Source organism: Primulina huaijiensis, chromosome 16 (assembly GCF_012295235.1).
Source record: "Primulina huaijiensis isolate GDHJ02 chromosome 16, ASM1229523v2, whole genome shotgun sequence".
Taxonomy (NCBI): Eukaryota; Viridiplantae; Streptophyta; class Magnoliopsida; order Lamiales; family Gesneriaceae; genus Primulina; species Primulina huaijiensis.
Window position 1 is genome coordinate 12,350,443 of NC_133321.1, and position 144,179 is coordinate 12,494,621.

Consider the following 144,179-nt stretch of genomic DNA (forward strand, 5'->3'; position numbering starts at 1 on the left):
GTAGACAGCCTCAGGCCCTGTCGGCCTGGTCGCCACAGCATTGTTCCCCGCAAACTGTGCGAAGAACTGAGTCATCCTAGCTAGCATCTGGGCATTCATATCTGGTGGAGGGGGTGGAGGTCCATGCCTCTCTTGCCTCTGCTCCTCCTCGTCCTCCCGGCGAGGCTCATCATTCTAGTGCGCTCGAGAATGCGTCTAAGGGGCATACTGTTCCATACATATAACCCATACATAACCAACATGCATAATTCCATAATTTGTTTAAATTTAAATAAATAATGAGCAATTTAAAATCGGAGCGTAAAAATAATTCATGAGAACTTGCAGTTAAAACAATTCATGCTTTAAATTGAATGCATAAATGTAAAACTAACAGACCGAAGACGTGACTTCGTGAGCTTCTCGAGGTCATTAGTACAACCCTTTACAGAACCATTGCTCTGATACCACCTGTAGAGACCTCTAAACTCGTACTTGAAGATTTGCGGAAAAATTTAAAAAATTTTCTTTTTCATTAATTAAAATGCCTCTTTCATAAATAAACTGATAAAAATAAAGTTTGATGTTCAAAGTAGCAGCAAAAGTAAATGTTTGTTTGCAAAATCATAATTTAAAATAATCCAATAACGAGAAAAATGTTTGAGCCTAAAAACAGTAAATGCTAAAAAAATGAGGTCCTCGGGTTCCACTACTGCCGACCAAAGCTAGCTCACTGGTCCCCGCCCTCGGTTCCGACATCATCAGTACCTACAACAATCAAGTCTAGTGAGTCTAAAGACTCAGCATGCATATATCGTAAATAACGAGTAATAATAATAAAACCGCATGCAAAGTGAAAATATCATGTCATGAGTAAATGTAATACGTGCATAACTGAACTGAAAATCGCATCATAAATAATTAATATTACCTGCATAAGTGAACTGAACTGAACTGAACTGAATGTAGTAAGTGAAATGTTTGCTCCGTAGAGCCCTGTCATAAAATAATGTGTAATAATTTTCTGTTGAGATTATGGAATACGCAAGTGGCCCCTGAACTGAACTGAACTGACCTGACCGATAAGTGACGACCAGGTGAAATAATAATCATCTGATCAGACTAATGCCACAGTATACTGGGTGGTACACAACTGAACTGACCGATAACAGGCGACCGAGTGAAGTAATAATCTCATGATAGTATAATGGCCACAAGCAATATCACATAACTCTCAAAAATGAATATTTACATTTTTGCACGTAATATAATTAAATACAAAAATTAAATATCCTGTATAAATTTTACCATAAGGGTTGGATCGTTCCCAGGCTCGCTGTGACCTAATTATGTCATGAAAATATGCAAATAATTTACTTGACCAAACTTTGTAATTGAATCCAAAAACGAGACAATTACGCCCACTGACTTAGTATTAAATCATGACTCCGAGCCAACCCGAACCAACACCGAATCAACGTTTAGTCATGATTAAAATACTTTTAAAATGATGAAATAATGCTCCTAATTTACAGTACTCGAAATTTAGTGAATGGAGGCCAAAAACGTGAAACGCTCTTTCGAGAGTCACTTTGGCACATTGCACCGTAAATTCTCGTACGACCTCGAAAATGATCCGAATCACAAACGGCCAAAAACATGACCTTCCCAACTCAATGAGGTACTGTTAAGTCCATGGCCATAGGCTAAAATCCAACCAAGAACCCGAAATACACCTCTGAACCGCAGCACAACTTGCTGTCCAGAAATTACAGCAGCTGTGTAAGCGTTTCCTTGCGTCGTTTGCAAGGCTAATGGCCATTAGGGCTCAAACCACCGACCATAACCTCTTACCAACGTCCTAAGGAATGGTTTGAACCATGGCTCAGGGCCCTAGGCCAGCCACAATCCAACCCTCACCCGAAACCAACCGAAAAGTCCACCCGAGAGGCACCCTTGCGTGCGTGGGGTATTTCAATCGTTCTTGCTGTCATGGACCGTTCCAGTGGCCATTGATTGACCATGGCACAATCTAGACATGAAGGGTTGTGGTGTGAACCAGGGCTAAGGGCCAGAGGCAAACCAAGGTCCACCCCAAACCACCAAAACCGAAAGGGACATGTGCAGAATTTAAAAGGGGTCGAAGGGGCTGTTCTTGTTTTATGTTTGAAAACCGATTGGGGGCATGAGCCAAGCCATGAAAGGGCATCTTGTTCACGTCCTAGACATGTCAAGGAAGGGTTCTAACCATGGCTACAGCCACTAGGGCAGCCAAGTTCAGAACACTTGCCTTAGACCAAAAATCGTGCAACCCGAGACTCGAAAATGCATTATGGACGTGTTGCTGCCCATTCGAGTTGCTGGGGGAAAAAGAGACTTTAACCAATGGTCAAATCCCTTCTTAACACACCCTAAATCCCTCCTAGATGCAGCCTGGAAAGCCTGGACGTGAGCCAAGCCCTGCAATCACCAAAAACCATGCAACCCGTGAAGGCACCAAGAAGTGCAAGAAAAATCTGTACATGTATCGGACACATGCTGTCAAGAATTTCGGTTTTCATGGTTAAACAATCATGCACATGTGATGTTAAAAATCAGTATATGACTTGATTGAGGAGTAAAAGAAAATATAAACATGGCTTGGTTTGTTTTGAAGAAAAACAAACGACACGACGACGCGGCGCGGAGGAGACAGAGTGTTCTTCTTTTGTTTCTTGTTTTCTACTCGATTTCTTCCCTAGCACCTCACGTTTTTTTTCTCTCTCAATATGCTCTGAATTTCGGTGATGATGGTGGGGAGGGAGTCTAGGGAGATACATGGGAGGTTGCAAGATAAATGAAAGGGAATCAATCTTGCTATCTTTGAATTTGAGAGATAAGGAAAGAATATGTTATCAAAAGATTTTTTTTTTGAAGGATAATTGAGGTGCACTTGGTCGATTTTTGGGTCTAGGAACAAGGGAGAAAATAGCTTAAATAAATTATTCGGTAGAGATTTAAAAGTGGGGAGAATATCTACCTTAAAAAGATTAAGGGAAAGATAATTAAGAAATAAATTGTCCAACTAAAAAAATAATCTTTCAAAATTAAAGGAGGGGCCATTTTGAGCTTGCGAAATAAGGGAGAATATTGCTTAATTGTTTAATTATTGAGGATTAAAGTTGAGAGATTTATCTCCCAAAAATTGGATAAGGAAAGGACAAAAAAAAGAGAGTTGACAAATTAATTAAATCTCATAGGGGTGGCCGAAATTTTCCTGATAAATGAGGATGAAATATTGTTAGATAAACATGGTAGAAATATTACATAAATATTAATTAGTGGTGAATAAAATTAAAGGAAATTATCTTCTATGAATGGATAGGGAAAGATATCAAAGTTTGAGAGTTGACTAATAAAATTAAATCCTAAGAGTGTAATGGCCGAAAATTAAGATAATGGGAGGAAAAATATTTCTTAAATATTGTATTTTAAATCTTTAGTGTTTTATCTACCCATTAAATATTTTAGTGACTTGAGAAATTAATTATGGAGTAATATTATCTTGCACGCATGGCTAAATATTAAAATACATTCACTAACATGTTAGGGTAATATTTTCTTGAATATATTAGGCTTATATTAATTTATCCCAATTGGTTACACATTTTAATTTAGGCTTTTAATTAAATTAGTGGACATAAGGAATTTATTTACTACTTATCTCAAGTTTATTAAATAAATTCTTAAACTTTCTTTTTCATAAAAAAAATAAATTATTATTTATCTTAAATAAATTCTAGGAATGTTTTCTAAATATTAAATTTTTTATCTCTTTACTCTAACTCCAGTCTGGCCTCACTTATTTAAATGAAAAGGTAGTAATTAAACTACTGCCTGAAATAAATAATTTAAAGAAAAGAATTTAAATACTCATGAAATAAAATCATTTTAAATTTAAATACTGGAATTATGCATGACTTATACGTAGTCTAATTTACAGGTTCTACACATTTATTATAAGCATGTATCATAATCTAAACATAATAGATAAAACATGTAACATAATCTATGAAACATAATCGATACAATTCAGTAAATCAAACTCGGATTCTTATTCTTTGACTCGACTCAATCTGGCCTAGTCTAGGGATCCTGGTTGAATAAGAACGCAATAACTCATCTACTCTCCTCAGCTAGATAGTGGTACGTTCTTATTCCCAGACTTTGGTACACTATATCGAATCTTTGCAATAGAAGATGATCTGCATTCTAAGCAACATCGATATAAACCAAACGTCCAGTGACCTGGCACCTCTGCCAAAGACTCTATGTCTTAAATCAATTGTCTAACTCATGCTTTCTATCTATAAATCAATAGAACAAGCATATAAATGCAATGAATATCTATAAATCAAAAGAACAAGCATATAAATGCAATGAATTCAAATATTTGAAAACAATAGCAATTAAGTATGTGGTTTTAGGGAAACTCAAGTCAAATCTAACTCGAGTCGATCTCCCGGTTAACATTGGTTTATACCTTTCTTTTTGTAGTCTCGGTCTGAAGAAATGGAAGTTCTGAATTCAATGTAGTCAAAAAAATCTGAAATGACATATCGAGAAGAACAATATCAATATTCCACTCAATTCAATACTCAATCTGATCAATATCAATCTACTGATGTTTCAACGGCATAACAGCACAATATCGATATCCCCGTCAACTCAACATCACAGATACAATAACATAACTCATAATCAATCAACAAATACAAGTCCAATATCAAATCTGTATATTCTCAACCATATAATCTGAAAATTCATAACAATTACATCTACTGTCTGTTCTTCGATCTGATTTCGAATATACGATTACTGATATCACCAGAACACATAACAATAATCAAATCACAATTCCTCCAAAATCATAATTTCAAATCATATCAGAAATCAATAAAACTTACGTCCTGTAGTAGCTATCGACGAGAGAATCACAGAACTGTGTTCGGATCAAAATTCTGATGGCCGGATCTTGCACAACCAAATTTCTAATACGTACGGAAGCTTGAGGAATTGTTCAATGGAATCTCGGTGCCTTCTTCCTGTAATTATGAAGAATGAANAAATAAACGTTAATAAGCGTTACATGATAACGACTCAAAATTCAACTCAATCTGTTCAGAAATGACTTCTGATAGCGACAAGATTTCGCACTTCACTTTAAGCTCACAAATACAATAATAACAGTGAATCAAATAACACGTATGATTTTTAAATGATCGAACATATCAGTTCATCAGTGCTTGAAGACTTAGAGCAGCACGATTGTTTGAACAATAACGGTGAGAAGGCTTCAATGCCCGATGACTCTTCAAAGTTTTAGTTGTCTTCAATGCTCGATGACTTATTACATAAATACTTGAACTTTCCAAAACATTAATAAATCCAAAAAATGACTCTTAAATGTTAGATCGACTATTTTTCATACAAAAAATGTTACCTGTCTTTTGTACTTCTCCCAAAAGTAGTATAAAACAATTAATGTTATGGAACGCAGACTATTTTTATCTTACAACAGCTATTTGTGCTCGAGCCAGGTAATACAAGTTATTATTATTAACATATTAATCATAATTATTGTTTCTCAGGATTGTTTTTTTACTTATAATTTCTTGCAGCTTTCACTTGATCGATTTCCACGTCAGCATGAAAAAGCATTTTTTTGGATTTGTGTACTCGATTATTTCATGTTACACATCTTAATTCTAGGAGATGGAAAATATTAAACAATATCCTATATCGATCGAGAGCTAACTTATATTTTCAAATAATTTGTTTTGATTATTGGAAGTATAAAAAATCTCTAAACTCATAACTTGATAATGAAGTACACTGGTACTTACTATATTCTTAAAATTTCAACAACGTCAGTTGACATTTGTGAGAAAATTGCAATAGTATTCTAAATTGATATATTTTGGATTTTAGTCTTACAATTTGTCAAAGTTTGGATTTCATCCAGCAACTTGATTTTTTTTTTTTGTCTGAAGCTACTAAATCCATCGAATATGGTTTATTTGGCACCAATGGTTTCTTACATGACATATGTGTTGAGAATAAAATATGTATTGCACACATTAAAACTCAGTAGATTCGAGAATAAAAATGGACAAAAACCCTAAAAATCCAAGTTACTTGGTACGACCAATTTGACAAGTCATAGGACTAAAAATTTTGAAATATAAATATCTCTCAGTTTTGATAATGATAATAACAACATCGAGTTGCTTCAGGAGTCCAGCTGCTATTTTCTTTTTCTTTTCAGGACCGCTGAATCAACTCAACTCGCTCAACACGATATCAAGTTCAAGATTCAGACAAAAGATTATCACTTGTATTCGTTTCAAACCGAATTATCTTAGATGGACTTGAAGTTTGACCGTTCAACTCTAACCTGTCAGATATTAACATATCAAGATAGACATTCCAAGTCAAACCGTTCAATGACTATCATATAAAGTGACAAACACAATATCCAACCAACTCCTGACTGACGGATTGTTTTCAAAAACGCCAAAGAGTCGATAAAATTTTCAGAAGCTACGAACCGAAGCCATAAAAAACAAAGAAACATTAATGAGCACTTAATGCAATGTACGGAGAAGAAATGTTGACAATTCCATTCTGACGGGATTTGGTATAGAAGATTATGGAAGAGTTTTCCAAAGGTTGGAGTTTTTCAAGTTTATATATGCAGATCAAAAAACTGAAGAAACATACTATAACCAAAAGAGAACATTACGTATTTTCAATTTGCATTATCAGATTTTGAACACAGTACTTATTCTTTCAACTTCAAGCTGCTCAACTTAACACACGCCTATCAGACTATATCAGATCTTCTAAGGATCATTTTGTGTTACCTTATCAATTCAAGTCGTCAAAGATAATTGTTTCTGAATATAAATTATCAGATATACTATATCAGAGGTCACGTGCAGTAGTTAAAAATTGAAGCGAATCAATGCTCAAGAATTGAGTTAAAGGTAAATAAACTGGGAGAATGAAATTGCGGCTCAAAGGTCTACAATACTAGGTGGTGGTTTCGTAAACCCATTTAATGATTTTATTGCGGAAGCTTTGTATGGATTGAATTGCATATTTAAACAATTTTCTTCTGAAATTGTTCGACAAACAATATCAATATTAATTTAGTAAATAATTGAAGATCTTGAGCATTCAAACTTAATTAATATTTTTACGATTAAAACAACAAGAAAAGTATCATTTGAAATATTTTAACTGTTATGAAAATTAAGATTCCACAACCACAAGTCTTCTCAAACACAATCAAGAATCTTGGTTACAAGAGTTTCAGAGATTCGCAACCAAGTATATATCAATTGATATAGATAAAAAAACACAAGGATTTATAGTGGTTCAACTTTAATGCCTACATCCACTTCGAACTCGGAGCAAAGTTTTTATTGAAGAACAATGGGAGCAGAACAAAATTACAAAACAATGAAATAAGACGAAGAAGATGATCTTTTTTAGCTAACTGAACTCTTGGCTCCTTATGTACAAGATGACTTAATCTAATATCAAGTCCACTTATCATGTTAGCCTTGGACCATTATCTTGTATCCTAATAGGCACATCTCTTTTACTCCTTAATCCATATGCTGAGTTTATTCTTTCTTCATCACTCGGTGTTGGAATATACTGATCAAAGCTCAACAAATCTCCACCTGATCATTATTCCAATATCTCATCTGCTCCTCGAGTTCAATTAACTTCCTGCTTCAAGGAGGTTTACCAACTTTTAGTAGAGCTAGACATAGTTGAAACTTGTCTCTAGCAACTACTTTAGTTAGCATATCAGAGGGATTGTCTTCAGATGCAATCTTCTTAATATTGACTTCTCCACTTGCTATTATTTCTCGGATGAAATGAAGTCTCACATCTATATGCGTTGTCCTTTCATGGTGTATAGGATTCTTGGCTAACTGAACTGCCCCTTGGCTATCACACCATATGACAGCTTCTGCTTTCTTCCCTTTTAATTCTTCCATTATGCCTTTAATCCATTAATGCCTCCTTAAAAGCTCCAGTGGTAGCAACATATTCTGCCTCAGTAGTTGAAAGGGCTACAATGGGTTGCAGATTTGCTTTCCAGCTGATAGTATTACCATAGAGAGTAAAGACATAGCCTGTTGTGGGACTTTGCATACCCGATAGCTTTATGTGAGCACCTATCGGGGTTATAACTTGTTCGGCTCGTGCCATGTTAAGCTGATTCAGGACTTTCTTGATGTAGTTACTCTGTGTGATGTGTAAAGTCCCCTTTGATTTGTTTCTCTGAATTTCCATTCTCAGTATTTTTTATGCTTGACCCATGTCTTTCATTTTAAACTCAGTGGCTAGAAGTGCTTTTAGATTGCTTATGGTACTCTGTTTGTTGCTTTCTATGAGCATATCATCAACATATAAGATCAGGTAGATTACTCCATCACCTTGAGCATGTTTATAATAGAAACATGCATCATAGCAGCTTCTTTTAAACCCGTTCTCTTTCATGAATTTATCAAACCTCAAGTACCATTATCTAGGTGCTTGTTTGAGTCCATATAATGATTTTTTCAGTAGACAAACTTTATCTTTGTCCTTATCCAGTGCATACCCTTCTGAGTCATGAAGATTGTCTCCTCCAAGTTACCATGCAAGAAAGATTTCTTGACATCCATTTGCTCTAAGTTCATATCATAATGGACCACAATTGACATCATGATTCTTATTGATATGTGTTTAAACTCAAGAGAGAATATTTCTCTAAAGTTTATGCCTTCTTGTTGTGCATACCTTTTAGCAATTAATCTGGATTTGTGTTTGGAATCCATAACCCCTGGGATTCCTTCTTTCAGTTTGTATATCCATTTGCTCCCAATGATCCTTTGATTCTTTGGTTTTTGGACAAGAACCCAGGTGTTATTCTTCTGCAGAGATCTCATCTCATCATCCATAGCAAGTTTCCAAAGTTGGCTTGTGTCATTGCTCATGGCTTCATTGTAGGTTCTTGGTTCATTTCTTATGAAGTCTGTTGCCGTCATAAGAGCCTTTGTGGCAAAGAAAACACTTCAGTCTTGTTCGAGATTTTGATCTGGTTCTACTCCTTTTCTTGTAAGTATTGTATCTTTTTTCTGGCCCTCCTCTCATTATCAACCTTTCACCATCTTCATCATTTTTTTCCCTTCCTTTTTTGACTTTCTTTGGCTTTAACGATAGTCACCACTTCATCAAGAGATATATTGTCTCTTGAGAACTTCATTGTGTCAACAAGGATCTCATAAGATTTAAGTAATGAATTCATGATCAATACCGCTTTGTCCTCATCTTCGATGTTGATTGCAAGATTTTCCAGGGCGATAATGATCTTATTGAATTCATCAAGATTGTCTTCAATGGATTTTTCTTCCATGATCTTGAATCCGAATAATTGCCCTTTGAGATGGATTCGGTTGTAGGGAGTATTAGTCATGTATAGCTATTCTAATTTTAGACATACACCTGCTGCACTGGTTTCTTTGTCAACTTCACGTAGAACACGATCACTTAGATGCAAAATCAGAGTGTTGTATGCATGCTCCAGGATCTCTGCTTTTTGATCGGGTATGAGAGTTGTTGACAGCTGTTTTCCCCTTCAAGAGCTTTGGCAACCTTCATTTGTACCATAATTGCCTTCATCCTCTTCCACCATATCGAGAAATTTGTCTTGCCATCAAATCTCTCAATCTCTACATGAGTGATTCCCATTCTTGATAATATTGCCGCCGAGAAGCACCTAGAACCTGAAATCTGATACCAGATTGTTATGAAAATTAAGCTTCCACATGTCTTCTAAACACAATCAAGAATCGTGGTTATAAGAATTACAACGATTCGCATCCAAGTATATATCAATTGATACAGATAAAGAACACAAGGATTTAAAGTGGTTCAGCTTTAATGCCTACATCCACTTCGAACTCGGAGCAAAGTTTTTATTGAAGAACAATTGGAGCAGAACAAAATTACAGAACAATGAAATAAGACGAAAAAGATGATCTTCTCCTTATATACAAGATGACTTAATCTAATACCCAGCAAACTTATCATGTTAGCCCAGTCCATTAGCTTGTATCCTAATAAGCCCATCTCTTCTACTTCTTAATCCATATGCTGGGTTTATTCTTTCTTCATCACTCGGTGCTGGAATATACTGATCAAAGCTCAACATTAACCATAATATTTATGTTTATTTTTTACTTGTTTATTAATACAAAAAATTATTAATAACAAAATTTGGACTTATTATTTGAAGGGTCCATATTTTAAAACTCGATTTATGCCCATAAAATGTCACATTGACCAACACACCAAAAACATTTAATATATGCTGTTTAATTTTTGTATAATATATGTGAGAACCTGAAATTTCAGCAGTAGTTAGCATTTTGTAGTAGCTAACAATGTTCCAACAGCTTCTAATATTTCAGAAGCTGGTATTTTCCAGCAGACATGTATTTTTCCAGCAGACAAAATCCAGCAGATAGAATCTAGCAGACAGAATCCAGCAGCAGAAGAAGTTCAGTAGCGAGATTCTAGCACATAAGGTACTAATTCAGATTAGAACTTGTAAGTGAAGCATTTAACATGGAATAAAGACTGTTAATGGCACATCATGGCAGATTATGGCCATTAATATGGAGTCCAACAGTCATATTTCTGCCTATAAATAACACCCTCAATCTCTGAAACTGTTGTTACACAAGTCTTGAGTTATCACTTGAAATTAGAGCTAAGAGCGTGCATTTTTCAGAGCAGTATAAACCAGTAGCGAGAACAGCAGATTCCAGACTTCAACCGAAATTTCTAGCAAATTACGGTAAGCGGGCTTATGTATAAATATCTTGAAAGCAGTTTGATAATTTCTGTGTTAAAGCAAAGTTTCTGTATGTTTGATTTCTGATATCTGATTTTTGAAGTACTGAAACCTAGTGAACTAATGGTAGGAATATATATTCTGAACATTACTGAATTCTGATTTCTGGCCTCACCCCTTAGAGGAGAGAACATATAGGAGACTGATATCAGTTTAGCCATGAAATTCACTATCGTGCTCAATGTTTACTAATTCTGATTTCTGTTCTGAATCCTGTTAATTCTGAATTCTGATTCCTGTTCTGAAAGTAAGAGTTTTCTGTATATTATTTGTATTACTGTTTCTGTTAAAAATGATTTTTAATAACTGAGAGATTATTCCTGCCCCCGCTTACTGAGTGACGACCATATCACTCACCCACCAAACCCATCTCAGATAAGAACCCGGAAGAAATGCTAGAAGAAGAAGAAGAGCAGATTCAGTTCTGGGGCTGGTGAAGAAGACTGTTGTTTTTCTCAGTTTTAGTTATGTATATTCCGTTGCATCTGTTAAGATATTGTCATATCTGGTTTTACATTTCCGCTGTAAAACATTATTATTTGAGTTTGTATCAGACAATGTAATATTCAGTATTATGAATAAATAGACTGGTTCTTGAATTCTGTACTTCAGAGGCTTGTTGTTTTCGAATGTAAATTTGAGAGCAACGCCGATGTCGACCAACCCCGTCTGTGGGGCGTGACTATATATGTATTTAAAATTTGTAACCGATTTCATAAATTCCTTTCAATTGTTAAACTAATTCCTCCTATTTAATTAAATACCTTTTATCCTATTCTTGTGTATATAAATTCTTGGAAAAAAAATGTATTACCTCGTGGAAAAATATAATAAAAATTTGTCACTGATTTCTTAAATTCCTTTCCAGAGAATTAAGAGCGAGAATGAAGTGGAAGACATGGAATAAAGACTGTTTTGGAATTGCTAGAAGTCTTCCAAGATGACTCCATAGCATGTTATGGATGCTTGGAGATTTTTGTTACTGTTTACAGAGACTGGCAACACCTCCCTCAATTTTGGAAAAAAATATATTATATAACTAAATATAATAAAAGTGTAATAATAAACAGGGAAATGAGATAATAGGGAGTCAATTGCGTTCTAAATCGAAAAAAGAGAGTCACCTAGATTTGACTATTTTGCCCATAAAAATAAAAACTTAAATTAATCAAAATAAAAACTCCACCCCAAATTCAACCCATAATAAAGATTTACTCCAAACTCCACCCCAAATGCGTAAAAATCGACCCAAATATGAAAATATCGACCCAGATGTGAAAACTAAACCCAAATGTGAAAAACTCGATTCAAATGTGAAAATTTGACTCAAATATGAAAAACTCGACACAAAATATAACCAAATATGAAAAGTTCGACCCAAATTTGAAAAACTCGACTCAAGCGACCTAAAATCGACCCAGATGTGAACAAATCCGACTCAGATATAATATTTATATAATTATATCAATAACGATCGAATCTGGATTGTGTTAAAATGTGATATTATTTTTTATTTTATTTTGACAAAAATGTGTAAAGATCATTTTGTCCTTTAAGCACTTCTTTTGACCAAATTAAAAAGTTAGGCTCTCTCAATTAAAATAAATTGGTGATGAGTTATACATATTTTAATGACCCCGATTTCATCCCCTCTGATACTCACGGAAAATTTTAGGGTCCACTTCCAGTGAACGTCACTAGTTCAGACGTGGGCTTTAAGATTATCCTGAGCCTGAAATCAAGAATAAGACCGTTAGAAGGGGGCCAGGAGGGTGTCCTGGCGTAGCCCCTCCGACGCTCAAGTCAGAGACTGATGATATATGGGGGAGCAGCTAAGGGTGCTGCTTAAAACAATATAGTGAATGAATCAACTGAACGCTCATACCTGGTATTTATAGGAGAATACCTGGGCCTTTGGTGGGCCTGTCTTCCATTTGGACTGGGTATGGGCCAGGGGTAGTGGGATCATCCATGGATATCACCCTCAAATTTAATTTATAAATTCCGTCAGTTTTATTTAAAAACATGAGCCTATAAATTCGTGAGATTCGATGCATTCTTCTTATTATTAATAACAGAAATACCAACTTTATACATAAAATCAAATAATATTAATTAATTTGCAAACATTTAAAAAAAAATTATTTCGACGATTTCATATATAGAAACAGTTTCCTATAAACTATCATTTAGAGTTTTTGAATTTGATATTTGACACAATCACCAAATTTCAAATGGCAAAAATTTGTGTGAGACGGTCTCACAGGTCATATTTTGTGATACGTATCTCTTATTTGGGTCATCCATTAAAAAATATTACTTTTTATGTTAAGAGTGTTACTTTTTATTGTGAATATCGGTATGGTTGATCTGTCTCACAGATAAAGATTCGTGAGATCGTCTCACAAGAGACCTACTCACTCCAAATATATTGAACTACAAGAATTGTAACAACTATTCTAAAAATCTGAAAATATAATAAATTAGTATGTCATAGATATATTAATTAGATTTATTTAACTATTTCGGTGCTCAATATAATAACAATAGAGCGTGAATTTTAATATAAAATAACTCAAAATAATGAACATATAAATAGAAAATATTTTTTATATATCATTTTTAATTTTAAATATTAATATTGCTTTGAAATTTTTATAGTTTTAATTTTATTTGTCTAAATATTGATAAACATTGATATAGTTACTTCTACTAAAAATCCTACGTCCGTCTCTCACTCTTTAATTACCTTATTTCTATAATGTAGATTTTATTGTACAATATTATTTCAAGTTCTAAGTTGTAAAAAATTTCTTTGGATTTCGTGATGAAATAGACTGGTTTTTAATGAAATTTTTGTACTTCATAGGTTTGAACATTTTCGAAAATTTTATCATAGCTTTAGAAAATATCTCCAATGCTGCGTTTCGATCTCAAAGCGTGACACTACACCACTAAAGGTGATGTTGCAACAAACTGAATTTTGGTGCTGGATAGTATTCGGCTCGACCAATGATAAAAATTATTGAAGAATTCATGCAAATGTCTCGCTTAGCCTGATGTTATATTTTTGTTTCCGCCATTGTAGTTAGATTGTTAGGAAATGAATTTTATGTAATTGATTTTATTATTATATGAAGGAAAAAAGTAATAGTTCGTGTATTTTTGTAATTCTAAAATTAAATAAATTTTAGTCATTATTTTATAAAATTTTTAATAAGTTAATAAATCATCACAGTTATTTTCTAACTTGATATTAATAATATTTATGAACAAAAATATTATCACAAGTTAAAATCTATTAGTTAATACTCAACTCATAATAAAAGAAAATATAATTATATATTTTCATATTAAAATATCATTATAAAATAAAATTATTTCAATTGTAAATAATTATGAAATAAGATAAAGAAATAATGTTTACATTATTCAATATAATAAAAACTATAAATAGATTCTTAGTAATATACCTACATTTATATGTATATTTAGACACACGCATGCGCATAAATAGTGGCAGAGCGAGTATACTTAGAGGTGGTATATCGTACCGTACCGTACCGAATATCCTATACCGTATATTGTATCGAAAATTACGGTATAAGAAAATTGATATCGATACCGTACCTAAAATTTCGATACATATAATTAGCATACCGATTATACCGAAATTATACAGTATACCGATATTTCGGTACGGTATCGGTATATATCGTTTTTATACCGAAAAAAACCTTACATTTTAAAATTTTTATAAATTTATTGTTTTAAAATATTATATATTTTAAAATTTTTGTATATTTTTTCGGTATTTCGATATTCCGGTATATACCGAAATTTTCAAATTGCATACCGTTATCGTAACGAAAAATTCGATATTATTACCATACCGTACCAAAAAATTCAGTTTACCGAAAATTCGATAAATTTGGAATTTTTTCGATACGGTAATCTCTATATACTGTATGATTCGACATTTTTTCGATACGATAATCTCAATATACCGTACAGTACGGTAATCTCGATATACCGTCAAAATGTTAAAATCTAAAACCATACATACATTAAATGAAGGCAAAAACTTGTGTGAGACGATCTCACGGGTCGTATTTTCTGAGACATATCTCTTATTTGGGTCATTAATGAAAAAGTATTATTTTTTATGCTAAGAGTATTACTTTTTATTGAGAATATCAGTAGGATTAACATGTCTCATAAATAAAGATTCATAATAGCGTCTCATAAAAGACATACTCATACATGAATTAGTTGAGAGCTTATTTAAGTTGATAAACACACATCATATTAAAGAGAAATTGGCCTTCAGTCCCCATCCGTCGATTTTTTTTTGTGTTCATTCTCTGGGTACTTTTTTAATACCACATTTCCACATGAAGTGTACCATATTTTGTATGACATAGTACCACAATTTTGTGGGTAGAGAGTGAACCCAAAAAAATATTTTGATTGGGGATTTTTCTCCAACTTGCCCTTGTATCAACTCACCAAATAAAATAAAATATATAATAACATAGAAAAATAGATAAACCGTTGAGCTCTTCTTTAAGTTGACCCGATTTTTTCCCGTCTTTCTTTCGTCTTCAAAGTAAATACTTGAATTAGTTTTTATGTTCTGTATGATTGCATATTCATATTTGAAACAGGGAGTTATGAATTTCGTTGCTTGTAAGTCTTCTTCACGATTGAAATATTTGTCGGAAGAATCATTACTGAGGTGCTTGTCGTTTGGAATCTCAAACCGTAATTTGAGTTCCATGGAGAGTTTTGTTGGACGTACTGAATTCTAGTTCTGTTTTTACGTATTTGAGAGAACAGAAGCTTCGTTGATGATCGATTGCTGTTCTTACTTCATTTGATTGGATTCTCTTTCTGGATTTTAGTATTTCGTTGACTTCATGTTGTTTACAAAATATTTCTTGATAAATTAATGTGATGTTACTGTGTTTGAGTTTTTGGTAGATATAATGAAGCTTGTGAGGATGCTGCAGAATCAAATTTGTCCCAAGAACTTTCACTGTTTCATTGTTTTGAAAATGTTTTCTGCTGTTGATTCATACATGCTGGAGAAATAGAGCATAATTTGTATTGATATAATTGTGACATTTGAATTTTTTATGCTGCAGGCTGTTAACTAGTTTGTAGTTGAGTGGCTTAATTTGTGCTACTTGGAAGTCGGAAGCTTTTAGGAAACATGAGTGTAGTGGGTTTCGACTTGGGGAATGAGAACTGTGTGGTTGCCTTTGCAAGGCAGAGTGATATAGAAGTCGTTCTTAATGATGAGTCCACATGTGAAACTCCGTCTATTGTATCCTTTGGTGATAAGCAGCGGTTCATTGGGACAGCAGGGGCTGCAGCAAGTTTGTCAAATCCCAAAAACACAATATCTCAAATAAAAAGATTAGTGGGTCGCCGATTTTCAGATCCCGAGTTGCAGCGCGATCTGAAATCATTACCCTTTTTAGTCATCGACGGGCCTGATGGCTACCCTTTAATTCAAGCGCGGTATTTGGGAGGAACAAGAACCTTTACTCCTACTCAGGTTTTGGGAATGCTGCTTTCCCATTTGAAGAGCATTGCTAAAAAAAATTTGAATGCAGAAATTGTAGATTGTTGCATTGGAATACCTGTTTATTTTACTGACCTTCAAAGAAGAGCTGTTATGGATGCAGCAACCATTGCAGGTTTACATCCTCTTCGTCTGTTTCATGAGACCACCGCCGCTGCTTTACTTTATGGGATTTATAAGACTGATTTAACGGAACTGGAACGATTGAACATTGTTTTTGTTGATGTTGGGCATGCAAGTATGCAAGTATGCGTTGCTGCCTTCAAGAAAGATCAGCTTAAGATACTGGCGCATTCTTTTGATAGATCTCTTGGTGGACGGGATTTTGACGAGGTTCTGTTCCAGCATTTTGCTGCTAAATTTGAGGATAAGTATAAAATCAATGTCTTCGAGAGTGAAAAGGCTTGCTTAAGGCTTCGTGCTGCATGTGAAGAGTTAAAGAAGGTCCTGAGTGCTAATCCTGTGGTATCTCTTAACATTGAGGGCTTGATGGATGGGAAGGATGTCAAATGTTTCATTAAGAGAGAGGAGTTTGAGCAAATTAGCATTCCGATTTTGGAGCGTGTGAAATTGCCCTTGAAGAAGGCTCTTGCAGAAGCTGAATTAGCTATTGAGGACATTCATTCCATTGAAGTTTTTGGATCATGCGCTCGAGTTCCCGCTATTATTAAGATCTTAACCGAATTTTTCGGGAAGGAGCCCCAGTGTACAATGAATGCTAGCGAATGTGTTGCAAAAGGATGTGCCCTACAGGGTGCTATGCTTAGTCCCAGATTCAATGTTAAGGAGTTTCAGGTATTGTTTCCTGTCATGGAGCCATATGTGTATATGTTTTCTAATGATATACATGCACTCTGTAATTTGTATTGTCATCCTCGGATGTATCTGCATACCTTCATAAGGCATACAAGTTGTTTTTACTTGGTCCTTCAAAAGTGCACGAGTCTTATTTTTTTAGTCACAAAACAAGATAAACCTGAGGTTGCGCAATAATCCAAGATTTTAAATTCGTTGACTTGTTTCGATGGATTAGACCGACTCTATATCAAGTCGAGTATTTTCAATGGTAGGATCACTTTAAAGTACAATTCTTTTGTTCCCTGTAAGTGATTCTTGGGCATTTCAGGATGTTTACTTCGTTTCTTGCAGTTTTTCACATGCTTTTGGAGTTTTTTGAACTTTATATTCGGGACAACCACTGATTTACTTGTATCAATACTACTAGAATTATATCAACTATTATAGAAAACAAATTGGAAAAATTAATAAATTACTGTATCAATGATAGATTAATTAGACTTATTTCGACTATTTCAGTTTCTATTATAACAACAAAGCATGCATTTTAGCTCTAAAGATTCAAATTACTAGATTAAATAATAGAATAAAAGATGAATGTGTAGATAGTTTTCCATTAATGCAATCAATGATATGCGCGGAATTTACACGGCATGACTTGACATTGTTGATTTCTTTCTTGCAGGTTAATGAGAGTTTTCCTTTCGGCATTGCCTTGGCATGGGAGAGTTATGCTTCAGATACTGAAAATGGAGTAGTGGATAATCGGCAGAGCACAATTATTTACCCAAGGGGTAATCCTATACCGAGTGTGAAGGCTTTGACCTTTTACAGATCTGGCACGTTCACCTTGAATGTGCAGTACGCTGATGTTAGTGAATTGCCGGGTCCAGCGAAGATCAGCACCTACACGGTAATATTTTTTTGTACATTTACATTTGATTCATATTCTTTGCCATAACTTGACATTACCTTGTGTTTGTGTGCAGATTGGACCCTTTCAGTCGACTACGGCTGAAAGGGAAAAAGTGAAGGTCAAAGTGCGTCTAAATATTCATGGTATCATATCTGTTGAATCAGCAAGGGTAAGCTCTAAGGATAAAGCTTTTCCATTTTATTATAAAGCATGTGATTTGTTTATTACTAGAGCTCTTATTGACATCCTAAAATGTTGGGCTATTCGTGTCGACTTTAAAATTAAATATTTTGTTTCAATACAATGGTTCTGTTGTTGATTGTTATCATGTGAGAATGCCTGAGCATGGAAGAGGTATGGTGTTTTGGGAATGGTTAGAAAGGCCGAATCTACCAACTTGTGTATGATAGAAGTAGCTGACTTATTATTTTTGCATTAGGTAGTGGCTCCAGAGGAAACAGGCCAAACGGCGAGGATAACGAGTGTGCATATGGCTGAAGTTGTACATGGAGGACTGGCGGCTATTGATTTGCAGAAGGCTGTGGAGAAGGAATTTGAGATGGCTATACAGGATCGTGTAATGGAAGAAACTAAAGATAGAACTAACGTGGTCGAGTCTGATGTTCATAAGGTACATATGATTGCATTCGTCTTGCCAATTGACGTTGGATGATGATGAACTTAGATCCACTCATTTTTATTCTTGTTAAAGCACAGCCTGCTATGACTCCCTTGGACAAGACTTTGGATCATGTTGACATTATCCCATCACCACTAGATTCGGACCCTCAGGCATCTCCTCCGACGATCCAGGTAAATCCTATACCTTCTAAGATCTGTTACAGCCTTACAGGCAACCCCTTCATGATATTCTGCTCTAAATTTTCACATTATTGCTTGTAGGGCCTATCGCCTCGAGCCACATTCTCCATTATTGAGGACTCGGATACAGCAGAACCGGATTTAAGCTTTATGGATATTCCGATTTCCCACAAGACTCCCTTGGAGATAACTTTTCCTTCAAAGGCTGATGTCGCTTCTGCCAAATCCATACTACGGCTCTTCCTTGATTTGCGTCTCCTCAACCTCGGGGAATCACAAAGAGCAGCAATGTTATCCGCTTTATCCGTGCTTCAGGCATCCCCTGGGTTTTCCCAATCTCCAGCAGGTCTTGTTTTGGAAACTCTCCCAGCTGTCCTATCCGATTCTCAAGCTGCTACAGCCTCTTGCCTTGAGCTTTCTGCTAAACTGAACAAGTTTAGATCCGAAAGAGGTAGAAGAGACGACCTTCTCACCAACAAAACTGCCCTCTCAGCTGAACTATCACAATTAAGCACAGACTATCATGCAGAGGAGGAGCAAGTTAAAAAATTAAAGGCTGAAATCATCCAGCGTGAGGAAACAATGGTAAATATGCTCAAGAAAGGAGAAAGCTTGCAAGCTACTATTGCTCAAGTTGGCCGTGAAGCACGTCATCTTGGGGAACAACTGGCCAGCCAGAAGGACAGTTACCAAACATGGATGGACACACTGCAGGTTGTGGAACATGCTCAATTGGATTGCCATACTCGTTGGGAAGAACTACGCCAAGTAACTCTTGAGTAGTTATGAACGAAACTACGGATCTCCTTTTGTTTCTTTTTCAGAACTCTTGGATGGAGAGTTGTCATATTTATGTTGTATCTTGCATGTGGGAAACAACTAGCAATTTTTGGTGTTCGGATTGATCTCCTTCCAACAAATGGCCATAGTCATCAATTATGCAACCATTTATTTTTACTTACAATGCAACCATTAATCTACAAATATTACCACATTATTTTCATACAGGTATCGTCACATCGAGGTTAATAAGACACCATGAACTACAACTTCTGTCTTCTTCAAATACTAAACCTTCAACATTATCGGCCAAGCAACAATTGCGAAGTGGCTTACCAGCCTACTTTGCGCAAAAATTCGATTTCTACTTTCGAATTTTGAATTCCCCCTGTAAAAAAACTCTTAACACGTTTCATGAGCCAACCTCCGTCTACAACCATTTTCTCATGAAACAAGGACGTTCAACACATCTATAACACATAAATACGATATCAAATTGAAGATATGAAAACATCATGTGCTATCTGACACGATCCTCACGCGACATCGTTTGGAAAAACGTAATTCGGAGTAAATGATGATCTGTCTTGGTTTTAAAAACCATAAATATACAGCTACTATACTTAAATTGTAGTTTATATCTCCTGGGAAAAAAAAAATTTGTGGTTTATATAAATAAAAAATGAGATTAAAAATGTGTTCCTTGTTTCTAGCTACTACTGCTTACAAATAATGTTTATGTTTGTTCCATGTAATTTAGGACATGACGATACCTCGTCCTACATTTCGATCTGGTTTTTACACAAGAAATGTTGTTTTCAAAAATGTATCAATATCTAATAATGAGCTATAAAAATATTATAAATTGATCGACTTTACTTCTTTAAGAAAATCTATAAATTTAGTTGTAAAATGCATTTCATTTTGCTATGCAGTTATGCAATTAACCTTTTTCATCTGGCGTGTTAGGAGAACATTTCAAGATGTTTCTACCTAGAAAAATGAAAATTTCTCCAAAGACTTTTTTTCTATCCGATAATTGACGACAAAGAATTGTGAGATAACCAACCTTTTCTTATTATGAATTTAAATACAAATATTATGATACCATTTCATTTTATCTTACTATGCAGGTTTGCAATTCCATTTGGTGTAGGCTCAACAAATGCTTCATCTAAAGATGGATAGCTAACTAGTAATGGATGATCAAATTAAAGATTGTGAGGTAGCCATATTTTCTATGAAGACCCAAAATTTGGATTACAAAGAGACAAAGTACCAAGTTGATTTTACTTTTGCATTGAAGATGATGATAAATATAAAAATTATACATTAATTAAATGTTTTATAATATAAATTTATAGTTNCCCATAAACCATGCAACATTTGGCATGGAGGGGGAAGACCTAAAGACGCATTGATGATTACATGCCATAAATCATGCAACCTCTGGCATGGCGGGATAATACCTAAAGTCATATTGGTGTTTATAAATAGTGGCAAATGAATGAGTGAAATCACACCAAAACAACATCAAAAGTTTTCTCCAAAAGTTGTAATTTTCGAGTACCAAAAATTCTGCCCAATTTCAGAAAGTTTTGCTCATTGTTTTACTGCCAAAATATAATCTTCACCGTTCAGAATACACCTACACTTGTTTTGAGCAACATATCCAAAATTCATATCGATCCGACGGTTCAATTAGGCGCAAAAGTTTTTGCAAAGTGACTGGTTTTTCAGTGTCAATCTCCAACTTTTTCATTCTAAGATTTTTGGAACAATCTTTCAGGTAAGTGGGCTTATGTGTTTTAAAGATTACGTATGTTTTAAAAATACGATCGTCTACTGCATGTATTGTATAAGTATGATGTTCGAAATCACTAAGTTGCTTCAAGTGTTTCATTCCGTTTTTTCGTTCGTTTGTGCTCTTCCGTTTCGTCTACATTCGTGTCCTTCTGTCCGAATTGATCCGTCTCCGAATGATAAGTTATAAGTATGAATCTGATAATAATGTATCGAAAAAGTCTGTGAGGGAAAGACCCAGAGGGAGCCTGTCTATGGGAAAAGGCCCCAGATGGAGCCCATTTACAGGAGAAGGCTCTAGAGGGAGCCCAAGATCAAGGATAGTCCATGATCATTATAATCTGTTTATCTAATAAGTTCTGATAAGTTTTGTTCTGAAAGTTCTGATTCGAAGTTCTGATTTGTTCTTAGTTTGATTTCTGTTCATCCAACTCTGAAGCTCTGATTTGTTCAATATTTGACTTATGTTCATTCAACTCTAATATACTATGATATGTAAAAAGAAGAAGGTTATAAAAGTATTATATATCAAATATTTTTTGGTATTCGATCGGCCTCACTTGCTGAGTGTTTCCCAAAACGCTCACCCTCCTTACGTCCCTCTCCAGATGAGAATGAAGAACATGTAGAAGAAAATGAGCAGGAACAGTTCTGGGGCTGGTAAAGAATTAGAAGGAAGGAATTCAAGTTTTGGATATTCAAGTCCATTAGTGTTCCTTTGTCTTTCTTAGTAATGTTTGTACTTTTCGCTTCCGCAACCTCTGTATTTTTCTTCATTTGTAAAGACAATGGAAAATTTATGAAATAGACTGGTATTTGGCTATTTACTACGAGGCTTATTTTTATTTGATTAACAATGCCGGATGTCACCGATGCCTCGGTCTCGGGGCGTGACATTTTCTCCTTACCATATGAAAGAGAATTTATATACAAATCATTACATGGAGAAGATCATTGGTTAATAAGATGAAAATATATCTTCATTGGTACAAGGTATGTTGGGTAAAATACAATTAAATTTATTAGGGTTTATGTCCAAAGTTAACAATATCATATCATTGTGGAAATTTGTGCTTTCCATTACAAAACATGTGATAACAGAGTCATGGTCTAGATCGAGCCATGTGTGAGAAATCCTCGAATATTTAAACAAACGAGGTGAAGGCTCTCAGTAAATCCGTGATAAGCTCTAGAGGAAGCTACGACTCCAAGTATTTCATGTAAGACATGCACTGTCAATACAGAGGAGATCAGTGACCTCGTTTGGAGTGTATGATCTCCAAGTAGAGAGGATAGACGGATGGGCTTGAGTGGAGGCCTGAACCATGAGAATAATGTTCGTCTCTTGTTTGAAAGGAGGATTGTTTGGAATACAATCAAAGACCCACATTAAAAATACACGAGAAAGATCATGGATTAATAAGACGAAAATATATTTTCATTAGTATGAGGTCATTTGGGTAAAATTCAAAAAAAAAAATTCATGATGGTTTATGTCAAAAGTGGACAATATACACTATACACACACACACACATATATATATGAGTAAAATTTTAACAATAAAAACTTTTTGAGTAATTAACTCCCGACATTTCAAATCTTGAGCACACACAACTTAACCCCTCATTTAGTCAAATAAAATTACTTAGAGTCAAAATTTCCCCAACTTCCGACCTGTATCTGGTAGATATTGCTTTGTTTTTTGTAAGTCATTTTGTTTCGATCGAGGGTTCAAGTCAAGAAAGAAAATCTGCTGAGTGAAGAAGATGATGACTTCTCTATAAGTTATGTCAGGACATTTTAGACATGTACTCTATTTAAAAACATGACCATTTGCAATAGTAATCTCGTGGGGTACAAAACTTACGGACAATGATGTGTTTGGTCAAAATTTAAAATCATTGGGTGTTAATAGCTCAACATTCGTAGGGGTTTTCAGTTATCTCATTATTTCATAGGGGTAGTGTGTATAACTATCTCTTGTTTATTTCTAACCATTTTTATTTTGCAAAACAAATGAAAATGACGGAGTATTAAAAGCACATGTTACTACAAATCACGAACAAATGAGGTTGGAACAAGAAACTTATCGATNTTTGGTTTTCTTCGAAAGTTCAGTTCAGCTGGGTTCGGTTGCCTTAGNACTACGAGGCTTATTTTTATTTGATTAACAATGCCGGATGTCACCGATGCCTCGGTCTCGGGGCGTGACATTTTCTCCTTACCATATGAAAGAGAATTTATATACAAATCATTACATGGAGAAGATCATTGGTTAATAAGATGAAAATATATCTTCATTGGTACAAGGTATGTTGGGTAAAATACAATTAAATTTATTAGGGTTTATGTCCAAAGTTAACAATATCATATCATTGTGGAAATTTGTGCTTTCCATTACAAAACATGTGATAACAGAGTCATGGTCTAGATCGAGCCATGTGTGAGAAATCCTCGAATATTTAAACAAACGAGGTGAAGGCTCTCAGTAAATCCGTGATAAGCTCTAGAGGAAGCTACGACTCCAAGTATTTCATGTAAGACATGCACTGTCAATACAGAGGAGATCAGTGACCTCGTTTGGAGTGTATGATCTCCAAGTAGAGAGGATAGACGGATGGGCTTGAGTGGAGGCCTGAACCATGAGAATAATGTTCGTCTCTTGTTTGAAAGGAGGATTGTTTGGAATACAATCAAAGACCCACATTAAAAATACACGAGAAAGATCATGGATTAATAAGACGAAAATATATTTTCATTAGTATGAGGTCATTTGGGTAAAATTCAAAAAAAAAAATTCATGATGGTTTATGTCAAAAGTGGACAATATACACTATACACACACACACACATATATATATGAGTAAAATTTTAACAATAAAAACTTTTTGAGTAATTAACTCCCGACATTTCAAATCTTGAGCACACACAACTTAACCCCTCATTTAGTCAAATAAAATTACTTAGAGTCAAAATTTCCCCAACTTCCGACCTGTATCTGGTAGATATTGCTTTGTTTTTTGTAAGTCATTTTGTTTCGATCGAGGGTTCAAGTCAAGAAAGAAAATCTGCTGAGTGAAGAAGATGATGACTTCTCTATAAGTTATGTCAGGACATTTTAGACATGTACTCTATTTAAAAACATGACCATTTGCAATAGTAATCTCGTGGGGTACAAAACTTACGGACAATGATGTGTTTGGTCAAAATTTAAAATCATTGGGTGTTAATAGCTCAACATTCGTAGGGGTTTTCAGTTATCTCATTATTTCATAGGGGTAGTGTGTATAACTATCTCTTGTTTATTTCTAACCATTTTTATTTTGCAAAACAAATGAAAATGACGGAGTATTAAAAGCACATGTTACTACAAATCACGAACAAATGAGGTTGGAACAAGAAACTTATCGATGGACAAGCAGCATCAGGATTTCTGAAATAAGTTTAACTTCAAGTGTTTAATCGTAGTGATGTTGCTAGACTTCACAAGAAGTTATAACCTATTAACATAATTATTGAATATGTGTATATTTTTTACATTTGGTCTTCGCTAGGTTGTGTTCTTTTTTACATTGATTAATAGGATCGATTAACGAAACAAGAGTGTTTAGAAGGGGGGTTGAAGAAACACTCACAATTAAAATTGATCTTTTCGAGTTTTGAGTTCAGTTTGGTGAGAAACTGATTCTTGGAATCTTGTTGGTCAATGAAAATCAGTTAAACTAAAGTAGTTGCGGAAATTAACTGACTGAAAGATAGAATACAAAACTGAAATAAAAGACACAAGGATTGTTTCTGGATGTTCGGAGATTTCAATTACTCCTACGTCACCCCTTCTATCTCAAGGATAGGATTTCCACTAAAAGACTTTGATCGAATACAAGATTTGTACTGACCTACTTCAGTTTGGACTTATCACTGCCAAAAACTGAAACTCTTAGTATTACAGAATGTTCTCAGTGCGTAACTGATCTTAGCACTATCGAATTTAACGATTATTACAAAGTGCTAGTGAGCTCAAATTGTAGCCTTGACTGCTACGAATAAATCAAGTGAGTGTGAGCTGAAATTTTGACAGAGTAATAGCAAGCTTTGAATAGAGAGTTTGTGCACTCTTTTTCAGCTGATCTTCTGTCATATTTATAATCTTCTCTTCCAACGGTAACTTGAGATATATTTGAATCTTTGTATCCGTTGATTGCCACTTCATCATTCCTTGAGCATTGTTTGCTTCGTTTATTGTAATGCGGCGTTTTAATTGCTTTAGCCGAAATGCGTTGTTCTAAGCTGTATTGATTGAAGTGCGGCATTTCGTATTTAGTTCCAATCTGCTATGACTCTTTGTCGGTTGAATGTTCTTTCCCGAGACATGTTTAGTTGAAGGAAGCATACGGCTGAATATATCAACTGATCGGTTTCCAACTGATCAGTCAGCTGTCTTGGAGAATTCAATTAAGTTCAACTGATCATTTGGTTTTCTTCGAAAGTTCAGTTCAGCTGGGTTCGGTTGCCTTAGATAATATGCGCGATACTCTTCAGTTAGGCAAGCTGTATAGATCGAATATTTGATCAGTTAGTTCCAATAAATAATCGGTTTGTCAAACATCTGAAATTAAGTTTCCAACATTGATGCATGGTTTATTTTTAAATTTTTTTTGGATCAATTTTATTATATGGAGTTATATGTGAATAATTATGTGTTATAAGTTATCTATTAAGTTAAATCCAATTTAAGGTGATCGATTAAAGTTTTGGTTATTAGGCTTTAATGTATCTGATAGGTTGTGGGTCTTTAACGTGTAAAGACAACAATGTACTTATTGTTTTTATGATATGCTAAAATGAAAATATCAGAAGATAATTATCAACATTATATATAATGATCATGGTCTCCAGATCCTGTGTTTTCATGTTCCATATTCTCTAACCCGTTATAGAAAATAGATCTGAAGAGAAACTAAAGGATTCTTTCAAAGAAAGAACGCGTAGATCAAGAAGATCAACCAATCGTTTTCAAGACGTAAGGATTATGATTTTAGATACGCTTCTCCTACGGTTTATTGTTTAATTCTTTATGATTTAACGTAATGCATTCTTGATTTATATAGATTTTCCTCAACAAGTTATATCCAAGATATTCATGTTGAATCATTGTGATTTTATTCAAAGTTTATGTTTGTTGTTTGGCTTAGATATTAAAAATAAAATTTTGCTTCAAATTTTTTTTAAGGTTTCAATTCTGAAAAATAAATTTTGGTGGAAAACTATTTTCCAAGGATTCGGGTTTACAGTGTTGAATTACGGTACAGTTTTTTCAAAAAAAAATTATTTTGCAGAAATTTGAAAGTAGAGGGTCTTCGCATCACGTTCTACAACACTCTAGTGCTGAAAGAGCAGTGCACGCTGCGTTCGTCGATGCTTTGGCGCAATTGAGATAGAGGCAAGCATGTGGAGGCGCCCATTTGCGTGCACCCGCGTGCCCCAGACTGCCCAGGAAAAACCAGGCACTCTGGGACGCCATTTTTGGGTCCTTCCGTGCGCTTAGAATTGTCCGAGCAGACCAAGACACACTAGGGCGCTAGTTTAGGGCATCTCCGTGCACACCAGGCTGCTAGGGCACTGGATTTAGGTGCCCCTGCGCCTGAATTTTTGTAATAATTTTTTTCCTCGGTTCAAGTTTATTCTTATAAGTTTTAAATTTTCAATTATTCAAATAATGATAAGATCATATATATTTTAAAATATATTAATTGAAATAAAATATTGTTAAAGAAACATCTTTTGTGGATAGTAGTTTATTTTGAAATATAAAATGTTTTGGTGTATGAAATATGTATGGATATTTCCTTGCCCTAAGGAAGCTCAATATTTAATATAATTATATATACGCTTCTGGTGGTAAACATGTGATACTTATTCGATTTTACATGTAAATAATAAATCAGCCCAAAGAAATATTGTTATTTGACATGTTAATTACTATCAGAATTTGACTACTGCACCAGGATAACACTTACAAGTTAATTTTTTGTCAAAGATAGAATAATAATAGAGTGATCGGCATCTTGTTATGAGTATATATATATTTGAAATCTTTGATTATTTTATATGGATAATTGTTGCGGTTTTATGTTTTCTATTCAAATTTGACTCCTGCAAATATTTTTTCCAACATAAATTCTATTCATATGTTAAATAGCTTCAACTTCAAATCATGACCAGAGAATTTGCTCACAGTTCTCGAATTCATGGAATTTAATCTTGTGATAAGGGTTGGCTCTCATCCTGCCACAACTGACAAGAGTATCACTGATGAAAAGAGGGACTTTGAAATGTGGGGAGTTCGAATTGCTTGTGTATGATGATTATTAAGAAAGTCGTTTGGGAAACATTCACAGCAATATATAGCGACAATGCTACATCTAAGGAATTTTTTAAGGACCTCGAAAAAAGGTTTGATAAGAGTGAAAAGTCTGAAATTGATACATTGTTGGCAAGCTTCGTTTCAATAAAAGCACTGAAACTTGACTTCTCTGAGTAGTTGCTAGTTCATCTGGTTTTGTATCTCTTCCTCCAAGGTTTAATCAATTTAAGGTAAGCTATAATTGTCATAAAAAGATTTGGTCCCTAAATAAGCTCATCTCACAATGTGTTCAGGAAGAGAAAATGTTGAAGAAATATAAGACAGAAAGTGCTCACTGTGTTTTTACCTCGAAAGATAAATTAAAAAAATAACTAAGGAAGTTGCGGATACACAGCCTCCGAAGAAACATCACATGTGGTGGATAGATTTTGGTGCTATTACCCACATAAATGTGTATACGCGAGGTTGCTTGGATTATCGGAAACCAAGTGATGCTGAAAGATTCATCAACATTGGTGATGGCAACAAAATTGAAGTTGAAGCGATATGAAAATTTATATTATTGTTAAAAACTAGAATTTATTTGGATTTATTTGAAAATTTTGTTGTATAGTATTTTTTAGACAAAATTTGATTTTCATTTCTGCATTGAACAAATTTGGTTATTCTTATTCTTTTGGAAATGAAATATTCAATTTGTTTCATGATTTAAAATTGTTTGGTTGTGTCTTTATCAGAATATGATAATCTTTATTCTTTGTATATTACTGTTACATTTAATTAATCGAGTCATGTCTCTGAAACAAGAATAAAGAGAATTGTGTCAGAAAAAATTCTTGAGCATTTAGATTATACATATTTTAAGTATTGTGTTAATTGTATAAAAGTCTAACCAAACAGAGGAGATTTGAAGTCAGCAGGAGTTCATGCGTCTTAAAACTTATATATACCGATATTTGTGGACCATTCTCTTCGGATTCATGGAATGATCGACAACATTTTTAACGTGCATAGATAATTTTTCAAGATATTCCTTCATTTATTTCATTCATGAAAAAGAACAATCATTGGATGTGTTCAAAAGTTATAAAAATGAAGTTAAAAATCAACTTGGATTAAAAATTAAAAGCGTTAGATCTGACTGTGGTGGTGAATACCATGGCAGATATGACGGTTCATGTGAACAACGTCTATGAACTTTTTCTATATTCATATAAGAATTCGGTATTGTCTCACTGTACACTATGTCGGGTTCGCCCACTATGAAATGTGTTGCTGAAAGATGAAACATAACGTTTAAAGACATGGAGAGGATTATGATTGGTCATTCTGCCTTACTAGAATCGCTCTGGGGAGAAGCACTAAAGACTGAAGTATATATCCTAATAGGTTTCCAACTAGCTATCAAACCCCTTGTGAACTTTAGACAGGCAAAAGCCTAGTCTTAAGCATTTGTACGTATGGGGATGTCCAACTAAGACAAGGTCTTATAAGCCTAATGAAAAGAAAGAGGACTCAAGTACGGTTAGTTTTTATTTTATTGGATACTCTAAAATATCTTGAGGGTATAAGTTTATGATCTAACTAGTCAATTTTTGAATCAAGAAATGCCCAGGTTTTTGAGGATGTTGAGTTTGCGGATGGAGATACAATTAAGGATATTGTATTTGAAGATGAATATGTAAATATTCTCACAGGTTTCTTGAGCATTGATTGAGAACGCATTTCTTACCTTGACCAAGACACAACATACCAAGACAATATAGGAGATCTGAAGGATCGAGTGTGCTGATGCCTTCGAAGGCATTTTGAACAGTATATTCTCCAATGAGCTGCAATAGCTCGTGTTCTAAGAATATTAACACCGATGAATTAAATCGAGTTTGGTTTAAAATCAAGCGGAAGAAACTCAAAATAATCCTTCATGAAGAAGACTGTAATTAGAAAACATTTTAACTTATGTAAACTGACTAACCGAAGAAAGACATATTAGTTTTTGCATTCTTCAGTTCAGTTATGGTGACAACTGAACTAACTGATACTCCAACTGATCGAAACAGTTTGAAAGCAATAGTTAATCAGATAAATATACAAGATATGTTTATGGATATTCGGAGACTTCAACTGCTCCTACGTCACCCCTTCTACCTCAACGGGTAGGTTCTACTAGAAGACTTTGATTTATACAACTCTTTGTACAAACCCACTCAGCTAGGACTTACACTACTGCCTAAACTGAACTCCTAGCTACGACTGAAGGCAGCACCTTCCAGCCGACACTTCTTTAACGTCTATGTGTCAAAGACTACATACACAAGTTTAACGTCTTTGTGCAAGAAGATATTTGAGTGGATTTGAGAGTGAGTGTGTGTGTGAGAACTGAACAAGAATGTTCTCGCACACTGAGGGAAAATGGCTTCTAAACTAAGCTGATACAACGATGAAGATTCCATCTGGGCTTTAAGTGCTTCTGAAAGCTGATATGCAACTGAGCGTGTCCTTTTCTGTTTTTTTTCTCAACTCTTTTCACTCTCGTATATGTCTCTTGTTTGAGTCTTCACTGATCTTCTCTTTATATAGGCGGGAAAAGCTGATCGTACAGTGAGACTAAATTATTGTATCCGTTGCATTTGAATCGACTCTTTGGACTTTGTGCTTCGACTTTTCGACTGCCCTTCTGGAGCATTTTGTCTTTTAATGCTCTGATGCAACGCCTATTATTGTCCTTTGACTGGACAATGGCTTCGTACCTTCACGCCCAGCTGGAATCCATTTACTGTAAGCTTGTCTTTATCTGCAACTGAAAGATTCTGACTGATGCTTTGAACTGGTCAGCTGGACTGATCTTCAATTGGGCTAGTGAAATACGTTGACTCGTCAGTTGAACTGATTTCACTCCTTCAGTTGAACTGGTTAGCTGGGTTCTTCGTCAGTTGGACACATCATAGGCTGGCCAGGATTTTGAGATCTTCCTTTTGAATCACCTATCAGTTTGGACAATCAGTTGGCATCTCTGATGGCCTCAGTTGTGGTTTCGTAAACTGATGAATTCAGTTTTAGCTGTCTGCACACTAAGGTAGATTATTAGAAACAAAATATTGAGTTTTGTTAGCATCAAAATCAAGATTGCGAACTTTTCAAATTCCAACAATCTCCCCCTTTTTGATGATTACAAAACTTGAACAGTTAAGCGCAATATACTCAGTTTAAGGGTTAGTACATTCAAACTGTTAAAGGCTCCCCCTTAAGAACTGAATTAAAGAAATTTTGAAGACAAAATGAAAAACTCCCCTTTTTAAAACTGAATAGATAACCAAAAAAGATCTACTACAGTACTTTTCAGTTGACTGAGAAAATGACTGAATTTTTAAGATAAATTTTAGTTAAAAGAAGATCTCCCTTCAGAGACTGAATAAACGCCCGTATTTGAGAAATGTTTATATAGTCATTTAATCATTCAAGCATCGTAGACAAAAGAACTGAGAATATCTATTCAATCACAACGAAACATTATTAGTGAATAAACATGATGTTTTATTTAAATAAATTTCCATGTATTTACATATGAGTGCATACATCAGTTGAAAAAGAAAAATTGCTACAACAATAGCATATTTTAAACAACATCAGATATCAGTCAGTTTCTATGACGGAACTGGATATACCATCAGCTAGTTGTCTTGACTGCTTGAACTGCTGCATCAGTTGTGAGTTCAATTTGCTGGAGAAACGAGTTAAACTGCTTTGAGCTTGTCCTTTGTGCTCACCCAACTGGTCGAGCAGGCTCTTACTAGGCTCTCGTGGAGTTCAGCTGGTGATTAAATCGACCAACATCCCAACATGGATGAGTTTCGTCTGAAGAACAGCTGACTTGGTAGGTTTGCAACTGAGTTCTTGTTCAGTGAGCAATTTAGCTGTGCATCTTTGCAGATGTTCCTCAGTCCCCTGCAAGCTGATTAAAACCCCAAAGCTAGGAATCTAAAGAAGTGGCTGCAATGTTACTTGCAGAACCAATCCTCTCAACTCTTTGCTAAAGAGCGACATATAAATATTTTCTAATAGTTTTGAAAATTGTATAAAATACTTTTAAATAGCTTTTAACACTATTGTAAAGTAACACATTTTTAAAACACGGTTTTCTTCAAATGTTCTTCTTAGAACAACCTGCTCTGATACCAATTAAAGGATCAAGTGTGCTAGTACCTTCGAAGACATTTCGAACACTATATTCTCCAATGAGCTGCAATAGCTCGTGTTCTAAGAATATTAACACCGATGAATTAAATCGAGTTGGGTTTGAAACTAAGCGGAAGAAACTCGAAGTAATCCTTCGTGAAGAAGACTTTAATTAGAAAACATTTTAACTTATGTAAATTGACTAACCGAAGGAAGACAGATTAGTTTTTGCTTTCTTCAGTTCAGTTATGGTGACAACTGAACTGACGGATACTCCAACTGATCGAAACAGATTGAAAGCAATAGTTAATCAGATAAATACACAAGATATGTTTATAGATGTTCGGAGACTTTAACTGCTCCTACGTCACCACTTATACCCATTCTACCTCCACGGATAGGTTCCACTAGAAGACTTTGATTTATACAACTCTTTGTACAAACCCACTCAGCTAGGACTTACACTACTGTCTAAACTGAACTCCTAGCTACGACTGAAGGCAGCACCTTCCAGCCAACACTTCTTTAACGTCTATGTGTCAAAGACTACATACATAAGTTTAACATCTTTGTGCAAGACGGTATTTGAGTGGATTTGAGAGTGAGTGTGTGTGTGAGAACTGAACAAGAATGTTCTCACACACTGAGGGAAAATGGCTTCTAAACTAAGATGATACAACGATGAAGATTCTCTCTGGGCTTTAAGTGCTTCTGAAAGCTGATATGCAACTGAACGTGTCCTTCTCTGTTTTTCGTCTCAACTCTTTTCACTCTCGTATATGTCTCTTGTTTGAGTCTTCACTGATCTTTTCTTTATATAGGCGGGAAAAGCTGATCGTACAGTGAGACTCAATTATTGTATCCGTTGCATTTGAATCGGCTCTTTGTACTTTGTGCTTTGATTTTTCGACTGCCTTTCTGGAGCGTTTTGTCTTTTAATGCTCTGATGCAACGTCTATTATTTTCCTTTGACTGGACAATGGCTTTGTACCTTCATACACAGCTGAAATCCATTAACTGTAAGCTTGTCTTTATCTGCAACTGAAATATTCTAACTGATGCTTTGAACTAGTCAGCTAGACTGATCTTCAGTTGGGCTAGTGAAATCAGTTGACTCGTCATTTGAACTGATTTCACTCCTTAAGTTGAACTGGTTAGTTGGGTTCTTCATCAGTTGGACACATCATAGGCTGGCCAGGCTTTTGAGATCTTCCTGCTGAATCACCTATCAGTTTGGGCAATCAACTGAACTGCTTGTTTGAAGAACCAGTTAGACTGATTTAGTCTCGGCAATCAGTTGGCATCTCCGATGGCTTCAGTTGTGGTTTCGTAAACTGATTAATTCAGTTTTAGCTGTCTGCGTACTAAGGTAGATTATTAAAAACAAAATAATGAGTTTTGTTGGCATAAAAATCAAGATTGCGAACTTGTCAAGTTCCAACAAGATCCTTCCATTCTAGATGAACAAACCCAAGCACCGCCAGAACTTGTCAAGTTCCAACAAGATCCTTCCATTCCATAGATTTATATGGTGCATCAAAAATATTTTGTGTCCGAAAACTCAAATAATATGATTTGAAAATACAAGAAATCTATGGAATCAAGAAGACATCTCGAAAATGGTATTTAAAATTCATTAAATGATCGTCTCATTTAGTTTTGACATGAATTTGATCGATAATTGTGTATACCATAAGTTCAGTGAGAACAAACATATTTTTCTGGTTTTATATATTGATGATAATCTGCTCGCTAACAACGATATAGATATGATGCACGACACCAAGAAATTTCTAGCTAAGAATTTTGAGATGAAATATCTTGATGATGTATCTTTTGTACAGAGTATTCAATTATGTTGCGATCGCACTCGAGGTATTCTTGGATCATCACAGAAAGGCTATATCGAGAAAGTCGTCAAGCGATAGTAGATGCAGGAATATAAACCAACAGATATCTCTTGAGAATAAAGGAGACAAATTTAGTCTCAAATAGTCCCCAAAAATGATTTTGAAAACAAGAAAATGCAGAAGATTTCTTATGCATCTACAATGGAAAGTTTGATCTATGCTTCGTTTGTACACATCCAGATATTATGTATGCGACATGAATGTTGGGCAGATAGCTAAGTACTCCAAGAATAGAAAACATTGGAAAACCGTTAAAAGAGTTTTACGGTACCTACAAAGAACAAAATATTATATGCTCATATATCGGAGGTTGTATCAACTTGAGGTCATTGGGTATACTGACTCCGATTTCGCTGGACACCAAGATAGTATGAAATTTAGATCAAGCTACATTTATCTCCTCGGTAGAGGTCTCATTTCCTGGAAGACTATTAAACAGTCTCTTGTAGCCTCTTCCACAATGACAGTTGAGTTTGTAGCATGTTATGAGGCATACAATCATGTGATATGACTGCAAAATTTTGTCACATTACTATGCATTATTGATGGTATTGAAAGACCACTAAAGTTATATTGAGACAATAAATCAGAATTTTTATATTTCACTAAAAATAGGAGCCCGACAAAGTCAAAACATATTTACATCAAGTTTCTTGTTGTTAAATAAAGAATTCAGAGTGACAAGTTGTCTATTGAACATATTGGTACAAACTCTATAGTTGCATATCTGATTAGTAAGGGACTACCACCCAAAATGTTGGATGAGCACACTGCTCGTATGAGTATTATGTCAATTAAGGATATTCATTTTTAGTGGGAGTTTTTGTTTTGAATGTTTTTATGTTATAGACTTTTTTTAGTTAAACTTACTTAAAGTTATTTTGTTAGCCGAATTTTTTGTTCTATCAATATCCGCATCCCTTCATTTCTCACATAATTATCTCTCAATTCTTAATCTATAATTCTCAATTCTTTCTCAATGCTCTAAATATAAAGTGTCGATTATTGATTTATTGTCAATTGTTCATTTATTTTTCTAATTACTTCAATGGCCGGATTAAATCGTAGGGGTGGTAAAGGAAAGGGAAAGAGCATCATGCCCGAGAACTCAAATAATATGATTTGAAAATACAAGAAATCTATGGAATCAAGAAGACATCTCGAAAATGGTATTTAAAATTCATTAAATGATCGTCTCATTTAGTTTTGACATGAATTTGATCGATAATTGTGTATACCATAAGTTCAGTGAGAACAAACCTATTTTTCTGGTTTTATATATTGATGATAATCTGCTCGCTAACAACGATATAGATATGATGCACGACACCAAGAAATTTCTAGCTAAGAATTTTGAGATGAAATATCTTGATGATGTATCTTTTGTACTGAGTATTCAATTATGTNTAGTCCCCAAAAATGATTTTGAAAACAAGAAAAAGCAGAAGATTTCTTATGCATCTACAATGGAAAGTTTGATCTATGCTTCGTTTGTACACATCCAGATATTATGTATGCGACATGAATGTTGGGCATATAGCTAAGTACTCCAAGAGTAGAAAACATTGGAAAACGTTAAAAGAGTTTTACGGTACGAAATCTATGGAATCAAGAAGACATCAAGACAATGGTATTTAAAATTCATTAAATGATCGTCTCATTTAGTTTTGACATGAATTTGATCGATAATTGTGTATACCATAAGTTCAGTGAGAACAAACATATTTTTCTGGTTTTATATATTGATGATAATCTGCTCGCTAACAACGATATAGATATGATGCACGACACCAAGAAATTTCTAGCTAAGAATTTTGAGATGAAATATCTTGATGATATATCTTTTGTACTGAGTATTAATTTATGTTGCGATCGCAATCGAGGTATTCTTGGATCATCACAGAAAGGATATTTCGAGAAAGTCGTCAAGGGATATGAGATGCAGGAATATAAACCAACAGATATCTCTTGAGGCTAAAGAAGACAAATTTAGTCTCAAATAGTCCCCAAAAATGATTTTGAAAACAAGAAAATGCAGAAGATTTTCTATGCATCTACAATGGAAAGTTTGATCTATGCTTCATTTGTACACATCCAGATATTATGTATGCGACATGAATGTTGGGCAGATAGCTAAGTACTCCAGGAGTAGAAAAGATTGGAAAACCGTTAAAATAGCTTTACGATACCTACGAAGAACAAAATATTATATGCTGATATATCGGAGGTTGTATCAACTTGAGGTCATTGGGTATACTGACTTCGATTTCGCTGGACGCCAAGATAGTATGAAATTTAGATCGAGCTACATTTATCTCCTCGGTAGAGTTCTCATCTCCTGGAAGACTATTAAACAGTCTCTTGTAGCCTCTTCCACAATGACAGTTGAGTTTGTAGCATGTTATGAGGCATATAAGCATGTGATATGACTGCAAAATTTTGTCACAGGACTATGCATTATTGATGGTATTGAAAGACCACTAGAGTTATATTGTGACAATAAATTAGAATTTTTATATTTCACTAAAAATAGGAGTCCGACAAAGTCAAAACATATTGACATCTAGTTTCTGGTTGTTAAATAAAGAATTCAGAGTGACAAGTTGTCTATTGAACATATTGGTACAAACTCTATAGTTGCATATCTGATTAGTAAGCTACTACCACCCAAAATGTTGTATGAGCACACTGCTCGTATGAGTATTATGTCAATTAAGGATATTCATTTTTAGTGGGAGTTTTTGTTTTGAATGTTTTTACGTTATAGACTTTTTTTAGTTACACTTATTTAAAGTTATTTTGTTGGCCGAATTTTTATTCTATCAATACATTCATCCCTTCATTTCTCACATAATTATCTCTCAATTCTTAATCTATAATTCTCAATTATTTCTCAATGCTCTAAATATCAAGTTTCGATTATTGATTTATTGTCAATTGTTCATTTATTTTTCTAATTACTTCAATGGCCGGATTAAATCGTAGGGGTGGTAAAGGAAAGGGAAAGAGCATCATGCCCGAGAACTCAAATAATATGATTTGAAAATACAAGAAATCTATGGAATCAAGAAGACATCTCGAAAATGGTATTTAAAATTCATTAAATGATCGTCTCATTTAGTTTTGACATGAATTTGATCGATAATTGTGTATACCATAAGTTCAGTGAGAACAAACCTATTTTTCTTGTTTTATATATTGATGATAATCTGCTCGCTAACAACGATATAGATATGATGCAAGACACCAAGAAATTTCTAGCTAAGAATTTTGAGATGAAATATCTTGATGATGTATCTTTTGTACTGAGTATTCAATTATGTGGCGATCGCACTCAAGGTATTCTTGGATCATCACATAAAGGCTATATCGAGAAAGTCGTCAAGCGATATGAGATGCAAGAATATAAACCAACAGATATATCTTGAGGCTAAAGGAGACAAATTTAGTCTCAAATAGTCCCCAAAAATGATTTTGAAAACAAGAAAATGCAGAAGATTTCCTACGCATCTACAATGGAAATTTTGATCTATACTTCATTTGTACACATTCAGATATTATGTATGCGACATGAATGTTGGGAAGATAGCTAAGTACTCCAGGAGTAGAAAACATTGGAAAACCGTTAAAAGAGTTTTACGGTACCTACAAAGAACAAAATATTATATGCTCATATATCGGAGGTTGTATCAACTTGAGGTCATTGGGTATACTGACACCGATTTTGCTAGATGCCAAGATAGTATGAAATTTAGATCGAGCTACATTTATCTCCTCGGTAGAGGTCTTATTTCCCGGAAGACTATTAAACAGTCTCTTGTAGCCTCTTCCACAATGACAGTTGAGTTTGTAGCATGTTATGAGGCATACAATCATGTGATATGACTGCAAAATTTTGTCACAGGACTATGTATTATTGATGGTATTGAAGGACCACTAAAGTTAAATTGTGACAATAAATCAGAATTTTTATATTTCACTAAAAATAGGAGCCCGACAAAGTCAAAACATATTGACATCAAGTTTCTGGTTGTTAAATAAAGAATTCATAGTTGCAAGTTATCTATTGAACATATTGGTACAAACTCTATAGTTGCATATCTGATTAGTAAGGGACTACCACCCAAAATGTTGGATGAGCACACTGCTCGTATGAGTATTATGTCAATTAAGGATATTCATTTTTAGTGGGAGTTTTTGTTTTGAATATTTTTATGTTATTGACTTTTTTTAGTTACACTTATTTAAAGTTATTTTGTTGGCCGAATTTTTATTCTATCAATACCCGCATCCCTTCATTTCTCACATAATTATCTCTCAATTCTTAATCTATAATTCTCAATTCTTTCTCAATGCTCTAATATCAAGTTTCGATTATTGATTTATTGTCAATTGTTCATTTATTTTTCTAATTACTTCAATGGCCGGATTAAATCGTAGGGGTGGTAAAGGAAAGAGAAAGAGCATCATGCCCGAGTTCGAGGATTGCGGTTTTACTTCATTCAATTTCAACATCTATGATCTTGAATTTTCCGATGAGGAACAACATCAAGAACAAGGAAAAAAACGTTGAACAAACAAATCATCATCAAAGTCAAGAGAGTTTTAGCAATCCGAAGAAGCCTAAAACTCGAGCGGTGCCTCGCCACCCATCTAATATATTCACCGAACATTTTGAAAAGGTAGCGCTTACTTCCGGTTATTTACAAGTCAAAAACAAATATTGTTCGAAAATTTATTTCAATAAGGAGGCAGTTATGGAATTTAACGCGGCAAGTCGAGAAAAATCATCTAGTGGAAATTGGAATTGATTGTTCCCAAACTCAAATTCCGGCATTCTCATCTCAAATGAGGAATGATTCTCAAATTTTTAAATATTTTGAATATAAATTTAGAGAGAAAATATAAAATAAAAAAAGCAAAATATTATGCGATTGAACAACTTTCTTTTAGTTTTTGTGATAAATTATATTTTAAAATTGATTTTCAACAAGTGCAAATCCTTCTATTAGATGTATCCCACAAATTACACTCAAATGCACACTTAAAAAATTAATTGTTGAACAAAAAAATGAATTAATTAAATAGTTTATATAATAAAGTTTTTCTGTGTTCGAATATTTTGAATGATCGTTAGCAAATTCGTTCATATATAGGTATTAGATAATTAGATTTATAGTTCTTGAACAGTAAAAAAAGATTGCTTGCATATATAAATATTTTAACTAATCACACACGCCACAAATATTTTTCAACTTATATTTGTTATTTTAGAAAAATATAGTTGAACTTCTCAAGTTTTTCAATATTTCTTGATTATGCTAGTGTAAATACTTTTAGTATTAGTGAGCTTATTAAAATATGTAAATCATCACTAGGTGGTAAATTTTTTCATATTAGGTGCACATGTCATATTTTAAATTTGAAGTTATTTACACAAAACCCACCGTAAAATATAAAAAATACGCATTTCTTATCTCTAAAAATTAAATAGGCTTCCCAGACCTTAACATTTTTATAAAAGTTGCACGAACACCCTTTTGCAAAACATGAAAATCTGATGAGCTTAAGTTTTTTGATAATATCTCATAAACTAATGATAAAAATGATCAAAGGGGGAAACGGTTAGAAATAAAACTAAATTTGCTACATATCATAGTTCAGACCGGCTAGACTAGTTCGGATATTATATATGCTAACTGGACGCTTCTGGTTGTTGTATTTCTTGTCATCAAGCTCGATTTTCTAGCATTTGGTTAACATAGATAACGTTCGGACTAGTATAACCGGCCTGGAATATGATTTGTAGAAAATTAAGTTTTCTTTTTAATTGTTCTACCTGCTGTTCATTTTGATCATGAAAGGGGATCGGTTACGGTGACCGGAAGCGCAACGGAAGTNATTGTTCTATGAGATATATTCAAAATATTTTAGCTTGTCAGATTTCAGGTGGTGCCGGGGGTGTTCGTGTAACTTTTATAAAATGTTAAGTTCTAGAATGCCTATTTAATTTTCACAGAGAATAAGTGTGAATTTTCAATATTACATAATGGGGTTTGGTGCAAAAAAATCCCTTTAAATTTGTGTGTTCAGGATTAACTAAAAAAATTTGAATCATATATTAAATCGATTAGAATTGCAATTCATTATCTATTGACACATCTCTAAGTTATGAAACAATGGGGTAAATTTTACAAAATCATTGATATGATACCTAAAAGGTTTGCATGAGATGTTCCAACTTGTTCAGATTCGATATATAAATTGTTATTATCGTATTTTAAATATATAGTTATAACTATATAAGTGCAAGCCTTTTTTATTTTTTATTTTTTATAATTTAAATTTTTATTTAAATAATAATTTTTTAAAAAAAAATAAAAAGTTGCCCGAACCAGAAGCGGAAACTCTGACTCCATAACTCGGATGGTAACCGTCCTAAACAGTTATAATTAAGGGTCGAAATTTTTCCGAACTGAAAATGAACCGACCATTTGGCCAGGTCCACCCCCATTTAAAAAAAGAGAAAGCACGGCACCAACCCCTAGTCCCCCACCCCCTCCCGGATTAATTCCCTCACAAAAGCAACATCCCCCCCACCACCTATATCTAGGTAGACTTAAATGCTTCTCATTTGTATTTACGGAAAATTGGCTTTCAGTCCTCATCCGTCGATTTTTTTTGTGTTCAGTCTTTGGGTACTTTTTAGTACCATATTTCCACATGAAGTGTACCACATTTTGTATGACATAGTACCACAATATTATGGGTAGAGAGTGAATCCAAAGAAATATTTTGATTGGGGATTTTTCACCAACTTCCCCTGTTAAATACCCCAATATCTAATAAGGGTCTTTTAATTTGTCTAGACTAGATTAAGACATATATGACTACTCCATGGCTTACATGTTCGAATGTATGGATCAGATCGATTGATGTTTGATAAGATTTTCGTAAAATCGAATTTATTAGTTTTTCGCGCCGCCGGAACGGGTTCGGCTGGATTTCCGAAAGTGAGTTGGCCGAATTTATGTGTAAGAAAAGCACTGTTTCTAGCTACTAAATAGGCTTCATTTGGCATGGTAGTTGGCTGAACTAAATTACTGATCTAATTTGATTCCATTGCATTAAATTGTCACAATTATTCCTCTGATTTAGGACATTCCATTTGTAAGCCGATTCGGACTGATTTATCATATTCGAATATTATTAACCGATTTGGACGTATATGTAGAAAAATTTCTCATTATTATAACAGATCTTCCCAAAAAAAAAAGTTTGTATCGAATAAAGTATATATTGCGACTTTCTTGTGCTCAAACTTTGGCTCGGAAACACAAAAGTATTGTACGTGCCTTTTTGAAAAGATTATAGGCTTGGAATTGAGGATACCGTGAATTCCGTTTATCCCAAATTTTTATACAATTAACCCTACAAAACATGCATGGCAAATCTCATGAAATCATGCATGGTTCTGTAATGTATATGATATTTCATTAAATTTTTCAGATTTTACATGGATTTGATTGAATTAATAGAAAATTAATAATATAATAAATGTTTTACTAAATTTTACAAATTTTAATGTATTTTTAGTAATTTTATGGTATAAATAACCATATTATTTTGACTAAATAATTTAGAGAACTAGATCGCATTGCATGTGCTATATATATTTTGCTATTAATTTAAAAACCATTCTAGAAATGATTTTTCTATTTTCCGTTGGAATTAATATAATATTGATGAAGAGATCATAATAAAAATCGACATTAAACTCGTAATAAATTATTAAATACGGAAAATTTATATTATTTTACGAAAACTGGCTAAATATTGTGCGAATGAGCTGAATAAAGATTAAATAATTAGAATAAATTTTAAGATCAAAATGTATGAAGTTGCGAATAGAAGTATGTTTCTTCTTTTATTACTAACAATAACTATGTTTAATTAATTGGCACAACGACAGGGAACTGATCGATTTCATCCGTCCACGGGTTCTTCTCCTTACTCGGGTCGATGTTCTTCAACGCTCGCCACACCCCGCTGTTACACTTGAATCCCGAACCGAACGCTATTTGCCACACCCGATGCCCTTTCTTGATCCGACCCTTGGCCTCCGAATAAGCTAACTCGTACCACACCGAGCTGCTAGACGTGTTACCGAACCGGTACAAGGACATCCTCGATGGCTCCATGTGCCATTCAGTGAGCTTGAGGTTCTTCTCTAGTTCATCCAACACCCCTCTCCCGCCGGCGTGGATGCAGAAATGCTCGAACGCGAGCATAAAGTCCGGCACGTACGGCTTGACCGCCTTCATCTTGAACACTTTTCTCGCCACCAATGTGATGAAGAACAGAAGCTGTTCGGACATAGGAAGTACCAAAGGTCCGAGCGTTGTGATGTTGGCTTGCAACGCTTCCCCGGCGATCGACATCAGATCTTTCGATAGCGATACCCCGACGTTTCCTTCGGCATCCTCCTCTTGGAACACGCACTTGTACGCTCGGTCGTCGGCGCCTTTGTGGGTACGTAGAGTGTGGATTAGCTCGTATTTCGATTTCCAGGAGTCTCGGAATCGGTTGGATAATAGCACCGCCGCCCCGCCCATCCTGAAGATGCAGTTTGTGAGCAGCTTCGATCGGTCATTGCCGGCATAGTAATTGTGGGTCATGCACTCCAAACTCATGACCAAGGCATAGGTATTAGGTTGCATCTGTTCAGGTATATATATAATTAGAGAGTTAACATCAGCACTTTGCATGAAATATCATGAACATATTCACAAACTTATGTACTCGTAAAATCATGAAAGATTAATATATAATCAATTGTTTAATTTTAATATTTTAATACATTGACACATTCGGGTAATTAAGGCGTACAAGCTGTATGTTGGCAGCTGGGTGTTACGCAATAAATAAATAAAGATAAAAATAAGAGAATTACTAGACCAACTTAAAAATATGTGGGGTTTTATGTTCCTACAGGCGTCCTGAACCATTCATTTTCTAGCTATGAAACGTTGAAAATATTTATTGGGAGGCGACACAATGAGCATGATCATTAATTTTCAGTTAATATTTGACTTCTTATTTTATCTTTATTTAACTAATTTAATTATTTATTTAAAGTTTTGCAAAACCTAATTAATAGATTAAAGACTAAAAAAAGAAAAAATGAACGTTTTTCAATACTTAATTAATAGTGTAAAAACTAAAAACAAGAAAAAATGATATTAAAGATAGAAACCGTATTATATATCTGGGACAACCGTATAAAGAAATTAATTCTAATTAGTAATTGATACAGTAACATTTTTTTTTTAAACTTAGGATTAATAGTGGATTAACTGTGATTTCATATACTTCATTTATACTGTGGAATTCGAGGAATATATATTTGAAATATTACATAATGTCTTGGTTGATACAGAAACCCAAAAACACACGAGTTAGCTTCAAATTCATCGTGTTAATGTTTTGGGGGGAAAAAGTCCGATTAGATCTTTCAAATTCCACATTTTTCTTCACAACATTGTTTTATGCATCTTAAAATGACTAGATTTATTCACGGTGGTAGAGGTCAGCGGTCTGAACCTGGAGACAGCAAAACCTCTCCGATCATAATAAAAAAATGATCAAATTTTAATTCGTTCTTTGAATTCAAATCCATCGATGGACACACAGATTAAGAGATTATAATTTTTATTTTTGATATATAATATACTTATATCTCTAATCCTGATTTTCTTGAAGAACATAAGGAGGAAAGGGTTAATTCAAAGTAAAGTCATGTTGCATGAGAGCTGACCTGTAGAAGTCTTTTCGCAAGATCTACAGATATCAATCCGGCGCTGCAACCCATCCCTCCTAAGTTGCAGCTAACCACATCCCCTCTGAGCTTGTACCTATTGATTATCATCGAAGCAAGCGACGGTGTCGGGCTAAAGGCCGAAACATTCACAATAAGAATGCCGATATCTCTCACCTTCACTCTAGTTTTCGCCAGAAGATCGTCAATGGAGCCAAATATTATCATCTCCGCTTCCTTCCTCGCACAGTCGAATCGAAACTTAGGCGGGAAATCACGCAGGGCCGCGGCGTAAGTCCGGTCACCCAAACCGGACCGGTCCATTACTTTCTTCATGAAAGCTGCGGACTCCTCGCTGAGAATAGTGGAGACCTTCTCCATCACCATATCTCTGCTGCAAAGAAGTGAAGGATCAGGCTTGTAGCACGCAAAATCCACCAGGTAAACCCTCCGGGGCCGGCTCATGAAGTAAACGGTGGCCAAAACCGCCATGAAAGACGTGCAAGCGATCACCCGGAGGACGTTGTACTGGAGATGGTAGTTGCAGATTTGAAGCATGTCCTCGATATGGGTCATCGAGAGATTCGCCGCGGCGGCGGCAAGAAGAGGGATCGTCAGCAGGTACATGGCGTTGGACATCAGATAATGGCAGCCGAGTTTGACGTATTTCAGGCGGATGGAGGAGCGGTAATTGGCATGGTTTTTATCGACTTTTTCTTCACTGAGAACATGAACTGGAGAGGATTTCGTGTCTGGAATTGGGTTCCCTTTGCCAGCCATGTTTGCAGTGTGGAGAGAGTGAGTGAACGAGGAAGAAATCATTTGTTTAAATAGATGGAAATAATGGTTGCATGATTTATGTCTGTGTCCTAACCACCTTCTTCTGTTTGGTCTGTTCAAACATTAAAGTCATCGATGCCATATGAACATGTCCACACTCTCCTCTCCTGTATTCAGGTTATAGAATTAACATGCCATAAATTTTTTTAATTATAGAATTAGTTTAAATTTTGGTGGTTCAATTAACACCAATTAATTACAACAGAATAAGTTATAAATTTTCAGGATACATGTTTTATAATTAATATCTGATCGATCTAACAAAATTGAATATTTGTTATTTTCATCATCTATGTTATTAAATTTCAAACTTAGTAATGTGTTTTTCGATTTTTGAAATTTTTGCCTTTTTATCTAGATGTTGCTATATATGTGGTAATATATATTTAAGAAATTGTCCTTAATTAATTTAAGTTTGTTGTAAATTTGAATATAATATGATTAATTTATAAGAGAACTCATTATAACCCATTACCATATGATATAGGAAAATATTGTTTTGGTCCATTAACTTTTCAAATTTCGGGCTTTAGTCCAATAAATTGTCAGAGTTTGGTTTTGGTGCACTAAATTTTAATTTCTAGCTATTTTTTGTCCAATTTTTGATGTAATAACATCTGACAAGTCGACAATTTTCAATGTCACTTCAGCATTTTTATTGTCATGTCAGCATTTTTTGTACCACACCAACAATTAAACTAAAATAACTGAAAATTAAAAGTTATGGTACGGAAATCAAACTTCAACAACTTAGTACAACAAAAATCAAAATTGGTCATCGGTATTGTCAAATTTCAGTTTTAGTTCCCAATAATTTTGGTTTTTCCGCATAATTTAGTATTTCTTCGACATGACACAGATGGAGAGCAATGTAACCTAGATATGGGCATGACGTATACGGTACCACATCAGCATTGTGAATAAAGAGTGACTAAAAATGTAACAAATGGAAAGATACAAAACTAAAATTTGATACTAAAATCGTTTTAAAAAACGAAGATACGTGACTAAAATTATAACCTTGTTTAAAATATGATTAAAATAAATGCTTCCACATATAACTTTCATGACAGGAAACTAGTGCTGCATGTATTCATGCATGAATTCAAAGAGTTCAGTTACAGTTACCGAGCATTAAAGATAGATGTTGACCGGACCGACCTTGCCTCGTTGGCTAACATGTTGCAACTTTTGCTTATTTTTCCCTTTCGGACATGGATTATGTTGGCTACTAGCTATAAAATCCATGGTTATTTCTTAGTTAATTCATTTTTGANCTAATTTTATAACCTCGTGTATAATATTAAAAACCATTCTTAAAAAAGATGGGAAGTCATTACATTAAATTAAATATTATAAAACTCTCTTAAGTTAGTATTGAGATATTAAAACAATAATTATATGTATTTTAGGATCAAATTCTTATCCCAATATCTCAATAGTAACTAAGACGTAACTTTATTTTCTAATATTTGATGTAGCTCACAAGGTCGATGAACAAAGTTGTGAGCACGGGTGGAGCCACACATTGCTCCGCCGTTCGGGTGATTTGTTTTTTTTCGATATTTTTTATACATAAAATTTTGTCTTATATTTCAGTAGTACGGGGCTCCATTTGTCAATATTAGATCAATCATGGTTTAGAAAATTCTAGCCTGAGTAGAAACGAAAACTTGACACCGCCACTGGTTGTGAGGACCATGAACCACGGGAGATAATAAAAAGTACTTTTTTTGAATGAAAAGTGATCATCACAAAGAATTTTATTTAAAATAATAAAGTATATTTTTTAACAACTAGGACGGTTGCAAGTTGATTTTTATTTTTTTTTTTTGGTTTTATATGTATGTTCATGATTTTTAATTATCTTAGAATTTAATATTAATGTAATAAGATTTTTAATTTTTTGGACAAGATCCTATGTGAGCAGTGTATCATTAAAAAAAAATCAATTTATTGAACTAAAAAAATATCATATTTCTTGCTTCAATTTTTTTTATATAAAAAAGATAATATTTCGATTAATTAGAGACTTTTTCAAAATTAGTTGAGGCAATTAATAATTAATTAATATAACGCGTCTCCATGCACATAATGAATATAGGTGGAAAGATATTAAATAAAGCAAAGACAATGTCATGTTTACGTGAGTGGACTGGATTGGACTGAGTAGCTTTCTGTTTATCCTCAAACATGACACGAATCCTCCAAACGAGTTTTGACAATCTCAGCACATCAGAACGAAAATTGTCCTTTTACCCTCCTTATTTAGAAATTGTCAATAAATCATTAACATTATATAGATATATATATCATATTTAATACACACACAAAAATAAATTTATTTATTAATATAAATTGGTTTCGTGTCTATCTATATCGAGAGAAGAACATATGGTGCAATCCTCAACTGGGACGTAGCCAAAAAATATTCGAGCATGAGCTAATTACGAAAATACGGGTGTGGGTTCGGCGTCTCCGCAATACGCAATATACACATTATATATTAATAAATTTTTTTTTTAGACCGGGTTGGAGCCCAACCAACCTTTGGGATGGCTCCGTGAACGTCCCCGATCCTCACTCTTGTCTCGGGATAATGCTCATGAATCCGAAAACACGAGGGTCTCGTCGTATATATTCAAGCGCATGTGTAAACTCCACCCAGAATTTGGAACTGCACACGGAATTATTCCGTTCAGAACAGCAATTCCTGAGTTTTATGATGATGGAACGTGATAAGCCTTGGACATTTATATGCTAGCCATTAACTCGCGAATGTGTAAGGTGATACAGTTCAAGAATTTAATGGAGAACATGAGGGACTTCAATGAAATTTACAACTTTTAAATTTTAAATATTATATAAAATTCAAATTTATTTTATTCAAGAAATAAATTATTCTATATACAGATTAATGATCATGAGATGTAGCACAGAACAACTCTTCCTCGAACTTTCCAATCAGTTTTCGAGTGGAATAGTCAGCGGTTATGATTATACATCATTAGTCTTTAGATCTGGGATAACATAGAGGTTTTACATACTAGCACTGCACTTTGACTCGTTTATTGACTTCAGGAGAGTCAACAGATGATGAGATTGTGCTTAGTCCCGAAATATGTAAGAACCAATGCATTGTACTCGAGGATTCATTACTCACATGCGGATGTGGATATCTTATTTGATCTGAATACATAATAATACAAGAAATCTCTGGCCAGAGTACGATATATTCTTTATTGAATGTGGTTCTCTAGTTGCACATATGATGTCATTAATATAATTCAAATATGCATTGCATCATTATCGAATTCAATTGCAGCTTTCTATATACCAATGATTCAGATTCGATCGAGATATATGAGTGAAGGAATTGTATTGTACGTTAACCATAATCTATTTGTTCTTATAGGTACTATTAGTGATACCTAGGGGATCATGCAGTTATATTACTAGAAGCTCCTACCATGATCTGATGAGTGCTATCAGACTTGAGTTCTTCCATTCTTGTGATCAAATGGTTGATGCATTGAATGAGGCTAATTAGGGTAAGCCATATAAGAAACAAATGTTGTTTAGAAACAACTAATTATAGTGAACACACGACTAGTTGTATCCATGAATCATCGAGGGTCACACAAATGTTGAATTATATGTTTCCGTTGAGATAGTCAAATTCAAAGAGTTGAATTTGACTACTGTAATTTGATGAGATCAAACACTTTACTTATATAAAAAAAAGTTAATAAGTAGATTTCGTTGTTGAAAGTTGTGGAAGTTATCTTGACTGTTAAGTTTTTGAGGAGATTGGAACTGTGTTTTAGTGAAGGAGCTTGCACAATATGTTGCAGCCAAAAATGAATCGGTTGAAAATTTAGATTTTCATAATTTTCAGTTTTCATTATAATAACGAAATTTGTACCCTTGTACATCAGCGATGTCTGATCATCGATCGGGATTATGATGAAGTTACAATTATTTAATTAGTGAATTTAAAATTTAATAATTAATATTATTTGACTATTAAGTCAAAATTGTCAAAGAATATTTTTGATGGTCTAAGATAATTGAATTGATAATCAATTAATTATCATATTATCTAGTGTTTTATTCAAAAGTTGAAAAAAATATACATAGAAATTTTGACATGAGTAAAATACATGATAAAGAAGAGTCATGATATCATGATGATTCATTGATTGAAAGATTATAAATATATGTTATCAATAGTTGGTAACACATAACAAATCTCAAGAGATCTAGTCTTGATTTTCTCTCTCTCACACACCAAAAATTCGACCACCACCATACCTTTGAAGGTCACGGCCGAACTCTTCCACGCCACCAATGTACGCCGTCGTTGTCCCACCTCCAGCCGCCGCACACCGCTGCCAGAATTGTTAAATTTCGATGGTCGTTCTCAACGCAAATATTTTCAAGGTTTTTAGAGCGATCTTGAAAAAGAACGCAGTCTTCGATCGTGGATCGGATTAGACAATTGAAGAACGAAGGATGATCTAGTAGATGGTTCGTATAGAATTACAACAAGAATTATTACCGTCTAAAGAGCGAGATAGTTGGATCCAGCATTTGGAACACAAATTTAAACATCTAAATATCCTATGAATAGTTTTAAATCATACGCGTCCAATGAACATTTTGAGTGTCAAAACGAAAAATTTTAAACTTCCGCTACTCTTTGGGTGTGAGAAAATGATAATTTAACATTTTTATATTTAAAAAAATTAAGAATCTTCTTCTACATTGTGCTTAAATAACTTCTATTGTTTCTGAGAAGTACAACATAGTCATGCAATGTGGTTTAGAGCAGCATTTGAGAAGCCGGACCAAACTGCTGGTAAAATGTGTAAATCGGTGAACCGGATCGATTTCATCTGTTACGAATGTTTTAATTAAACGGATTTTAATTTACACGCAAAATACTCAAATAAAATGGTGGGTTTTTATTTAAACCAATTATCCAATTACTAAAAATTCGTTGGGTTATTTCCTATTAAAAAATGGTGAAATTTTAACAAAGATGATGAATGTATTTTGCTAAAGAATACTCTTATAATAACATGCTGTTTTGAATATATATATATAAATGTGGCTTTTCTTGAGGTTTTACCTAATATATTTCAATTACAATGAATGTGTTCTTATGTTGTGAAATATTTAATTTTATATTTGACTATAATTGACTTAAATCAATATTGACACAAAAATTCGCGTGAGACGGTCTCATAGATCAATTTTGTTATATTGATCTACAGCACAATCGGATTCATGAAAAAATGTTACTTTTATTTTAAGTATGAATCGGGTCGACGGGTCTGTCAAGTGACATATTATTGATTAACAGGTTGAATTAATGATTGAGTGACACACTGTTTTGGTTCGATGAACATCCGAGCTGCTTTTAAAAACTATAATTTAGAGTTAATGATCTTAATATGTGTGTATAGTACGTGAGTCGTTGTGTATTTAATTACTATATATCTAATGTAATTGATGGAAATATGAAATATCCTTCTCGAATATTAAAAATTTTATGGTCTCTTAAAAAACATAAATAAATTTATTAAAACCAATTTAAAGTACGACTTCAACCATTTGATTTTATCAAAATACACCTACTAAATCACAATAACCCATCCATTAAAAATAATTAAAAACACCAAAACAATTCATTACAAAAATATTATTTTTTATTATTTATGCTATGAAAAAATAGTGTGCGACAAAATTATTATTTTTCATAGCAGAGATAAACCAGATCGATCGATCTCACGGACGGTTGCGTGTGAGAACTACTCCAAATGTATTAATTACATAAATCTACCCAAAAAATCCTATAGTAATTGAAGATATTTACACCATATTCATTGACTTTTTTATTGCGATTTATGGTTTCACCAAATTGTGTTTAATTTCTGGTTCGTTGCTTGCAGAAAGCCATAAATGTTAATAGCTTAGGTTGGTCAACAACGTGATGCAATGTTTAGAACCATATACGTGTATGTATATGATTTGCTCTCTCTTTTTTATACAAAAAATTTGTTAGAAAAATAAAGTTCACTAATTAAACTGTTTATTTTATCTTTATTTAAATCATCTAAAAAATATTGTATGCTTCCAAAACTTAATTAATCAATAGCGGACAAAAACTTGTGTGAGACGGTCTTACGGGTCGTATTTTGTGAAACAGATCTCTTACTTGAGTCATCCATAAAAAAAATATTACTTTTTATGTTAAGATAATTACTTTTTATTGTGAATATCGGTAGGGTTGACCCGTCTCACAGATAAAGATTAGTAAGACCGTCTCACAAGAAACTTACTCTTAATATAAATATATGATTAGTTAATTGAACTATATATTTGTGGCAATCGGAAATGAAACTTTTATGATGTAAATGAGACGAATAAAATTTTGAAAAAGTATATAATTAAATTTTAAGTTTTCTAATAAAAAAATAAATGTTGCCTGTGTAAGAAGACAGTCTCACTTTTTAATAAAACAACAGATATAATATAATTATATGTATATCTAGGTTTCCTACACTACACGTGGTCTAGATAGGCAGCAGGTGCAGTCCATTAATTAGTTTCACTAACTTGGTTGAGACGACTTTAAAGCTTTTATGGCGTCAACTTGTTATCCCAATATAATTTGGTTGGTAATTAAATTAGTTATACCGAAACCAATTAATATTTTTCACCATTTTGTTAAAACTACTTTATTTCAATCTTTTGAAACGCAAAACAGTACGGTCGTCATATATCTGATCACCTTTTTTTTTTTTTTTTTTTTTTAANAGTTGTATTCGAGAAGATGAATTTGAAATACATGTATTTTGATAGTCTTATTGTTTACGATAAACAATATATTAATTCTTAAATTCATACTTTACTTATCTAACATTGATAATACATAGTATAATTGATTTACATCATTATTGAGTGAACTTGAAATTCGTCTTTATTAACATGAAATATTATATAAATATGTAATATGTGAATTTAAAGTTTATGATCTTAGTTATCTAAACAACAGAAATACATGGATTTCAAATTTGAAATTCATCCATCCATCCATCCATCCATCATAACGCAACTTAAAAGTATCCAAATCGTGATCTTTTGGCAGTTCAACCCAAATAATCAAGTATCTATACCGAAGTATATTTTCATGCGTTTCTCCAATCCTCGTCGCAACCACTGGCAAAAAAATTGATAATCAAAGAGTAAAGGCTCGATATGAATAATTGCATATGAATCGATGGTTCTATGTGTCTACCAATCAAATGCTTATCGATAATATGTTTCAAAATCAATTATTCACAAAATCCATTATCTCACGTAATCAATCGATTTCAAGTATTCATCACACGAGTTTTATCTCGTGTATATTTCTTGGTTAGAACATCAATCGACAATATAATTAATCTAACCGCTAACTCGTGAAAAATTACTCGACAAAGACTAAAGGAGTGTTTGGAGGAGTTTTATGGAAGCACTTCTTATATTTTAGCTGAGTGGAAGTACTTTGAGTTATTTGTGAATGTCAGCTTATGCTTCAACTTCTGTAATTTTAAAACAAAAGTTAGAAGCAAGATTGACATGTTTTTTGTTTGCTTCTGTTTTTTTTGTTAATAGTTTAAAGTTACAATTTAATATTTGTATCCTTAAAAAATTTATCATATAAAATGCTAAATTTTTATATATATAAATTTTTAAGATTTTCGGATGGAACTCATAAAATTCCAATCGTATTTTATTACAAGCTTTTATTTTTTGAAAAAATATTTTGTATTTTTTTATTATTTTCATTTCCATAATTCTTTTTAAATATTTTGTATTTTTTTATTATTTTCATTTCCATAATTCTTTTTACATGTTTTTGTGTATTTACAGATTTTTTCATGTATTTTTTATTAATCTTATATAAAATTTCAATCATTTATTTTAGAAAAATATAAATTAATTTTGATACAAAATATTTAAAATGTAATAATAATTATATAAATACATTTTCAAAGGTGTGAATATCAAAATTTAGATAATTTAAAAGATAAATGATATTTACATTAAGGTACCGTTTGGTTCATGGTATGAGGATAAGTAATATTTTGTAATAATAAAATAAATAGAAAATGATAGTTAATATAGTGTTTGATTTAATTGATTTGATTGATTAAATTTGAGATAATATGATATTACTATTTTGTCCTTGTTGAAAATATTAATAGAATATTAATAATATTATTTATTAAGGGTCATATCGTAATTTTATATTATTGATTTGATTGATCTGAGATAAATTATTACGAATTTGATTGATGTGAAATAAATAATTAATAATTTTATTGATCGAGATAAATAATACTTGTACAAAACTAGTGATATGATAGGACTATTTATATTAGTACTTAGAAGTACTTGAACCAAACGGTACCGCTATTTTTAAGGGTATTATTGTCATTTTATTAAAAATTATGGAAGCAAATTTTTTTTTTCTAAAAACTCAAATTTTAGTTTATATTAACTGTAGACTTTTATTTACAACATTCCTACTTTATTTCTCATTTACTTCAAAATAATATTTAAAAAATTCACTTTAAAATAAACAAAAGCTCGTCAATAGTGTCTATATATATATGTGTGTGTGTGTGTGTGTGTGTGTGTGTGTGTCATTTTCTTTCGCTCACATTTTTTCACGAGGTTTTCCTGTCAAGATTTTAAAATTGAGTCCCGATGAATTTCCCAAGCATCCATCTTTTCAAATTGATATTTTAGCAAATCGATTGTTGTGAAAATAATCATATAAGAAAGCGTCTTTATACATATATTTTTTGTCGTAGATGATTATTCCTATTTGCTAAGATTTGAGAGTGTTGGATTGAGAAATACAAACAATCTTAATTTTAATTGTAATAAAACTTTTTATTGTATTTATTAATATTTACTCAAGTGTGAAGTTATTAGCTCAAGTTGGAAGCTGAAACTCGAAATCAACCAAGTTGAAAATCTAGTGAGTAGCAGTATTTTAATTATATCCCACAGCTTAGTGATGAAAATGACAAGCCGCCAAAATGAATGAATAGAAACTCAATTTTATACAAATCATATTTCACAACATCTCAATTGTTTCGAATGTTATCTAGGCAATATTTGTCGCAAGATTGAGCTTATCTAACCTGTAATAACAATCAGCTTGAATGGAGTACTTATGTTATTTTGGTCATATGTCACAGCTCATTTATTCAAATGAAATGATTCAATATGCATTACAAAGCTAAGAGAACGATCTACAAATCATATTCATTAATCAAAGTTTGAATCAAAAAGGAAGAAGCTGATAAACTATGATGAAATTACTGGTTCTGCACATAATAAAGAACAAGTTCTAGATTACTAACAACTTGATCTGTAATGCATATCTTTATCCTGCGAACTTGGAATGAAGTGATTCTTAATTCCATGGAAAGCTAAGAGAAATATAATGTTTATCACTTTGCTCAAAAATCGACGAATCAAGAGCTATAACAAAGAAAAGCCAACAGTTCGACTTACTAGCTCGACAACAGCTCACTTGGACTAGCTCAGATCAAGCCAACAACTCAAGCTCATAACAGACCAGACCATCGGATCAGCACAGTTTGATCTGCTTGATATGATAATAGCTCAGTTTCAGAAAATTTCCAGAAACGCGAATTTGACGGTTGCAATGTCATAATTCGTACACAACATTTCCAAACGGTCATATTCTTGTATCAAACATATATATCACTACTGTAGACTTTATAGACAACATATTGAATATTAAATACAAGCTTTGGAAGAGGATTCAAAGCATGAGCAACTATATGACAAAATCAGGTAGAATGTGAGCAAGCCCAAGTGTGAGGATACATTTGATATATACATACGTTGTAAAATCCTCACACACAATCACTCACAAGTATACATGAGAGTTGAGCTTCAAAGTTTAGTTGAGAAGTGATTTTTCACACAAAGACATTACAGATTGTGTTTGTAGTCTTGGCATAAAAGACGGTAAACATTATGTGGATTATGAGGTTGCGACATATAATCGAGTGTGATAGGAGTTTCAATTAAACAATAGATAAGTTCTAAATTGAATGAGTTTGTACAAAGAATTGTATAAATCAAAGTCTTTTAGTGAATCCTTCCTATGTAGAAAAAAGGGTGACATAAAAGTTATTAATCTCCGAACATCCATAAACAAATTTATGTTTATTTATTTATTGCATTTAAATATTGCTATTGTTTTAATATGTATTTTATGTGTTCTTCAAATATCAAAATATTGCATACAAAATGTTTCATAAAATGCTTCAACAAAAACATTTGTATACATTAAACTTACATATCTTTTAAATATTTTTCAAAATATTTAATCGATTTCTATGAATGATTATTTTGAGTATCTTCCACTTGGTTTGAAAATCAAACTCGATTTAATTCATCGGTGTTCAATATTTCAAGAACTGGGCAATTGTAGCTCAACAATTATCCCCAATCAATCTTATCAGGGAAATTTATAATCATGAAGATAAATATGACAAGATATTATCTATAAATGCTTATATATTGTAATTTTACCGATGATAGAGTTCAAAGAAAATAACATCTGAATATTAATTCTTTTGAATTCTCTTTATTCTTTTATATTTTCAATTATGATTTATAACATGCACAAATTTTTTTAAAGAACTTATAAGATTTAAAATAAAGGTTGACATCTTTTCAAAAATAAATTGGCCCATCTTAACTTATTTTTAAATTAGTCTTATATTAATATATCAAAATATACATACATATTTTTAATATTTTTCTAACATATTTATACTTGTTGAGAAATAAATATGTAGAAATTTACCATTCACGTGTTATACAAATAGATTGTGAATAAGAATCGATACTATTTATTTTACTTAAATCCTTTTTATTAATTATTTTTGATATGGTGGTGATTTTTTATATATATAATTCTCAAAACATCTTAAAATCATCTAACTATATATATTACATTTTATTTTTACTCATATCATTTCATTTCAATTAAAATAAATAAATAACATAAAAATACTTCATTCTCATTTTTTATACGAAACATTTGTATTACGTGTGTCGCCATCCATATGTATATAATAATTGGCAAAAACTTGTGTGAGACGGTCTCACGGGTCATATTTTATAAAACTACTTCATTCTCGTTTTTTATACGAAACATTTGTATTACGTGTGTCGCCATCCATTTGTATATGATAATTGGCAAAAACTTGTGTGAGACGGTCTCACAGGTCGTATTTTGTGAGACAGATCTCTTATTTGAGTCATCCATGAAAAAATATTATTTTTTATGCTAAGAGTATTATTTTTATTTTGAATATCGGTAGGGTTGACCCGTCTCATATATAAATATTCGTGAGACCGTCTCACAAGAGACTTACTCATAATAATTTTGTTAACATATATTTAATCACATAATTATTTATTTGTATTTATATAAATTTGTTAAACACGTGTCCAAAACTAGGGTTTAAAAAAGCTTTATCTTATTAGTGTTGTAGGTCCTTGTAAGGAGAGTGGTGGTAGAAAAAAGGTCGAACACCTTCGGAAGGGCCTTTCTTTAAAAGCTTCCATGGCGAAGACCGCATCTTGGTTCTGGCGAAACTTGTAGCACTAGATAATAAGTATTCTTGTATAAAAGGAATACAAGTTTTTCGTTGGGAAAATAAGAAATATATTATTTTATATTTTAATATGCTCAAGAATAAAAGAAGATAACCTTGAAGATACTAAATAATATATCAATTAAAATATTAACAGACATATTTGGACTTAATTGTGACTTAAAACATCAATAGGACTTTATTTTTATAAAAATTAAGAAAAATAATCAAATTAGTCATCTAATTGTCATTTTTATTGTTTTCGTTATCTAATTTGTCAAAAGTTTGGTTTAGTCTTGTCACTTTGCTTTATGTTGGTTATTTTTAACCTTATAGCCCGCAACTGCTACCACTGCTTTTTGATGTGTTTTGGGTAAACTTTAAAGATCAATGTAATAACTTGTAAATCACGCTGACCAGATAAATGAAAATTGACAAGTTCTGTGCGACAGGCTCAAACTTGGAAGAAAAATGTACGGAGGAATTGAGCACCACTTTTTTTTTTGTTGGTTTTTAGTTCTACTCTATGGAGTGCACAACATACCTCTGTCACGTTAATCTTTTTCAGCTTCATGTTTCAAATAACATCAGTGTTCTAACAAAATATGAGTAAAAACCAACAATAAAAGAAGTTGCATTATTTATATCGAACTTTACTTTAATTAATCAGATAATGAAAATAGTAATTTGATATTTGATGTGATGAAACATAAAAAAATTATACATTTAGTATATAAGTATTAACTCATAGATATCTATACATATGTGTGATGGTGAGATGGATGTTTAAGATTTCAAAATTATATATATATATTTTTTAAATATATAATTATAAGTAATAAAGCGACTTTGTAATATTAATTAATTAACTAAACATATAATTGTGGGTAAAAGCTGTATGAAATAAATTTATACGACGACTCTAAAACTGAATGCTCTGGAATAAAAGTGACCACTACAATCCTACTTTTGGATTCGCCAAACCCTAGTTTCAGCATTGGATTCTAATTCTTTTCAATCAGCAGTTCGTGCTGCTACATTTCTGGTAGAAACCCTGTTTTTATATTTTTCTAAACGTTGTTTTCACTTTATTATTTGCTCAGCTTATTTACTAGAATTAATCCTGTGATTCTCTGTTAAAATTTTGGATCTCTGGAAGGTTTGGGATTGAAGTTCATTGGTCGGCATTGATTCCAATTTTTGCGTGTTTCCGTGGCTGTGTTTATTGTTTTATGACTCAATTTGTGTGTGTATGGGTTTTTGTGAATCAACTTGTGTTTGTCTAAAGAAAAAGAAAATAAATAATCGATTTTTGTTTGCTTTTATTCCATTTCGTGCGCCAGAGTGTACGGGAAGGAGTTGTTGCTTTCTGGGGCGATGCAATTTTTTTTTGTAATTGAATTTAAATTTTGTATTTGTATATCAAATAGGTTGAATTGGGTTGAAGTCGGCTGAATCGTTTGGTGGAAATATTTGAGATCTTGGTTTAACAGATGACATACAGGTAAAATGATTGAAAAACTAATATTCATGTAGCCGATCTCAGAACTAACGAGAATGTGCTATGATGATGATGATGATGAAGAATTCGTTGTTTGACATGAGAAGGGAACATAAAATGTGGAGAGCTTATGTAAAATGAACAAATGTCCATAGAGTAGGGCGTGGTTGATCGGTTGATCTTAGTTGGTACTTGTAGACGCGCACATGCATATTTTAGGTCGAATTGATTTGAAGTAGTTATTTGAGTTAAAGTGTCTCATCGTAAAACGGCATTATGTGTGATTGGAACTGAAGTATGGAATTGAAATTGATTCAGACACAACAAAACGATGATACCGTTGAAATGCTTGGTGGTCTGTTTTTCCTCATGGCCGTTTACGTACAACTTAGAAAGCTAATATTTTCAATGCATTAATCTCATCATACCATATTATATTTACTCAGTGATTGCCGTTTTTAATTGGTTAGGTCGTATTCTGTGTCATTGACACGTGTTTCTTGACTCACAATTTGTAATTTTCTTTTTCAAAGGGTAAAACCTTCTATCGATCTGGATGGAGTTCTTATTTAATTTTGTCGTCTTATGATTATGGAATTTGTTTATCCGGTTGATGTAGTTTTCCGTACTTGTGTAAGAAAGAGATTTTCTTCCTTTCTTTTGGAATAATCAGTGTTGTCTTTTGGCTTATACTTACCTAGTTGATGAAGAAACCATAATTGCAAAATGTGTGGTGATTATGTTTATATTAATTCGATGACCTGTGGAGAAACAAATTTTATATCAAAGTTAGATGAAAAAGTTTAGGTGGCATTTAATGTGTCAAACGAGCAATTGAGCATGAAGCAGCTAGTTAATCAACTATCGTCGTTCTGTGGTAAACGCGATTAGAGTACGCTGTTGACATGTGTGCATTTTGAGATGACTAAGTTACATTTCAGGAAATTAAGGACGGGAACTTTTTATACAACTTTCCAGCTTTAAAGTACCTCTGAAAAAATCAACAAACTGCAAGTAAGAATTTTGGATAGGGATTATTGCCATACCTGCGGAAGATTTGCGATGTGTTTTCCATAGAGAAAAAGCCTGTCAAAGTGTTTAAAGTTTGTTCGTCATGCTCAAGATTCAAATTGCGTTTCTAAAATTGGGGTCTCTTTGTTTCAGCGTTTCCGTTGTTTTCTGTGGATATAAGGAAGTAAATTATTTCAGGATTTAGAGCATTTGACAAAGTGCAAGAACATTATAGAGTTTTTAGTGTCGAAAAGCAACATTTTATATAGGTTTGCATGTATAATAATATGCCTTTTGCTGTCGTTTGCTCAGACTTACATATGTGAATTTTCCAAAAGGAAAATGAGCTTTAATAAAGAATAACTCTCACGTGGAACTGTATTCTGCTTCACTTATATTTATAGTTGAGCATGGAAATTTGAAGTTTTAATATANCTAATTATTATATTAATGTCTTTATTATGTGCTGTTTGTAGCACAGGGAATCACAAGCCTACAGTTTACCCAAAACATATATCACTTGTAATGGAGCATCAAGGAAATGAGCTATCCCCAGGTACTGGGGTGGTGGGTAGCTCTGCTCAGATGGCATACAGTGCAAACCTATATCAAGGAAACCTAATGACCATAACCTCTTCCCAGGTACCGACTGGTTCAACTGTGTCTGCTCAAACTGCTGGCCTTTCTCCCTCTCCGGCTCAGATGGCGCAACAACACCTTGCTTACCCGCAACTGCACCAGCAGCAGCAATTGCAACAACAACTCCAAAGTTTCTGGGCTAGCCAAATTGAAAACCTTGATCACATGACCGATTTTAAAAACCACAGCCTACCATTGGCCAGAATCAAGAAGATAATGAAAGCAGATGAAGATGTTAGAATGATCTCAGCTGAAGCACCTGTACTTTTTGCTCGTGCCTGTGAGTTGTTCATCCTAGAGTTGACTTTACGTGCTTGGAACCACACTGAAGAGAACAAAAGGAGAACACTGCAGAGGAATGACATTGCAGCAGCAATTACGAGGACTGACATTTTTGATTTCTTGATTGATATTGTACCAAGGGAGGACTTGAAAGATGAGGTTCTTGGGTCGATGTCCGCAGGACCCGTTTGTGTTGGAGCTCCTGCTGAAGGGCTTCCTTACTATTATATGCCGCTGCCAGCCCCACCAGTTGGTGCTCCGGGAATGACAGTGGGGCAGCCTGTAGATCCATCCCCTTATGGTCAGCATCCCCATCCTTATATGGCTCAGCATATGTGGCCGCAGGAGCAAGCCCTGCCACCTGCGGACTCCTAAGAGTATTTTGTCACCAAGTTTTACCAATTGTGAGTGCTAGTAACTTAGTTCTGTTAGTTGATATGCTTATTTCTATCATTGGTATTTCTGAAAAAACTTAGACGTTAAAGTTTGAAACAATTTATATTTGAGATGGAGGAACAGGCTCCTTTGCGAACCTCCACTTAGTAGTCTAAACCACACCCCCAACCAATGGAAAGGTAGAAAAAAATTGGGTAAAAGTACTCGTTCCATCCATTTCTTGTTTTGAGTAAAAGTTGTAATACCTCGTTTTACGTTGGATTGCGTGACACCTGCTAATGAAGTTACAAGAACACTAGCATGACTGTTCTGGTAACATGCGTAATTGAGGACGGATGTGAAATGGTTGCTAGCATAGGCTTATTATATGAAGTCTCGTTTGCTCAGGCTCGGGGTGTATCAATATTAACTGGTCTGGATTGCAGGCCTTTTTGTTACACCAACTGGTGACTAGTGATTAATATCCCTAGACCCTATACCGTGCTTATTGTACAAGTTTTCTTTTATTCTAACAAATCACTCAGGATAAACCTTTCTCAGTATTCTAACCTTGTGGGCACATGCCATCCAACCTTTCTGCTATAATTGATCTTATACATGCTTCATTACATTAACTGGATCAGGAGATACACGTTAAATATCTGGTTGACGTGACAGAAAGATGCAACTCCAAGTGCCTTAGGCTTATTGTTTTTCGATTTACATGTTATGATTCTTTGAAGAACTGCCATTTGCAGATGTTATTGCAGAGACTGTAGAGGAGTAAGCCAAGTTTGTGGTGAGCCAGATGGAAAGACCTAAAGTTCACAAAATCATATGGAGTATAGATCGCTCCAAGGTTCAACTCCATTCTTGCGTTTACCAGTCTTGGCTCTTCTAAGATTAATATATGACTTTCATTTCTGAACTTTTATGGACAAATGAGTCTTGAGCTTAATTTTATTTTCTTTTTATTTATTGAAATGGAGGGATCCTACAGACGTCGACTCATATTGAACTTCATGAGGAAATACAAAAACAAATATTTTAAAAAAAATGCAGTTTTTTTATAACAAATTCTAGAGTAAGGGTGTAATGCTTTTTTGTGTTTATAAAAGGGTAATAATACCTTTCTTCCAACATCTACCTTACTATCTGTGATGGAGGGAGCCACATTAATTTTGACCCCCTCAATTCAATTTTACTATCTATATGAAATTTGAAAACTATGAGGAAAATTTGGGGTAAATAAAATCAATTAGGAAATATTTAACAAAATGAACTTAGTTTCACCATAAAATTGAAATCTAATCTTATCAATTTTGAACTTTTGTTTTGCCTTTGATTTTCCTAAATGTGTCAAAAAAAAATTGTTGAAGGTCATTTTTCGAACTATCTCTAGAAATCAGCGATGGTCTTGCTCGTGATAAAAATCTAGAATAAATTTTATGGAGGGGTCTAAGTGTTTTTTATAATTAAGATAGATTTTTCATATATGTACGTGTTACGATTGATGAAGTGTTTAAAAAGGAGTTGGATAAGCATTTCAAACTTTTTTTTTCTTTGCTTCTGAAATATGTGTTTCAAACTTTTTTATGATTCAAAAACTAATCTAGATCTTTGCAAGTTCAGCATACTATTTAAAAGTACGGAAACAGTACACAACACTTGATGAAACTTAAAAACAGTACAAAGTAAAATAACACTAGGTTTGTTTCTTGAAGTTCGAAAGACAAAATCCTTCAACGTCTCTCATTCTTCTGTTTCCAGAAAGTATTACTAAAAGAATTTGATCAGTACACATTTGTACAAACTGACTTTAGTAGGACTTATCTTTGCCTACTGAAACTTTTAGTATTACAACTCAACAATTAATGAACATTGATTATGAGAAAGTCACTTTCCACATATTACAAACACTTCACACTTTTCAATGGATAAATACAATAAAAAAGTATGTGAACAAATGACAACACAGACGATCTTCTAAATCTGATAAAACTTTAAACAATGTACTGGTTTTTGTAGACTTTCAGTATGATAAGCTAGAAAGTGAGCGATTTCGCAAGCTCACAAAAGGTCATTGTATGTGAACGCATTATGAAGCTTTTTTATAAACCATCTTCAACGTCCGAATGAGAACGACTCTTTTTTCCTTTATGAGTTCCTGAATCCAAGAATGTTATTTGTTTTTGTACCCAAAATAGTAGTGAGCAGTAAGTGGTCTGTACAGTTCATTTAATGACTTTAAATAAGATGTACTATTGTATAGAACAATAAATAGGGACATCCTCTGATAGATAGTACAAACCAAAATGGATGTCACTAGAGTAGTCTGATAGATTATCGTAAAAGACTATCTTTCAAACTATAGCTACGGGTTCTATATTACTTCATTCTTAGTTCGGTTTACTCGCATTTCTATTTAAGGATGTGTTCAGGTTTTCCTTAAGATGAATACTACTTCTAGTTTTCCTTAAGCAGAATAATGTTTCTTGTTCTCCGTTATCCTTAAGAGTTTATCTTAAGCAGCACATCACCACAATTAAAAATATCCTTATTAATTTCCTCCTTTGTGATGATGACAAAACTTAGAAAGCTATGAAAAAGACAAGAAGATAAGAGCATAAATGGGCAATGTGAGAACATCAAATAGTATAAACGATATATGAAGTAACTATAGAGAAAAGCTTGAAAAATATAAACAGAGAACAATAATTTTGCGGTTCGCGGTCTACTCCTCATCATCATTGATTCCTTCGTCTTCACTGGCAACTAGATTTTGTTTTAGTTCTGCTCTTCTTCTTGCATCTCCTCCCCTTTTTTGGCAGCACATGTCTTAACCCAATGAATGAATTCGAATAAGTGTTCAGAGATTCCACCAACTTTGTTATCCAAGGATTGAAGAGATTGAGATTGATCGGTCAATTTTGCATCTAGAACTTCAACCTCGAAGTTCAAGTGTTTTAAGATAATCAGTTTGAGCAGATGCAGAAGATGTGAGTCCAGTTTGAGCTAAAATGACGTCTGCTCAGGTCTAGACAAAACTTGATATGAGACCAAAAAGTTGAATGGGCATTGATTATCAGATTTAAGAGAATGGTCTGCATACAGTCTTTAAGTTCGATAAGACGAGGAACACGGTCAGATCGTTCACTCGATGTGACAACTTGATGTTAAAAAATGAGCACTAGAGCAGCAGCTGAAATAGTAATGGGTAGGGATGTAAACGATCCAAATCAATCCAAATAGTATCAGGCTTGAGCTTGGCTCGAGCTGCGCTCGAGCTTTTATCATCAGGGTCGAGCTCGATTTGTCTTAAAATTATTAAGCTCGAGCTCGGCTCGTTAAAAGCTCATTTATCATGTTAATCTTAGCTCGTTTTTGGGCTCGTAAAGCGTACTATTGAGCTCGAGCTTCTTGACTAATTTGAGTCCTTTGGTTGGTAAGCATTCAAGGTGTATGCGCTGACCATTCCTTCAAATTAATATTTAGAACAAATTAAATATATGTTTGCAAAAAATCGTAAGGTTTGCAAAGAGAAAACATAGAGCTTGAAAACACAAGGATTACAAAGCAAAAGAAATAAAACGACAAGTTTGAAAAATATGTACAACCGTAGGTTGAAACACGGAGACACGTGTCGTCATGCTTGTGATTGATTTTAAAAATTTTGAAAAAGCGGTATGTCAAAGCGACTAATAATAAAATTTGTTTGAATACTGTTGTTAATAAAAGCATAAGGGAGCATGAATCTGAGATATTACAGGATAAGGTTTTAAAAACGAAGCTGCTGGAACAAATTCAGTAAAAATGCTAAATCAGTAGACACATTGTCTTATCAATATAAATTCTTAATTCGATATAGCAAGATTTTATAGAATCTTAATCATATTAAATAATATTGCCCCTGAACCGATGCTTAAGATAAATCAATGAGGCCTAACATATTATAGAAATAAGAAAACTTAGCATCAGGTAATGGTTTGGTGAAGATATCTGCTGTTTGTTGATCAGTAGATACGTATTCTAGACAAATGTCTTTCTTATGCACATGATCTCTGATGAAGTGGTGTCTGATGTCAATATGCTTTGTTTTAGAGTGCAACACTGAATTTTAAGTTATGGCTATTGCACTTGTATTTCACAGAAGATAGGTGACTTAGAAGCATCTATCTCACAGTCTTTTAATTTTTGCTGAATTCAAAGCATTTGAGAGCGGCAACTTACAGCAGGTAATTATTCTGCTTTTTCAGTAGAAGTGTGACAATGAAATTCTATTTTTTACTAAAACAAGATATCAGCTTATCACCAAGAAATTGACAGAACTCACTAGTACTTTTTCTATCCAACTTGCAACATGCATAATCTGCATCTAAATAACTAACAAGATTAAATCTAGGGTCTTTTGGATACCATAAAACAACATTCTGAGTACCTTTTAAAATATTTCAATATACGTTTAGCAATTATATAATGAGATTGCTTGAGATCATATTGAAATCTAGTACATATGCATTATGTATGGTCCACTAGCAGTAAGATACAACATAAACCAATTAGACCCCGATAGACGTTTAACTCTACTGAAATTCATCATTCATCTTTATCAAACTTAGATGAAGAACTCATTGGAGTTGAGGCAGCATTGCATGTTTCCGTGCCAAATCTTTTCAATAGCTCTTTAGTGTATTTCATCTAGTTTATGAACATTTCAGACTCGAGCTGTCTAACTTGCAATCCTAAGAAGATTGTTAGTTCTCATATCATGCTCATTTCAAAATGATCCTGCATCATCTAGCAAATTTATCACAAAGTTTGGGGTTAATTGACCCAAAAATAATAGCATCAACATATATATGTACTAAGAAGATATGCTGGTTTTGACAAAAGTAAATAGTGTTTTATCAACTGTTCCAATAGTGAAGTCGCAATTAATAAGAAATTGAGTATCAAACCATATCCTTGGTGCTTGTTTGAGACCATTCAATGCTTTCTCCAATTTAAAAACATGATTTGGAGAGAAATGATATACAAAAACCCGGGGGTTGTTCTACATAGATTTCTTCTTGCAGTAGACCATTCAGAAATCACTTTTCACATCCATCTGAAAAGCTCTACAGTTCTTGAATGTAGTAAAGGCTAGAAAGATTATAATGGTTACAAGTCTGGCTACTGGAGCAAATGTTTCTTCATAATCTATTTCTTCTTCTTGTCTGAATCCTCGAGCCACTAGTGTTGCTTTATTTCTGACTACTGTCCCTTCCTCATTTAGCTTGTTTTTGAATACCCATTGAGTTCCACTAACAGACTGATGATTTGGTTAAGGTATCAGAAACCATTCTTCATTTTTTTTTGAATTGATCGAGCTATTTTTGCATTGCTTAAATCCATTTGTAAAAATTATGACTAAAAGACTTTGATTGTTACAAAATTTTGTACAACCCACTTCGACTGGACTTACACCAACTACCTACCGTAGCTCCTAGTAAACAAATTTTTAACGAACACTTGAAATGCTTGTGGAAGGACTCCTTCACACAATTACAAACAACTCACACTAACAATAAAACATTTTGGATTGACGGTGAGAAGATAATCAGCACAGAGTGATCTTTCAAAATGATCTAATAATTCTTTTGAGTGTGTGCCTGAAAATTTCAGTAGAGCTTCTTGAACTTTGAAAGTATATATCAAATACTTGATTACAGAGTGTAAAGTAAAATCTGAGTCTTGAATTGATCTTTTTATAGCAAACTTGCAACATTCAAATTTGAACGACTATATTCAACTTGTGAAAGGTTGTTATCCAAAAATAGTACTCAGTGTCATATGTCTTTTGTCGTTTATCAAAAATAGTACGTCGCATTTAATGTCTGGTACACTGATATCAAACGATCATAAATTTTTCTTATGTTCCAGAAAGCTCTCTGATTTGAGATCTTCTAAAAAAGTATGTCTGGCCATATAAAGAAACTATCAGAGTATTGCTGAAATTCTAATCTCGTGAGGTCTACTGATTTATATTCTAAGATCGACATATAATATAAACTTATAAAAGTATGTTGTTATGACAGTCTATCGAATTAGCTTCTTCTGTTCTGTTTTACTATCACATCATCAAAACTATAGACACACACACACACATATATATACACACACACACATCACTTTTCCCTATTTTGTTATGACAGTCTATAGATTAACTACACATCACTTTTCCCTATTTTGTATATAAAAAGGAAAATTTTTTGTATCAAATGAAAAGAAGAAAGATTTCATGAATTTTGAATTTGAATCCGATAGAGAAAAAGTGTTAGAGATATGGAAATGAATAAATATAATTATACATGAATACTTAAAACAAATAATATTTCATTCTTATGTTTTTCATAATTTATTTCATATTTTCTTGTATTATTTTTATAATTTTAAGAAACTGACAATATCTTATGAAAGAGACATGGGTTTTTTTAAAAAATAATATGTTTTTAAAATTCATTAAAATATTGCAGAATCGTGGTGTTTGTAAAAATATTACAATCCGGAATTTTGAACTCCGGATTCAATCATAAATTTCCCCATCCAATCATTTTTTTAAAAAAAAATTAAGTGGTCCTGCCACGGATTCTAAGAATCCGTGACTACTCCCTCCTTATTTAAATCGTCTCGTTCTCTTCATTTTCGATCACTGATTTCCCTTTCACCGAACACTCCCCTTACGAGCACATTTCTTTCGATCACTGAGCACCGATGACGTTTCTTTCCAGCACTGGTATTCAGATTTTTTCTTTTATTCATTAGTGCAAGTCTTCGACATTTTTTCAGAATATTAAGAGATAATGTTATTATTTTTGTTTAGTATACTTATTATTGTTCGTTGATTTATTGAATTAAATTTGATTGACTGAATTTTATTCTTGAATCAAAAAATATTATGAAAATTAGCTTAATGTAATAAAATAACATATTTTTTATTCTCCTCTTTATTTATTATTGTTCGACATCCTTAATATACGTTTTTTTTTTAAAATTACATTAGTTTTATTAATGACAGTAATTTAAATATTGTTATTCGTACTTATTAACTTTAAATAATAATGATAATGATAGTCACAATTGTGCAGTTTTAAGGATAACAATATTAATAATAGTCACAATGTGTAGTCACAATAATAGTCACGGAGATAACAATAGTAATAATAATAATTATAATTATTTTAATTATAGTAGTTTTAAGTAATACGCATCATACTAGTTTTAAGTATTAACAATAGTAATAATAATAGCTATAATTATTTTAATTACAATAATTATTATAATATTAATTGTATTATTGGAATTAGAATATGTATAGTTATTTTTATTATTATTGTATTTATTATAATTATATGTTACTATTGTAAATAAAGATAATATAATTATTTACAATAATTAGTTTATTTACGTATTATGAAGTATTATTTATTTTTAAAAGAAATTAGTTTATTTACAATAATTAGTTTTATTACCATTTGATCATCAACATATACGTTTTATTTTTTACAGCTGAAAATTGCAAATAAATTTTGTTTAATATAAAATACGTAGTTATATTTTTTTGATAAACAATATAATATTTGTTAACTAATGATTTTTTGTTTGCAAGATGGCTGAGAATATGGATAATGTGTTGTATTTGCGGGGTATACACATATCAAATAATATCAACGCTGAAAACATGGATGCACTAATTCCGTCACGTCGGTCTGACAAATGTATTTGGAGATTGCTTAATGCTGGGATTCACCTCCGTGTCCGCCTATGTCTAGCACGAATGGGCTTCTATGGTGTCATTCAGTGTGGTCCTATTAAAAATTATGATAATCATTTGCTTACAGCCATTGTTGAGAGATGACGTCGTGAGACACACACATTTCACCTTACGGTCGGCGAGGCAACAATCACCCTACAGGACGTTGCCCTTATTTGGGGGTTGAATATTGATGGCATGCCCATAAATGGTGTAGATACCGCGTACAACAAATATACTTTACCACAGCGCTGCACAACTTGGTTGGGTTTTACGCCTACATCTTCTCAGATTAAAGGTGCACATCTTTATCTAACCGCTTTGCTAGACCATTGCCTAAATAATATGATTAATGATCAAAGCACTGAAGAGTACGTGACACAATATTCACATTGTGTTGCATTAATGATCATTGGTGGTTGTATGTTTCCGGACTCCGAAGGTGCTACACTATTGCAGTTATTGGAAGACGTCGAACCCCTATCAATACACCATTAATACACTCAGACATGTTCGTCGTCATTATCCCTCGTCTCCATCCACCATCATGAGCCAATGTCCATTTTTCTTTTGGAATGTTTGACAAATACGTGAAAGCTGCTGCATTCTTTGTTCTAATTGCCTCCATTGTCGCATTAAATTTTGCTACTTGGTGTAGTATCCCTGCTTCCCAACATAAGTCTTTCAAGTGAATGTTTTTGAACTTACTGTTGAAATTAGAGCAAACATGCCTCAAACAAAAACGATGAACACCACGATGAGGCTTGAAGTCAGGGAGATCTTGCACTGCACTTGTTATACCTACATGTCTATCAGATATAAGGCACACTCCACTACACCCTTTGGTAACATGTCGTGCAACATTACAGAGGAACCAATGCCAAGACTCATAATTTTCTTCATCAACGAGCGCAAATGCTAGCGGCAAAATCTGGTTATTAGCATCCAAAGTTACTGCTATGAGTAGTTTGTGCTTATATTTGGTGTACATATGGGTACCGTCTACGCTGATTATGTTGCGACAATGTCGAAAACCATCTATACATGGTTTGAAGGCCCAAAATACAAAGTTCAAAATTTTATGTGGATGGTCATACGATCAAATATACTTCCATTCTACAATAGTTCCTGGATTGTACTTCGACAAAGCTCTCATATATTTAGGAAGCAAAGTTACAGAGCTTTCCCATGTGTCATAGATTAACTCCACCGCTCGTTTCAAACTCTGTCATGCCTTAGCATACGATAAATAATAACCATATTTTCCTTTAATACTTTCTCGCATGTATTTGATCTCGTATGCCGGATCACAACGCACCATTCCCAAAAGTGTACTGGCTATCATGTTTACGTCAAGGTTGTGGTGATTTATACCGACTTGGGTAGACATGCATGTGTGATCATCACCATATTTTGTGATAATTAAGTAGCCTAAATTTTTTTTCAACGATGCTCGAAGTCCCCACCCACAATTGCCACCTTCGGACCGTTTCTTGCATTTGACCTTCCAAATTGTCGGAGAACTTTGGACAACGATATATTCACGTCTCAAAACCCGAACAGAAAAATACTTCACTGAAGATATTAAATCATTTTTACTCTTAAAAACCATTTTTACAATGAGCTCTGGCATTTCAGGATTGTAAAAGTTTGTTCGTGATGCAGAAGGAATACCAAATGAATCTGGAATTTGTTCGTCATAGACTTCATTGAAAAATTGAGAAATTTCACGTAAATGTTGATCCGGTGCAATAGGAATGTTCTCTGTCATTGTTGCTCCAGACATTAACACACGCGTCGATGTCCCTTCATTTGCATTGTCAACATGATCTTCATCTTCTCCGTCTATTGATGTAGTATACAAATCATCATCACTATTCATTACATGATGCGAACTGTCCCCAAATAAATCATCTTGTTCATCCATGTGTTCTGTAATTGGGGCGGAAATATTTGCAGCCTCAGCAGAACTATCAAAATGTCTGACATTTGTGGTATTTTTTTCATCAGCCCATGAATTTAAATCCAATTGGCTTGTTCTACTAGAACCCCATGCGACATCAACTCTTGATGGAACCGTGATATGATGATCCCAACCCCCTGAGGTAAAATCCCATTCTCGTGTTCTCTTCATCCCCCATGCATAGTCTTCTTCAGTGTGAGCCGTGATATGGTGATCCCAAGGACCAGTGTCGATCCCAGAGTATGTCTGAGCTGACTGTTCATCGACGTGATACATAGAAGGTTCCGCTTCATTTAAACTTACTGTTCCCAAACCTTGTGTTATTACCGACATGACTGCATCAAAATCGTAATCACTTACGTTCTTTAACACTGGCGATGAATCCACATATAAATACATGCAATCCAGTGTCGGCAACTCAAACATAAATTGTAGACTATCATCATATGTGATATAGACATGCTCTTCAACGTAACGAGACAACGAGCTATAACAATATTTCGTTGACAATTTGATGCAGAATTTTGATGGGTCGATCTCCAGCTTGCGATGCACATAATTCACCAGTTGGAAAAATGTAGTAGAGCGAGGGATTTTAATGGGCCTGGTCGCGGGGATACTATATCCAATCCTACCATTTTCAATAATGACATAGCCACCAATGTAAAGTAAGGCCCTCACAGTATCCATGTCTGCACCGAAAACTATGACATAATGTATACAATCATAACAAAATTTAATTATGAGTTTCTTACACATATATTAAAACTATGACATAATGTATACAATCATAATAAAATTTCTAGAATCACTTACAAGTTTTTTATTATCATTATTAAATTTTATATTGTCAAATCAATTTAATTAAAATTTATATTTAATAATACCAATGTTTGTTTTCATGATAATAAAAAAATTGTTATGACTTATATTCAAAATTTAAATTTTTAAACATGTGTAATTATAATTTTCAAATATATCAATTTCTTATATCAACAATTTTAACAATTAAGAGTATCAATAAATTTTAAAATAAACATAAACATAAACAAATGAAAAATTTACAAGATAAACTTATATTTTTCAAAATTGTTTTTCTACATAAGCACGTGATAAAATATTTTTTCCTTAAAACTTAATTTACTTACTAAAATAAAAGTTTTAATTAAATTAATTCAAAATATATCATTGAATAAAAATATATTAGTATTAATATTAGTATCATTGAAATAATTATAAAGAGTCATTTATATTATTAATTTTTTTTAAAAATGGTAAATACATGTAACGCTTACCAAATATGCGTGATACATCAATTTTACAATTACTTTTTTCTCACTTTATTTTATTACATTATTGTAATTAATACATTAAACAGTGAAAAAGCCGCTAATATTAACTCATTCTCATATTTAAATAATATAATATAATTACATTTAACATACGGATTTTAAAAAAAAATTTCAAACATCAACAAAATATATTTATTATTGGTATTCGTATTAGAAATTTTATAATATAATAATATTAAAAATATAAAATGTAACAAAATTATACATAATATTAAAATGCAACCGAAAAAAATTATAATTACATTAATAAAACATATATAATACGATTGAAATATAAGAAATTACCTTTTCAAATGTGGTTGTACGGAATTTGTAATTGAATCAGCGAACGATGTTTAATATCTGCAATAAATTACAAATATTATCAGAAATATTATACAAAAAAATATTCAATATAGAAAGCAAAAACAGAGATTCGACTGAGACTCAGCGCAATTCTCCCAAATTCGATACTCAGCACATATTCTCCCAAATCAACTTCTGAATTACTGAGACTCAACGCAAATCTCTAAAATTCTGATATTCGACAGAATTCCCTCAAATCAAATTAGAAATTCTAATAATCACACGATCGACGTAATTTATAAAGAGATGAGAGTCACGAATTCTAAAAAGTATAACTAACAAAAAATATCCACGGAGCAAAGAAAAAAAATTTGCGTAGGAGAACGTCGAATATTTATGCCAAAGGATTTGATGAAAGCAAATTCGCGCCGAAGATGGATGAAACAATATCAAATACTCGATGCAATTTATAGAGGGAAAAAGAGGTCACGGATTCTTATCCACTGGCACGGATTCCAATGTCACACACATTTTCTTTTTTTTTAAAAAAAATCTGAATCCGGAGTTTGCATTTCCGGAATGTAATATCTTCACAAAGTTTTCAATTCTGTAATATTTTAATACATAAATTTTAAAAATATATTATTTTAAAAAAAAAACCCAAAGACATGACTACCAATAAAGCAAAATATAATTTATCAAAATGATACTTTTTTGGCAAAATTTATTAAATTTGTAGTTAATATATTTTTGTAATCGACGTTCTTCTAAACAAAAAAATAAAATAGCGATAAATTGATTCTATTATTTAATGTGAATATACATGAAATGCATCTAGTTCAAGTAATAAATTTTTGTCATTGTAGATTATGCTCTTAATCACTAGAGTATGTATTATTTGTTTTGCAAAAAAAAAAAAAATCTAAAGTAACTAAATAGTTGTTGACTAACAAAAGACGTAAATTGTTTCGTTTGAGTTTCTTAAAGTAACTAGAAATTTTATAAACATTTATATGTAAAATTGAAAATTATGAATTATAAGTGGAAGAATAGCATCCCATTAATTTTTAACATAATCGCAAATAATAATAATAATAATAATAATAATAATAATAATAAAAATTGCCCCAAATAATGATAAGGACATCAATAGTAAAATAATTGTGACTTTACTTTCACGACTGTTTAGCTTCGTTTTGACTTATCAATAATTTCACTCCATTGGTGAGAACCAAATTATGCCCATTACAATTTTTGCTCCCAATATATATTTGACAAAAACTTGTGTGAGACAATCTCACGGGTCGTATTTTGTGAGACAGATATCTTATTTGGGTTATCCATGAAAAAGTATTAATTTTTATACTAAGATTATTATTTTTTATTGTGAATATCAGTAGGGTTGACTCGTCTCACGGATAAAGATTCGTGAGACCGTCTCACAAGTGTTGATGAAGTTGGGAAACAAAATCAAACAAGATTTTATGATGTCTACTAATTTAAATTATCTTGCGATCGTGTTTGGCTCGGAATGAGACAATTTTTAATATTGATGGTTGGAACAAAAATGGTTAATAAACTAGTTCACAACAAAGTCACTCGTTCTCAAGTATAACGTGATCCACTGCTTTATTACCTATGGCAATCAACATTCAAATAAAACAATTATTAATTTTTTAAATGTAATTCAGAAATAAAAATAAATATTTTTGTTCTTGTAACTTGTAAGTTTTTCCATTTTTTATCATGTTTATCGATTCACGGAAAATTGTTGGCGTGCAACAATTGCACAGCTAGTATCTACTATAATTTTTGATAAAACGACAAGCGGACGGTCTTACATTGATACCAGAGCCAAGATCAAGGGTTCGATTATGTGAGACTGAAATTCCTTAGTTGTGTTGATAACAAACATCATCGAACTGTTTCAGGAACCAGATGCTATTTTATTGTATTTACATGTTTCGAGTTGGTTATCTTGGAATCAAGCTGGATCGATTTCTCTTCAAATCTCTAGTTGGGCTGCGCCTATTCTTCCAGCTAGCCATCCTAAAGACAGGGTCTCCAACTGGTATGCTTGTATATCAAGTTATTCTTTCTACCTATCAGCCATACTTTTCAGAGATTATTTGACAAATCATGCACATTAGTCGATATCCCTCAATGATTCAGGAATGTCTTCTAGTAAGACAAAGATACATATCAGTCATTCTCTCTCACGAATCAACTTTAATTTATTAGAGATTTTGATTGTCATATTGAATATATGCCGAGAAGCATTATTTGCGGCATATTATGAATGAAAATGAGACAAAATACATGTTACTTTTATGTCGAATAAAAGTACAAGTTGAACGTTGAATAATTTTTTATTGTTAGAAAAACTCAACTATTTAAAGGAAAGATTCACCACCATTAATATGTAGTCCATTTTTGATCTAGTTGAATGTCTTCCAGTCTTGAATTTCACCTTGTGAGATTTACCCAAGAGTACAACAATTGGTTTTCTTTGGGGAATCGGGTATAATTTGGACATTTTATTTCATATTATATATCCTCGTGTATACATACATATATGTGAGAATAGTTTAACCAACTTTTTTTTTAAAAAAAATGTCAACGACAACGTTTCCAAAAACTGTTGTTTTTACATTAAAATAGTCGCTCATAGACGATAGTTTCTAAAACCGATGTAGAAAAAAAAACAAAAAACGCTAATAAACAACTATTTCAGACGCAAGAAAAACATAAAAGACAACGGTTTTTCCAAAATCGATGTTTTTAACAATAAATTTTTTTTTAAAAGACAACGATTTTACATAAAACCATTGTTAAATACAATAAGACAACAATTTTGCTGGAAACACGTCTTTTACCTAATTTCTATAAAAAAAAAAAAAAAATTCTTATAGTGTGGGGTGTAATAATTACCTCTAATAGGGAAGTGACAAAACCATGTTTTCGATATATCATACGATTTCAAATATTTAAATTGTATCATTATCATCGACTATCAAATTAAGTTCTACTTTTTCTTGTGCATAGTAGATCAAACTTTACCTATGAACATGTTCTTATTCATGACAGCTTCAGGAAATTTTTTTATTTTAATATCCTGATATTGTTGGTACATTTATTTTTTTAAAGCAACTTCTTTTATGCAGTTTCTTGAAATAGAAATTTTTTTATGAGCTTTGCTCATATCTGTTCAAGCACAAGAAAATAAGAAATTGCATTCAGTGTGTCTTCTTCACTGCAATTGGCTTTTATTATTTTGTTGATTAATTATTCTGACTCGTTTTTATAGCCACACGGATTTTTTTTTCGATTCTTGAAAATATAATATTAAGTATTTATAGAACATCGATATTCAACTTATATTGTAGATTTGATTAAATATATATTGATTTTATATCTAAAAAATTCAACCATAAATTATAATTTTTTCACATTTTATTTTCTCAATTTTGTTCACTCAAACCACCTTTCGAACATTAGAATTATTACAAGATCATGTTGTAATCATGATTTTTGGTGTTTTAGTGAAGAATAAAAGAAATGTTTTTCTTATAAAAAAAAATACAAAATTTATTGTGTATCATACCGCAGGGGAGCTGTCCTCGCAACCTCGTATTTTTCTGACTACGTCCATGGCACTCGATCTTAAAGAAAATGATGATATGATATCATTTCGATGAAAAAAAAATTAAATTTGAAAAAAAAAACATAAAGATTAATAAACTAAAATCATAAATTGATCGAACAAAATAAAAATAAAAAATATACAAATTAAAAATATAATTTCCTACTTTTCGCACTCAATATTTTAGCGCCACGTGAGATCATGGAACTATCAACTTTTATATTTATATTTTGTTTATTTTCAATAAAGAGTAGTAAAAGATATATGACCAACAAGACGAATTTTAGACAATCAGTTTGAAGACCATCAATTGATTGTGATGTTTGAGATAATGACAGACTAATTATGTTGAAGATTTTTACTCTTTTAAGGAAACACAAGATAATTCGTTTTAGAGTAGGTCTCTTGTGAGACGTTCTCACGAATCTTTATCTGTGAGACGGATCAACGCTACCGATATTCATGATAAAAAGTAATACTCTTAGCATAAAAAGTAATATTTTTTCATGATAACCCAAATAAGAGATCTGTCTCATAAAATACGAAGCGTGAGACCGTCTCACATAAGTTTTTGCTTTCTTTTTAAGTAAGAGTCTAAATATTTTATTTTATTTTTAATCGTTTGTCGTCATATTATATTGTCTTTTATTCTTTTTTTAAATGAAATTTCATTTTTTTTTCATTTTGTGAATAGATATGCATGTTATTGATTCTTTTAATATTTATATCAATAATAGTTTTTATTAAATATGAAATTTTGAAATAATTGGTGAAACCAAACCCTATTTAAAATAAATGTAATGTTTCTTTTAAAACTTGTCAATTATTTTTATAAAACATTATTATTTTCTTACACGGATTCATTATATGTAGGTTTATCATATTATCATGTATTTTATAAAAGAAAATAATTCAATTTTATATTACTATTTATTAAATATATGGCCAAGAACTATTTTGAAATCAAATATAGTTTATATAAAAAAGCTCTCATTTTTTCAAATCTTTTATAATATTACTGACCTAAATAAAACTGTATAAGTTTTCCATTAAATAATATATATATATTTCGAATTATAAATCCATTTATCTAAAACATTAGAAATTCTTTTTTCATTTTCCAAAGTAATATCATATTTGTGTAATTTTTCCAAATAATTCGCACTGTTTATACCAAATTAAACACGTCAATTTGAAATTATAGACCAAAAAAAATGGATATTCAGTGAATATTTTAAAAAATTTGTACCAAAATTATAATATATACTAGTAAAAGATGAACACGAGTTGCATGTGTTATTATTATTATTTTTAATTTGATCAAATAATATTAAATAATTAACACGAAATTATTTTCAATTTATAAGAGTTGTTCGATTTAAAAGAAAATTTTTTTTTATATTTTTTTCTATGCAAAATATGGAGTGACTTGAGAAGGTTTTAATAGGGTAAGAAGGATAATTACGTAATTAAATATTTTGTTGTCTTCTAAAGTAATTAATCTAAGAGTCTCACACTTAATAATATAGTATAGATATATGTCATCGATCCCAAATATATAGATTTTATTTTATTTTTTTTATTGTTTCAAATATATATTATAATTTTTATATTTAATATCGTATTTTTTTGTTATTAATATACTATAATAACTAAAATTTTGAAAAACGTGAAATCATTTTTAGTATATTAAAAGTGGAATAAAAAAATAAATAAATTTATATATTTGAGATATAAGTAACACACTTCAAAACAAAATGAAGTCGAGGACATCACGGTGCATTTAAGAAAAGGCAGATGAGAACCAACCATAACTTTATATCTAACTTTCAATAATTTCATTCACAATATTTTTTCTACTTTTTCTTTCTATTGAAATAAAGAAAAGAAAAGGATATGCATTTATTAAAAAGAAATATTTGGTTTAAAAAACTCCATTATCCTAATTTTTAGCGGATATTGTGTGAGACGATTTCACATATATTTATTCGTGAGAAGCCATCTATGTTGATATTCACAATAATAAATTATATTTTTGACATAAAAATTAATATTTTTTCATGGATGACCAAATAAAAGATCTGTCTCACAAAATTGATTCATGAAACCGTCTCACAAAAGTTTTTATGCTAATTTTTTTCCTCTAAATCATGTTATTTTGACATATGAATAGTTATAAAAAAATATGATATTATAATAAAAAAAATTGTATTTTAAATAAATCATAATGAATTAAATTAATTGAGTTTATATACATTTATTCCAATTCAAACATAAATTAATAATATATAATTGGATGTATTAAGCACGTCATTCAAAAACAATTTGAGCTATCATTATGTAATGTATTCTACGTATCAATTTATAACAAAAATACAAGGTTTATAAAATTATACATAAATTTATATAATAATATATACTTAACCAATTACAAATATATATAGTATGATCGAGCGTTTGCCGTTTTACCAAAAGTTATAATTAATAGTAACAGTGCAACTCAAATGTTTTAAATCGTACAAAAATTCAAACAACACACGTTTCGATTACTCTATTCAGTATGAACAATTATTGTACTCAATAATCTATTTCTTAATAATTGTATTTCTTATTAATAATAAGAATCGAACTCGTGATAAAATATTACTAAGGATTCTTTTTATATTTAATCCATTGTAAATTTGTTCTAACACCACTAGTCCCATGATCCCATCATTACATATACCCACTCACACCCCTTAATTCGGTTCTTTCATTAACGGTAGTGTATTCCTTGCTTTTCCCACACATTTCTCTTCCCTTTTGTAATTAATGACTCTTGCAGAAGAAAAGAAAAAGTCTAACCATTTCTTTTTTATTAAGGCCGGCCATTACTCATTCAACAAGTAAAGAAGCCACGCAAGAACAACCAAAAAGTAACCACACGCACTTCGCTCTCAACTCTCGAACCGAACTGGTTATGATGATTTCAGTGGTTGTTTTGCTTGTACCTTACAGTTCTTGAGTTTGTCTGTCTTTAAATGTCGATGTACGCGTGGATGAGATGAAAAAGATTGAATCTTGGTTTATTTTTTATCTTCTGTTTTGAAATGTGGAGTAACCCATCTGGAGAACGCTCTGGAACGATGAATTTTATGGATTTTTTCAAGAAAGTGAAGCGTTTTAGGCTGTTTGAGCCGTCTGTTGGGTTTCTTGGGTTCTTTCTTGTTACGGTTCTTGTGATCTTTTGTTTCTTTTGGTTGGATTATGGAAGTTTAGGAGATGGGCTGTGGTTTCCTTCAAAGAACGAGAGGTTTTTGTGGTTGAGAATGGAAGGTGAAAGTGGTGAGAGTAAAAGCATGGGGAAAAGGGCGGATTTTCTGAGTGAAAATATTGGTGGGTGTGATGTGTTTGAAGGTGATTGGGTGTGGGATGAGAATTATCCTTTGTATCAATCCAGGGATTGCAGGTTCTTGGATGAAGGATTCAGGTGTTCTGAAAATGGGAGGCCGGATTTTTTCTATACAAAATGGAGGTGGCAGCCTAAAAATTGCGACTTGCCCAGGTCAATTTTTTTTTTTTGGGTTATTTTCTTCTCCATTTTTATTGTTCACGTTCAGAAAAATTTGTTCTTCTCTATTTTCTTAAATTTTTGAAGAAAGACGTTAGATTGATATCTCGGAGGTTAAAATTTTGAAAATCAATGAGAAAACTGTGAAATTGGTCTATTATTTTTTATGTTTTTCATTGAAGAAAAGTTAATATTTTGAGCTAATTTCTGTATGTATTTGATTGCCTTTGGCTTCATCTTCTGTTTATTCCTCTTGTTTGCCGTGCTATTTTGTTGGACAGATTTGAATACTTAGCATATTCTATCCTCTCTCTTATTTTTGAAGCGTTAGTTTTTGTAGTTTATGATTATATCACAATCACACTTGTTGTAACCAGTAAGTTATTGTTATTTTCTTGATTGCTTTCCATTGGACTTTGGATTGACAATTTCGATAGTGGCTTTTGTCATTAAGTATTTGTTCGTGCTGAAGCATATATTTTTTTAATTATGTTTTCCTTGACATGTGTTAAATTCATAGATATCTGTTGTAATTTGAGTTGAGATGAATCAGGATTCTGATTTACGGGGGAGGAACGTATTCTACATGTAAAAGTAATCCGACTGTTTTGTAAATGACACGAAAGGACGGTTTTGAGTAGTTATGTATTGTGTGATTTTGTATGTCATTAGGATGAAAGAAACCTTCACTCGACCTGATACAGTGCAGATCAATGTTCTTCGTGTCAATATCTTTTGGAGTTATTCAAATGTACTGATTGATTATGTTTCAAGTAGCACTCGTGTTGTTTGTGTAATGCTTTATCTATTAAAAACAGGTTTGATGGTAGAATAATGCTAGAGAAACTGCGAAACAAACGTGTAGTGTTTGCTGGAGACTCAATTGGGAGAAACCAATGGGAATCTCTTCTCTGCATGCTATCTTCTGTGATATCTGAAAAGGGTTCGATATATGAAGTAAATGGGAATCCCATTACAAAGCACAAAGGATTCTTAGTCTTCAAGTTTAAAGATTATAACTGCTCAGTTGAGTACTACAGAGCGCCATTTCTTGTCCTGCAAAGTCGCCCCCCTGTCAATGTTTCATCGAAGGTTAAAACGACGTTAAAGTTGGATCAAATGGATTGGACATCTCGCAAATGGAAAGATTCTGATTTGCTCGTTTTGAACACGGGACATTGGTGGAATTATGAGAAGACGGAAAGAGGGTAATATCATGCAGACCAAAAGCCTCTTGAATGCTTTGTTTGACCTAATTAGTATTCATGCTTGGTTACCTTTTTGAAGTTCCTAATCAATTATACATGTTGGATTTCAGAGGTGGTTACTTTCAAGAAGGTTCAGAGGTCAAGATGGATATGAAAGTTGAGAGTGCGTTCCGGAGGTCCTTAGAAACAGTCATGGAATGGATACGTTATGAAGTGGATGCTGCAAAGACACAAGTGTTTTTTAGGACATATGCTCCTGTACACTTCAGGTATCACTATAGCCCTTTTTAGGTGAGTCTGTACTATATCGGGAGTTCTAGTATATTTGTATAATATGATCAACCGATCATCTAACTGTAAAATAAGAAAGTATTGATGTATCTCAAATTTTTTGTTTTCATTATCTTATACAAAACAAAAACCGAGATATCTACTCCTGATGTAGCATAGACTCACCCACCTTTTTTTTGTCATTTTCCATCTCTTCGCCTTATATTGTCACATATGCATCAAGTTATTCTTGTTCAACTTGTAGTTAGTTGTCTTTGGAATGTCTGGTCTTGAATTTTCATGCACTTCCACGATGCTTGCACTCATAATCCGCCACTTTTACTGCCCCTGCCGTCACCCACCCTGTTGTCGCTTCAACCACATTTCCATGCATTTTTACATCCCTTCATTTAAAACCGTCTTTCAAATCCTCAGGGGCGGAGACTGGAGAAGCGGAGGATCATGTCACATGGAAACACTCCCCGGGCTCGATTCATCACTAGTGCCCTCACACATCTGGACGAAATACAACATTTTCTCCCGATTAACATCTACGCAGCCGAACATATCAGCATTAACCATACTCAACATTACTCAGCTATCGTCCAGAAGGAAAGATGGGCACTCGTCTCTGTATTACTTGGGTCCAACTTTAAGTCCTGCACCTTTACATAGGCAAGATTGTAGCCATTGGTGTCTGCCTGGAGTGCCGGATACGTGGAACGAATTACTCTATGCTCTCTTCTTAAAGCACGAAGCCGTTAAAACGCCATCAACGCCAATAGCTTCTCATTCAGTGGTATAATCCAGTTTCGTGCTCGTGTATATAGTTTATATGGGGAGTTGGTTACAATAATTCAGTTTTGACCGGAGTACATACTTCATTTGTAAAACGAAACGCCGAGTTAAATTGAAACTGGGCAGTATATTCATGTAAGAAACATTCTTGACATGCAAACAGGATAAATTATTTTTCCTTCTCCTAGCTATATATTCTCTTTATATATATATATATATATATATTATCAAATTAAAGCGTCAAATTTTTAAACAATTACTGATAAAAAAAATGTTAATATACACCTGTAAACAAATTAATGTATATTAAAAAAAAAAAAAAATGACGATCGATTGCGCTTGCCTGCTTCGGTTTCTCGAGTTTTATTACCCCAAAAAAAAAAATCTATATTTTTGTTTAAAGTTTTATTTGAGTTTGATTACCAACAAATGTTGCATTAAATAACCTCTATTTATGCCCAAACCATTATGCTTTGATAATACACCCAAGCTCAATGGACCAGATAGAATAGTTAATCCCTATTTCATATTTTATTTAGTGATTTTCACAACTCACTCAGCTAAACCTCTATTTGATGCATAGAATAAGGCAATAATTGAATACACGTCTTTGTTTCACCCAATATTTGATTCAAAATTTACAAATGATTATAGTTATAAATCGTTATACATATACATACATATATGTATATATGGGTTTATCATCAATATATTATAAATCATTCATATTGGTATCTTATATTTTGAGATTACACCGAAACTTATTGGACCAATAGGTGGGATGATATCATTTTTCTTCCTTATAGTTTTGGTGTTTTTTCGATTAGTCCCCTTGTTTGTTAGATGTCAAAATAGTTCCTCAATATACATAATCTGAGATGATAAATTCCTTGACATTACTGAAATGACACAAATTCGGCTTGGTAGATGATACTCATATAGGTAGTGTCATCATCCACTCAGCATATGACAAGTGTGTTGGTGATGAATCATAGTCACTCATCCATATATCATAGTTGAATGAATAACCATGATTTATCCATTCAACACACGTGTCATGTGTTGAGAGATTATGACACAACCCACGTGGATAGCATGAACAAAACCTAAACAAAAATTCATGGATTAGAGCACATATTCAAGGGGCAATTTTTTTTTCTCCCAATCGGTATATCCCTTGCCCAATTTTATTCTCATCCTCTAAATTTTCCCCTTTCCCTCATTTTTTACAGCATAACCAAAGTAAAACATTGAAAGGAGAAAGTTCGATGCTTGCAATCGGATACGACCGGAAAGCCATCTTTCATATATATGTCTTCTGACTACTCCTCTGCTAGCATCGAACTCTAATAAAACTGAAACCGCATATTATACGCGAGTATGCATAATATATGTTCAAGAATTAGTTAAGAAAATATTTAAAAGTTTATTTTAGTGTATATGTTAAATTATTATGCATCCTCCTATTATTCAAAACTTTTTTAATATTAATTTTCAAATATATTTCATCTCAGTTTCATATTAATCAAATAATTTGTATTAAATTTAAGTTTCCGAAATAAATTAGTTAGTATATATATTACACTATAATCTCACATATGATCATTTAAATTTTGAAATAAAAATACAAAATTGATTGACCATGTGATAGCTGTTTGCATATTCTAGCATAATATAAACATAGCCAAATTTACATCATATTATTTTATGATTTTATCTCCAAATTAGTACTCTATAAAATAAGATACAATACAATATTTCATCTAAAATAATAATAATTACAAAGCATCATACATATATTTTTTAAAAAGTTATTCTATGAATATAATGTAGGCAAAAACTTGTGTGAGACGGTTTCATGGGTAGTACTTTGTGAGACGTATCTCTTATTTGGGTCATCCATGAAAAAGTATTATTTTTTATGCTAAGAGTATTACTTTTTATTGTGAATATCGGTAGAGTTGACCCGTCTCACAGATAAAGATCTGTGAGACCGTCTCACATAAGACCTACTCATATATGTAATTCTTTTAGGTACCGTTTGGTTCATGGTATGTGATATATAGTATGAAGATAAGTAATATTTTGTAATAATAAAATAAATAGAAAATGATAGTTAATATAATGTTTGATTTAATTGATTTGATTGATTAAATTTGAGATAATATGATATTACCATTTTGTCATTCTTGAAAATATTAATAGAATATTAATAATATTATTTATTAAGGGTAATATCGTAATTTTATATTATTGATTTGATTGATGTGAGATAAATTATTACAAATTTGATTGATGTGAAATAAATAATTAATAATTTGATTGATCGAGATAAATAATACTTGTACAAAACAAATGATATGATATGAATATTAATATTAGTACTTAGAAGCACTTGAACCAAACAGTACCTTAAAGTAGTGTTTGCAAAAATTTATTTAAAGCTGTTACAATTTTTTAATGAAATGTTTAAAAATTGTATGTAGAAGACGAGAATCACTCAAAATAAGCTAATGTTAACACTGTCCGATCAACTATCAATTATTATTATGAAAGTCGTCTTTAAAATTCTAAATTTTGATATAAATATTTGAATCACACAAAATTGACTTGACACAAAAATGATAATAATAAATATTTATTAGGAAACGAAGTGTATATAAGATCATTATTTATTAGTTCTAAATAACATTTGGCCAAAATCAAATTAAAAAAATAACATTATTTCATTGATAAATTAAGGAGTTGATGATTACATTTTATTTTATAGTATCTATATTCTACTTCACGTGTAAAACATATGTCAAATTTATTTACGAACGAAGTCCAAATAACAAAAAAAATAGAATATAAATATCAATTTCCGATAAATTATTATGTAAGTTTTTTTGACAAATGTGAAAAGCCGAATATATAATAATAGGATTATTATTATTATTATTATTATTATTATTATTTTACAAATCACAACGGCTACTTTCTCAAAACTTTCAAACATCTTGGGTAAATAAAGTAAATAGGTAAGACTTTTGGGCACAAATTGAGAATAAATTCCTGTTCTCCATTGGTTTATTTTCATATCTTTGTTCACTTTGCACTCTCTTCTTCTCAGTTTTCACTCGAATGAACACACCCTGGAAAATGCCTAAGAATATCTCTCGGGAATCCCCTAATTTGTAAAGTACGCTCCATAAACGTCAAAGATGCAAGATTTCATAGGCTCCTTACGCGGATCCCTGGTTTTCAAACCATCGGACGAGGAAACCGTTGGATTTGGTGGGTTAGTGGAGAAAATCGGGTCGAGCATACGAAAATCGAGAATTGGGTTGTTTGGGAAGCCTCCAGTCCATGCGCTGCCACCAATTTCGACGCCTCGAAAAAAGGTCTCGAGGGCGGCGCTGATGGAGGAGGAGATGGCACTGCCGCCGATGGAAGGATCCACGATGGAGTCTCCTCGAGCGAATAAATTCAGGGAAGCTTCTCTAATGAAAGAAAAAGGTAAAAAATGTGAAGGCTCGGTGGTGAAGAAGAAGGATGATGAACAGCCGCCGCAGATCCGTTGGAGGAAAGGGGAGTTGATTGGTTGCGGTGGATTTGGGAGGGTATACATGGGGATGAATATTGCTTCTGGCGAATTGCTCGCTGTTAAAGAGGTATTTTTGTTGCAATCATCTCAATGAGTTTTTTCCATGAGTTTGTTGATGGTCTTTACTCAATAGATGCGAGTATAGTGCACCAATTTGTGGGTTTCTTTAATTGTTCTTTTGTTGCTTGGATGTAGGTTGCAATTGGGACTAACAATGCTTCGAAGAAAACTCAAGTAAGGGCATAGGTTTGAGCTAATTTGTCTCTATTCAATATGTGATACTAATAGTGCTCGAAGAAAACATAAAAAATTTCATAATTTTCATGATTTACAAACATCTATCTCACCACCGATAAGGTGAGGTTTAGTCTATGACTGTTTCATCACCAGAACATAATATGGTATAGACATTTGACTGTTTCATGGTGTATTGCGTTTGGCAGGAATATATTAGGGAGCTTGAGAAAGAGATTGATCTATTGAAAAATCTCTCTCATCCAAACATTGTTGTGAGTACAGTGAAATTTCCTGTTGTTTGATTCACTAAAACTTGGTGTCAAATATTTAATACTAGCTCTATTTTTATCATCTTGTTCAGAGATACTTGGGAACTGCTAGAGAGGAGGATTCTCTGAATATTTTATTGGAATTTGTGCCTGGTGGATCCATATCATCTCTGTTGGGAAAGTTTGGTTCTTTCCCAGAATCTGTGAGTGATTACTTTAATCTTATTCAGAAAGTGGAGATGGATAAAACTTCCTTGATATTGTCATCGAGTCCTTGAAGCTGAAAGTCTCCAATTCTTTAAGATGTTAATCTCTGAGAAATGGATCTTTTTGGGGTTTGGATATTGGAGCTTCTTGAAAGCCACTAATTTAACAAATGGACTGAACAGAAATGGGGATATGAAGACTCAACTTTGCTCTGGAATAGCATATTGATATTTAGACTTTTAAACTTGCATTTGAATTTGCCTTCCAGGTTATTAGAATGTACACAAAACAATTGTTGCTAGGACTAGAGTATCTTCACAAGAATAAAATTATGCACCGGGACATCAAGGTATTTATTATTTCTTCCTATTATTCTCATGATTTCCAATCATCATTTAATGATAATTTGGATTTTTCCTAGGGTGCAAATATTCTTGTTGATAATAAGGGGTGCATTAAACTGGCTGATTTTGGAGCATCCAAGAAAGTTGAAGCATTGGTATGTTTCTCGTTGCATTTTTAGCAGTTTCCTTGATCCCCTCAATGAACACTGCCTCACAACAGTAATGGAAATCTGCTGCAGGCTACTGTAACTGGTTTCAAATCAATGAAGGGTACTCCATATTGGATGGCTCCTGAAGTTATTGTGCAAAGTGGTCATAGCTAGTGAGTCGCGCAGCTTAGTTCTTTTACCCAGTATAGTTTAAATCTGTTTACTTGCTTACTTGCCAGATGAAGTTATTTATGCAACAAAATCCATTGTTACTTTTATCTATCCTTCTGCATTTATTTATGTTCTCTACTACTCCAGTATCTAGCAAGTTCCAAAAAGTGTCATTCAAAACGCTTTTTTTTAACAGATTCTTTTGATTTCATCAAGTCAATCTAGATAATATTTCTGTTAGCAACTTATGAACTCATGGTACTGGATAGGTATATATACGCTCCACTTCGACCACATCAGCACCTATAAGGTAGGTGATAAAAATCAAAGTAAACTTGTCAATGCTAAATCAATGTTGATTAAAAGTATTTTTCTTGTAACAAGTTGAAAACTTGTCAATGCTAAATCAATGTTGATTAAAAGTATTTTTCTTGTAACAAGTTGAAGTTATTGAACTGTATTCTTCAATTTCTTTGTTCCCTTTAAAGTACTTTCCCCCCTTTAACATGTTGAACCGTAATATTCAATTTCTAGTCCTGGTTCTCTAAGTATCTCTACCCCATTACAAAAAAGAAACATATGTATTTTATTTTTCAGTCTGTGCTTCCCACTTGAACTCAACCAATATTCTTGCCACTTTCTTTTTCTGCTACAAAATCAACAGCTCTGCGGATATTTGGAGTGTTGGATGCACAGTCATTGAAATGGCTACCGGCAAGGCTCCTTGGAGTCAGCAGTATAAGGAGGAGGTACTCGATTTAAATATCTTTATGAATTTGCCAGTTTCACGATCGACTATTTTTAGTTTTTAATTATCATCATTAATTAATTTTGGTTGGCTTCATTTTAGGCTGCTGCTCTTTTTTACGTTGGGACTACAAAATCACATCCACCAATACCAGAGCATCTTTCCACTGAGGCGAAAGCCTTCTTGTTAAAATGTTTACAGAAGTATGTTCTCTCTTATATCTGCCTGATATTATATTCGATCGAGTGCTTTAAGTAGCTATGTTCAAAGAAAACCTCTATAACTTTGAATGCTTCTATACGTCTCTCTTCACCTCTCTCTCAGCCAACAAATTTGACTTCATAAAACTGTTGCAGGGAGCCAGACTTGAGATCTACTGCATCGGAGTTGTTAAAGGTGGTGCAAACTGTTCTCTCATATTTGTTATAGCATAAATGACTATTATATGGAATAACTGCATTTGATGCTGTCTTGCTACAGTGTTTTCATATTTCGTCGGCGAGTTTCGATGTTTCTGTAATTTTTAGCAGAGATATGTTTTGCACTTTACTTTTGTTGTATCTTGTCGTTGCTTCTTATCTTCAGCATCCATTTGTTACTGGAGAATGCCGGGAGTCTCATCTTGTTCTACGCACTTCAATTATGGTAAGCAAAGACATTTTTAGTGATCTATGTTTCTCAGTTCTATAGGCAATATCTTTACCAAATTAAATAATCTGGACCAGGATGGAATGCGGATGGGAGCAAATGTGGTTGGCATTAAAAAGTCGTAAGCACTTTGATGAATGGATTTGAATATCTTTTGGCAATCTGATTGAATCAGTTGTATCGAATCTGGAGATTTTATTCATGCTGCAGAATGAGCCTCGAGGGAAAAATGTCCCGCAACGGACTGAAGGATATTGGTGACTTGGGTGGCAGCGTCAGATGCCCAGTTGTTCATTCCTATCAGTTCTCAGATAGAGGATCCCTTTGGCAACCAGCAAACTTTGATGATGGCATCTGCAGAATTGGAGATGAAGATGATGTCGCACTTGGTGCACCAACAAAATTCACATCTACATTGCTTTCTCACGACTGTAATCAGGTAAGGAGTAGACTGCATGGTCTTTGCAAATCTCATTGTCTTCCTTAATACATCATCTTCGATCTCAGCCAAAGGAAAAATATTTATTCGAAGTTTTTCATTGTCATCATTATCCAGAGTTTCAATCCTATGTGTGAGCCCAATGACGATTGGCAATGCAAGTTTGATGAAAGTTCAGAATTGAATAAAAGTGGAGCAGGGTTGTTTTCCAGTCAAATAGCTGAGCCTGCAAATAGATCTTTAACTTCAGGTGTAGCAGATTATGGCTTTACATTCCCAGGGCATTCAGGAGCTGAAGATGAGGACGAAGTGACTGAATCAAAGATTAGAGAATTCCTTGATGTAAAGGTAGACTCAATGTCTCTTTTTTGTTTGTGTCCGGCAAGCAACATCCTGGTTTTAGAATTTTATGCATCTTTTGTCGCAAAGAATTCATCTTTCCACAGAAAAAAGTTTCATCTCTTAGTCCTCTATTCTTTCCGTTGTATTTATGTAATATTTCACTAATTTTTTTAGGCTATTGAACTGACAAAGCTGCAAACGCCTCTTTATGAATTCTATAAATCCTTGAATGTTGCTGGTCCTCCAAGTCCAGTTGGGGTAGGGAACAAGGAAAATGTTTCAAATAATTACAATCTTCCACCTAAAAGTAGGTCACCAAGTAGACTCGGTAGCAGAAGACTTTCTACTGCCATCGATTTCGAGTGCATCTCAAGTCCTGGGAGTTGTTCCAGACATGTATCAAATGTTGTTGATGTAAACTTTCAAGCTTCTCAGGATGTTAAGGAGCTTCTTGATTCTCAGAGACAGCCACTTAGTCCAGGGTATGTGATTATCCTTGCATCATTACATGTCTCCATTAAATGAAACTGATTTTTTTTTTGCCCGTAGCTGTGAGTATACTGAGAGACAGAGGAAATGGAAAGAAGAACTTGATGAAGAGCTCGAAAGGACCAGAGGTAAGTTTTATGAATTTTAGTATGTACAATTTGGACTTTCAAATGCCCTTTTCAGTGTGACTGGGGCATATGATTTGTCTTTCCTTGGGCCATCCATATTTTAGTTAGCGAAGCAATGGCCTCAAAATGAGAAGCAGTTTTTTCTTACTAAAATAACTTTTTATAGGACCCGGGTTTAATCATGTTTAACGAACCGATTTATATATTTCTGTTTTTTTGAATGAGTTCTTGTGTTTACATAAAGCCTTCAAGGATATTTTACGTAAAGCCTTCAAGGTCTATATCCATCCTTGTTTTGGGATTGGTAGAGCTACTGTGGGTGTTTTTGGATGCAAGTATGCTACTTTTTCAGACAAACACAAGAAGCTGTTTAGAAGGCAACAAATCTAGTAACAAAGTAATGTTGAAAATGTGTGCTTTTATGATGCATTATTTTATAAAAGTTAAATCATAAAGTAAATAGGGTGAAACAAAGGCCAGAGATTGAGAATCAGAATATCTCTTCTTCGTTGGAGCAGCAGCGAGAGGCATTTTTCAAGCAGACACATGCACATGTAGTTACTGAGTAACTCCTCGTCACCATGTAATTTTTGAGAATTCAAAGCTGCTGTTTCCGCATCTACTTGTATGTCAGATGCCATGGTTTGAACAGTCTTATTCGTCTTCGTCTTGATAGTTTGATGAGTTTCATTGAGGACGCATGGCTTTCTACTTCAGGATTTTGTAATGAAAGGCTGTATAATTTATCTATTTCAGAGCTCATGCGTCAGGCAGGGGTTGCAAAAACATCATCCCCAAAGGATCAAATTTTGAATCGAACAAGAGATCGTTTGAGGTTTCCTCCAACTCCCAGGAGATAAAGCAAGTCTTTTACAGCTTCTCAAATGATCCAGAGGATTGATCCCTGTTGACATGAGTTAAAATTTACCAAGTGGAAGTATCGTGCCTGTAAGTATAAAAAACATATTATTGTAATGCTTCAGGTGAGTTATATCCATCCCGTTTTGTCATTTGAGTTGTGTATAGATCAGGTCTTGTGCAAAATTTTACTTTCATTTCAATATTCTAAGTGTGGCTACCAGGCAATATATGATGTATGAACGCAGCAACCACATATATACTGTTGCTGTTATTTACCCAAGATTGATATAAAACAATGTACTTATAGACACTTCGCTCGTATGAACCCACGTATTTTGTTGCTTGAGGGCGAAAACTTCGGGGTTCCTGTGCACATGTAAAATATGTTTCTCTCTCCATGTTGTGTACTTTCTGAACCTTTGTGATTCTTTCTGGGTTTGGATTGACAGAATAAATATGCTGGTTTGTGTAAGCATCTGTTATAGACTTTTTGTTTGTATTGTGTTCACCATTTTACCATTAAGTTGCAGCGCATCTTGCAGCATGTCATGTACATTTGTGACACATTTCAATACAAAACAAGTTATCATAATGTTAACTAGCCTAATATTGTCATAAAATTAAGAAAAATTGTTGTTTGAACAAGGATTTGGGGGGAAAATTTGCAGAAGACTATTAAATTAAAGTACAGAAAACACGTGCACATTTTTTCTGATTTTTGAGAAAGCAAGCATTCTGGATTGATGTCAAAAGCTGTCCACATTGATCCAAAATTTTATTTCAGAAGCAATATAACCTTGATAAAAATATATTGGCAAAAATAAATGCAGTATAAAACAAACTGAGAAAAAATAAATGCAAAAGAGAGAATTTGTTAAGATCGGGTGATTAGTTAGAAGACGGTTGAATAAACAATCACATTAGTTTGTTCAAAAATATGGTTGGGTTAACAACTTTGAATGTTGTAATTCTCTCCAAGTCAATGTCAGTTGGCTAATCAGATAAGTTCTGTGTAGAAGGAAGCTAGACCGAAAGATTGAATATTAAAAAATAACTAAGTAAGAAAGACAATTATCGATGGTAAGCTGACTGAAATATAAATAACACAAAAATGTTTCCGAATGTTCGTAGATTTAAATAACTTCTATGTCGGAAAGATATTCACTAGAAGACTTTGGAAATTACAACCTTTGTAATAATCAGATTCAGAAGGACTTTATCACTGGCTAACTGAAACTCTTAGTTTAGCTTACTTAAACAACAATGAACAATACACTAACTGCCAGTTTACAAATATTTCGAAATATTAAGCACAAATTGATCCTCAATGATATGATATAATATTTAAGTGGGTGCTAAAGTTCTTGAAAGTTTGAACACTTGAACTTATGTGATGATTCCAGAGAGCCTAAGTAATTGATAAGTTCCTCTATTTATATACTTGTATTCAACGGTCAGTAAAATCAAATATTATATTCGTTCCAACTTTCAAACATAATAGTTGTTAATCCCGTCTTTTTCCATATCATTATCCTTTATGACAATCGTACATTGTAGGTAATGTTCGTGGATTTCTGACAAATTAGAGACTGTTGGTATGAACGACTTTATCCAAGAATTAAACTTTTTAACTTTGAGTATTCTGACTGATTCTTCATCTCATTTACTCAACTATCTTTTAGTTCACTTGGTCTTCAGCTATTAATTTGGTAGACCTTGTTATTAGTTAAGCTCAATCAGATTGTCTTATAATAATTTTAGTTTAGCTCATTTTCAGTTTGGTTTTGTTTGTTAAATTACCAAAACTTAATTAATCCAATAATTTCTTCATTTTTAGTGTTTGACAAAATATGCATAAAGAACTGACTGCCATAGAACTAATTGACTGAAATCTAAATTATAATTTTTAAAAGATCATGATACACAACAATTATAGATAAACTGATACGCTAACACTATTTTTTTTTTATGAAAGTCCTTGTGATTGCACGAGTTCTTGCTTGACTGTGTTGATCTCTTGGGGAGTTGTTCTTTGTTGTCCTCTTTCTTCTAACTCACTTCCCTTTTCTGATTAATTTTCCCTTTTTTGGTCAACAAAAAGGGTCTTCAGAATTTCAAGAACTGATATCAGTTTGGTAGACATTGTATCAATCTTTGAGGAGAGATCTTCATAAACATTGTCTACCTTAACTATTAGCTCATGATTGAAGGTGGAAATTTGTCAAAGAGAGTTTGAGTATTAAGAACTTGATCTTTTTTTAGTTTGTCTAGGGAGCTAAAAATTTCAATAACATTCTTGGACAAGCGTGTTACTTCTTTTAGCAGTTTGTCAAGAAAGCTGTCCAGATAGTTTTCAGTGTTGATCTGGCTTCTCCATAGATTGGTGAGATTCGAGGTGATGGAAGCCAGAATAGCGGTGATATTATTCAAAATGTGGTCTACAAAGATGTTCAGTTCTGGAGACAGAGCAATACTTGGAATATCTTTGACCGAGATAGGTTGAGATACAACCATAGAGAGATTTGGATTTGAAATAGAGGATGGTCCTTTCTCAATCAGCAGAGTCGGTTGAGCTTGAAAAACTTGTTCAGTTTGAATAACAGACTGAGTGACGAAATCTTTAATCCCTGTCCGATTCACTAAATCTTGAACAATCTCAGCCACTACTGAGTGTGCTTCACTCATCAAAATTTCAGCCTTGCCGACTGGTTCAACAGAGGCCGTATCTTTAAGTCGCTTCTGTAATTCTGCAAGAATTTCATGATTTGATCCAGCAATGTTGAAATTTCATGGACCAGGACCTGTTCTTCAACTTCTTCATGCAGATCCTCAATATGTTGTGCAATAGAATGCACAACTTCGTCAATATTAGCATGGGAAATTTCCTTAATGAGAGGAGAGGAGGCTGGACTTTGATGAAACTTACTGAATGAGGAGTCATCCTCATGCATGGTGTCTTCAGTTGGGTTGACAGGGACCTTATCAGACTCAGTGACCTCATATTTCTTTTAGATTTGGTGTCAACTGTTTTGAATAACTGATGGTCATTATCCCAAACTTTGACCTTCATCTGCAAAGTGATTGATCAATGTCCAGTTGATTAAGTACAACGACGTCATAGAAAGCAGTTGGATTGGTTGGATTGGCTCTGAGTTCTGCACATATTGCAATGAGCTTCTTAATCCGCAAGAGATCCATCAGATAGTCTCCGTGTTGAAGTGCTTCAGCAATCCCACGGTCTTGACTTGTTTCAGAACTACCTTTTCAAGATAACTAAACTTATTCAGAGTAGTCTTAATCATCATCTTCTTCTCAGTTTCTTGGTGAAGATGACTTCCTAAAAAAACTCAACCTTGTCCTCAGCATACTCATTGACTTCATCCATTAGCAAGTCGATTTGAGTCTGAACTGCAGATGTGGACTCATTCTTTGGAGCTTCAATCATTTTTTCTTTTCTTTCCCAGTAATTGGTTTTGTGGTACAAGTGGAATTCAGTCCTGACTTGATGTACTCAACTGGTTCCGTAATCACAATTCTTCTGAGTGGATTAGAAGGTGGGAGAGCAGATGACATGGGAATAATCCTTGGAGGGGCAGCCACAACTATCAATTTCAGTTTCTTTGTTGGCTTGTCAGTTATCTTGTCATCAGTTTTCTTAATACTTGGTTCTTAGAGGCAGCGAGGCTTTTGGGTGGTGTAGACGCAGGTCTGGCTTTCAAAGTACTTGACTTCTTCGGAGGAGGAGTAGGAGCGTAAGCCTGGTCATCTCCTATTTCTTTCTCAACAATCAACATTCCAGTTGTAGAGATTTTCACGGCTTGTCCCTTAAGCTTGAGAGATTATTGGAGGCACTTAGAGCCTTGAACTTATGGACAGTGACTAGGTTACTGAGATTTACTCCTACTTATTCAAATAGCCTTTATAGTAGAAATGAAAAACCAGGAGACTGCTTCTCCGATTGAATCATAGCTTTCAGAGTTTGGAAGAGAATGACTGACCAATTGACTTTCATTCTAGTTGTAATAGCAGTCATGACTAGAAATTTCTCAGCAGTAATGGCAGCAAATGAACCTACCTTGTCCTGCAGACACTTGGCCACTATGTCAGAAGCAACTGATATTACAGCTTAATCTCTTTCTTTATTATTGATGTCTTGATAGCTTTGTTGGATGCAAAAAACATATCTTGCATGTTCTCAAGGGTCTTTTGAGACACTTCAGAGAAAGCAGAGATTCCTTCAGATTGTAACTGAAATAGAATAGAGAAAAATCCTTGGTCAATAAGGATATTATGTTCTCCTAGAGGCATAACGATCTTTCCATCATCATTGACTACACCTCTGTCATAGAAATTCTTCAGTCCTGGAACATAGATTTCCAGAGAAGAGCTTAGAATGATTAAAAGGCTAGATGACTCAGTTGACTTGAAAATTTCAATAATAGTTGGTCTTCCATTGAGTAAATTGACTCAAAATCGATGTCTAGGACATTCATAATATAAGCAGGAATAGTGGGTGTATCCATTTTGCTGTATAATCTCAACAAGAAAATGGTTAGAGATTCAAAAGTCGAAAAGAGGGCTAAAAACACACATAGATTCGAGTGAGTTTGAAGATGGTAAAGGAAGAACATGAGACTAAATGATAATTATAATGTGATATTTTGAATTCCATAGACAATAAAGGTGACATTCTACCTACGGAGAAATTTTTTTAAAAAATGTATAACCAATCAATTAATTTGATGAAATAAATTAGATATTTTTAAAAGAATTCAATCAAGCGGTTAGGTCATTTGAAAAGATTTATTAAGGAATAATAGGTCATTAAAGCTAACTATTAAATGATAAGATCAATTAGACTAATAGTATATCTATCAATTTGGCTATTGAACTAAACTGACAGTTAGCAAGACTCAAAGAGTAAGTGACTACTATCTTATCACTAGGGCTTTGAGAGTCACTTCCCCCTGAACAAAATAATAACACAGTTAATATAAATCACTAAGTCTTAAAATATTTCTAAAATAAGAAAAATTATTCTCAATTGATCCATTAGTACTTTTTCGATCAAGCTTACATCCTGTATAATCTGCATAAGAATATTCAACTAAATAGAAAGATGATTCATTAACATACCATAATCCAATATTTTAAGTTTCCTTTAGATATTTGAGAATGCATTTGGTTGCTAAGAAATGAGACTGTTTAAGATCATACTGAAATTTAGCACACATACATACAACAAAAATGAATAAAGTCTTATCAATTGAACCTATTGTAAAATCATGATCGATCAAAAATTGTGATAAAATGTCATATAAAGCTCGTGGTGTTTGTTTTAATCCATGTAAAACTTTATTTAATCTAAATACATAATCATGGAAAACATGATTAACAAAACCTTGTGGTTGTTTCAAATACAATTCTTCTTGCAGTTGATCATTTAAGATAGACTCTTTACATCAATTTGGTAAACTGTAAAGTTCTTGTAGGCAGCATATGCAAAAAATTCTGATTGCTTCCAGGTCTGCCTAAAGGTGCAAATGTCTCATCAAACTCTATGTCTTCTTTTTGTCTAAAGCCTTGTGCAACCAATCTAGCTTTGTTTTTTCACAGTCTCATCTTCATTTGGTTTGTTTTTATAAACCCATCAAGTTCCAATGACTGACTTATGTGTTGATCTTGGAACCAAATGTCATACTTTGTTTATGTCAAAGTGATTTGTTGTTGGTCATGAGTTTGATTCGTATTGATTTTAAGAAGTGCAATTATTGGGAGGAAGATTATTAATGTGCAATAATTGTCCATATTAGGTAAAACGATTGAACTATAGCGCTTGGTTTTTCTATGCGGTTTTAAAAATTTGAGTTGTACTATTACCATCAGCTATAACTTTAGATAAAATGACAAACACTCGGTCTTTTATAATTTTGTTAGAAAGATGGTACATAAATACAAATGAAACAAAAAGATTAAGACTTTGAAACAAAACAAATTTTATGTCTAAATAGTTGGCAAGTCGCAAGAAAAAACAATGGGACTTCCCCACGAAAAATAAATTATATGTACAGTAGATGTTTTCTATCTTCTACAATGTTATAAATTATAATAGAAGCGAAATGGATAAAAGTATTATTTTTTTTGAAAAAAAAAATTGGATAAAATTAGATTTTGTTCTCTTAAAGTCTCACCATTTTTTTTTTCGAAAATGCTCCCTCAAATCCAAAAAATCTATCACTGCTAACAAAGTAAAAATTTAAAATACTGGAAAAATATAAATAATACGTTAATATTAAATACACGAGAAAATCATAAATGGAAACAACATATACTACTGATGAACTAGTGTAGATAATATTTAATTTAATTTTTATTGCAAAGCCAAGTTAACATAAGAAAATCATAAATGGTCTTAATTTTTAGGCAAAATAAAGGGTGTTAACTACTACTTAAAGAATCATGGACATTTTGCATTGGATTTGGAGCAAAACAATCCAACTCAGCTCAAACTTGACAATATACTTGTACGGCCTGTGTACACACTTATGATGTTCCATTCTTGGTACATTAAATTTCAGAAAAGAATAATCCCTTCTCCCTGTTTTTCATTCTTTTAATATCATTAAAAAAGAACAAAATTTGTACATATAAACCAATTGAAGAACATTTTATGGATCAAGTTTGCAAGAAAACTTCCTTGAAATGCTGTTGAAGTCCAAGAAAATCATGGAGGTTATTATCCTTAGTTCGCGTTGTTCTTGCCTCAACAAAATATTAGCTTCCCTTTCTGCAGAAGTGTATCCATCCATGGCCAATATTTCCTGAGTTCGCGGTGTTCCTCGCAATGCTGTTTTCCGTCGAGACGAAAAGTTGGATTCAGGAACTGGGCATCGACTTCTTGAAAACCGCCGAACTAAGTAAATTATAATTGTTACAAGATAATCAGGTGTCTGATTAATTTCATCTTCATCATTTTTATTTAATGATTGAATTTTACTAAATTTAATTAAAGTTTAAATTTTCAAACATTTGAGTCTTTCAAAAGCTCAATCCGAGTTATCATTGATATTATCAATCTTTCATAGGCACATTAACAGATTATCTGAATCATTTGATAATAAAATTACAAGTGTAAAAGTTCCCACTACATTGAATAAGATCATAGAGAACATCATCAGTTGGTAAGAATGATAAGAAAATCATATAAAAAAAATCCAAAAAATGTTCTCCGACATGGTACCAAGAAGCAACAAGTCTGAATGCAAAAGGATTTTTAATATTCTAATCTGATAAAGAAGATGCTTAATGCTAATTCCAAACTAAGATCAAGTTGAAATAAATCCAATGCAAAGGCGATGGATTAGCTTCACTGTTGCTATGAGTCATGCAAGAGTCTACCAAGATCCAACAAAGCTAGCAACTTAAGAATTTGAAAGAACAAAAACATAACATGTTTCAGAAGAAGTGGTCGAGATGTTCACTCTTCTTGATTCACGTCAAGATTTTTGAGTTTCGCTTCTAGATCATCTTGACCATCTCCGTCTCCGTCTCCATCTCCGTCATCAAAATCTTCTCCATCTGGATCATTCTCATCCAAGGGGCCGAGTTTATCAGGATGTTTTTTAAACATGTCCTTCAGTTCATCAATCCCTTCATCAGAAATGAAGTTTCCATTGATATTAAGTAACTTGAACCCTGGCTTATCAGCCAAATCCTGAGGCAGTGTTCTCGATGCAGCCCTTCTAAGAGAATTCTGGCTCAAATCGACTTCCTTCAACTTGTCATGCTCTTCTCCAAATGCTTTACTTATCAGAAGTGCACCATTGTCTTTGAGGTTTTTTTTCTGACAGGTTCAACTTCACAAGAGCCTTCTTTCTAGCAATGCAAGCAGTTAAGCTTTGAGTGGCTTTGGCTGATATGTCATTTCCAGCCATTTCCAAGACCTCAAGGGAAGGAGCTGCCACTTCGAGAGCGTTGGCTAAGGCGCTTGCTCCTTCATCTTCAAGATTCAGGTAGCTCAAATAAATCTCAGTGAGATTCTCCTTATTTTTAATAGCCTCAGTCAGCTTGATACTAACCTCCAGGCCAAACATGTTGTCCCGAATATCAAGTTTCTTCAGATGATTACATTTTGCAAGTGCTTCAGTCAACGCAACCCCACCTTCAGAGCCAACACGAGTGGATGAGCATCGGAAATCCTCTAATAAAGGACAACGCTTGCAATAGCCCCTTCGTCTCCTGTCATGTTGTTGTGGAAATGAAGAACCCTGAGCTTCTCTGTGGAAGGAAGCAATTCACAAACAGCTCGTGCTGCTTCCTCTGAAATCCCATCATTTATCAGATATAGTTCCTCCAAGCAAGTTTGAGACTGCAAGAGCAAACTGAATGCCCGGACTCCCTTCTCACCTAAGGCATTGTCTGAGAGATTAAGATACGTCGACTGAGAACCTTCAAGAGCTTCGGAGAAGATTTGCATAACATCAAGTGCTTCTGCCTCTGCTCTTCCAGCAACAAAGTATGAGAGATCGACTTCCTTCAATTGATTCTTTATCGAAGCTAAGATGGGCCCAGCAACATGGGCTGCACCGAGACCAATGCTTCGATTGCTGAAACGTATTCTGGTATAAAAATTGTTGGGCTCTTTTAAGGGACTCAAAAGTGCTTGTGCCTCGTCTTCTTCAATAAATGCCCGCTCACCTTTAGAAATATCAAAAAAAGGTTTCATGAAAAGCAGAATCAGCCTTGGAATCCACTGTGTCCTGTTCCTCAATCATCGTGATACAGGAACCTCCCTTAAGAACTTCCAAACATAGATTACTGCATTCTCTGACGTACAACTGCACAACAGAAGTCCCATCATCGTCAGGTTCTTGTTCATCAAGTTTACTTGCACTTCCAAATGCAAAATTTTCAATTTGTTTCGCATATTTTAAAGCCACAATCTCATTGAGACAACCATACTTGCGAGTGAAACTGGTTGGAGTTGAGATATTATTGGTCAATCGGTCCACCAGCATCTGACGTGTGTTTTGGCTAGGGGGCCAGAGCTTGACGGCTACGTATCCATGTTCTCCATTTGATGTTACAACATTCATTTTGGTCAAATCTAAATTTCACAAGCATGCGTGCTATTAATAGCAATTTCCAACAAGTGACACAAAATTGGATATTCAATAGCAGAAACAGCCAAAGGGATTAATAATAAAACATAAAAGATCGTAAAAATTCAAATATCAACCCAGAAAGCATTACACTGCACAAGATTGCGCAGAAGGGTAAATGATAACCAACCGTTCTGGCCATGCAAAATATACCCTCAAATGTACTACATGTAATTTAAAGAGGTAAAGACCAGAGCCATATTTTTTAAAAAAATTACAATGATAAATGCAATGAATCAGTTTTGTCCCGTTATTTGGAAGAATCACCCTGACTCCAAAAATATGGAATCCATTATTTCAGGCATGAACAATTAGGCACCTGGCTGCAGGTAGTAGCGCAAAATTAAAAGGTCACAAATAAGCTCTTGAGATAGATTAATTTGGATTCTTCAAATTAGATGTTAGACACTTAATATTTACTGTAATTAATTTCAGGAATGAACAAATAGGCGCCTGGCTACAGACGTGTAGTTGCACATAAAATCACACACATAAAAAAGGAGTGTGTGTGTGTGTGTGTGTGTGTGTGTGTGTGTGGGAGTCTAGGGAAAACCAAGAAGGAACTTAAAAATAAAATTTGTCGAGGTCCATTCCAAAAATTTAAGCTGCTCCCAACACACCAAAATTCATCAATCCTTGACTGAATTCCTGTTCGTGCAAGTGTATCAAAGCAAAAATGTAAAGATCAACGAAAGACCACGAAAATAAACCACAGCCCAGAACAACCGAGAAGGTGAGTGCTTGCTTCACATTACACAGAAACCAAAACCAGAAACCCTAAAAACCCGAAAACATAGAGCATCACTGGAAAATAAACAGGGCGAAAGGGAACAAATTGGAGTACCTTAGTGGTGATTTCTGGAGCAAGATTGGGTTCTTGGGATGTGTAATAATGCAATGGGAGGTCTTTTTCGCGAGACTGCCAGCCCACGTTGGGAATCGCGCTTACAACTTCCAAGGCAAAGTTCAAATAATTTGAATTTCGAATTTGAATGCCGTCTTATTTTAATTTTCCAGCAACTAACTTCATGCAACTTGAACTAGGCATTCTTATCGGATTTCCGGTTCCAGTCCAGTGATGACCGGTTTTGGAGCCACCGGTGCTGTACCCGGTAAGAATCGGTCCAAAAATCATTCCTTACTTGGAACCAATCGGATGTAGCTGATGGATCGATTTCGGGTCATTTCAAATCTATTTCGGGCTTTTTTAAAAAAATAATGGTAAAAATAAATTGTAGAAAAAATATTTTTTTTTACGTGTTTTGAGTTGAGAAAATACATCAGATAAATAGAAAGGAAACATTGTTGTTTACATCAGGGGTGCTTATCGGTTCTAGGGTTCCGGTTTCGGACCGGTTCCTGATCGGGTGGTGCTAGAACCGGTTCTGATTCCAATATTTAAACTTGGAATCAATCCAATCTTTGATCGGTTCGATGACTTTTAGACCGATTCCGGTTCGGTTCGGTTCGATTCGAGTTCCTTGTCCGAATATTATTATTTTTAATATATAAATATTTTTATTAATGAACATTTTTTTATTTTTGTATTTCGCGTTGAAACAATACTGAATAATCATAAAAATAAAATAATTGAAAGATTGATTTTACAATTGAAAATCTAAAATTCATCACGATTTATTAAAATATATTTTGAATATTCTGGGTCTTCATCGGAATTTGAGCTTTGAAATTCATCGATTGCGCCAGTAGTCCTATTCTTTTTTTCGGCTGCAAACCAATCTTGTAGGCATGTTAGCATGGAAAGTGTTTCTGGCTTTAAACTAGTTCTTTGTTTACCAATAATCATTCCACATACTTAAAATGTTGATTTGGAAGCAACACTTGAACTTTGAATGGGTAGGACATCTCTTGCGATTGCAGCTAACAGTGGATAAAGTTTAGAATTTGCTTTTCACCAATCAAGAACATCGAAATTCTCTATAGTCTCAGTATATTGGCTTAGATAAATTTGGATCTCATTGTAATTGGTTGTTGTTACCGATTTTTCTTTGAACTTTTGTCGTTTCAAACTTTAAAAGAAGTTAAGTGCTCCACTTTTGCTTTTATATGTCGGCATATCCTCCGGCTACGCACTAGGTTCATCACATTGTTCACTAGCATACAAATCAAACAATTCTTGGAGAGAATGCATGATTGAATTTTTTTTATCGTCAACATTCTTTCGAAGAAATTTAGCATAATATTCAAAAAAACACATCTAATCCTCCTTTATTTTGAGTAGGATCAAGTAATATTGCTAAACCATGCACAATTGGGATAGTTTCCCAATATTTTAAAAATTTGTTTTCGACATCTGAAACAAAATCATGCATAACAGAATCATCACGATATTTAATAAATCTATAAAACCTATTGAAAAGCAAAGGTAGAAACATGATTGAAGTATGATAGTCAATGCCAGAAAATTTCACGGTTGCTTTTTTGAAAATTTCTAATAAAGAAACACATTTACTCAAAATATTTCAATCATCGTCACTTAGCATTAAAGATTATACCGCAATATTATTGTAATATGGAGTAACTAAATCTTGAAAACATAATAAAGTATGAAGCATGTGATATAAAGAATTCCATCTAGTTTCAATCGGAAAAGGAAATTTTTAAATTTAATTCCGTTTGATTCGACTAGTGTTTTTCAGTCACGTTCTTGTCTTCTTTCACGTAATAATTTCACACATAATTTGAATTTTTCTATTACAGTGGACATATGCTCATCACAGTCACATTTAACACATAAATTGATAATATGACATGCATATCTAACATGAAACAAATTACCATCTAAAATTGATTTTAGTGCATCTTTAAGATATTTAATTGCAAGAGTATTGGTACTCGCATTATCTAACGTGATCGACATTATTTTATTTTCTATGCCATAAATCTTAACAACATTTAAAACATATCTAGCTATAGTGTATGCGTTGTGTGACGATTCTAAATAATCTAGCGCTAAAATTCTTTTTTGCATAGTCCAAGTTTCGTCAATCCAATGACATATAACAACAAGATAAGATTCATATTTTAAATTAGTCCAAATATCAGTTGTCAAACTAACTCTACAAGAAATATTTGAAAGATGCGATTTTAGTGTTTTTTTATATTCTTTATAAATATAAACAATATTTCTTAAGTGTGTGTCTAGAAATATTGTGAAAACTAGGTTGAAAAGTACTAGTAAATCCAACAAAACCTTCTTGTTCAACTATTATAAAAGGTTTACAACATTTGATAAAAAAACTTTACTATGGCTTTTCGATAAATTTCTTTTGTAATTGTGAAAGTTTTACCACTTGAAAGATTAATTTGTTGTTGTATTGGTTCCCTACCGCATGGTTGTAGTGTATCAGGATCAAGTTTATGTCCCTTAACTAAATGTTTTTTCAAAGTGCCAGTACCACCACCCGTTTTATAAGAATATCTCGTTTTGCAAATTTTACATACGACAAAAGAGTTATTCGTACCTTGTTGTTCAATATCGAAGTGATCCCAAACTTGGCTTCGCTTTGCACGGGCTTTCGTCGTGCTTGTTGACATTGTATTGCTTGCTCGGGTAGACGATGGCGTCCCTACATCTCTGTTGGGGAGTTCCATGGCTTGTTCATCCTCGTGGCCAGGTTCGACTTCATCAAAGTCGGGGATGTAGCCAAAATGTTCACCAAAGTCGGAAGCGTATTCGCCTCCACCACCACCACGATTTGAAAATGATGCCATTGAAATTCGAATTATTTATATGAGTAAATTGTGAAATAGTAAATAAATAACAATAAAAAGAATATTGATTATATATAAAATTATAACACAATTATTGAATATATTTGGACAAATTATAACAAAGAAAGATGTTGATTTTAGAGAAATGTAAAGTTGAGAGAAAATTGATGTGTGAAATATACAAAATGACATGTATTTATAGGTGATTTCTGTGGGTAATATATATATATATATATATATATACCCAATAAGACCAAATTGTAAAATTTTAAAACTGCAGATTTCAGTAGCCGGCTTTTGGGCCAACATCTGCAATGTCTTTTTTTTTAAATTTCGGGTTCCGTTTTGGGTCGGATCCGATTACGGACCGAAACCGGTTGAACCCACCAAATAATGAATTGTACACGGTTTCGGGTCCGGTTCATCTTTACTTGATCTGGTTTTGGGCTTAACGGACCGGTTCCGATCCAAACTAATCCATTAAGCATGCCTAGTTTACATAAACATTTAAAATTCATCACATTTTAATAAAATATATTTGAAATATTCTAGATCTTCCTCGGAACTTGAGCTTGAAAATTTGTCATCGTTCAGACGGATCTATTGTTTTTTTTGTCTCAAACCAATCTTGTAAACATGTTAGCATACTGAGCGTTTCCGACTTTAAATTATTTTTTTGGTAATCAATGATTATGTTCCATGTTGAAAATGCTTATTCAGAAGCAACAATTAAACATTTCATGGCTAAAACATCTATTACAATTAACCATAAGATTGGATAAAGTTCGCGGCTTTAATTTTTTTATCGGTTTTAATTTTTTTTATAACATGCTATGTAGAGATGCCAATTGGCCCACGACTTTAATTTTTTTATTATTTATTTTTTAAAAATTATTACAGGGTTTGGTTCATGTTACGGATGAAATAAACTGCCCCAATTCATTCACTAATGGATTCGGGGTGGTTCCAGAACCGATTCTTCCACACCGATTTTGGTTTAGGGTTCAACGAACTAGTTCCGATTCAGTTCCGAGTTTAACAAGTCGGTTCTTGTAGCGCCCTTACCCGAACCACTACTAAATATACTAATAAGCATGCAACATTAAAACTTAATAACAACAATTAAACAGCGAAAACCAAATAACTTAATCATCTTACAACCCAAACAAAAACAGCACAAATAACAGCAGTCTTAAACATTAATACAACCATATTGAAAACATGATTCTGAACGAGAAAAAGATAAATTACATAAAATCTCCACTGGATCACCACCGAAAACCCAACTGCTCTAGCCACTGCCCTGTTCGTCCGAACCGTCCAACCTAAGACCTGAACCGTGGAATGGGGTGCCCAAGATGAAAACAAAGACGTGAGCGACAATCGCCCAATACGAGAATGTACGAGCATACAAACTGATATGATGCATGCGAAATGCAATATGCTCGGATATCAAGGATCAAGTCAAGAATCTCATGCTCAGTCTAGAGGCGCCTGAGTGTGTAGTCTCTGATCTGCCCTAGGTATATTTTGGCTCCCACACTCATCATCAAGACGTGGACCTACAATGTCCAGGTCATCAGAGTCCGCGAGTCCCGTCGGACACTGTAGCTCTCGATGTCCCATCGTCCACAATACAAAATAGGGCTGAGCGGCCCCAACAAACGAGGTATATCTCAAAAGATATCAGGCTCAACATCATATGTCATGCATAATATGCCAAAACAATAAACATGTATCATGCAACACATAAATATGCAGCATATAAGTGTGTATACTACGCTTGTATATCTCAGTCAGTACATCACGCACCTCACTAAAACAATCTGACAGAAAGCTCTGAACCTAAACAATACCAACAATATGAAATCACTATCAAATCAGATCTTGAATTACCAAACATGCTTCAAAGTTCTTCCTAAAGGCTTTAGGATTATACATGCGTCCGTCGTCAGCCCGCTGATGATGTCTCGATCCCAGTTCACCGACCCTCCCTCGAGTCGACACTATCTCCGAAACTTCTCGATACCAAAGTGCCCTAGAAACTAGCTAGAAAACCTAAGGTATAAGGCTAGAAATTTCTCTCTGAAGGAAGCGGTGCAGGAAACAAAAGAAATCAACTTCCATTTATAGGCTGCATCCCGACTAGTTCAGAAAATTCGAATAAATCTTATCTGCCACATGTCAGAATCTCATTCGTCTTGTTGGATTTCTCGAGATAATGTAATCTGAAGTAGATCAGGTTATCCATTTAAAATTCGATGGATCCCAACAGCTTGATCCCGAATTATCAATTCGTTAATAATACTTAATTAACAACTCTTTAATTATCTCTTAATTTTTAATTCATTCAAAATAAGGATTCGGGTCATTACATCCTCTCCTCCTTACAAAGATTTCGTCCTCGAAATCAGAACTGAAGTACAATACATCTGAATAAATACAACTCATGATTACAAAGATACATCTCAAAACAAATGTGGATACTCTGAGCGCATACGACTCTCTAACTCCCAAGTCGCCTCTGCAGTACCTTGGTGTTGCCATTGCACTAGAACAAGTAGAATGGTCTTGTTTTTGAGCTTTTTCTCTTTCCTACCCAGGATTAAAAGCGGTTGTTCGACATAAGTCAAGTCTTCTTCAAGTTGAACATCCGTCGGACCAAGAACGTGCGATTTATCTGCTACATACCGTCGTAGCAAAGATACATGAAACACATTATGAACGCTGGACAGATATGGTGGCAAAGCCAATGGATATGCCAAATTTCCAACACATTCCAAGATCTCAAAAGGTCCGATGAATCTTGGGGCTAATTTTCCTTTGAGTCCAAATCTCATCACCCTGCGGAATGGTGAAACTTTAAGGAAAACTTTTTCCCCTGACTGAAACTGTAGAGGGCTATGCTTGGTATTCGCGTAACTCGATTGACAATCTTGTGCAACTTTAATTCTCTTCTTGATCAATTCAACTACGTCAATCTCTTGTTACACTAATTCAGGTCCTTGCACTTGTCGTTCTCCTACTTCATCCCAGAACAATGGAGTACGACAACGTCTACCATATAATGCTTCGAATGGAGCCATACCAATGCTGCTGTGGTAGCTATTGTTATATGCAAACTCCACAAACGGCAGATGATCATGTCATGCTGGTCCAAAATCCAAAGCACAAGCACGCAACATGTCCTCGAGTGTCTGAATAGTCCTCTCGGACTGACCATCGGTCGCTGGATGATAGGCAGTACTTAGACTCAATGTCGTCCCCAACTCTTTTTGAAAACTTCTCCAAAACCTTGAAGTAAAGCGTGGATTTCTGTCACTGACTATATTTGTTGGCACACCATGATATTTAAGAATCGCTTGGATGTATAGTCTTGCCATGCGATCGAAACTATATTCTCGCCTATACGGAATGAAATGTGCTGACTTAGTCAGTCGGTCCACAACAACCCAAATGGCATCACTATTCTTAGAAAACAACGGCAAGTGGGTGACAAAATCCATCGTCACATGCTCTCACTTCCACTCAGGGATAGGAAGATTCTGAAGTAATCCTCCTGGTCGTCGATGTTCAGCTTTCACTTGATGACAAACCAAACACTTGGCTACAAACTGGTAAACATTTTTCTTCATATTTTTCCACCAAAACTTGGTCTTCAAATCCTTATACATTTTCATGCTTCCAGGGTGGATACTCAACTTACTCTTATAGGCTTGAGATAAAATCTCGTCTCTTAATTCAGAATCTTCTGGAACTACGATTCTTCCCGACAGACACAAGGTTTCATCTGTTTGGAGCGTAAAGCCAGATGTGTTGTCTCCGTTATCTAAAATTTCTAACTTTTTCACTTTCGGGTCAGAAAACTGAGCTTCTCTGATTTTGGCATACAACTTCGATTCGAATAAAATGCTCGTTACTAGAATGTGTTCCATTCCTTTCTTATGACGGAATTGAAATCCCAGAGAACAACAATCTTGGATTACACTTGATTTGAAATTTGTCTGAAGTGCATATAATCTCACCTTGCGACTAAGAGCATCAGCTGTAAGATTCGCTGATCCGGGATGATACTTGATTTCGCAATCATAATTCTTTAACAAATCCATCCATCTTCTTTGGCGCGTATTCAACTCTGCTTGAGTGAAGATATACTTCAAACTCTTGTGATCTGAAAAATCTCAAATCTCTCTCCGTAAAGATAATGTCGCCAGATATTCAAAGCAAATACAATCGCTGCTAATTCCAGATCATGAACTGGATAATTCTCTTCATGCTTCTTCAACTGTCTGGATGCATATGCAATCACATGACCATTCTAGGTTAAAACACACCCAAATCCTTGAAGTGATGCATCAGTGTACACAATGTACCCTCCTGGTCCAGATGGCAGAGCTAAAATTGGTGCAGTGGTCAAACGTTGACGTAGTTCATTAAAACTATTTTCACAATCATGTGTCCATTCGAATTGCACATTCTTACACGTCTGATGTGTCAATGGTTTGGCAATCTGAGAAAATCCTGAGATGAATCGCCGGTAATAACCTGCCAAACCTAGAAAACTTCTTATCTCTTGAGTTGATTCTGGTTGTGCCCAGTGCAACACTGTTTCGATCTTGCTAGGATCCACTGATATCCCATCTTTGGATATAACATGTCTTAAGAAGACAACTCTGTCGAGCCAAAACTCACACTTGTTCAACTTAGCATACATTTGGTGATTCCTTAAGGTTATTAATACAATCCTTAAATGTTGTGAATGCTCTTCAAGGCTATGAGAGTATACCAGTGTGTCATCAATGAAGACAATGACAAACTTATCAAGATACTTCTGGAATACTCGATTCATCAAATCTATAAATACTGCTGGAGTATTCGTCAAACCAAACGGCATCACTAGAAACTCGTAATGCACATACCTTGTTCGAAATGCTATCTTAGGGATATCACGTTGATGAACTCGAAGTTGATGATACCCAGACCATAAATCGATCTTCAAGTACATTGAAGTCCCTTGCAGTTGATCAAACAAATCATCGATCCGTGGTAACGAATATTTATTCTTGATTGTTACTCGGTTCAACTGTCGATAATCTATGCAAAGTCGCATAGACCCATCCTTCTTTTTAATGAACAACACTGGTGCTCCCCAAGGAGACACACTGGGTCTAATGTACCCTTTGTCAAGAAGATCTTGTAACTGTTGCTTCAACTCTTTCATCTCCATTGGTGCCAATCTATAAGGTGCTCTGGAGATAGGCGCGGTTCCTGGTACCAACTCTATCTCCGCTTCCACTTCCCTCTCCGGAGGAAATCCAGGAATTTCATCGGGGAAAACATCAGGAAATTCATCGATAACTGGAATGTTCTTCACGTCGATTACATCCTTCGATACGTCAACATCATAAATAAGGTATCATTCTCCTCCTTTTGCTAAAGCCCGTTGTGCCTTTACAGCAAACACTACTGGCATTGGAGGTCGAGCTCCCTCACCGAAGAAAAACCAATTCTCATCTGCTTCTGGACAAAACTGAATGAGACGTTGATAACAATCTATCGTCGCTCTATACTTAGTAAATAGGTCGATTCCCATAATACAATCGAAATCTTCCATAGCCAATATCATCAAATTGGCAGACAAGTATTTTCCTTCAAACTCTAACAAACAGTCTACTACAAGTCGCTTAGCTAAAACCTCTTGTCCCATCGGTTTAGACACCGACATCAAAACATCTAATGACACGTAGGGTAGTTTATGCTTTTTAAAAAACATTGATGCTATGAATGAATGCGATGGCCCAGTGTCAATTAATACATATGCAGGAATACCACATAAGATAAAATTACCTGCAATGACTCTCTCGTTTTGCTCCTCAGCTTGTTCTTGGTTTAGGGAAAACACTTGCCCTTGAACTCGTGGACGTTGCTGAGATCCTTGTGATATTCCACCATGACGAGAACCTTGAGCAGGGAAACCTTTCTGTTGCACAGTGACCTTAGACTGTTTTCCACTATAAGACCCTGCCATGGAACGTCCACCTCCACTCTAATTCTCCAAATTATGACAATCCCTCTTCATGTGACCAANTGAGAACCTTGAGCAGGGAAACCTTTCTGTTGCACAGTGGCCTTAGACTGTTTTCCACTATAAGACCCTGCCATGGAACGTCCACCTCCACTCTAATTCTCCAAATTATGACAATCCCTCTTCATGTGACCAAAACCATCACAATTGAAACAAGCACTTGTTAGTTTTCGACAATTCTCCGTCTGGTGATTGCCTCCGCAGTGGCCACATTGCAGCTTTTTCCTACCAAAGCTGTACACCCCTCCAGAATTGGAAGAAGAAGAAGATGCAGACTTCTTGAAAGACTGACCCCTCGGTCCCAACGAACTAGACCTTTTGCTAGCTTGCATAGCCTTCTTCCTAGCAATACTGATCTCTGCTTGACGACAACGATTCACTGATCCTTCGTACGAAGGAGGATCGTCACAGACTGAAACCCGATCAAAAATCTCCTGGTTCAAACCATTCAAAAAGTGAGAATATTTTGCTGCAGAATTCTCATTGATGTGAGGAGCGTACGTCAACAGATCCGTAAAACACTTTTGGTAATCCTCAATGCTCGAATCACCTTGCTTAATGGTCAACAGTTCCATCTCCTTTGCCTGACGAAGAGCTGGCGGAAAGTGATGATCGATGAAGACCTGACGGAAATGTTCCTAACGAATCCGCCCATGCTGCTGAACTAGAATGGCAGAAACAGGTTTCCACCATTTCCGAGCTTTTCCTTGGATCATGAAATCGGCTACCTCCATCTTCTCATCCTCGTCATAGTGCAGCACTCGAAAACACTGCTCCATGATATCGACCCAAGCTTCAGCAACGTCAGCATTCTCATCTCCGGTCAACGGTGGATCTCCAATCTTCATGAAATCCATAATGTTGACACGGTTCCTACGTCTCCTTTCATCATGATCTCGGTTACGCCTTCCGTCATGATCTCTACGACGATGTTCTCGGCCAGCCTCATCGTCGCCATAACGACCATGTCCTACACTTTCGTGACTATTTTCATTTCCTGACATCTGAAAGGAAACCAAAATCAACCTCTAAATCCTAAAAACAGAATTACTAATGTCCCAAAAATCTTTGCATGCTCTGATACCACAAATGTAGCGCCCTTACCCGAGCCACTACTAAATAGACTAATAAGCATGCAACATTAAAACTTAATAACAACAATTAAACAGCGGAAACCAAATAACTTAATCATCTTACAACCCAAACGAAAACATCACAAATAACAGCAGTCTTAAACATTAATACAACCATATTGAAAACATAATTCTGAACGAGAAAACGGTAAACCACATAAAACCTCCACTGGATCACCACCGAAAACCCAACTGCTCCAGCCAATGCCCTGTTCGTCCGAACTGTCCAACCTAAGACCTGCCCCATGGAGTGGGGTGCCCAAGATAAAAACAAGGACGTGAGCGACAATTGCCCAATACGAGAATGTACGAGTATACAAAGTGATATGATTTATGTGAAATGCAATATGCTCGGATATCAAGGATCGAGTCAAGGATTCTGTTATCCATTTAAAATTCAGTGGATCCCAACAGCTTGATCCCGAATTATCAATTCGTTAATAATACTTAATTAATAACTCTTTAATTATCTCTTAATTTGTTTTTCATTCAAAATAAAGATTCGGGTCATTACAGTTCTAATCTGGTACTAGGTTGAACCGACCCATTAAGCATGTCAATTGTGTACACTGACATCATATTATACGAAAGTTAACAATTTGCTAGTTTAATGTTATAAAGTAGTTTTTGGTTTGATTATGCTCGTGTGCTAACTACAAAGCAGAAGGCATATCTACAAACTATGTATATGATGAATTGCTTGTCGTTTTATCAAAAATTATAGCTGATGGTAATTGTGTAACTCAAATATTTTAAACCGTATAACAATTCAAGCACTACATTTCGATTGCTCTATTCAGTAGGGACAATTATTGCACCCAATAATCTATCTCTCAATAATTGCACTTCTTGCAATCAATAAGAATCAAAGTCATGACCTTGGCTCTGAAACCAATTGTAAGACCGAACGTTTGCTGCTTTACCAAAAGTTATAGCCGGTGGTAATTGTGAAACTCAAATCTTTTAAACTGTACAACAACTCAAACACCACATTTCAATTGCTCTACTCAACAGAGATAATTATTACACAACACCATGATTGGATGTTGTGTCAAATAGATGATAAAGATTATCTTGTTGATGGGTTTGTGGAGGGATTTGAATGTTTCTTGAAGTTCGCCTATGATTGTACCAGTAATGATTGACAAATAATATGCTCATACAATATACATATATTCAAAAGGATGTGTTATATCTATTAGTTAACTATGGATTCACCTGTGGCTACGAGCCATGGCATGCTCATGGTGAATCATTAAGCAGGATCTTGTCAGAGAACTAAGGTGATGGAAGGGATTGACCAGTTGGACTTCATTAAATAATGAACATTCACCCAACTCGCACAAAAGTTCTTTGACTTACTGAAAGATGATGATGAACAACTTTGCGATGTTTGCAAAAACTAAAAGAAACTTTCAGTCGTGAGACTCATGTAAATAATTAAAAGCAATATGTATGAAACAAAGAAGCAACTTGACAATCTCGAACTCGGCTATATAAATATTGATGCTTGCGAACGACTTTATTTTAGATTATGCATAATACAAATAATATAATTCTCATTTACTTTCATCACAGATACAAACCAAGATAATGAAAGAAGTGTATTTTTAGTGTTTGTTGATCCTTGACATTGATACCTAGACTAAAGAGGCTTGTGCATCTTCAAAAATGAGGACGGATCTTATATAAGGGCAAAGCTCGGTAAAAAAAAAAACTTTAAAGTGATATGATTTTACTTATAAAATTTTATACTTTATAAAAAATAAAAACCTTAAAAATAATAAATACATTACATTTTTTAGATGAGAAAATAATAAGTTCTTTCTAAATATATCTTAAGTGATTCAACGTTAATACATTTAAATATAAAAATAATATTCGACTCGATTTAGTTATATTTATATGTATATAATGTTTTGTCTTTTATTTATTTCCAGGAAACGTTGATATAAATAATCATAGTGAACATGATAGATTTTAGTAATAATTCATAATATTTATACACAAAAATTATGGGGAAAAAAATTATTTTTATGTGAAGAATATACTCCAACAATCTCTATCCCATAATTGCACTCTTTGCAAATTATGTCGCCCCTAATTTTATAAATTAAAAATCTTTTAAAAATTGAGAGGTAGTGGCTAATACTGCCACCCCCTAGGCCCTGATACGTATCCAAAAACGGAGGAGTTGAGTCGACTGTGATTCCTCTTATTTCAGCTCATGAGTAAAGAGGCCTTCCTATTATCAAAAAAGCTTCTTTTTATTGTCAGTAGGCTCAGCATACGCTATGAATATTGGCTAATTAAATAACCAAATTTTCGGGTTCGTGTCGTCCGGATTTAAGCTAGATGCGGCAAACCTCACGTCAAAAGCCACAAGGGCATCTGAAATGTGTTGCACCAATGTGGTGCCATGAGCAACTCCAAATTGTGCAGTTGCGCCACATGTTTATTAAATTTTATTTTTTTAAAAAAATTCTTAAATTAAATTTTATTTTTTAAAAAATTTTCTTAAATGATTTATTTAATTTAGATTTTTATTATTTCAATTAAATAATAAATATAAATTTTTTTTATAATTTTAAATAAATATTAAATTAATTTTACTTAAAAGTTTGAAATATTAATTATAAAATTTTTAATACTTTGATTTGAAAGCTTCCATTATCATGAACAACATGCTTATTGAAGATGAATGTGACCTCAATACACCAATACAAGATGTTATAGGAGCTCGACTCTAGACGTTGAAATGGCGGTCAATGACGAAAATACAAGATTTCAAGAATTTATCGTTCGTTATAAAAAAAATAAATAAATAGATATGTTCACTATTGTGGGGACCCGGGCTCTAACTCAATTTTCTTTGGGATTAATTGGATTTTTGCTAAAAAATGTGGGTCAAAATTTTGCTTTAATAACAAAAACAAATGTATATAAATCATACACAAACGACATCTTTATTTTATTTTAACAAAAGTAGATACACGTATGGTTCCATTCAAATCGTACAAACTAAAGTTTATTACACATTATATATCAAATGTAAACACTACTAGTTCCTCTGCTATGCCCGTAATCACCACTCTAACCTCGCTCTCTCATCCTCTGCGTGACCCTGATCCTGTCCCACCTGTTGTCATGCACACATACAGACACAACAACAGCCGGATACTCAGGTGAGAACAAATCTCAGTATAAAACATGTATACATGCATGTCATGCAACTAAATACAAAATCATAACACATGAATCAGTAATTATGACACATTGGTGCATACAGATAAACATCTTCGACTCTTATTCTTGACTTGATTCATATCTAAGTCTAGGGATCCCGGTGTGAATAAGACGTAACAAGTCTCCCACCTACCCTCCCAATCGTGGTGGCGGTACGTCTTATTCCTAGACTTCGGCCCTGTCTGTATCGAATATCTACCATCGGAGTCGATCTTCTCCTATGCTTCGATACCACCGAACATCTAGTACTTGGCAATTCTACCAAGGCTTACCTATCTCATGTACATTGCTATAATTCAATAGACAAAGCGTAACCGTATCAAATTAAAAACAATCTAGTATGTGATTTTGGGAAACTTAAATCGGATCTAATTCGAGTTGTGCAATCCCGAATCAACATTGCTTTATACCTTTCTTGTCGTAGTCTCGGTTTGAACCCGTCGAAGTCTTGAAATCTTGATATCCAATCTGTCAATACCACTCTGACAAGAAATATATACAATGTACCATATCAAGCCCTAACTCAAAGGAGTACACATACGGATCAATATTCAATCTCGCTACATTTCGACGACATAACGGCGTAATCTTGCGATACCGGTAACTCAAACATCATAAAATCAATATCACCAATTCATAACAACAAACATATGCATATCACAACCTCCAAATTCTGCACAACTCATGCCATATATGCTGGAAAATGAGAACAATAACATACGGTATCCTTTCTTCAATCCGTTTTCGATTATACGTTTACCGTAAACTCAAGAACACATATTATCAACCAAAATATAATTCCCCCAACATTTGAATTTCAAACCGTGCTAGAAAATAATAAAACTTACATCCTTTGAAAGCTTATGATGAGAGGAACAAGAATCTACACTCGGATTGAAAATCGTGTGGTCGGATTTTGCACAATCAATTCTCTACCATGACATGAAATTTGGAGAAATTCTGAAGCTTCCCTCGTTGATTGCTGCTGAGGAATGAAAGAATGAAGACAATTCAGATATATATCTTGCATGGTAAGGGGCACGTGGCTTATTCTTTGTTCAACACGTCTCGCGCATATGCGCGACCATCACCGGTGCATATGCGCGAGACGCTCTGTCTTGGCACTTGACAATTTCAGCTGCTGGCGCATATGCGCGCCCTCTCTCGGCGCATATGAGCCAACTTCCCTGGCCAAACCCGTTGGCTACTGGACACCTCGCGCATATGCGTGCCTCTTGTCGCGCATATGCGCGAGACCTTCTGTCCTCGCACATATTCACAACTCAACAATTCCAATCCAATCTCGACGTGCTCTGTCTATAATCATATCGATCAATCAAATACTCATATCAGATTAACAGGATAAAAATATCGGGCATTACAATTCTCCCCTTCTTAGATATGAGTTCGTCCTCGAACTCGCAGGCAATCAATAAAACACATAAGATAAGTAGGAATAAGAACGGTACAAGCATAATCGGACATAAAGACTCACATCAGTGAAATAACTCTGGAAATCTCTGTCTCATATCTGACTCAGTCTCCAAGGTAGCTTCTTCAATGCCATGACGACTCCATTGAACTTTCACCAGCGGAATTGTCTTTGTTCTGAGTTGTTTGTCCTTCTGATCAATAATCTGAATCGGCTGCTCAAAATAACTCAAAGTCTCATCGAGTTCGGCCTCGTCAGGCTGAAGAATATAAGAAGTATCTGGCAGATATTTCCGTAGCATCGACACACGAAAAACATCATGTATCCCGGATAAAGAAGGAGGAAGAGCAAGTCGATATGCACGATCGCCAATCTTCTCAAGAATCTCGTACGGACCGATGTATCTAGGAGACAACTTACCGTGTTTGCCAAATCTGACAACACCTCTGAAAGGTGAGATCTTCAGGAATACTCTGTCTCCCTGTTCAAACACTAACGGTCGACGACGTACATTCGCAAACATGGTTTGTATATCCTGAGCTGTCTTCATTCTTTTCTGGATCAGTCTTACTTTATCAGTCATCTCTCGAATCATATCAGGCCCAAGCTCTGGTACTTCTGAGATGTCATCCCAATACAACGGAGATCTGCACTTCTTTCCATTTAAAGCCTCAAACGGTGCCATCTTGATGCTCGTCTGATAACTGTTGTTGTACGAGAATCACAAAGAGGGAGTGAATCTTGCCAACTAGTGCCAAAATCTAGCACTACAGCCCTTAACATATCCTCTAAGGTCTGGATAGTCCGCTCTGACTGTCCGTCTGTCTAGGGATGGTAAGCAGTACTCAGGTGCAATGTCGTACCTAAAGCCTGCTGTAGACTGTGCCGAAAGTGTGAAGTGAATTGTGGATCACGATCTGATACGATCGACTTCGGCACACCATGCAATCTGACTATCTCTCTGATATATATCTCTGCCATCTGATCATATCGATACGTCATTCTGTATTGAATAAAACATGCTGATTTGGTCAATCTGTCTATCACAACCCAAATCGCATCACAACCCCGTGATGATCGTGGTAACTTCGTAACAAAGTCAATGGAAATGTGATCCCATTTCCATTCAAGAATAGATAAACTCTGAAGTAATCCTACGGGTTTCTTTCTCTCGGCCTTCACCTGTTGGCAAATCAGACATCTGGATACAAATTCTGCAATATCTGATTTCATCTGTTTCCACCAAAACTGCGACTTCAAATCATTATACATTTTTCTGCCACCAGGATGAATACTGAATCGACTGCTATGCGCTTCTGACAATATTTGTTGTCTCAAGTCTGTAACATCTGGCACAACCAATCGATTGTTCACATACAATACACTGTCACGTACCCGATATTCTGATTGATGCCCTGCTCTGACCATCTCTATCGATTTTTGAATGTTCTGATCAACCTTTTGCGCTGCTTTGATTTTCACAATTAACTCTGGCTCGACTTGAATAGCACACAATCTTAGTGGCTTATAATCTGTATCAAATGTTAATCTAGACAAACAACAATATTCAATTAAATTTGAAACACCTATCGTCGATAAGGATAGAGCACATACCATCCGACTCAAAGCATCCGCTGCTGCATTAGACTTCCCTGGATAGTATTTGATTTCACAATCGAAATCCTTCAATAAATCGAGCCATCTACGCTGTCTCATGTTCAACTCTGACTGTGAAAATAGGTATTTCAAGCTCTTGTGATCAGAGTAAGTTTCAAACTTCTCGCCGTAGAGATAATGTCGCCATATCTTCAGTGCAAATACAATGGCCGCCAATTCAAGATCATGAATTGCGTAATGTGTTTCATGTGGTTTCAACTGTCTCGAGGCATAAGCAATGACATGCCCACGCTGCATTAACACACAACCCAATCCTCTGTGAGATGCATCACAATATACATCGAAATCACCAGTACCTGAAGGGATCGTCAATACAGGAGCACTGGTCAATCTCTTCTTCAACTCTAAGAAGCTAGACTCACATGCCTCTGACCAAACAAACGGAGCATTCTTCTGAGTCAACTGCGTACTAGGTTTAGCAATACTCGAGAAATCTTTAATAAATCGACGGTAATACTCTGCCAAACCCATAAAACTATGAATTTCTGGCACTGATGTCGGTCTCTGCCAACTGATCACTGCTTCAACCTTACTGGGATCAACTGATATACCATCTCCGGATATGATGTGACCCAGAAATACAACCTGTCTCAACCAGAACTCACATTTCGACAGTTTTGCATATAACTTCTCAGTTCTCAAAGTTCTCAATACAGTTCTCAGATGCTCAGTATGATCAATCATATTATTCGAATAAATAAAAATATCATCGATAAAAATAATCACGAAATCATCGAGTTCTGAAACACACGGTTCATTAAACCCATAAAAACAGCTGGAGCATTTGTTAAACCGAAAGGCATGACAATAAATTCATAATGTCCGTACCTGATTCGAAATACTGTCTTCGGTATATCAACATCTCGGACTCTCAGTTGGTGATATCCAGATCTCAAATCAATCTTAGAATACACTGAAGAACCCTGCAACTGATCAAATAAATCGTCGATACGAGGCAATGGGTATTTGTTCTTTACCGTTGCTTTGTTCAGTTGTCGGTAGTCAATACAAAGTCTCATCGAACCATCTTTCTTTCGAACAAACAGTACGGGAGCGCCCCAAGGAAACACACTCGATCTGATGTATCCCTTGGTTAATAGATCTTCTAACTGAGTTTTTAATTCTTTCAATTCGATTGGCGCCATTCGGTACGGAGCTCTAGAAATCGAAACTGTACCTGGAATAAGCTCAATGCTAAACTCTATCTCTCGGGCTGGAGGTAACCCTGGAATCTCGTCTGGGAACACATCAGCAAATTCACATACCACTGGCAATTCTGCCAAGGTAGGGCTCGATTTCAGTAAATCTACTGTATACACAAGGAATCCCTTTGCTCCTTTGTGTAACAATCGACTCATAGATAATACAGATATTAAAGGAATCCGAGATCTGGAACCTTTACCGTAGAATTTCCACTCATCTATCATCTCTGTCTGAATCTGACAACCTTCTGGAAACAATCTACAGTGGCTCTGTACTTGGTTAACATATCGATACCGACAATACAATCAAAATCAGATAACCCAAGCACAATGCAATCTAAATCAATCTCATTACCCTCAAATTGTAGTATACAATGTCTAACCGATGTCACGGATATCAAACCACTTCCCAAAGGAGAAGAGACAGACACTACAGTAGCTAATGACTCGACAGGCAATGAGTGTAACAATGTAAAGTGTTCTGATATGAATGTATGAGATGCATCTGTATCTATCAATACATAGGCAGGATAGCCGCAAAGAAAACAGTTACCTGCAATCACATCATCTGGTGCATCTTGGGCCTGCTCTTCTGTCAGTGCAAATACTCGAGCCTGCTGTCTAGGAGGCTGGCTCACTGTCTGGCTAGCTCTGGCTCGGGGCTGGGTCTGTGCAGGGGTTGGCTGAAAGGGATGAACAGATGAAGCTTGCCTCTCAGGCTGATTTACGGAACCAGAAGCTCCTACACTCTGAGCTTGTTGTACCCCTTTCTGTGGACAAACCCTGGCGAAGTGTCCTTGCTGTCTGCAGATATTGCAACGACCCATCACGCCCTGGCACTGTTCAGTGGCATGTCTGCCTCCACAAGCACTGCAATACACACTTGTATACTCTGTACTCTGGCCAGGACCTCTCTGTCGTGACCCACTGGAGCTCGACGAACTGCCCCCTGATCTCTTGAACTGTTTTCCTCGAGCTTTCAGTTGATTTTTCTTGCCACTACTACTACCACCGCTCTCGAATCTGGGAGGGGATTGAAATGAGGTTTGTGGTGGTCTCGGAACCGGAACAGCATACAATAGTCCACGTTGCTTAATCAGGCCCGCTTCCGCTCCCTTGGCTCGGTTCAAGGCATCTGCAAAATTGTTTGGTCTGCCGATGTTCACCAAGGTAAAGATATCAGGATTCAAGCCATTGATAAACTGATCTGCAACGGCCTCATCACTCTCTGCAACGTGAGGAGAAAATCTGAGCAATGTCGAGAACTTTGCCACATATTCTTCGATATTCAACTGCTCCTGTCTCAGATTGGCAAATTCAGCACCTTTATCTTTTCTGTATGACACGGGAAAGAAGCGTTGATAAAACTCGGCTTTGAAAACTTTCCAAGTGATCTCTGTGCCACGATGCTCCAACGCTTTCTTTGTGGTAAACCACCAATTCTTTGTGATTTCATGTAGTTGATGCCCAATTAACTTCACTCGACGCTCATCGGTATAGTCAAGGGACTCAAATAACATCTCGATGTCATCTAACCAGCTTTCACAATCAATAGCACTCTCAGTACCTTTCAGTGTCGACGGTTTGAAGGATTGAAACCGTTTCAGTAGTGTCTCCATCGGTGTTGCAGTAACATCCATAGGATCATTCGAAGTACTGCCCTGTTCTTGCACCAGACGCACAGGCACTGCTGCTCTTCGAGGAGGCATATCTGATTATCAAACGGATAAGTACACAATCTATACCATCTGTCTCAGTCCTCCTCTGATCATATACCTCTGATCCAAAATCGGTTCTGATTCATTTTGTTCTTAATACATGTCGAAATCAATTCAAATAAACAGGTAGACATGTATTACAACAAGAAACATGCTTACATATAGGACATATGTAAATCAACATACAATGAATAGCATGCTAACATCACAAAAGCAAGGAAGACGACTCGATCTACCCCGCTCACTCTCTTCTAATTCAGTCTACAGAACCTACTGCTCTGATACCACCTGTTGTAGGGACTCGGGCTCTGACTCAATTTTCTTTGGGATTAATTGGATCTTTGCTAGAAAATGTGGGTCAAAATTTTGCTTTTAATAACAAAAACAATTGTATATAAATCATACACAAACGACATCTTTATTTTATTTTAACAAAAGTAGATACACGTATGGTTCCATTCAAATCGTACAAACTAAAGTTTATTACACATTATATATCAAATGTAAACACTATTAGTTCCTCTGCTATGCCCGTAATCACCACTCTAACCTCGCTCTCTCATCATCTGCGTGACCCTGATCCTGTCCCACCTGTTGTCATGCACACATACAGACACAACAACAGCCGGATACTCCGATGAGAACAAATCTCAGTATAAAACATGTATACATGCATGTCATGCAACTAAATACAAAATTATAACACATGAATCAGTAATTATGACACATTGGTGCATACAGATAACCATCTTCGACTCTTATTCTTGACTCGATTCATATCTAAGTCTAGGGATCCCGGTGTGAATAAGACGTAACAAGTCTCCCACCTACCCTCCCAATCGTGGTGGCGGTACGTCTTATTCCTAGACTTTGGCCCTGTCTGTATCGAATATCTACCATTGGAGTTGATCTTCTCCTATGCTTCGATACCACCAAACATCTAGTACTTGGCAATTCTACCAAGACTTACCTATCTCATGTACATTGCTATAATTCAATAGACAAAGTGTAACCGTATCAAATTAAAAACAATCTAGTATGTGATTTTGGGAAACTCAAATCGGATCTAATTCGAGTTGTGCAATCCCAAATCAACATTGCTTTATACCTTTCTTGTCGTAGTCTCGGTTTGAACCAGTCGAAGTCTTGAAATTTTGATATCCAATCTGTCAATACCACTCTGAAAAGACATATATACAATGTACCATATCAACCTTTAACTCAAAGGAGTACACATACGGATCAATATTCAATCTCGGTACATTTCGACGGCATAACGGCGTAATCTTGAAATACCGGTAACTCAAACATCATAAAATCAATATCACCAATTCATAACAACAGGCATATGCATATCACAACCTCCAAATTCTGCACAACTCATGCCATATATGCTGGAAAATGAGAACAATAACATACGGTATCCTTTCTTCAATCCGTTTCGATTATACGTTTACCGTAAACTCAAGAACACATATTATCAACCAAACTATAATTCCCCCAACATTTGAATTTCAAACCATGCTAGAAAATAATAAAACTTACATCCTTTGAAAGCTTATGATGAGAGGAACAAGAATCTACACTCGGATTGAAAATCGTGTGGTCGGATTTTGCACAATCAATTCTCTACCATGACATGAAATTTGGAGAAATTCTGAAGCTTCCCTCGTTGATTGCTGCTGAGGAATGAAAGAATGAAGACAATTCAGATATATATCTTGCATGGTAAGGGGCAAGTGGCTTATTCTTTGTTCAACACGTCTCGCGCATATGCGCGACCATCACCGGTGCATATGCGCGAGACTCTCTGTCTTGGCACTTGACAATTTCAGCTGCTGGCGCATATGCGCGCCCTCTCTCGGCGCATATGCGCCAACTTCACTGGACAAACACGTTGGCTACTGGACACCTCGCGCATATGCGTGCCTCTTGTCGCGCATATGCGCGAGACCTTCGTCTCGGCAGATCTTGGAACCACACAGCTCGCGCCTATGCGCGCCCACCCGCCGCGCATATGCGCGAGACCTTCTGTCCTCGCACATATTCCCAACTCAACAATTCCAATCCAATCTCGACGTGCTCTGTCTATAATCATATCAATCAATCAAATACTCATCTTCGATTAACAGGATAAAAATGTCGGGCATTACAACTATGAACTACGAAATGCATTAATTGAGCATTTGTGGGAACAATATAGTAATCCAAATATTTATTATTGTGTTCGTGTTGTATTATTAATTTAATATCAAATGCTCGTGTTTTTTTGCTTTCTATTATTTATTTATTTATTTTATTAAAAGAATATTTTTATTAAAAAATTGTCTATATATCAAATAATTATTTTGTTATACGAAATAATAAATTTAAATTTTAATATATAAATTATAAGATTTAATTATCATCTTATTATCAAACTCTTTATCAGATTTTATTTGAACACAAGAGTTTTTGACATTTCAAACACTTGATCAAACTATGGATATACAAATGGATTTCAAGTTTAAAGTTTGAATCTTTTTCTCACGATAATACAAAAAAATATAATAATAATAATAATGTTTGTTGCATCACAAAACTCCCGTGAGACGGTCTCACAGGTCAATTTTGTGAAGCTGATATTCTATATGGGTCATCCACGAAAAAGCATTACTTTTTATGTCAAATATATTAATTTTTATTGTAAACATGGACATGTGTGATCCGTCTCACGAATAAAGATCCGTGAGCCGTCTTATGAAAGACCTACTCTTGTTGCATATTACAACAAACATATATAGAGAAGATTATGATAAAGTGATACGAAACAAATCTCATAGCAAATCTTAAAATTATTTCTTGTGACATTTTTTGTGATCAATGTGTAGATATTCCGATACGCTGATATTGAGAAGATCTTACCATTGAATAATTCATCAAGAAGTTGATCATATTAAGGCAACAAAAGGAGTCTAGCTCGTTTTGTACAAGTCCAAGAGTAATTGTTTAAATCTCATTAAAATATTTTTTTTTCTTCATTAATTTTTGACAATTTAATTAAATAATGAATTCAAATAATTATATGCAAAATTGAATTGTAGAGCCCAAAATCAGTACACGTAAAACACATGTATTTATTTAAATCGTAAAAATATTTATTTAAGTTTAAAAGGAATTTTTTTTATTTAGATGCATGATTTATAAAATTGTATTATTTGAGTTCCAGTTTTTCAGGCAAATACACGAGTCCGGACCGGGGATAGGAATTTTTAAGCTATGGAGTATTTTATTCTATGACAATTAGTATTTTTATTTTCCCTTAATTGTGGTGCAACTTTTGTAAATTTAGGAATATTTTATGTATCAGTTTTCAAGTCTCGAGTAGTCTAAAATTTTATTTGGACTACACCATATAATGATTAATTAGTTTAAATCTAATCAATATATTTAAATTATCCCTAAACTACCCTAAATCAATCTCACTTGCCTCCAATTACAAGACTTTCGCCAAGTCTTCTCCGGAAGAAATATCATGCCCATCAATTCTCCTCCATTTCCCCTCATTTATTTCCCTTCTCTCCTCAAGGGTTCTGGAGCTCCATTTCCATCTATTCTACCATTTGAGAATAGCAAGAAGCTCCAAATTTCTTCCTCGTGTCCGGATCGTTGAGATTTGCGAGATTTCCTACGTTTCAAGACCAAAGGCATGTATATTCTTTCGTTTTATGCATCGATCTCATCATAGTAGATATTTTGATGTATGTTATGCGTGAAAGTTTGATTGTTATGAGAAAAGTTTGAGCGATTATGCATTGAATCGATTTCTGAAACATTTTGGATCTCAAAACATGAGTTTGTTGTCATTTTAAAAACTGCGACTTTTTGGTCGATATTCTGGAAAAACTTTCAACATATAAAACGTAGAACTTTTTGAGACCTTCGATTTGACAGTAAAATAAAAATATTTGGATAAGAAATGAGTGAGTTATGATTGTTTTCGTGGGACTGCTCAAACCGCAATTTTTATGAAAATGTGTTCTTGAAGTTTTATTGTTGCAGGCTTCGTTGAGGATCGACGGGTGTTTGCTGCTGCGTTTAAGCATGTTTAGTATGATGTTGAGATGGTTTTTGGTGTGTCGGTTCACATCGATAGGCACTTGTTTGCATTAGAAATCGTAGGATGCGTTTTGGTGTCAAATGGCGTGTTCACGGATTGGGTTGCGTTGCTTGTGATGCGTAGTTGTTTTGGGGTATTTGTTTGAGTTTGAATAAGTGCCTTAGCATCCTAGGATGGGTCTTGAGGTAGGATTAAGTCACAAATGTAGGAAATTCCGTTTGTTCACGATTACAGCACCTACACGGACCCGAAGCCGGACCTGTAGACGGAGCCTGTGCCATTTTTCCTTCAAAATGCGAATTTTCCGCATGTACCCGGACCCCTACCCGGACCCCTACACGGGTTCCGTGTACCCCTTTTTTATTAAAAAAAAAAAATTTAATTTTGAGTATAAAATATAGGAAGTGTTTTATGATTATGAATATAAATATAGGATTTATTTTGTGGTTATGAATATAAAATATAGGATTTTGTTTGAGGTTCAATATCATGATTTAGTACGATTATTAAACGAGGTCAAGTCTCGAGTGATCTAGAATGTCATAAGCTATTTATTTATTTCGGTGGCGAGCACGAATATCTACGTCTAAGCTATGAAAGATAAGTGTTTGAAATCATGTTAGTATGTGCAGCAGTGGCCCCAAGTGTGATCCAACGAATCCCTCAATGCCAAGTAAGTATGTTCGACGTGCAAAAAGAAAATACTTTTAAGTTTTTGAGGTATGCTAAATGTCTTGTGACCAAATTATGAACGGGTTTGGAAGTCGGTGAACGTGGCCGAGGACCTCTCCACCCCGGTAAAGTATGACCGGGTTTAGATCAGGATTGGAAAATGGTAAAGCATGACCAGGGACCAATCCACCCGTGAAAGCATGAACGGGGATCTCATGTATGTGGTAGTGGACTTTCCCTGCCAGCCCAGTACTGTGGTTTAGTCTGATCAGGCACATTTATGTATGGGTCACTTGCTTTGAAACATATCTCTACGCAAAATGATGTTATGTATGCTCAAGTATGTATGATGCAATCATGTTTAAGAAAAGTTTTATGATGATGGCACGTCTACGTTTATGCTATTACGTTCAAGTTCAAGTATGTTTATGCTATTACGTTCAAGTTTCAAGTATGTACGCTCTATTTTAAAGATGCATGTGGTTTTATTACGTATTACTTGTTATTACCAATTTATACATGTTGAGTCTTTAGACTCACTAGACTTGATCGATGCAGGTGAGGATGACGTTGAGGAGACGAGGGGTGGGGACCAATGAGCCGGCTTGGACTGAGCAGGAGGCTAAACCCGAGGACCGCCCATGTTTTTAAGACATTATGCAATGTTTCAAATATTCTGATTTCATGTTATTGTGTACGATATTTAAATAAGTGTTTTTAAATAACTTTATTTGTGATATTTTCATTGCAAATATTTTAAATGATCAGTTTATTGTTATCGCAATTTGAAGGTTTCTATTTAATTAAGAAAATTTTTATTTTTCCGCAAATTTTAAAGTAGTTAAAATTACGGTACGTGACAGTTGGTATCAGAGCGGTGTTCTTGTAAAGGGTTATGCCTTCTGCCAGTTGCGAGAAGCTCACGAAGTCACACCTCAAGTCTGTAAGTTTTAAGTTTTCCTTGTAGTAAGCATGAAATCACGATTTCAGCATGTACATGTTTTAAGTTCAAATTTCTTGCATCCAGCGATATTTATATAAGGTTATTGTATGCTGGGTTACGTTTTGGGTAAATTTTTAGAACGGTATGCCTCCTAGACGTTTGGTTGATCGTGAAGCAAGGGATGAGGACAGAGAGGCTTGTGATGGGGAGAGGGCCACTCCTCCTCCTCCACCGCCAAATATGCAGGCACAAATGCTTGCAGGTATGACTCAGTTCTTCGCACAGTTTGCGGGAAACAATGCTGCAGTCGATACAGGGGCGAGGCACAGGCCGGAGGTAGTATATGAGGGGTTCAGGAGGATGGACCCAAAGGAGTTCTCGGGGACTACTGATTCGATGATAGCTGAAGGATGGATTAAGTCCATCGAGATGATTTTCGATTTCATGGAGCTGCCGGATATAGACAGAGTTAGATGCGCCACCTTTCTGTTGTCAGGAGATGCTAGATTGTGGTGGGAAAGTGCATCAGTGTCAGTGAACTTGCAAACGCTGACTTGGAATGGTTTCAAGGAAGTATTCTACTCCAAGTACTTCACTGAGGAAGTACATTCCCGACTGACCAGGGAGTTTATGACTTTGCGACAGGGAGATAGTAGTGTCGCAGAGTTTGTCAGAAAATTTGAGAGGGGGGGTCATTTTGTACCCCTGATTGCGAATGATGTCCGGGAGAAGCTGAGGCATTTTATTGATGGGTTGCGACCGATCGTGCGCCGTGATGTGAGGGTTGCTGGTCTTACTACCTATGCCGTTGCTGTATCTAGAGCCTTGGCGGCAGAGCAGGACCAAAGGGATATCGAGAGTGATAGGCAGGGCAAGAGGCCCTATCAGGCACCTCAGCAACAACAACAACAGCGACCCCAGTTTAAAAGGCCCTTGCAGGGTCAGCAGGGAAAGAGGTCATTTCAGGGACCGCCGAAAGGCAAGGGTCCTATTCCTCAACAGAAGGCTCCTCAGAGACCCGGTGAGTACCCAGTGTGCCCGAAGTGCAACCGCCAGCATCCGGGACAGTGGTTATTTGGATCGGGCAAATGCTTCAAGTGTGGAGCCAGTGATCATATGTTGAGGGACTGCCCGCAATGGAGGCAGCCGAACCAGGGAAGAGTGTTCGCCATTCAGGCAGAGGAGGCGAACCCAGACACGACCCTGTTGACTGGTAATTTATTTAACTCAGCACCGTATAATTTTTTTTTGCTATGCATGTTTCAAATTTGATTTGGGATTATTAGCGTGCTAGTTAGTATGCTCGGTGACTTGTATAGAGATTTTCTACTATGCTTGAGGTTAAGATTAGTATTTTGGGATTTATGCTTTGTGAGTTGTGTTAACAACTCTCAGGAAATATCTTCATAAGAGTGTAGCCACGAAGGCTTTGATAGATTCCGGGGCCACTCACTCTTTTATTTCGGAGACATTTGCTAATCATTGGGATTTCAAGTCCATTGGGTTAGACGTAAACTATTCAGTGACAATCCCATCAGGGGAAGAGTTATCAGCTACTAGTGTGGTCAGAGACATCGATCTTGAACGACAAGGCCACCTAGTGTAGGCCGATTTGATTGTGTTGCCAATGCCAGAATTTGATATCATTTTGGGCATGGATTGGCTGACGAAGAACAGAGGTCTTATTGATTTCCAGAAAAGGTCAGTGTTGGTAAGACCTTTGGGCATGGAGCAGTTTCTCTTTGAGCCAGATAGATGGAGAAGTTTCCCTCGCATAATCTCTTGCATGCAGGCTCGGAGACTTATTCTTAAGGGATGTCAGGCTTTCTTGGCCAGCGTTATTCCCGCACCTGACGTAACCACTCCGTCATTATCTGATGTACCAGTAGTCAGAGATTTTCCTGACGTCTTTCAAGATGACATCACAGGCCTTCCACCAGAAAGAGAAGTGGAGTTCGCCATCGACCTTATGCCAGGCACCGTGCCAATCTCGAAGGCACCGTATCGTTTAGCTCCAGCTGAGATGTTAGAGCTCAAGCAGCAGATTCAGGAGCTCTTAGACAAAGAATTCATCCGCCCTAGTTTCTCACCATGGGGCGCACCAGTGTTCTTTGTAAAGAAGAAAGATGGGAGTATGAGGCTGTGTATCGATTACCGAGAACTGAACAGGTAACGATCAAGAATAAATACCCACTACCAAGGATCGAGGACTTATTCGATCAGTTGCAGGGAGCTACAGTGTTATCTAAGATAGATCTTCGATCATAGTATCATCAGCTGAAAGTAAAAGATGCAGATGTTCATAAGACGGCCTTCAGAACCAGATATGGGCATTACGAGTTCTTAGTGATGCCGTTTGGAGTGACGAATGCTCCAGCAATTTTTATGGATCTCATGAACCGAGTATTTCAGCCCTACCTAGATCAGTTTGTCATAGTGTTTATTGATGACATTCTTATTTACTCGAAGAGCCATGAGGAACACAGTCAGCACTTGCGTACAGTTTTGCAGATCTTGTAGAGTCGCAAGTTGTATGCAAAATTCAGTAAGTGTGAATTTTGGTTGGGGAAAATAGCATTTTTAGGTCATGTAATATCTAGCAGTGGTATTGAGGTGGATCCAGCTAAGGTGTTAGCAATTAAAGAATGGATTGAGCCGAAGAATGCGTCAGAGATTCGCAGTTTCCTAGGCTTAGCAAGTTACTACAGGAAATTTATTCAAGGGTTTTCTTCGATTTCAGTGCCACTCACTTCCTTGACTAAGAAGAATGCTAAATTTGTGTGGAGTGATGATTGCCAGAAGAGCTTTGGTACTTTGAAACAAGCTCTTATCACAGCGCCAGTGTTAGCCATGCCAACAGGGCAAGATGATTTTGTGTTGTACACCGATGCTTCTAAACTCGGTTTGGGCGCAGTATTGATGCAGAATGGTCGGGTTATAGCTTATGCCTCCAGACAGTTAAGAGTTCATGAAAAGAATTATCCGACTCATGATCTCGAGTTAGCTGATGTGGTCTTTGCGTTGAAGATTTGGAGACATTATTTGTACGGCGAGAAATGCCAGATATTCACTGATCACAAGAGTCTCAAGTATTTCTTCACGCAGAAAGAGCTTAACATGAGACAAAGACGGTGGTTGGAGTTGGTAAAAGACAACGATTGTGAAATTAACTACCATCCAGGGAAAGCTAATGTTGTGGCAGATGCTTTGAGCAGAAAGGTAGCAATTGTAGCACAGCTGTCAGTGCAGAGACCTCTTCAGACGGAGATTTAGAGGTTTGGCTTAGAAGTTTATCCTAAGGGCAGAGCTCCCAAGCTGTCTAATCTGACAGTCCAGTCTTCTTTGCTAGACCGAATCCGTAAAGGACAGTCTTCAGATGAGAAATTACAGAAATGGAGACTGAAGGATGAGACCAAGGGCAGTGTACTTTACACAGTGTCTGATGATATTGTGAGATACAGAGGGAGAATGTGGGTGCCTAGTGTTGATTCGATCAGAGAAGATATCTTGTCAGAGGCACATACATCTCCGTATTCCATCCATCCAGGAGGTACCAAGATGTACAAGGATTTGCAGATGCTGTATTGGTGGCCAGGTATGAAGCGAGACATCCGTCGATTTGTATCTGAATGTCTCACTTGCCAGCAAGTGAAAGCAGAGCATCAGAGGCCAGCAGGAATGCTTAAGCCGCTCCCTATTCCCGAGTGGAAATGGGAGAATATCACCATGGATTTCGTTGTTGGTTTGCCGAGGTCAGTTAGAGGATCCAATGCCATTTGGGTTATAGTGGATCGACTTACTAAGTCAGCACACTTCTTGCCTGTGAAGACAACTTTCTCCATGACGCAGTATGCGGAGCTCTATATCAGGGAGATAGTTCGTTTGCACGGGATCCCAGTTACGATTGTGTCCGACAGGGACCCGAGATTCACATCGTCCTTCTGGAAGAGTTTACATGCAACCATGGGGACGAAATTGTTATTCAGTACTGCATTTCATCCGCAGACAGATGGCCAGTCTGAGCGAGTGATTCAGATTTTAGAAGACTTACTGCGAGCTTGTGTGATAGATTTCCATGGGAATTGGGAATCGAAGCTACCTCTAGTGGAGTTTACCTACAACAATAGTTTTCAATCCTCTATAGGTATGGCTCCCTATGAGGCATTGTATGGGAGAAAGTGCAGATCGCCGATTCATTGGGATGAAGTCGATGAGAGATCAGAACTTGGTCCAGAGATTGTTCAGCAGACTGCAGATGTGGTGGTCAAGATCCGAGACAGGATGAAGACCGCACAGAGTCGTCAAAAGAGTTATGCTGATAAGAGGAGGATGGATCTTGAGTTTTCCGTAGGTGATCACGTTTTCGTGAAGATAGCACCCATGAAGGGTGTTATGAGATTTGGGAAGAGAGGCAAGCTTAGTCCGAGGTTTATTGGACCGTTCGAAATTCTTGACAGAGTTGGGACGCTAGCTTATCGTGTAGCCCTACCGCCGAATCTGGCTGGAGTGCACAATGTGTTCCACGTCTCGATGATGAGGAAGTACATAGCAAACTCTTCGCATGTTTTGAGTTTTGAGCCGTTGCATTTGGCTCAAGATATGTCGTATGAGGAAAGACCTGTCAAATTCTAGACAGACAGGAGCGGAGACTTCGGAACAAAGTGACCAAATTGGTCAAAGTCCGGTGGCTAAATCAATCAGTGGAGGAGGCCACGTGGGAGACCGAAGCAGATATGAAAAGTCGCTATCCGGAACTGTTTGGTAAGATTTAATTTCGAGGACGAAATTTATTTAAGTGAGGGAGAAACTGTAGAGCCCAAAATCAGTACACGTAAAACACATGCATTTATTTAAATCGTAAAATATTTATTTAAGTTTAAAAGGAATTTTTTTATTTAGATGCATGATTTATAAAATTGTATTATTTGAGTTCCAGTTTTTCAGGCAAATACACGAGTCCGGACCGAGGATAGGAATTTTTAAGCTATGGAGTATTTTATTCTATGACAATTGGTATTTTTATTTTCCCTTAATTGTAGTGCAACTTTTGTAAATTTAGGAATATTTTATGTATCAGTTTTCAAGTCTCGAGTAGTCTGAAATTTTATTTGGACTACACCTTATAATGATTAATTAGTTTAAACCTACTCAATATATTTTAATTATCCCTAAACTACCCTAAATCAATCACACTTGCCTCCAATTACAAGACTTTGGCCAAGTCTTCTCCGGAAGAAATGTCATGCCCATCAATTCTCCTCCATTTCCCCTCGTTTATTTCCCTTCTCTCCTCAAGGGTTCTTGAGCTCCATTTCCATCTATTCTACCAATTGAGAATAGCAAGAAGCTCCAAATTTCTTCCTCGTGTCCGGATCGTTGAGATTTGCGAGATTTCCTATGTTTCAAGACCAAAGGCATGTATATTCTTTCGTTTTATGCATCGATCTCGTCATAGTAGATATTTTGATGTATGTTATTCATGAAAGTTTGATTGTTATGAGAAAAGTTTGAGCGATTATGCATTGAATCGATTTCTGAAACATTTTGGATCTCAAAACATGAGTTTGCTGTCATTTTAAAAACTGCGACTTTTTGGTTGATATTCTGGAAAAACTTTCAACATATAAAACGTAGAACTTTTTGAGACCTTCGATTTGACAGTAAATTAAAAATATTTGGATAAGAAATGAGTGAGTTATGATTGTTTTCGTGGGACTGCTCAAACCGCAATTTTTATGAAAATGTGTTCTTGAAGTTTTATTGTTGCAGGCTTCGTTGAGGATCGACGGGTGTTTGCTGCTGCGTTTAAGCATGTTGAGTATGATGTTGAGATGGTTTTTGGTGTGTCGGTTCACATCGATAGGCACTTGTTTGCATTAGAAATCGTAGGATGCGTTTTGGTGTCAAATGGCGTGTTCACGGATTGGGTTGCGTTGCTTGTGATGCGTAGTTGTTTTGGGGTATTTGTTTGAGTTTGAATAAGTGCCTTAGCATCCTAGGATGGGTCTTGAGGTAGGATTAAGTCACAAATGTAAGGAATTCCGTTTGTTCACGATTACAGCACCTACACGGACCCGGAGCCGGACCTGTACACGAAGTCTGTGCCATTTTTCCTTCAAAATGCGAATTTTCCGCATGTACCCGGACCCCTACACGGGGTCCGTGTACCCCTTTTTTATAAAAAAAAAAATTTAATTTTGAGTATAAAATATAGGATGTGTTTTATGATTATGAATATAAATATAAGATTTATTTTGTGGTTATGAATATAAAACATAGGATTTTGTTTGGGGTTCAATATCATGGTTTAGTACGATTATTAAACGAGGTCAAGTCTCGAGTGATCTAGAATGTCATAAGCTATTTATTTATTTCGGTGGCGAGCACGAATATCTACGTCTAAGCTATGAAAGATAAGTGTTTGAAATCATGTTAGTATGTGCAGCAGTGGCCCCAAGTGTGATCCAACGAATCCCTCAATGCCAAGTAAGTATGTTCGACGTGCAAAAAGAAAATACTTTTAAGTTTTTGAGGTATGCTAAATGTCTTGTGACCAAATTATGAACGGGTTTGGAAGTCGGTGAACGTGGCCGAGGACCTCTCCACCCCGGTAAAGTATGACCGGGTTTAGATCAGGATTGGAAAATGGTAAAGCATGACCAGGGACCAATCCACCCGTTAAAGCATGAACGGGGATCTCATGTATGTGGTAGTGGACTTTCCCTGCCAGCCCAGTACTGTGGTTTAGTCTGATCAGGCACATTTATGTATGGGTCACTTGCTTTGAAACATATCTCTACGCAAAATGATGTTATGTATGCTCAAGTATGTATGATGCAATCACGTTTAAGAAAAGTTTTATGATGATGGCACGTCTACGTTTATGCTATTACGTTCAAGTTCAAGTATGTTTATGCTATTACGTTCAAGTTTAAATTATGTACGCTCTATTTTAAATATGCATGTGGTTTTATTACGTATTACTTGTTATTACCAAGTTATACATGTTGAGTCTTTAGACTCACTAGACTTGATCGATGCAGGTGAGGATGACATTGAGGAGACGAGAGGTGGGGACCAATGAGTCGGCTTGGACTGAGCAGGAGGCTAAACCCGAGGACCGCCCATGTTTTTAAGACATTATGCAATGTTTCAAATATTCTGATTTCATGTTATTGTACGATATTTAAATAAGTGTTTTTAGAAAACTTTATTTGTGATATTTTCATTGCAAATATTTTAAATGATCAGTTTATTGTTATTGCAATTTGAAGGTTTCTATTTAATTAAGAAAATTTTTATTTTTCGCAAATTTTAAAATAGTTAAAATTACGGTACGTTACACTTTCAGTAGAGAACATACTAAGTCATTTAAACTTCAATACGGAGAATCTTTTTCAATCTTACATTTTTTGAAACTTATATGCATTTATTCTAAAAAAAAAAGATGATCACGAGGTGCCGATGATTTGTATTTCAAATTATTTGCCCAAATAGGCTGCCCTATGGGTTAAGGTTCTAAGAGTTGTTCTTGTCTTGTTTCTTGTGGAGTTCGAATTCACGGGAAGCTTTTCTTTCTTTCATGTTGTGGCCATTAGAAATTGAGGGAATAAATATTACATATTTCAATAATATAATATGAATAATGTTAAATGTATATCCATATAGGCATAAACTTGTGTGAGACGATCTCACGAGTCGTATTTTTTGAGACGAATCTCTTATCTGTGTCATCCATGAAAAAATATTACTTTTTATGCTAAAAGTATTACTTTTTATTGTGAATATAAGTAGGATTGACTCGTCTCACGGATAAAGATCCGTGAGACCGTCTCACATGAGACCTACTCATCCATATATCAATCGCTACATCAGTATTTATTATTATTATATCGCAAGATTTTATTCAATAAATCGCGAGATATTGATTAAAAAGAACAAGTTTCAAATTGTTCCTCATTTGAGTAGGTCTTTTGTGATACGGTCTCACTAATATTTGTCTGTGAGACGGGTCAACCTAACCGATATTCACAATAAAAAGTAATACTCTTAGCATAAAAACTATTACTTTTTCATAGATGACCCAAATAAGATATCCGTTTTACAAAATACAACCTATGAGGCCGTCTCACAAAAGTTTTTGTCTTCTCATTTTGGACCCTGATGAGCTGAGATTAGGAGTGTAAGCGAGTCGATTCGAGCTCGAGTATCATACTACTCGAGTTTGAATCATTTTAAATTTTTAAGCTCGAAGTCGATTGAATATTCAGTTTCAAGATCAATCTCGACTTGTGAAAATATCGAGTTATTCGAGCTCAAAAAGATCGAAATCGATAGTTTTTATGGCAAAATTTTAAGTTTTAATTAATTTCCAAAATTCAGCTGGGACATTTGAATACTAATGATTTATGATTCATGTAGAATCCAACTCCATCTAATACCAGTATTTTGATAAGTGCGAACTCAATAAAAATGATATATATTTAATATTTATTATTATTATTATTACTATTATTATTATTATTATTATTATTATATGTATTATTTCATTTCAAAATTCTCACCCAATTTATTAATTTTAAATTTTTATTTTAAAATATTAATTTTAAATTTTTTTCATTTCAAAATTCTCACCCAATTTATTAATTTTAAATTTTTATTTTAAAAATATTAATTTTAAATTTTTATTTTAAATTTTTAAATATAAATTTATATAATTATTATTACATTCCATGGGTAAATTCAAATTCTTCCAAAATAAAGTGATTCACTTGCAAATACTGGTCATCGGTCCCTTCCATCCAAACACAATCTTGATTCCCTCTTTTGTCCTTTTGATTGATTTGATTAACTTCTCATACGAACCCTAGCGAGTCAAAAAATTCCCTTAATTCTTTTCCAGCGAGATCGGAGTTCTTAGATCTTCAGGTGAATAGATCCTCTTCTCCCCCTGATTTTACATGGAATAAATTATTCTTGCCCTTGTATATATGTGTATACGCGATTCACGGAAGGTTTTCTTTATGATCACGAAACATTACGTATCGATTTGTATAGCTTGCTTGTTTTCTGACTTTCGTATGGCTTCTGCTGGATGTTTTTAAAATTATCCGTTCAGTAATTTATTAAAAACTGTCAGATATGTTGATGGACCTGTAAAAGCCCTTGCATTTAGTCAAGGAGCTGGTGAGATCCGATGTAATTTTTTCTTTTGATCGGTTGGATTCAAATCATGATTCCTTGTGTTTTGAAATTATTGTTGGTGATATGACAGTAGTACCATTATATCCTTTCCGAGAACTGCTGAATTTCACTATTTGGATTTATCTTTATAAATGCACGGTCGCTAGTGGAGTTGAGGGCTCCTCTCGTCCCAGCTATAATGAACATTCTACCACTGGCATAATAATGGAGGATTGAAGGTGAGTTATGATGTAAAAGGAAGGATTTAGTCAGGCGCTGAACTTTAATTTGTGCAGTTATCTTGGAAATTCAAATACATCTTTTGGTTTTTTGGTAGTTGCTAAATGGTTTTTTTAGGGTGCCTAGCTCATGATAATATTGTCTGAGAACATCAATTTTTCGTTGATATAAAATTATGATGTTTTGCAGCTTCGTTTTATGTTTGTAAATTACTAAGTATTCTTTTGTGAATTCAACAGGAATAATGTCTCTTGTTCAATCTGTCAGGCAGCAAGGTGGCCATTTTCACAATTATTATATGCCATCTATTGGTGTAAACCGCACCATGAACACTAGGGAAATTGCTGGTGCTTGTAACTACGACCATAACAACGATAGTCATGCATACAATGCCAATTTCTATACGAGGAATTATAATTATTCCCATGATTACTCTCTCAATATTAGGCTGGATGGACCTAATTATAGCTGTGCTTGGACTGATGCTGCACCTTCTTCAAAAAGAAGAAAGATCTCAACTTTCCCTTGTAAAAGCACTGGTAGACCTTATCAGGAACAAAATCAATATGAAAATCATATTGTAAATAATACGAATCAGTGTGAATATGCACCGTTTGAGTACCCTTTTGCTGACCGCAATACCCGTCCAGTATTTGATGACAGTTCAACTGTCATTGCTGCTAATAGACATGATGGTGTCAGTGTTTATACTTCTTCTACATCTAAACGAGATCGATCAAAGCTTGAGGATGAAGAACTCGTTCTTATGTCAAAAGATGAGATAGAGAGGTGCTCTCCCTCAAGAAAAGATGGTATTGATGTTGTACAGGAGGCACATCTGCGGTACTCATATTGTGATTTCCTTCAGAATCTTGGAGCTCGGCTTGATATGTGAGTTTCTCAGCTTGCTTGATAATTTCATGTGGTCTGCTAAAAGATTCTTCAGTGTGCAACTATAAGATTTATCTTATCACTGTATTGAATATTCTGGTTTGACAATCATTGTTTTAAGGAGTGTTCTCAAAATCGGATTGGATTGGCCGGTTCGACCGAGAACCGGTCACAGGTCCGGTCCGGAAAACACTCAACACCCGTTCTAGCGGTCAAACCGGTTCAACCGATTTTCGATTTTTTTGGAAAATAATTTTCTTACTTTAAAACCTTAAATTTAATATTTGATTATATATACACATGATTATTTGGAATTTGGACTTCGTTAAAAATATTATTTTAATAGCACTATTTTTTATTTAATCTATTTTTTTTTGTTCTAAAAAAATATATAAGTATAATTGGTATTTTGAATTTATGCATATAGTTTAGTTTTTAAACTTTGGTAAATATATATATTTTGTCTATTTATATATATCTTTTAGGTTTTAAAATTTAAAATATATTATTCATTATATTATATTAATATTTTATAATATAACAATACTCCGCTCCGACCATCCGGTTAAACCAGTCCGACCAGTTGTGTCGTTTTTTTAAGGTAGACCGGTTTGATCATCGGTCCGGTTATGAAAACATTGGTTTTAAGAACTGATATTTTTGTATTTTTTGCAGCCCACAAACCACGATTGGAACTGCTATGATTCTGTGTCATCGGTTTTTTGTTCGTCGCTCTCATGCCTCTCATGATAGATTCGTGAGTTTTTCTCTCGTTTCCATTTGAATCTACCATGTTTCTTTTGAAATCGAATGGACCATGTTCAAACCGTTAAACTGATCCGATGATAAGATCTTGCATGATTCAAAGAGACTATTCTTATTTTCTAGCATTTGTTGAAATTGTTGGCATGTCATTGCTAAATCTAATTCACTAATATGTAAATGTTGCAGTTGATTGCTACAGCTGTGCTCTTCCTTGCCTCGAAGTCTGAGGAAACGCCTCGCTCTCTCAACGACGTGCTAAGAGCATCATGCGAAATCTTCCACAATCAGGATTTCACTCTTCTTTCATATATGCTCCCAATTGTGAGTAACCTTTCCTGTCTCCCTCATTTTTGCTATAAGTGTCTGCTAATCGACCTTTTTGAGGCAACCTGGCAATGCCATTTTTCACTTTATAAAATCACTTAAAATGCTCATTGTTTTTTATGGTCGTTACCCTTATGTTGATGGTTCTAGAAACTGGAAATATTGTCCTGCGGCTCCTGCCAAACATGCTAATGCGCTAGGGTCTGAGATTGAATTCAATATGACCTAATTTTAAAAATATTGGCCCCACATTCAATCGCTCGAGTCAGTTCTTGTGAACCCATTTTCAAGGAATTTGGTCTAAAATGAGATCTTGTGAAGCTTGCATAGGCAGATTAGGTTACACTTTTCCATGTGTATTAAAATCTAGTCCTATGCATTGTAATGTGAGAATAATCTGTGATGTGTTCAATTACCTGGCCTTTCAGAATTCACTTGTAGAAAAGTAGAGCTGTCATTCATTGAAGCAATTGCTAAAATATTATGTAGATTTTGGGGTAAATTGCTCGTTATGTTCATGTTCTGAGGAGCTCTTGAGTGATCGAGCAGGAAATGATAAACAAATCTGTTAGTAAGATATTTTTTGATGAAATGACAATTTGTTAGCACGGAAGTTTTACTGAAGTTAAACTTAATAATAATCAGTATGAGTTTGCAGGGTTGGTTTGTCAAACAGAGGTTATACTTTCCTTGGGCAGACTTCATGTCCATATACATTTGCCATTCTGACCTTTGAGAATTTTGTTAATTTTTATTTTTCTAATTTTAATTTGATGTTTATTATTTCATAAACTCAGATTATGAGTCACATTGTTGATATGTACATCCTTTGCTGTCTATAGGATTGGTTCGAGCAGTATCGTGAAAGGATAACCGAGGCCGAGCATTTGATATTGACAACCTTAAATTTTGAACTAAATGTGCAGCATCCATATGAATCCCTTACCTCCACACTTCAAAAGTTGGGCTTTTCACAATCAATGCTGGTGAATTTGGCGTTTTGTTTGGTCGGTGAAGGGTAAGTGTACCACATCCATTGTTTTTCCATATTGGTGCTGATTCATTGATTAGCATTTGAATAATATTTGTGTTAAATCATGGCTCTTCAGCTTCAAACTTATAGGATTTAGCTACCATCCTGTGTTTCAACAGCCAAATGTACTCGAGATTCGGAAACCTGGATTTTGTAAAAGGAACCCATTGGTCCAGTCATTTGAGGCGGAATAACTCTGAATTAGTGTTATTTTTTATTTATCGAGTTGCCTGTTAAAATGGTGCTGTATTTCCTCTCTTAACTTTGTAAATTTTTAGGGTGTGATATTGATGTTTTGGATTGCCATATAATTGCAGGGTCTGTAAAGGATTAGCATGCTGACCTTATGATATTAGTAGCTGGAGGTTCATGTGCTGTTCATGAAATGTTTTTTTCCATCTGAAGTTGAACTAGGGATAGTGACTGCTTTTTCCTTGATGACACACTTATGATACATGCGCATCAGCTATAGAAGACAGTTCATGGATGAGTCAACTAATTGGCCATTTGACATTCTGATATTTGTCTTATGGAATTAGTTGTACGGTATATGCCTTTGCCTATTTTCACTGGAAACCATGTAGGATACCTACGAACAGGTTGATGAATTTCTGAAGAAATTTGTGCATAATTTCCCGTTGTTGCTTATAGTTCCATGGGCTATCCATGGTTACTGAACAAAAATTTTCTTCCTTACATTCTAGAAATGGTTTTGAAAAATTCTGAGATTAAATTAACACTGCTCCTCCACATTCAAACCTCCTGCACAAAGAAGGCCTGGTTTTTAAATCCTTTTGAAGCATCTTGTTATTAATTAAACCTTCTACTGACCTCATATTTCATCTTCCAAAGTTTTATAATGAAATTGGATTTTTTTATCATGATAAGCTCGTAGTTTGTGCAAAAATTTGGTAAAGCTTATACCTTATCTATCTTGGATTCCAATCGAAAGATCTTCCGATTTATGCACTGGGGAGAAGCTTCTGTCCATGCGAAATCCCCCTGTACCCAGAAACCCAGTATGGCAGGCAGTAGACCAATTAATCATGCTTTTTTTTTCTCGCAGTTTATCTACCGTGTCAAAGAAAAAGAATCCAGGATTTGTTGAATTTCAAGTTTTATCATATGTAACTGGTAAAAAATTAAGGTGGGGGAAATAGGCACTTTTCACAGCTTTTGCTGTTGACAGCAAAATCTTCTTGAAGTTCAAGGCAATGATTTTTATTTTCTGTTGTCATGGGGTTTGGTTTTGTAAATTTCATCTCTTTCTTTGGTTTCTATCATCACAATTGCGTATAATTCAGATAGATACTTGAAAGTTATAGCAAGAAATCATGTTTGGTTGGGATGTTGCCTGTGATACCCCCTCCCAGATAAAAGAGAATATGTAAAAAATGGATAAGTAAAATACGGTTAAAAAGAATAACAAAATGTTTTTGACAGTAATAAAGGTAAATATTTTTTTATCTTGTAGTTTTTTTACCCTCACTGTGCCAGTGAAAGGAGTAGTTTTATAGAATCTTCCGAAGATATTTCTGTATAGTGGTAGGCTTTTATTTTTAGGTATTGGCAACACATTGTATGGATTAGTATCATATGTAGTTTTCTATGTGACTAGTGCTGTTTTATTGCATGACTCCCTTCAGCTTGGTCCGTTGAGGAAAATGTGTATTTGCTTACTTTTTAACCTTGTCATAGAACATAAACTTTATTTGGTTATCTACCATTGCCACATGGTTATGGCCTAGCTAGAAATTTTAACTGGAAAGGATTCCGATTTCTGGATGCACTAACTTTGTTGGTGGTTACTCCATAAAGATTGTGAGATGAATGATGCTACCATGAAAATTGCTTGCTGTATGGTCCACAAGGGAATTATTAACTATGCTCAGAAATAGGTTGTTCAGGCATTCGAGAAGCTGACCAATTGTTATGACGTAGTGCACAGATTAAGGGTTATGGACTGAATGACGAATTTGATTGTGTCTTGATCAAGCCTTCTTTCTCACGAGGATTTTTTTTGAAGTTAAAGAATCTATGATAATCATGGCTTGTTACTTGTGGTTTCACCCTGTGATAGATTTGTTTTCATAGATTAGTTGAAAAAAGTAGCAGTTGAGGTATTGTCTAATATCGGGAAAATTTCTATGCTAATTTTTTTTATTGTGTAAGGTTTTTTTGTGTCATTTATTTGTTTTAGGTCTATATCCAGCATATGCTGTTACATATTTTGGCAGTGTTGGTTTTTTCTTGTCCCAATAGATATGGCTCTTTGCATTGCTTGGCATCCTACCTGTGATCTCCAAAATCGTTCTTGTCTCTACCAAAAAATTATTTATTTAATTTATTTTGACATTTTTTGTGTATGAAAATTCTCCTAAGTATTTTAGGTACTTCTATCGCTGATTATTATTTATTTTTAACAAATCTATAAATAAGATTTTCTTGGTAATAGTTATCATATGAACTCAGTATTGGATTCATGATTTTTGGACACATAATTTGAAGTTTGTTTCTTGCAATTCTATTGATTTGGGCATCCAAGAACTTCAATATTTTAACAATACATGCTTCCATTGGACTATTGAGATGTGCATACTACATTCTTGTCCAAATAGCTCTCATCCTTTTCTCAGGAAGCGTAGAAATATTTTTTTCCTTTCATTATACAAGTTATCATGTCCTTAGTTGTTTTCTATTTCAGAAATATTTCAAAATCAAAATTCAACTGACTAATTACATTTTCCCATCTAAAATATATAGATAAATGCTATTGCATGATCCATTCATTTCTTCCTGATCAATGAAGGAATTTCAATTCAATTGACGTATCCCTACCTGACGATTAAATAAAACTTGACATATTTATAGTACCATCTGCATGTTTGCCAGCCTAATTTATTCTTGATCATATAATTAGTTCAGCGAATCTGTATTTTATCTCTCAAAGGTGTGCAGTAATTCTGCTTGAACAATTTTTTCAATACACAAAGGCCATTTAAGGTCGCATTGTTCGTTCGTTCCTCCATTAAAATTTGTGGAGATTTTGGTCATGGCGAGGGAGTTTTAGCTTCCTGCAGCATATGGTGCTGCTTCTTGTATGCCAAATCAGTATGTGTCAGTATAACAAAGCTGCAGAGGTGGAACAGGAGTTGATAGTTCTGTAGATGGTGTGACATGTTTTCTAATTTAAGATACTCAATCAACTGTCTGCAGAAGAATCTTGGATTTTTCCGACTCTGTTGCTGATTTTTTAGTTGGTAAGGGAATGCTGCTTTGGTTCACTATTGGCTTTTTAGAAATGGAATTTGTCTTTAATGTCTTCTCGCACTTCTACTTTGTTGATTGTGAATATGTTCATCAGCTAGGGCGACAATTTCAGTTCAATTGTTATCATTGCTCCAGATGGTTTGTTTTATTCATTAGTCCTCTTATCTATATACGGGAATGATTGTTCTTTTTAATTCTTCGATTCGCTGGGGATTTGTTTTGATGTGGTATTTTGTTTTTTGCAGGCTTCGAAGCTCACTGTGGCTTCAGTTTAAACCTCACCAGATTGCTGCTGGTGCTGCATATCTTGCTGCCAAGTTTTTAAATATGAATCTTGCCTCCTGCCACAATGTTTGGGAGGAATTCCATACATCACCATCTGTACTCAAAGGTAAAGAGTTTTAATGCTTGCATCTGATTGTGCTTCCATCTATTTTAAACTCGTTTACTTGATGTATTTCTAGCAAATATCCGCTGCTCTGTAACTTAGGCAAACAGAAAAACTGTAACTTAGGCAAACACAAAAAAAACTGGCTTTAACGATGGGGTAGCTTTATAGGATTCCTGATGTGAGGAAGTTTCATGCGTATATTATAGTCATTTGATAGGATTAAACTATTATTTTTTTTGTCTCTGTTTCAGTTCGATTTAGTTGTCGTCTTCTGTATAAGCCTTATTGTTAAAAGTAATTCACACCAGCTACATCTATCTTTTATCTCAACAACCAAATTTTGTTCAGAATTAGAGTGATTGCCAATCGCTGAATCTATGTTTAAAAGTTAATTTTAGCTTCTCTATCCTCCAGCTTGAATCTTCTATACTTATCTCAGTCATATGTGTCTCTAAAATTATAACTATACCATGTTGAATGCATGGTCTATCAATTGCCTCTTCCCATACTTTTATCTAGTATGCTTGTCTCTAGTTCGATTAAATCTTGTATGACCACTTATGCACCTCAACATTTGCTTCCTGCTAAAATAATCATCAAAATATGTCGTCTGGTCTCAGCGGAGACGAAAGTTATTCATGAAAGAATACCCAATGATGTATATATTCTGAATACTTGGCTCATTCGTTTAAATTTCTCTATGCCCTTTCTTTTAGATATCTGGTTTTCGACTCTTACACATTGAGGTTCTTTGTTGCAGATGTTGCTTATCAGTTGATGGAACTCTTATAGAATACCAAGTGAAGTACATGTGAGAAGAAGCAGTTAATGTAGTTGCCTGTGTCATTAGCACGGCGAGTTGCTCTATACCATTTGACATTTGTTGTCATTTTACTGACTCTAAACCATTTTGGGATTCAGGAAATTGTATTTCTGGCTTTTTTTTTTGGGTGAGAACCTAAGTTCAGTAAAATGTTACAAACCTCCCGTTGTTTGTGGCGAGGTGTTTAGGAGTAATTTCCACGACCAACTTGATCGGGGAGATATAATATATTTGAACATTGAGTGTTTATTTTTCATGGGAGTTGGTAAAATATTGGTTAGATTACATAAACACTTGTATCTTTTTATTTTCCTTCACCTTTAACCTTTTCCTTGTTTGTGTCGTCCCTTCGGATATCTTAATGTTTCCTCTTTGTCTAACCATCTCTTTGTGCATCATGGGTTTACCAGTCATTTCATGCACAACCTTCAATCTCGAACAATCGTGTGAGATATAGAAAACCTCCATATATTATAGCATTCCAATTTGCATCATTAGTATTGTTGCCCAACTTGTGCTCCTTGGCCCTCGTCGTAAAAATAATTTATTAGTTTTTATACTTGATTGGGATGTATTGAATGGTATAAATTAATGCTAATTCTTATTGAAAGGAGATAACATACCTCGGGAGCTGATAAAAAAAAAGTGTGTGTGTCTTGTGAATTCAATTGTTTATAACTGGATAAAAAATATGATACATAGATATTTTGTGATGGAGACAAGCTTGTAGAACTAGAAAGGTTAAGAAGCAGAAATACATTTTGACAATTTATTAGTTAATACTTCTAACATTTTATATTGATTATAAATTCATAACAATTTCAAAGTTATTTTTTTTTTAATGAACAATATTCATTAAATAGGTAAAAGAGAGAAAAGTTTGAAACACACTAGGCATCCCCAGGAATATCCACATCCTACGAAATCATAAACATGTACNGGTTAAACCAGTCCGACCAGTTGTGTCGTTTTTTTAAGGTAGACCGGTTTGATCATCGGTCCGGTTATGAAAACATTGGTTTTAAGAACTGATATTTTTGTATTTTTTGCAGCCCACAAACCACGATTGGAACTGCTATGATTCTGTGTCATCGGTTTTTTGTTCGTCGCTCTCATGCCTCTCATGATAGATTCGTGAGTTTTTCTCTCGTTTCCATTTGAATCTACCATGTTTCTTTTGAAATCGAATGGACCATGTTCAAACCGTTAAACTGATCCGATGATAAGATCTTGCATGATTCAAAGAGACTATTCTTATTTTCTAGCATTTGTTGAAATTGTTGGCATGTCATTGCTAAATCTAATTCACTAATATGTAAATGTTGCAGTTGATTGCTACAGCTGTGCTCTTCCTTGCCTCGAAGTCTGAGGAAACGCCTCGCTCTCTCAACGACGTGCTAAGAGCATCATGCGAAATCTTCCACAATCAGGATTTCACTCTTCTTTCATATATGCTCCCAATTGTGAGTAACCTTTCCTGTCTCCCTCATTTTTGCTATAAGTGTCTGCTAATCGACCTTTTTGAGGCAACCTGGCAATGCCATTTTTCACTTTATAAAATCACTTAAAATGCTCATTGTTTTTTATGGTCGTTACCCTTATGTTGATGGTTCTAGAAACTGGAAATATTGTCCTGCGGCTCCTGCCAAACATGCTAATGCGCTAGGGTCTGAGATTGAATTCAATATGACCTAATTTTAAAAATATTGGCCCCACATTCAATCGCTCGAGTCAGTTCTTGTGAACCCATTTTCAAGGAATTTGGTCTAAAATGAGATCTTGTGAAGCTTGCATAGGCAGATTAGGTTACACTTTTCCATGTGTATTAAAATCTAGTCCTATGCATTGTAATGTGAGAATAATCTGTGATGTGTTCAATTACCTGGCCTTTCAGAATTCACTTGTAGAAAAGTAGAGCTGTCATTCATTGAAGCAATTGCTAAAATATTATGTAGATTTTGGGGTAAATTGCTCGTTATGTTCATGTTCTGAGGAGCTCTTGAGTGATCGAGCAGGAAATGATAAACAAATCTGTTAGTAAGATATTTTTTGATGAAATGACAATTTGTTAGCACGGAAGTTTTACTGAAGTTAAACTTAATAATAATCAGTATGAGTTTGCAGGGTTGGTTTGTCAAACAGAGGTTATACTTTCCTTGGGCAGACTTCATGTCCATATACATTTGCCATTCTGACCTTTGAGAATTTTGTTAATTTTTATTTTTCTAATTTTAATTTGATGTTTATTATTTCATAAACTCAGATTATGAGTCACATTGTTGATATGTACATCCTTTGCTGTCTATAGGATTGGTTCGAGCAGTATCGTGAAAGGATAACCGAGGCCGAGCATTTGATATTGACAACCTTAAATTTTGAACTAAATGTGCAGCATCCATATG

At 34.5% G+C, this 144,179-nt stretch overlaps 8 protein-coding genes and 1 pseudogene across 17 annotated transcripts in view; 6 read left to right on the forward strand and 3 right to left on the reverse strand.

Moving 5' to 3' along the window:
- The first annotated feature begins 15,494 nt into the window (after window positions 1-15,494).
- LOC140961572 (heat shock 70 kDa protein 14-like) lies at window positions 15,495-20,020 on the forward strand. 3 transcript variants are annotated; one of them, XM_073420190.1, is made up of 7 exons: window positions 15,495-15,631; window positions 16,090-17,327; window positions 18,016-18,243; window positions 18,320-18,415; window positions 18,686-18,877; window positions 18,964-19,059; window positions 19,150-20,020. In XM_073420190.1, the coding sequence occupies exons 2-7, from the start codon at window positions 16,158-16,160 to the stop codon at window positions 19,849-19,851; spliced, it is 2,484 nt and encodes an 827-aa protein (XP_073276291.1). In that variant the 5' UTR covers window positions 15,495-15,631; window positions 16,090-16,157; the 3' UTR covers window positions 19,852-20,020. The 3 variants fall into 3 exon arrangements, with proteins under 3 accessions (XP_073276291.1, XP_073276290.1, XP_073276289.1); XM_073420189.1 differs by having other exon boundaries at window positions 15,517-15,706; XM_073420188.1 differs by having other exon boundaries at window positions 15,517-15,680.
- Window positions 20,021-41,949: 21,929 nt separating this feature from the next.
- On the reverse strand, window positions 41,950-44,744 carry LOC140961468 (3-ketoacyl-CoA synthase 11-like). The gene is made up of 2 exons (XM_073420007.1): window positions 43,920-44,744; window positions 41,950-42,822 (listed from the first exon to the last, which is right to left on the reverse strand). The coding sequence occupies exons 1-2, from the start codon at window positions 44,739-44,741 to the stop codon at window positions 42,052-42,054; spliced, it is 1,593 nt and encodes a 530-aa protein (XP_073276108.1). The 5' UTR covers window positions 44,742-44,744; the 3' UTR covers window positions 41,950-42,051.
- Window positions 44,745-57,370: 12,626 nt separating this feature from the next.
- On the forward strand, window positions 57,371-61,314 carry LOC140962090 (nuclear transcription factor Y subunit C-3-like). 7 transcript variants are annotated; one of them, XM_073420950.1, is made up of 4 exons: window positions 57,381-57,512; window positions 57,898-57,971; window positions 59,456-60,314; window positions 61,057-61,314. In XM_073420950.1, the coding sequence occupies exons 2-3, from the start codon at window positions 57,961-57,963 to the stop codon at window positions 60,273-60,275; spliced, it is 831 nt and encodes a 276-aa protein (XP_073277051.1). In that variant the 5' UTR covers window positions 57,381-57,512; window positions 57,898-57,960; the 3' UTR covers window positions 60,276-60,314; window positions 61,057-61,314. The 7 variants fall into 7 exon arrangements, with proteins under 7 accessions (XP_073277053.1, XP_073277054.1, XP_073277051.1 ...); XM_073420951.1 differs by having other exon boundaries at window positions 59,456-60,308; window positions 61,060-61,314; XM_073420949.1 differs by having other exon boundaries at window positions 59,456-60,304; window positions 61,034-61,314.
- Window positions 61,315-69,295: 7,981 nt separating this feature from the next.
- LOC140961015 (uncharacterized) lies at window positions 69,296-71,743 on the reverse strand. Its single transcript, XM_073419341.1, has 2 exons — window positions 71,668-71,743; window positions 69,296-70,722 (listed from the first exon to the last, which is right to left on the reverse strand). Exon 2 carries the CDS (start codon window positions 70,718-70,720, stop codon window positions 69,296-69,298), a length of 1,425 nt encoding a protein of 474 aa, XP_073275442.1. The 5' UTR covers window positions 70,721-70,722; window positions 71,668-71,743.
- A 6,300-nt stretch (window positions 71,744-78,043) lies between these two features.
- Window positions 78,044-81,149, forward strand: LOC140960717 (protein trichome birefringence-like 11). Its single transcript, XM_073418963.1, has 4 exons — window positions 78,044-78,854; window positions 79,679-80,068; window positions 80,179-80,337; window positions 80,774-81,149. Exons 1-4 carry the CDS (start codon window positions 78,400-78,402, stop codon window positions 81,141-81,143), a joined length of 1,374 nt encoding a protein of 457 aa, XP_073275064.1. The 5' UTR covers window positions 78,044-78,399; the 3' UTR covers window positions 81,144-81,149.
- A 3,069-nt stretch (window positions 81,150-84,218) lies between these two features.
- LOC140961880 (mitogen-activated protein kinase kinase kinase NPK1-like) lies at window positions 84,219-90,064 on the forward strand. Of its 2 annotated transcripts, none has more exons than XM_073420642.1 (17): window positions 84,219-84,789; window positions 84,918-84,956; window positions 85,166-85,231; window positions 85,321-85,431; window positions 85,704-85,784; window positions 85,857-85,934; window positions 86,019-86,101; window positions 86,764-86,848; window positions 86,950-87,050; window positions 87,204-87,243; window positions 87,433-87,492; window positions 87,573-87,616; window positions 87,706-87,934; window positions 88,052-88,282; window positions 88,451-88,758; window positions 88,826-88,893; window positions 89,650-90,064. In XM_073420642.1, the coding sequence occupies exons 1-17, from the start codon at window positions 84,340-84,342 to the stop codon at window positions 89,751-89,753; spliced, it is 2,178 nt and encodes a 725-aa protein (XP_073276743.1). In that variant the 5' UTR covers window positions 84,219-84,339; the 3' UTR covers window positions 89,754-90,064. The 2 variants fall into 2 exon arrangements, with proteins under 2 accessions (XP_073276743.1, XP_073276744.1); XM_073420643.1 differs by having other exon boundaries at window positions 87,573-87,613.
- A 6,823-nt stretch (window positions 90,065-96,887) lies between these two features.
- Window positions 96,888-100,108, reverse strand: LOC140960702 (RAN GTPase-activating protein 2-like; annotated as a pseudogene).
- A 33,640-nt stretch (window positions 100,109-133,748) lies between these two features.
- Window positions 133,749-142,101, forward strand: LOC140961802 (cyclin-T1-3-like). The gene is made up of 7 exons (XM_073420504.1): window positions 133,749-133,785; window positions 134,520-135,171; window positions 135,847-135,928; window positions 136,123-136,257; window positions 137,103-137,278; window positions 140,809-140,954; window positions 141,715-142,101. Exons 2-7 carry the CDS (start codon window positions 134,525-134,527, stop codon window positions 141,744-141,746), a joined length of 1,218 nt encoding a protein of 405 aa, XP_073276605.1. The 5' UTR covers window positions 133,749-133,785; window positions 134,520-134,524; the 3' UTR covers window positions 141,747-142,101.
- Window positions 142,102-142,784: 683 nt separating this feature from the next.
- The window catches only part of LOC140960935 (cyclin-T1-4-like), a 6,300-nt gene continuing 4,905 nt past the window's right edge, over window positions 142,785-144,179 (forward strand). Inside the window, exons 1-3 of the mRNA XM_073419258.1 lie at window positions 142,785-142,911; window positions 143,106-143,240; window positions 144,086-144,179. The exon at window positions 144,086-144,179 is cut by the window's right edge and continues 82 nt beyond it. Coding sequence (XP_073275359.1) covers window positions 142,855-142,911; window positions 143,106-143,240; window positions 144,086-144,179 — 286 coding nt within the window. The 5' untranslated portion in view covers window positions 142,785-142,854. The remainder of the gene's footprint in view (window positions 142,912-143,105; window positions 143,241-144,085) is intronic.

Coding starts and splice junctions, on each gene's coding strand:
- LOC140961572 (XM_073420190.1), top strand. CDS start 16,158: ATGAGTGTAGTGGGTTTCGACTTGGGGAATGAGAACTGTGTGGTTGCC. Junction 17,328..18,015: donor TCAATGTTAAGGAGTTTCAG/GTATTGTTTCCT, acceptor TCTTTCTTGCAG/GTTAATGAGAGTTTTCCTTT. Junction 18,244..18,319: donor CGAAGATCAGCACCTACACG/GTAATATTTTTT, acceptor GTTTGTGTGCAG/ATTGGACCCTTTCAGTCGAC.
- LOC140961468 (XM_073420007.1), bottom strand. CDS start 44,741: ATGATTTCTTCCTCGTTCACTCACTCTCTCCACACTGCAAACATGGCT. Junction 42,823..43,919: donor TTGCGAAAAGACTTCTACAG/GTCAGCTCTCAT, acceptor ATACCTGAACAG/ATGCAACCTAATACCTATGC.
- LOC140961015 (XM_073419341.1), bottom strand. CDS start 70,720: ATGGATACTGTGAGGGCCTTACTTTACATTGGTGGCTATGTCATTATT.
- LOC140960717 (XM_073418963.1), top strand. CDS start 78,400: ATGTGGAGTAACCCATCTGGAGAACGCTCTGGAACGATGAATTTTATG. Junction 80,069..80,178: donor TATGAGAAGACGGAAAGAGG/GTAATATCATGC, acceptor GTTGGATTTCAG/AGGTGGTTACTTTCAAGAAG. Junction 80,338..80,773: donor TATGCTCCTGTACACTTCAG/GTATCACTATAG, acceptor TCAAATCCTCAG/GGGCGGAGACTGGAGAAGCG.
- LOC140961880 (XM_073420642.1), top strand. CDS start 84,340: ATGCAAGATTTCATAGGCTCCTTACGCGGATCCCTGGTTTTCAAACCA. Junction 85,232..85,320: donor TCTCTCATCCAAACATTGTT/GTGAGTACAGTG, acceptor CATCTTGTTCAG/AGATACTTGGGAACTGCTAG. Junction 88,894..89,649: donor AGAGCTCGAAAGGACCAGAG/GTAAGTTTTATG, acceptor TATCTATTTCAG/AGCTCATGCGTCAGGCAGGG.
- LOC140961802 (XM_073420504.1), top strand. CDS start 134,525: ATGTCTCTTGTTCAATCTGTCAGGCAGCAAGGTGGCCATTTTCACAAT. Junction 135,172..135,846: donor CTTGGAGCTCGGCTTGATAT/GTGAGTTTCTCA, acceptor TATTTTTTGCAG/CCCACAAACCACGATTGGAA. Junction 140,955..141,714: donor ATCACCATCTGTACTCAAAG/GTAAAGAGTTTT, acceptor TCTTTGTTGCAG/ATGTTGCTTATCAGTTGATG.